Source organism: Microplitis demolitor, chromosome 10, assembly GCF_026212275.2.
Source record: "Microplitis demolitor isolate Queensland-Clemson2020A chromosome 10, iyMicDemo2.1a, whole genome shotgun sequence".
Lineage (NCBI taxonomy): Eukaryota > Metazoa > Arthropoda > Insecta > Hymenoptera > Braconidae > Microplitis > Microplitis demolitor.
The window spans coordinates 5,761,636-5,871,083 of NC_068554.1; the positions used below are offsets into that span (position 1 = coordinate 5,761,636).

The following is a 109,448-nucleotide window of genomic DNA, read 5'->3' on the forward strand; positions in this document are numbered from 1 at the left end:
AGGAGTTTAAAATTTCTTCTGTTGACATCCGGGTTCCTGGTTATAATTTCAAATACTAATTTTTAAAGTTTATATTTTTCCATGTACATGGAGCATATACGCGTCATATATTACCAATTTCCATGTATAGAACATATGCTTCACATATGGCCAATTTTCATATATGCTCCATATACGGGCTTATATAATTCATTATTGACGGGCAAATAATTCATAAGTACAAATTATTCGCTTATCCCTAATTCTTAAATCACCATAATAAAACATTAATTCTCCTTTCAATGCTCACCTATGTAATTTTATTTTCAAATTAATAAAAACCAAAAAACAAATTTACGTAAACCATCAGCAATAAAATGTATACCAAGACAAAAATCACTTAATTTATCAACTTTTTTTTATTCAAATAATTTAAAAGTCAATATACAAAAACAAATTAAAATATTGCTCACATAAATTTCAATAACGTAAATTAGACAAATTATCAAGAATTAATAATAATTATAAATTGGACGTTACACTGTAAAAAATTTTAAGAGTGAACGCAGATTACATCCGTAGATAATCCGTAAATAAATAGATGACTATTCATTTTATCTTCTCTAAGTAAAGTTTACTCCGAAGAGGAGTTAATTCTAATATTGAAACTCCAGTTCGCAGTAAAATTCACTTTTAAAACAAGTTTATTTTAATCCAAAAACTTCGAATTTAATTAAATACGGATTTAAATAAAATCCAGATCACTCAGCTGGAAAAAAAAAACTTCTTACTTAAGCGGTACAAAAAAAATTGTTGAATTAAAGTTAACAATTAGTCGCATGATAATTAACTGCCGCACTAAATTTAACAAAAAGTCAACAATTTTTTTTTGTGCCACTTGGGAATTTACTCCGTATGCGAAGGGATTTTTTTCAAACTCCAGAACTCCGAGTGAATTTGGATTTAAATAAAATCTGTCACTTCGATTTACTTCTGATTTTTTTACAGTGTATACATTGGAATGCACGTACGTTTGGTCTAATAAGCAATCCCATAATTTAATCAACACACAACAGGATGTCCTATTAATTTATATATTAATTTTCGTTGTAATCTATTTTTAATTAGAAAAGAAAAACAATTACAATTTATTTATAATTAATTCCACAATACCCTTGTTCTAATAAATGTAAGCCAATAAAATCTACCGATTCGAATATTTTATTTATTTATGCAGCTCTTATATTTTTGATAAAAAAAATTAATGTTAATAATTGTACAGAATATTGATAATTATATATTTAAATAACAATTTATTTTAATTTAAACTAGTAAATTTTAAGTATTTAAGTTTTTAAAAAATTTTCCATCACCAAAAATAGAGACTGCGGCTTTGCACAAATAGATCAATAAAAAAATTAAAATAAAATAAAACAATTAATTAAATTTATAGGCTCTAATAACAATATTCACTTATAAATTTCTTATAAATGACAAATATTTAATATTATATTATTTATATATTTTTTTAATTCTTTAATTCATAACAAATATATTTTTATTCAGTGCTTACTATCGTTATATATTAATATAAACGATTTAAGTGTTTATATTTATATTTAAATATATATATTTCTGTATATTAAATAATGTAACTGCAGTAACCCACAACGTAAAAAAATTATTAATTAATAATTACATAAATAAATGATAATTGTCCAACAATTTCTGATTTTGATTGACAACTTAATTATTCATTTTTTTAAATATGTTTATACATGTATTACACATATATTTGTATAATATATATAAATTAGAGGTGTGTAATTAATTTGAACTCATGGATTTTTTATCGAATCGAATTTTAATAATCGATTTACAAAATAATTAAAAATTTTCAAATTAATCAAAAGTTCGAATATTTTCACAGATGAGGTTCGCAATTTTAATCGAATAATTTGAAAATTTATTAATAATTCGGACCGGTCTCTATTAAAACAAAAATTGACTTCATAAATTAAATATAATAAATATATATATCGACTGTATGAACAAAAACCTTTTTCACAAATATGAGATGTTTTTTTTTTATTATCCTGAAATTAACAATGAACAATTTTCGGATTTGTTTTTCAAAATTAATTACAAAAAAATAACAATTAGCAAAATAATAATCAAGTCTATACAATTCGCACTTGATCCCGGACTATACTTAATTACATCTGAGGTAAAAAAAACATTTTATATAGTACTCAGCACTGTAGATTGTACTGACTGCATAAATATAGTCCCGTGTATCACTGAGTCAATCAGTGATATATTAGGATGTTCGTAATGAATATTCACTGATTGCAGTACTTTTCACTGATTCATTTTCAAAGAACGGGGACCATTTTAACACTATAAATTTTTAACAGTACTCAGTTACATCTGATGTAAAAAAAATTTCAGATAGTACCTAGTATTGTGTAGATTGTACTGAGTTTCATTTGATTTATACTCAGTTCTATCCCAAATGTAACTTAGTTACATCTCAGATTATACTGATTGCTATCCTAGATAGTAACTACTGACATCTGGATTTTACTGAGTTCTATCCCAGATTTAACTCAGTTACATCGCAGATAACTGAGTTAAATCTGACATAGAACTGCGCATGATCCAGATGTGTGGTTACTATCTACCCATACGAAAAAATATATACCCGTCTTATATCTTTAGTATTGTCGTATGCATACTATTTTACCGGCATATATTCCTGGATATATATTTTTCTGTATGGGTAGGATAACCAGTATAATCTTTGAAAATGGATCAGTGAAAAGTACTGCAATCAGTGAATATTCACTACGAACGTCCCAATATATCACTGATTGGCTCAGTGATACACGGGACTATATTTATGCAGTAAATATTCCCTGATTGAAGTACTTTTCATTTATTTTAAAAAAGCGAGGACTTAACAGTCTATTCAGTGTGAAAGTTTTTTGGTGTGAAATATCAAGCGCTGAGTGTTTCGTTTTACACCATTCGGTGTTATTACCTCAAATATTGTCTAATAATATAATCTGTCGTGAAAAATTTTTTGTAATTAATTGTTTGTATCTTACTGCAAAATACGTATTGTTATGTCTAATTATTTGCTAATAAATGATTAAAATTATGAAGTCGTTCTATTTATTCAAACTTTTACAAAATACCTTTTTCTGAGGCCAAATACTTTTGAGCGGTAGTGAAATAATTATTGATGTAAATAATTTTTAGATAAAAATTTAATACTTAGTTTCAAAGTAATAGAAAATTTTAAATAAAAAACTTATACATTTACACCATTGGTGTGAATTCTAATTCACACACTGTAAAATTTAACACCGTGCGTTGTGTAACTTTCACACCAGTGTTGAAAAATTTAACACCAAATTATTCAAACCACACCGGACTCAAAATTTTTTAGTTTATATAATCCGGGATAGCAGACAGTGTCGTCATTGTTCTTTTCATGTGTAAAATATTTCTGCTTGATGTATTCTATGTTATATTTATGTGTGATAGAAACCAGCGAAATCAATTTTAAAAAATTGATAAATAATTCGAATTGTTAAAATTCGATTCGATCGCTTGCACACCTTTAATATAAATATATTTGAGATTATTTTTAAAATAAAATAACAGATTAAACAATATGTACAATTAAATTTATCTTTTAAAAAAAATAAACTAAAAAAAAAAAAATGAACAGTAAGAAACATGATTGTAATAATAAATATGTCGTGCGTAGTTTTAAAGACTGATTAGAGTGTACATTGTCATTTTAATTACAATTAAATAATCTATATCACGTTATTATTTATTTTAATATATATCTTTTTAGTTATTTTATTTGTTTGTTTTTTTATTTTTTATAAGAAGCCCAAAATTTATTATTAGTAATGGAATCTTGGAGTTATTAATTCTGTTGATTTATCTGGGATCTAAATAAATATTATTATTAATTTATTATTTTAAGACGTAATGGATTTTATTTTATTGAGGGAAAAAAAACTTACCATGAATCTTTGGTATTACTGTTACTGTGGCTAAAAAATTTAATAATGTACTGCACGAAAAATACGATGGCGATAACAATAATAGTATCTATGGAACTTCTTAATATATTTGAATTTGAATTTTGCTCCCGTTGGGTTCGCTGTCGGATTGCAAGCTGCTCTAAAGAACGTTGGATACGATTTAATTTCTCTCCTTGTTCTATCATTTGACTTTCAACTTCTTTTATTGAATGCATCATTCTAAAATTTATTTATTATTATTATTAATTAATTGTAAAAAATTATTAAGAAAAATTTTAATTAAAATTTTATATTAAAATACTTTTCATTACTTTGAGCCTGATTTTTTTTTCTCAAAATTATCAGAAATCACAAGTCGACTTAAAATATCCGTTTTTTTTTTCAACTTTATACTGTGAAATTTTTATTAAAATTTAATAAAAACAATAACTTGTTTGAAATTTTTTTTTTAAACTAAAATAATTTGTTTTTTTATAAAATTGTTTTAAAAAATTTGTACGTTTACTTAAAAATTTAATAAAGCAAAAAAAAAAATCAAAATTGAAATTGAAATAAATGATGTAATTATAATAGAGTTAAAAAAAAAGTTACATTTTTATACTGAACATGGAAAATAAGACTGATGAATTTTTAAAAAATTATTTCTTTTAATCAATAAATAAACGAAATATATTTTTTCAACTTTAAAATAAAAAAATAGACTTCAAATTTAAAAATAATATTTTTCATCCGGACAATCTATATCCAATAATTTTTTACTGAATTATAAAATATATTTTTCATTCATAAAATTTTTAATCTTAGTGATAATAATTAAAAAAAAAAAATAATAACCTAGCAGTATAACGCCGTCTTTTACCAACAGATTGACTCGAATCTGAATGAATGGCTTCCGAAGAACTTGCAGAATCATGAACATTTTCAACTAATGGTAAATTATTAGACAACTGCCTCTTGGATGACTTCAATACAGACAACGACGAGCGTGACTCCGCCTGTAATAACGGCATCTGAAATCATTATTACCGTCTACTCGATAAATAAAAACAAAATTTTTTTTAAACAAAATTCTCACGTGTTTAGCCCAAAATTCGTGATACTATTCCATTACAAATTAATTTTCATTTTTATTTATATATACACACACACAAATATATATATATATATATAAATTAATTTTTTTCATTTCATCCGCGCAGTCATAAACAAATGTTATAAATTATTAAGCAAAATAAATTAGTCATTGAACAAAACATCTAGACTGAAAACAATATAAGTAGCATGCAATTTAAATAAAAAAAAAAAAATAACTTTTTACTTTACTCACTTAAAATTTGTAATTAGTTATTATTTAGTGTACCTGTGATTGTGGATCTGATGAGACAATACTTCCGGTACGCATTATTGGAGTCTTGTGACGTGTTTTTGTCCGTACAATGTAATCTTGTTCATATTGAACGACATCATTACGCGGATCCCATGGTCTGATGTCTGCATGCCGATAAATCCAATTGCCTGTTATTATATCCTACAATAATAATTAACTAGTTAATTGTCTTACTTACTATCAGTAATTAATAACTAAAATAATTTAAAAAAACTTTGGCAATAATTCAAGATAAAAATTAAATTAAAAAAAAAAAAATTACGCAATTATATAATTTATTTTTAAACATAAATCTTTCCCGCAACAAATCCCAAGTGATAAAATAAAAACAAATATTTGTATTGTCTTATCATTGACGGGATTAGATTAAAAAAAAAAAGTTGGTAACGAACCTGTACAAAATATTTGGGTATCCATTCAAGATTATTTAATTGACGCTCTTTGGCACGTTCACGCTGAGCTTCTTCCAAGGCCGTTTTAGCTTCGGTGGCAGCGATCTGATCTTCGCGATTGATAGCCAATGTAACTGCCAGCCACAATTTTTGACTCTCCCACTCGTTCTGTGATTCGATTGGGACTGTGTATTTTTTTAAACGCGCTTGTCTTATTTCTGGCGTTGAACTAAATAAAATACTCTCTTGCTACAAAGTTCAATGATTTATTGAGTGAATTATTAAGTCATAAATAAACTAAATAAATAAATAAATAAATAAATATTTACTCCAGTTCTTTTGTCAACGATATTTATCTGTCCGTCCCAGTAACCAGATATTGTTGCCAGTGTTTCTTTCCCAAGCTTTATTCGACCAACAACTTGGTTCATTTGTTCAGCACCACCCAAAAATGGCTAAATTTTTAATTAATTATGTAATAAATCGTGGATTAATTCTATAAGATTGCATCCTAGCAAAAGACATTTTTGCAAAATCATAAGGGCGTATAAATTTTTTTTTATCGAATTATTTTTTATATACAAAAAAATTAAAAATACAAATTTTGAATTTTTTTCAAATTTTCAAATTTTTTAAAATTTGTATTTATTTATTTTTAAACTTTCGGATAAAAAATTCATTGATAAAAAAAAATTTTCCATGATTTTTAAATTTCTAGACAAAAAATTCATTGATAAAAAAATTTTAATCACTTTTAAACTTCTAGATAAAAAAAAATTTTAATTACTTTACAACTTTTAGATAAAAAGTTCATTTATAAAAAAAAAAAGTTTTTATCATTTTGATATTTCTAGATAATTAATAAATAAAAAAAAAAAAAAAATACTTGTCCTTATGATTTTTGAAATTATATCAGAAACCATAAGGGCGTAAAAAAAATCAAAAACAAAAATTTTTAAAATAAATGGTGTGGCAAAAAAATTTTATACGCTCTAATGGTTCCCGGGTGCCATAGGGACGTATAAAAAACAATACACTTATGGCACCTGTACACTGTAAAAAATTATGAGTGAATTCGGATTTTATTTAAATCCAAATTCACTCTGAGTTTCGGAGTTTAAAAAAAATCCCTTCGCATTCGGAGTAAATCAGGAGTTTGTTTTTCTAATGACTCATTAGTAATGAGTAATTTCAGAGTGATCTAGATTTTATTCACTCCGATTCAGAGTTTTAATATCAAAATAAACTCTCCTTCGGAATAAATTTCACTCCGTGGGAATTAAATAAACATACATCAACTCCGGATGCAATCCTGCACTCCTTAAATTTTTTACAGTGTAGCATAAAATTAATAAAATATTGACATAAACCTTTAATTTAAATTCAATTTCCGTATGGTAACCAGTTTTTTCACAAATAATATTTATTTTGCCGCCGAGTTCCATGGACAAGGTACCCATAACTATTCCCTTGCAATGAGCATAGGGAATAGTCATAGAGTAATCCTCGCCACGTGGAAGCATCGTAAGCACAGCTGCACCATCCAAAACAGCTGACGTTGAGTTACCATAGAATTTTGATTTAGGTCTAATTGTTGAACTTATTGTAAAACCGTCCTGACGATTTGTTACGTAAAATCCAGATATTGGTGGATGATGTGAGATCTGATAAATAAATAAATTAATTAATTAATTGATTGACGGATTGATTAATAGATAAATAAATAAACTTACTTGTTCAGCGAGATAAAAAGTTCGTGAGCCATTGGGATGTTGCCAATAACAACGAAATGTTTCACCAAGTAGTGGATTGTATGGTTTCTTAAGACCTTGGGGCTTCTTATAAAAACCAGATAGATACCATTTGACTACACCTTTCATCCGTGTAAATGCATCATCTTCCAATACAGCTCTTTAAATATTTATTTATTTAATTAATTAATTAATTAATTTATTTATTTATTTATTAGAAAAATTAATTAAATAATAAATAGACTTACTGAGAAAGTAAATCGGCGTGATAATAAGAATCGGCGAGTTTTTCCAAAAATGAACGTGGCTCGAGTATAAATGTTGGCAGCACAACTTTAGAAAGATCCATACCAGGCCTCACTTGCTTAAGAAGAAACCAGATAAGCGACTTTTGTTCATCTGGTAGCTCAGCAACAACTTCACCAGCCTGTAGAAAAAATAGATTATTAATCAATAATTATATTTTTACTCAACGCTGGTTTACTCAATTTTTTTTCCTTTTTTTTTTTTTCAATTTAATTAATACTGATAATTTTATTGCTAATAATTAATACTGTAATATATATTTATGTAATAAATATTATATTATATAATATCAATTATATTTTAATTACTAATTAATAATGGTTTATCAATTAAAATAATGAATTACTTGTAACTACACTGTAAAAAGTGCGGTGTTAAAATACCGGTGTTAAAGCGGTGTAAAAAAAAATTCCATGTATAAAAATTAAAAAGAAAAATTGATTGCATATAAAAAAAATATAAAAATTAAATGAATATTATCTGGAGGAAATTTCAATTTTACTATTGGCTTCTTTAAAGGAGGAAAGGGGCCTGAGATACAAAAAAAAGAGCATATTTTTGTAGATTTTTCAGAGTACTTTCTTTACTAAAATTATTAAAATTTATGACATTATTTAGCATCATTTCAAGAATATTTTGATAAATTTTCATAGAAAAATATTGAAAAATAAGTCAGTGGTAGTGGGGAGAGACAAGTCACCTAAAAAAAAAAAAATCCATGCAGTAGGCAGGATAACTCACGACTGCCTTATCTAAAATCAAAAAAACCAAAAAGATTTCTTTAGTACATAGGTTTATCTTGGATTTGAATGGAGGAATAAACAAAATATTTTTTTTTTAATTTTTGATAAAGGTGCAATCAAAAAATTTTTATTTTTACCAAAAATTGCTTCTTTTAAGAGATAAACTTATGTGCTGAAGAAATCTTTTTGGTTTTTTGATTTCAGATGAAGCAGTCATGAGCAGTTATCTTGCCTACGGCATGGATACTTTTTTTTAGGTGACTCGTCTCTCCCCACTACCACGGGCTTATTTTTCAATATTTTTTAATGAAAATTTAGCAGAATATTCTTGAAATAATACTTAATAATGTCACAAATTTTCAAAATTTTAATAAAGAAGATACTCTGAGAAAAAAAAAAATAATAAAAATATCCTCTTGTTTTTTGTTTCTCAGGCTCCTATCCCGCTTAAAGCAATTATTTATGCTGTACATTTATTTAAAAATTACACAATTTTACGCCCACCATTTTAATCACCAGTAATTTAATTAATAAATGAAAATACTTTTTAATTATAGTGATCGAGTAAGTAAAAATATTCACAAAGTTAAATACTTTAACACCAGGAAAATTTTTTAACACCCGTGATGGTGTTATTTTAACACTTACACCGCCTGGACTTACCCCGTTTTTTTACAGTGTATGGATAATTTTTTTAAGTATTATTATTAAAAAAAAATAATAATTACCGTTCCCAGAAATTCATTTTCATTAGTAACATACGGAGTCTCACAAATATTGACTTCTTCCTCCTTGACAGATCCGTCGGAATCAGTATCAGAGGCGCTGATCTCCGCATCAGCATTGACACCATTATCAGGCTGACTGATGTCGTCCAGGTCTGTATGTAAGGTACGAACAGGATCTAGCGTTACTACACGATGGGCTTCACACTCTAGGACATGGATCGAGGGGATGGTCATGCGTCGGATGGGTGAAGAAGCAAATAAATTTGACGAGGGTGACAAATATCTACCGTACAAATTATCGTTATCAGATAATAAGCCCTCGCCGTCAGAACTACCACCGGAAATGTTTTTAATATCTAGTGGCGGCGTTGACTTGCCGATTAAATGTTTTTCCCAATAAGCGACTGCGTGGCAAAGCTGTTGGAACATCGGGGTCGGCGAAGGACACAAGCTTTTGGATGCGGTGCTTACATTACCCGGGGAATGTGATTGTGGACATGATAACAAACGTCTCTGTGGTGTCGTAGGTGTCGGGGGAATGTATCGGCTTAAATTTATCTGTATAGACTCGTCGAGTTTGTAATCTGTTTTGTCATACGAAGCGCCAGCAAGACATCAACAACCGATTAACCATTAATTCATTTATTATTTTTTTAGTATTTATTATAATTAATTATAACTAAGGCTTCTAATTGCTCATCTAATCTGTTATTTATTGCGCAAAGCGACAGTATTTGTGTGTTACTATTAAGCAGCTAATTATTTTACTTAAATGCAGCGGATGTTTTTTTTTTTTTAATTAAATTTATTATAAAATATTGTAGTGTTTTTAATACTGTACCAATTTACTGATTGTTTTTATATATTTGTGAATAAATGCTGTGAGGTTAACATTAAAATTTTTTTTGACAGAATGGATACTTATGATGTGTTAAATATATACTCTTTGATAGGCATTTTTTTTACTATTACAATATCGATTATTTTATATTTTGTATCATTAATAAAAATAATTAGTATTTTTTTTAGGGACTCACGTAAATGGCCCAGTTATCGCGGTCTGATTTATGACTTTTTTCACTGGTGCTTTTAATTGAAAAATAGTATAATTTTATTTCTTATTTCCCGCTTCGTTTTTATTTGAGAGAAAATTTAAACTCCGTTTTTAAGATATTAAAATACGCTGGGTATTGAATAATTTAAATTTCATCATTTAAGTATAAAAAGAAAAAAATATTTATGTTTTAATTCGTAACTAAACAAATATAAATTAATTTTAACATTAAAATATAGGGATCGATAGCCGACACTCGAATTTTAATAACAAAATAATAATTTATACGTAATTAAATGCTATTTAAATAATTATCAAATTCTTTGTTACTATAAATTATGGTTTTTATAATTTTAATTATTTATTGATAATTATTGTTTTGTAAACAAGTTTTAATTGATATAATATGAGTTGTTATAAATAACAGAAATTAATAACTTGCATTAAAAACTATAGAAGTGACCGAGATTTCATTAAATTTGAGGATTGATAATTAGGTCATAAATTGCAGTGTAAATTATGACGGGTCATAAGTTGGGTCCGTAATTTTTTTTATAAACAAATAAAAATTATTCATTTATTTTTACCAACAACATAATTCATTAGAAATCTATCATTTTTTTTTTATAATACAGTCTACTACCCGTTATAAGCCTGGTCTAGGGGACGTAGGGGAAATTTTTCTTGAAATTTCAGTCTTCCACTACCGTGCGTTTAGTTTTGTTCTCGACAACCCGCTATAAGCCTATTTTATTTTATATCATTATAAACAGCATATTTACGTTTTATTTCATACGTCACTATCCCAATTTTTCTAGTGCTTATAGCGCTAAAATAAATACTTATCTTTTTACACTAATAATAATTGTAATGCAAAAAATTATAATGACAACGGTATTAATTACAGTAATGATAATAATAATTTTATTGATCAACATAATGATCAATAAAACTTTTAAATTGTAACAAAAGCTTTAATTGTAATTAATGATTACAACTATGAACAATAAATAATATTTTACTTAATAATGATTAAATTATTCTCCGCGAAACGTCGATAGTAAATTTTCATAATTTATTTAGATATTTTGTTCGTATTGTTAGTTTATAATTTAGAGAATTTTAACGGAGGCTTATAACGGGATGTCTGGTACGAAACTCAAAAAAGTGGTTAAGTGGGGAAGCTGTTTGGACTCAGTAACTCCCGATTGAGGGGAAGAGGCTTATAAAGGGCAGGCTTATGTCGGGTAGTCGACTGTATATATTTTTATAAAATTTTATTTGAAATCTTTGGAGGTCATAAACTGGGCCATTTCCTCTAGTTAAGAAATTTATTTGCAAGGAAAAAAAAACAATAATAATCGATACTATAAGTGCATAAAATATAAAATATAATTTAAATAAAAAAAAATAATAAGAATAAAAATAATTACCATGATCATCAAAGTGTTTTTCATAATCAGCTTCACTCCACTGAGTCTCGTGTGTAGTCGTGGCATCATGTTGCGGCGATCGCGGTAAAATACTAGTAGATCTGACGATAAGCGAAGAGCAGCGTAAAGATAATTCTAAAGCGTCGAGCCAACATTTACCAGCAGCCTGCGATGGTGCGCGAAATATTAAATGAGATGTAGGCAGCGGCTGTACAACGGCTCCTAAAAATAATTACTTATGATAACAAATAACTTTGATCAATTGAATACTCTAATAAAATAAATAGTAAACAGAAAACTTACTCATAGCTTCTTTCTCAGGACCTCTAGGTGCCCAAATAGATTGTTCGAGTGGATGAAATAGTTTAAAACAAAACCCATCTTTTTTACTTGGTCGTTCAATTACTTGACACGTATTCAGCAATACCGTTCCGACCCAGTGACTACTCTAAAAATAATTATTTCCGATATTCATTAATTTAAACAACTAAATTTAGCTGGTCAATATTTTATTTATAAATGTAAATATTTATTTAAATGCATGTAACTTTTTTCTACCTTTATCTTTGGACTTTTGTAGAGTAGTAATAAACCTGGTTTCAATATACACCAGAGTTTAGTCCAACTTTTCAAAGTGCCGCGCACTTTGAGCCAGTCGCTCATAACAACGACCGTGGGATCTTTTAATGAGCTCAATAATTCATTTGCGACACGTTTTTTTTCAATACGATAATTTTTACGCTGCGCTTTGTATGATTCCTTTCTCGTTAATTTACCGTCCGCCTGAAATAAATATTTTTTAAATAATTATTATTTAATATGATACTGAAATTAGCCAACGTTTAATAATTTTTGGATTTTTTAAAAAATGATAAATTATAAAAAAAAAATATTTGAAAAAATTGCACCTGTAGTTTTTAAAATTTTCTACATGTGCATATTTTTAGTTTTTTTTTTCTTCAAATTTAATTGTTTAAAAAAAAAAATCCAAAAATTTTCAATTGTTCGCCAAGTTCAGGATCGTAAGTTATCCCAGGTCTAATAAAACTTTTGAATTTTGTTTTAAACAATAAATTATAAAAAAAAAAATATTTGAAAAAATTGCACCTGTAGTTTTTAAAATTTTCTACATGTGCATATTTTTAGTTTTTTTTTTCTTCAAATTTAATTGTTTAAAAAAAAATCTAAAAATTTTCAATTATCTGCCAACTTCAAGATAATTTATTTAATTATTAAATTAATAATTTTACAATCGACAAATTTCATTTAATTAGATAATTCAAGTTACGTAATAATCAGTTACCTTGTCGGTGACACTATCGATTTTTAGAGTACTCTCGCCCATTGCTGATAAACCTTAAATATATATTTTTAGATAAATATATAATCGATCAATTAATTATTATTATTATTATTATTACGTATTTATTAATTTAATCATTTATTTATGTAATTGTATAGAAAAAAAAATAATACATTACCAATGGCATCTTAAGCAAAAAAAATGACCTCAATAAAAAAAAACTGCTGCAAAGGCGATAGTAAAATATTTTTTTTTGAATAATAAATTTACTCTTAAATATTATTATTATTTAAATGCATTAATGCGGACTGTTTAAATGCCCCGAAGCATTAGTTTATTTAAAATAAATGAATCACACTGGAGTTTACAATAATTTTTTATCAGAACTCGACTCAAGTTTCCAAGTCGATTTAAAATAAATTAGAATTAATAATAAAAATAAGTGAAGAAATTGAAGGTAACAAAAGTAAAAAAAAAAAAAAAATTAAAGTTAATATTAATAAATTAAAAGTTTAAAGATCGATGGACACATATATCAAATATTTTTATGAATAAAATAATTTATTTAGATATTTGTAGAATTTAACAACCGAGAACTCTAGTGTGATCGGATTAATAAATTTTAAAATGATTAGGAAAATATAAATATAAGCCATACTTTAAATGCCAATGGATATTTAAGTAGTATAATTTATTATAATTTATAATAATTGATTATGTAAGTAATTAGAGATAGAGTTTATGAATTAAGTACCTGGGGAAAGCGGAGGACCAGTGATATTAACGTTAGCTGTAAGTGATTCTGATGATGGCAGCTTTGACAACTGAGCTGATTGAGCATTAACGCTACCCTGCCTTGGTCTTCGTTCGTCTCCAGGTGCTACATTGTTTGTTAAAGTTTCATAACTCCAATTTCCTGTACATATTATATTCTAGGATATGTGCAACCGACTTTTTTTCGCAAAAAAATTAAAAAATACAAGTAGTTATAAGCCCGTTGGTCCGTAAATAAATTAAAAACCTTTTATACTGAAGACAAATTATATATAAATTGAACTTTGTGCATTTTTAAATTCCCGCGAAAAAAATTTAAATTATAAAAAGTTGTAACTAATGATTTTTTTTAATTATTATTTTGGTTTTGTAAAAAAATTATTTTTTTTTTGGCAGAGTTCAAAAATTTTAGAAAAAATTGTAAAATAAAAATGTAGTGAAATTATTCATATATTAAATGACAAAATATATGTAATGAAATTTAAAATTCAAATGAAAAAAGATTTACGTCTAGAATCTAGTATCTATTTATTTATTTATTTATTTATTTATTTATTGAACCTTAAGATCGAAACGTTTTCTGCGCAATGAAAATTAAAAAAATTCAAATAATTCGACTGTCTAAAAGTGACTTAAGAGACAATTGGGGATGACTTAAATTTTTGGCTGACATACTAGCGCTTATGTAAAACATTTTGGAAATCTAGATCCAGTAGATTTTTTACTCTTCATTTTGTATTTTTTTTTTCATTTCGCAAAAAACGTTTTCTTGCACAACGAAAAAAAAAAATTGGAAAGTAAAAAATTTACTGAGGATTAGATTTCTGAAATATTTCGCATATAAATGCTGGTTTGTCAGCCGAAGATTGCAGGCCACCTTCAACATCTAGAACTACCTCTTAAAGTACATCAATTTTTTTCATTTTCGTTGCGCGAAAGACATTCCGATCTTCAGGAAAATTTTTAATGAAAGAAAAGAAAACGAAATATATTTGATAAATTTAATTAAACTAACAAGTAAGGTAGAGATACCGTTTTTAGTCACTTTAGAGCCAGTTTTGGACACGAAAAATTAAAAAATGATTTGTAAAAAAACGTAGTGACATAATTTATTAAAAACTGTGTTTAAAGATACTTTTATCCCACCATTAAAATGTAAATTTTATTTTATACTTTTTCATTAATTAAAATAAAGTGTTAAAAGTATGTCAAAAAAATGAAACAGTGGCCACAATACTTCTACCCTACTATCAATTTCTAAATTCAGCTATAACCGATTGAAGACAAATAATTGACCTGACTTTCTTCGATCAAATTATTAATGGGTTGATAGATTCGGTATGGTCTATAATAGACCGAGACTCAGAAGCAATTGAATTATTAATACGTTGAGATCTAGTAAAAACTAAGTAATTAACGGATCCTGCAATAGAATAGCTGACCTAGTCAAGATTTAAACTCGAACATCAAATTTTTTATCGGTTTTTCAATCGAGTATCAAGAAACTTCTCTCGGGTTAGTCGGTATATTTAAATTCAAATTACAATTAAATTTGTATTCAAAATTTTCTATATTTTTAAATAAATATCATGTATCGAATTGTATGCAGCCGATTGGTGGACGAATATAAAAAGAAATGAATAAAAAAAAATTGGAAAATTTACTGTTTCAGTCACGAAGAGTCCAAGAATTTTGTCAGACTTTTTGAAATTCAACACAACATTTTTACAATCCGTTAAAGTGATTACTAAATTTTACATTCATCACAGAATTTTTACAAATTGAACTGCTATTTTTACGGTTTAAATCGGACATTTCAATGCATAAACTGTACACTGTAAGATTTATGATACACAAGTTAGCCGACGTCTACAAATTTTTTGATTTTCTTTCAAAACAATAAATTTAAAAAAAAAATATTTGAAAAAATTGCACTTATAGTTTTTTGAATTTTCCACATGTGCATATTTTTTTATTTTTTTTTTTTTTTTGTAATTGGCTTGTTGAAAAGCGAAAATCCAAAAATTTTTGATTATTTGTTAACTTCAGGATCATTAAGATTTTAATCAAATGATTATTTGAAACCTAATTTATTATTAATTACTTTGTAATAAATTATTGATTACGCTGTTATCATTATAGTTCATTTTTTCCAGTGGATATATTTATAGGGGCTACATAAATTTATAAGTATGATATTAAATATATCTAAGTAATTATTTATATTTAAAAAAAAAATTTTTCTTAAATATTTGTAACTTTTTATAGGCCAAGATTTTTTTTAAACATTATGAAGGTCAATTACTCTGTTTACAAAAATAAAATTAGACAGCGGGAAAAAAATTTTTTTAAATTTGAATGATTCTAAAAAAAAAAATGTAAAGAATTATTAGTCCATTATAAATTTACCTGAAGTTATAAAATTAATATACCAACAGATAAAATTTGTAGTGTAAACATTTCTTTCTACTTTAACACGAAAACCAAAAAATTAAAATGAAAAACTCTTAAAATTTTTTTTTTTTTTTTTAATATTTTTCAAAAAATTATTCTATTTTTTACAGTTACGGTTACTAAAAAAATGCTATTTCAAAAAAAGTTCGATAAAAAAATTTACAAAAATTTATTTTGCTATTAAAAAAAAAAATCAAATTTTTAGAAAAATCCAGATTCCAGAAAACCCTTCGATTTGAAATAAATTCCTCCATTTATCACCTCACATATTTACATATTTATGTAACTATTTTCATATATCATTTACGTAAGATTAAAATATAATTATATAAAAATATGCAATTAATTATTTCGACTTTAAAAAAAAATTAATATATTTATACACAAAACTAACAATAAAAATTCCCAAAGTTCAATTTAATTAGATAAAAATTTTCTAATTCCTCCGAAAAAAAAAACGAATCTACTGAACCTTAAATAAATAAAGTCAACAAACAAACAATGTTTTATCTCCACGTCTTACCTCGTTTACGAAATAATCCCCGACTACACATTAGTTTCATAAACGTGCTTTTATATATTTAATTAAAAAAAACTAATAATTAATAAAACTAATTAAATAAATAAATAAATAAATAAACAAAAGGTGTTAAATCTAAATAGACTGACAGTTAATGCGAATTGAATAAGCTAAGACACTTAACTGAAAGCATGACAAACACTTGAAAGCCAGACGACATAATAAAACAGCAATAATAATAGTGATAATAACAACAAAAATAAAATAAAATAAGTTAAAAAGATAGACATATGTCCTACGGCCTGTTGATATATCGATTAATATCTTCATGTACACAAACTTTGCCAACTCTATTCATATTAATGAACTTACATGCTTTACTTTGTTTTTCTTTTCTTTTTTTTTTTTTTTTATCATTTTATTACTTCTAGGTCAGTAAAAAAACTCGTTACCAAGGACCAAATTACATTTTACAATTTAAATAATTAAAATATCAATTAACAACCGGTCACGTAACACTTATAATATCAATTGCTAGTTAGATTGTTAGATACATGATGATTCTAGCGGTGATCCCATTAATTAGTCCCGGAACATACATGCAATGCAAGCGTATTATTAATAAAAGATCAAGAGTCAGTAAAATAGCTGAGTATAATAAAATACTTTAAATTTCTAAGCAAACTTTGTTTCATTTATTTCTTTTAAATATTATAAGAAACTAATTTAAATATATGATAAGCCGGGTTTAATTGTATCTTATCAGTTAAAGTAATAAAAATTTAAAACCGTGAAATAGTTGAGCTTGGATAATAAAATATCTTTTTAAAAAACTTACGATTGTTGAAGGAACGACTTGTTGGCGGTGTCATTGTTTTTAAATCATTTGAATGACCAGCAGACGATGATTGTTGTTCATAATGATGACTTTTATCACCTCCAGGCACCATTATTGGCTGGGAACTCATTTTCTGGTTAAAAAAGTAATTTATACTTGTCAATATAATTAATAAATATATAAATAAAGATAAAAAAAAATAAAATGCAGGTCAACTGATCAATAAATAATAGGCCGCAATGCGGTTAGATATATAAATTATAGTTAACTTACAGTAATTAATTTTTAAAAAAAAACCAGCTCAAGACACTTGTCAATCAATTAAATTAATTATTATTTTTAAAATATTATTTGTTTTTTTTAATTAGTTTGTTAAAGTGATTGAAAAGTTATTGATGATGTCCATGATTTTAAAAGCTGCACAGATGCCCACTCTGCTGTTGTCCGACAACTACTGATGTTCTGATGACGAATCACTATAAACTATAAAATAAATTTTGTACTACGTGTCCACCCCGGGAGAAAATAATTATAACCGGGAATTATTTATTTTAACTGCCACCACGACTATTTTAATTATTTTTTAAAATAAAACTATACACACTTGTTTTAATCAATAGAAATTTCGGTTGTACTTGAGGTTGTTTCAGTTAATTGTAAACAAATGTACGGCTTGTGTTGCTGTTGTGTTGCTTGAATTGACACACTGATACTCTTTAATAATAATAATCATGATAACAATAAAGATAATTGTGATAATAATAATGGTAATGTGGATTCGAGAGCTGCATGACGTTACAATTGATCAGAAAATATGATCTGGAATTAGATAAAAGATAAAAACGTTTTTAGTTTTTGAATTGGATAACTGAGGGCGGGACCAGTCGGTAAGGTTTTTATTTATTTAAATTTTTAATTATTATTATTTTTTTATGGATTATGTTCATCTTTATTTTTACGACTTGTTATTTATTTGCTTTTTATATATTTACTTAGTAATTGTTTGCTGTTTTTTTTGGACTTTGGTATTGGCGGGAAAATAATTTAACGCCATCTGGGATTTGAATTTTCGGTATTAAAAGGTTAGAGAAAATAAAAAATAAATAATAGGAAAATAAAAGTGATCTTTTATGAGTGAATGTAACTGACAGGTGACAGTTTTTTTAAATTTTTGAATACATAGATAAAATGTGACGAGTGTTAATGTAGCAGACGTCAAAAAAATTTAAAATTGGAAATAAATAGAGTAAATAATTTTTAAAAAATGCACTTATTAATTTTTTAATTTTGTAAATGCGCATTTTTAAAAATTTTAATTTATTTATTATTCACTCGGTTTATTAATTATTTAAAACTTCTTTGATGTCTGCTACATTCACACTTGAGTAGAAAAAAATTTAAAAATACGTTTTTAAATCAATGAAAAATCAGTACGCGCTTTTTTAATTTAATTATTTGAAATTTATTAATTGTTTTATGTCTGCTACATTCACACTCATGATATTTTAAACATATTTTATACAACACAAGTTTTTTAAATATATATTGTGAAATAATATGCCCAGTTTCTGAATTTTTAAAAATCGCAAATGACTTTTTGTAAAAACTTTGTGTGATTGTACATGGAACTGTAAGTAGTAGAGATTTGATCAACTGATTATTATTATATTTTTTTTTTAATTATATATTATTAAAGATAATTTAAAAATATGCGTCTGAAAATTTTTAAAAGTTCGTCATGTATGGAAAAAAAATGTTGCTGCAGCAAGACTTTTCTGTGTAGTAGCAACATTTTTTGTCCGTGTGTGCATTTTTCAAAATTCTTTTATTTCAACGCATATATTGAATATATTTATTTAAAAATAAATAAAATGTAATTTCTCTGATGATTTTGAAGTCAGTAAACAATTAACAATTTGAAAAAAATTCTTAAAATTATTAGACGTCAATTAATTTCAGTATGATGATAAATAGTAGCCTAAGTAGTACAATTGGCTTTGTGACATCTATAAGATACGAGTTTTTAGGTTGTTTTTTGACCTACCGATAAGGCAGCAAATTTGTTGACAAAACGATCAGAAATTTATGTCACCGAAGGAATATCTGCTTAGAAGACTTGACACAAGTGATGACAAAAAGTTAATTACAAATAATGGTCAAATAAAACATCTAAATGATTTTTTAATTGAAATGACTTCTTTGGGACGGAAAAAAGAAGACAAATTTGCTATGACTCCGAAGACTAACATCTGTATGTCTTATTTATATAAAAGAAACTTGGCTTCGAGATAAAAGGAAAAAATTAGTCTTGTTCTCTTAAATGACATCTTAAAGTTGTTTCTGTGCTACTTGGGAATGTAATAAAAAAAAGTCCGATAAATTCTGATAAAAATTTTAAAATCAAAATTGAAAAGAAATTGGCATCAGAAATTCGTTATTTTTTATTGGAATTTATAAGATATTTTTTATACAATTTATCAAAATATTTTTCGTCTAATTACTAGTACTCTGAGAAAAAAAAGTGTAAATTTATTATTTCCAAGCAAAAATTCTTAATTTAAGTATTAGTTTACTTAAATAGTGCCAAGAAAATATATTCTTAATTGCAGTAATAATGCATTGTCTGTAGAAATTTATGCGTAGATTGAAGCAATTGTTATAAAAACATGAAATATACTTCGACATAGTAAATTTTTTCTCTTTTTTGGTATTATGAGTCAAGTAAACATGTTTACTTAAATTTAATTTTTTCTTCTGTCTGAAGTAATCCATTTGTTGATCGAGTTACTCTACACAGAAAAATAAGCTTAAAAAATTACTGGTTGTAATAATGATAAAAAACCCAGGAATTTATTTGATTTAATTTATTGTATATTTTTCTGTAATCATTTAAAATTCACATAACGAATTAATTAATTAATTTAAATTAATTTAATAAAATAAGTGTTATAACACCATTAAATTAATTTTCATGTATAAAACTGTCTTACATCTGACTAATAATTGCAGTTCTCAAGTTTGAAAAAAATTTTAAATATAAGACGGCATCGGAAATAAAATTTAAAAAAATTTTGTCTTATAATCCTACAAAAATTTAATTTATTATTAAAAAAATAATTTATTTTTTTATTTTTAGATAAAATCTGTACGATTTTTTATCAATTGTAAATAAATAAAATTATTTTTGGCAGCTAAATAAAATTTAAAAAAAATCAATCACTAAAATCAGAGTCACTAAAATCACTGGAGTCGCTGTAATAATAATCAACTTTATATGCTACTTTCTTTTTACGTGGCGGTGGTTTCAAACGACGTCCTGGTCTTTTCTATCCAATCAACAAAAAACAATTTTATTAATTAATTAATTAAAAAATATATAAAACATAAATAGAATTACTTTGTAATATCTTTCCCAAAATGAAGATAAATCAGTTTTATAATTATAAGCCTTCTGTCTAAAAGTACCAAGACAATAAGTGTCAGTTTCAGAGCGCGATAAAATTCCCAGCGTGACAGCATGGTCTAATTTATCTTTAAGTTCCTTTTTAAGTAAACTTGGGTTTTTTTCAATAGGGTACCGAGTTTTCAAATATTTGAAAATCATTTTTGCACTGACACCTGCTCGTTTCATCATCAATTCCTCGACCGCGCGCCTCACCATTTCTACAGTGATACCAGTAGATCCTGCAACTTTTCCTTGATAAAATAAATAATTATTATTCCTTATCACCAAATCAATCACCAAATCATTTGTATTCAAATTTACCTCTCATTTTTAAATATTTAAATAAATTTCAAACAAAAATTTTTTTTTCCTAGACATTTTTAAACAACTGACAATCATACAAACATGTTTATATATATGGCATATAAATATATAATAAAATGATGAGTCAGCAGTGTAAAGACGGTATTTAAACCACAAAAGTGGGGATTAATATCATATAAGTCAATAACGCATTCAACAAAAATGTAGAATGTAGTAATACATAGTTAGTGTTAGTACACTGATAGATTCGAGTGCATACTGTATATCACAACAAGTATTTATCAGTTACAATTAATGGATAATCAAATAACAGTTTATAAATAAATTTAAAAATTTTAATTTAAACTGATAAAGTTCAGTGGCAATTAAATCTGATTTAATTTAATTTGAATTAAATTAAAATTCAAATATAAGTTTTAAATTTAAATTTAAATAATATCTGGGCCTTAAGGAATGTGCTAAGCCCAGAAAGTGGACCCCACGCACGTTTGGTCCAGCCAAGCCCGCGCACGTGGGAGAGGCCGCGACAAATCGCCTTCTGCTCTATTCTCTTTACTTGGCTCTGAGATCTCTAAGAGTTGAGTTATCTCCAGTCTTCAGTTAAGTGTATACCCAACTCTGTATACTCTAGTATGTGTTAAGTCAGCATCAATGCTCCAAACTAAACATACTACTTAAACTCGTGCCCACCACAGTCACGCCGGCGCCGGTTTATTATATATTAATCCCTCATACTCGGATTTTCTTCATAACTTTTTATACTCTCGCGACGACAAGTACTCAGCTTCTTGTGAAAGTATCCATGATATCTTAAAAAATGTAAGAACTTGCATTTTATTATTTATTAGCCTACTACTCCATTAAATTTTATACAAATATATATAGATTTGTCTTTTATTTAAAACTAATGCATAATTTAAAAGTTTTCGAAACAAAGAAAATAAATTTAAAAATTACATATAAAGTTGGTGATTAAGAAGTGACTCAAGACTTGTGTGTGCGCAATTAAATAGTGGATTTTATTTTTATTATTTTTATTATTGATAGTGATGTATACACAAGTGTGTACAAACACTTTCATTTTATATCGATGTATTAAATAATACATGAGAATTATCATGTATTTTTATTTAATGCGAAGTTGATTCATTTTAATTTATTCGCGCAATGTCAAATCAGGAAGGCAACTAATTTAAATATATTGATATTTTATTTAGATGAAATTAGATGACGTGTTTTTTAAGCATAATCTTATCATTTATTTAAGATTTTATATGGTTGTAATTTATGCAAAGCATGACTTTGAAGAAGAAAGACCTTGATATTTAGTAATAAGATTTTAGAATATGTCTTTTTTTTTTTTTTTTTTTTTTTTTTTGAGATGAGGAATTGATATAAATATAGAAGGCAAATTAATTGTGATGAAAAATCGTTAAGCAATCAGGGAAAGTCGTTGAGGTCATACATTCACTTGCAAACGGAATTTACTTATACGCGGTGTATTAGTATGTGATGTCTATTACAGAAAGTTAAACATGTAAAGTTGTTTTAGACACAGATGGTAAATAAAACATTAACCATAAGTTTTGTCTCAAGCATCGGGAGGCACAAAATTCATTATTTTTAGATTTAAAGATTCAATGAACCAAGACCTAGGGATTCCCTTTGTTTATGATATTTTAGGTCCTATTTTTATAAATACTTTTTTAGTTTTAGGTTCAGTTTTATTGGAAATCTTGGAGTGTAGGATTAGATAATTTGAGGTTTATTATGGTCATAGGAAATTTAATTTCCTACAACTTTGGTGATCATTAGAAATTACGTTGGCTCGATACTTTTTAAGTTACAGTTATTTAAACTAGTTGGTAATTGTCTTAATGATATGTAATGGATTTAACTTTAAGTGACTTCTTTTTTAATCTATTGACTTTATGATATTTTTTAAGGACCGAAATTTTAGAGAGATATTTTCATTCCAATGATCTCAATAAGTATGTTAATTGAAAACTTAATTATTTTATTTTTACTTGGTCATTAAAAATTCTAAGTCTAATATTTTATAGTGCCTGTGAAATAAATATGTTTTATACAAAAAAAAAAAAAAAAAAAAAAAAAAAAAAAAAAAAAAAAAAGGATTTCTTAGCGCAAAAAAAATTATAATGCTAAAGCTAACATGATTCTGAAGTTAGCAGACCATTAACAATTTTTGAATTTTTTTTTCAACAATTAAATTAAAAAAAAAAAACTAAAAATATGCATATATAGAAAACTAAAAAAACTACAGGTGCAATTTTTTCAAATATTTATTTTTTTTTAATTTATCGTTTTAAAAAAAATCCAAAGATAATTAGACGTCGGCTAACTTCAGTATCGTAAGTTAGCTGACCTCTCATAATTTTAAAATTTTTTTAAAAATAAGAAATTGTAAAAAAAAAATATTCAGAAAAATTGCACTTATAGTTTTTAAAATTTTCTAAATGTGCATATTTTTAGTTTCTTTGTTTTTTGTAATCGACTTGTTGAAAAAAAAAATCAAAAATTGCTAATTATCTGTTAACTTCACGATCATGGGAAATTTCATTATGAAATGAAAATAAAAGTTTATTTAGGATGAGAAAAATTTGCTTGGCTCAAAAAAATTTTTCTTACCAAGAAATCTTTTTTTTTCTACGTATAATTTTTGAAAAACAAAAAATTTGGTTTCTTACAAAAAGGGTTGAATTCAAATTACCATTAAATAAATACTTCAAATAATTATTTTTAAACTAAATAATTTATTTTAAATATTTTGATTATCAAACGATAAATTTCGCGGTATTTTTTAATGAGACCAAAATTGTAGGAAAAAAAAATTCCTTTGAAATGTCTTACAATAACATTTACTTTACTCTAATAATTACTGAGATATTGATCAAAAAAATTTCTTCTAAGAAATCTAATTTTAATTTACAAGTTATTTAAATATAATATGGAGTGAGTAATTTGATTATCAATATAAATAATAATAATAAAATTTAATATGTCTAGAAATGATGCATAGGACAGAATTAACATGTAATCTATCATCGCCGGAGATAGGCCGAGTAAAAACACCAGCGATGACTAATTCCCACATTCCGGTCCCAAAACCGTTCGGCGTTCCCAATAAATCAACACTCCACTCGTCAACAAAGCGTGGAAATTTAAATACTGCGGACAACAAAGCCCCGCAGAGTCCAACGCTCCAGAGAATGACCTCGGTTGCCGCTCAAAGGGCCTCCTTCGAACGGTTGGACGCCTCGGCAGCCTCAGCATCACCAAAAATTAATCGATTTCATGATCTGAACTCTCCCATAAGCAATTTTCAAACTAAAGACAACGGACAGCAGTTTCCAATTAAAAAAATTGTCAGCAATTCGCGTTACAATGGCAGCAGTAATAACAATAACAATAATTTGAACCTTGAAGTCAATTGGAAGTTAAAGTACGAGGAGTCTGAAAGGAAACGTAAAGTTTTGTTACAAAAATCTGAAACAGGTAAATTTATTTTTGAATTTAAATCATTAGAACAAATAAATGTAAATAATTAAGTATGTATTTAATTAATTTTGTAGTTAGTCGAGAACACAGCGACCTAGAGAAAAAACACCGACAATTATTACGTGAAAATAGTGCACTGCAGTCACAAAATCGTGATAAGGATGAGCAATTACAGAAACTACGTACCGGTATGACTGACTAATTGTCTAATTATCTAGTTTTGTTATAAATATATATAGCCTTTGATAAAATTTATATGATTTATTTATGAATTAAATGATATTGTAATTATATTTTCAGTGTCAGAGGCTGTATGTAAAGAATACGAACAACTTAAACGTCAATATGACGTTGAGACAGGTGCAATGCACAAAGCAATGCAACAGGCATCGCAAGTAGGCTTTCAATATCATTATTCATTACTATTTAAACCGGCAATTGTGACGGGAATATATTTTTATCTGTATTTGTAGTGGTACAAACAAAACCGTCAATTGAAAAGAAGGTCACAAGTACTTGTTCAGAGGATCCTTGACTCACGCCCTGATGCACTGGCCGATGACTCATATCTTTCTGATGAGGTTGACGCTAACGATGCGGATGATGCTGAAGAACTGCGTCAAACTATTACAGGTCAATATTCATTTAAATTATTTAGAATACCGTTTTTACATTACAAAAGAATTTAAATATGATATTTATGCACAAGTGAGGCTCCACCTATTTTAAATAAACAAATATCCAGTATTATACATATCGCTATCAGATAAACTCCATCAGCAAGTATGTAACGGCGGATTGATGGTACTTTTTGCATTATTAGATAACAAATCGCATTGCGTATGAAGTAATCGTCATTTTACCTCTGAATTTTGCCATTTTGTTCATATTTTTATCTAGATTTTCTCTAATTATTATTCTATTTCAAAGATTTAAATTGTCAACGCGCAATGTGAAATAGAACGTTAATTCGGAATGAATTGAATTTTAAGTTAACCATCAAAACATTTGTCATGAGTGTAAAGTGCGATAAATGTAATGAAAGGTGACAGTTTCGTCCCGAGTAAAACAACGGGCTCATCAGTAAGCTGATGTTGACGTGCTCTGTCTTAGACTACCTCTTTACTAGTACGACCGGAGCCAAAACACTGTAGTGAACTTCAATGTCTTAGCCCGGTAGTAATTGAAGGCGGATAGTAATCTATCCCTATGCATCTGCTTACATACTTCAGAGTTATATTATTCTATAGTGATCAAATAACTGAAGTATGTCGATTTCAATTGTTCAAACTTTGAAATTTATTTAGCAAACTTTAGGAACGTCTTTCACACGCCGCCGTCCATCTTGCGACAATAAATAATTATATTATTTTAATTTTAAATTAATTATTATGTTAAATTGACATTACAACAATTTATCAACTCTATTTTTGAATCGATAAGAATACAAAGTTTTAGCCACTCGTTGTAATTTTGATTCTATTGTCATGACTTTTTTCAACCCTCCGTCAAAATGAACAGATTGAGTGAATTACTTTATAGATATTATTATTAATAAAATTTAAAAATGGGCTGGAGCCATAGAACTGCATAGATGTCATCACTTACAATAATTCTGTAATTTAAGTACTGAAATGAATACTTATTTATAACATTTTACAGATTTAAATAAAAGTTTTAAATACTTAACAATTTTTCGTTAAGTCAGGTATTTAAATCATTTACAACTCAGTAGTAGCATTCAAATCTCTAAATTTTCGATACTATAGACTAATTAAGTCTCTTGTTTATGCTTATAGTTTATAGATTTAATTTTACAATAATTAAGTAATATAAAATATGAAGTTTATGAAGTTAACACAGTTATGTTAAAAGTTTAGAAACCAAAGTTCTGAATATTCTTTAGCTTCCTAAGTGTTCAAGGTGGTGCTAAGTAATGTTTAATTTAAGTTAATAATTTATTTTGTTACTAAAGTCAACTTAAATTCGATAGTTACCAAACATTAACCTTAGACGTTTAGTGTTGGGTTGATTACTATTGGATACTTCCCCACCCTAATAATTTTGCACCAATCAAAATTATACAGATTTTCATAGGTTAGCGTCACACAAACTAATTTCGGCGGCACAAAAAAAAAATCTTGACTTTTGTTAAGTATAGTTCTACAATTGGTTCCATGACAGCAAATTGTTGACTTAAATTTAACAAAAAAAAATCTAGAAACGTTGACCCTGCAGGCCAGCTCTAAAACTTCCCGCTTTTATAATTATTAGTATTTTTAAATTTTTCACGCTTGACAATACCTTTAACTACAATAGTATTTTTAAGCTCTTATACGAAACAAGTTACGTTTTGTATTTAATTTTGAAAATTTAAGAATCAAAAATAATTAATAAACAAGAGTTTTTAAATTTTTATTCACGATTATATTCAATAAAATAAATGTATTCTGGCGGAAATCAATGGAAATGATTAAAATACGGATTTTAATGAATTTTGACTCAGATCAGAGCGTTAATATATAAAATATCCAAGAAAAATGTTAAAAACGGTGTTTTTAAAATTTTTTTGTTGATAATATTATTTAAACTAAAGAACGAATTGCATTAAATTATGTGGAGATCAAAAGAAATCTTAAAGACGAAGAGTTGGTATTATTTTGAACACATTTTTGATATCTTTTGAAACCAATCTGGACATCATTCTGAAAATAGTCAGAATAGCTTTCTAGGTCCTCAAAACCTTGGCATCTGATGAAATTTCGATTTTCGAAAATCGGGGTGAAAACAATAACTTCTCGAATTTCTAAAAAATCTAAATAAATTTTCTTAGCGGGAATTTAAAAAAAAATTTGTTTGTACCGCTTGGGAATTTTCCAGTATAAATTACAAGGTCTAATTCCATTTTATAACAACAAATTTTTAATTTTTTTCAATAGAACTCAATAAGTATCAATCTGAAATTTGGTGTCATTATAAGATTGAGTTAGAACTTTAGCTCAGGGTTTAGAAAAAATGTTTTTTTTATTGAAGAGTATTAATAAATAATACTAATCAAAGAAGAGATGGTAGTTAAATAGCTAAAGTACGAATTAATTTATATTTTAGGTTCATTTTGAAACATATTTAGTGCCTATGATAACTTTACTTGTGATTTTAAAAAATTAAAAACTTAGAAGTTGAAACTTGTAGAAATATTTTAACCCTGCGTGTGTGTACTACATTTTTTGAGACATGGTATATGCACTGGGTCTTTTAGAGAGCAGTCAAGTTTTCAAAGTTTTTAGACTTACAAAAATCTTAACAAAATTTTGGATTACTTCTTGGAATTTCTAATACATGGTCCAGAAGTTGCCAAAGTCAAAAGTTTAAATTTGTTTTTATCAAAAATTGAAGAATAATTGAAAAAGCAGAATTTTTTTTTAAAATTGACTGTTCCTCCAAAAACCCAAGGTTAAATTTTAAGTCTTCTTAAATACTTGTATTTTAATTAAAATGAAATAAAATTAACTGATTTAGAATTGAGTGCTGAAGTTGCGAGACTGCAAACTGAATTAAATGCAGCAAGGCTCCAAGAATTTGAAGCACAGGAACAAGCGGCGCTAACGAATGCTCGTTTGGAGGATGAAAAAGAAATAAGTGATAAAAACAATGAAGTTATCAAACAATTAACGATTCACAAAGAGAATATGGAACGCGTATCGCGTATGGTTGCTGAAGAAGTCCAAGCTCTGAAGGCGCAGTGCGACCGGGAGAGAGAGAGCGCAAAACTGATGAAGATTGAAGCTGACAGAATCCAAAAAGAACGCAATGTTCTGGCGCATCAAAGCGCTCTGCTGATGGCAGAAGTAGGCGACGATCCGAACGGACGATTGCTGACGGTCCTTCAAGAAGTTGAGTCACTCAAGCGGCTACTGGAGGAAGAGAAACAAGAGCACTTGGAGCAGATACAGCTACTGCAGGACAAACTTGATGAAAAGGAATCAAATGTCGAGTTTGAAATTGTTGAAGAGAAGCTTAAATTAGCTGAAGTTGAGCTCAATATGATGCAGGAACGAGCAGAACGGGCTGAAAAAGACGTTTTCAAGCTTCAAGAGACTGTTAGAAAGTTAGAAGACAAGATTAATCAATTAGAAACAATGAGTCTATCGTCACCACCACCACCACCACCACCTATGCCGGCTCCGTTACCTCCTCCACCACCACCACTTCCAAGTACGTCACGTACTTCAACTGTCGTTAAATTGCTTACAAAAGAACGTCTTCAAGAAGAACAGAATAGACATTCAGCTATTGTTGACATGGAAAATATGCTCGGAATTTCTAAGAAATCTGTTACGGCTGTACCTCAACAACCTGGTAGCTATTATTTACGTTTATTTTAATCCATTCATTTCAATTGAACTATTCTCTACCCTTGAAAGAGTTTTAAAACTTTGAATTTCCATTAGTCGAGTTCAAATTATCGTATCGATTCAAAAAAAAAATTATTTTCAACCTTCGATTCTCTATTTTAAGAAACTTTTAATAATTTCGATTTAAAAAAATTTTAGAAACTCTAACAAATTTCAAAATGGAGCTAAAAAATTTATTTTGACTCCATGTAGAGAATTGAAAATTAAGTAAATTTATTAAAAAATAAATTATAATTTTTTTGTCTACACAGAAAAAAAATTTTCTTGGTACAAGAAATTTTTTGTTTTCAATTTATAATACGAAAAAATTTCTTACGGTATCATATTTTTTAAGCTGATTGATATTAAAAATTATAAAAAGTATGGACTCAAAGCTTTGAGAAGTTTTTTTTTTCAATATCTGCTAATTCTAACCCGAGCTCCATTATTTTAAAAATATTACTTGGCAATTATCAGAAATACTTATGATTAATAAATAATAATGATAATAAATAAAATTACAGCTATTGACGACATAATAAATCAAATAAAAGGTGGGAGGTTTACTTTGAAGCAAACAGACGTAAGACAATTGTTTTGTTTTTTTTTTATAAAGCATGTAAAAATCGTTTTATATTTATTCACGATTAATTATAAAAATGATTTGTTTCTTTTTACATGTGTAGAAACAACGCGAAGAAGAGAGAAAGCGTAAGCGAGAGATGGAAAGCGCTCCGGCAGCAGTCTCTGAGATGTTGAACATCCTCGGTACAATGAGACGACGAGCTAAGCCAGTAAGACAGTCGATAAACTCTTCCGAGCTGGCCAGCTCCCATGACAAAGGCGCACAATAATTATAAACTCAAAAAAATATAATAAATAACATAATTACACCAGCGTTGCACTTATAAATATGTACATTGAAAGTATAAATGAACAAAATATTTGATATATATTATATAAATATATAAAAGAAGCTGATGTGTAAGCGATTATTTGTAACCAAGTTTAATGAGCAATAAATTTTTTAATTTTTTCAATAATTCCCGGTAATTTTGCCGCCTCAAATATCATCACGCGCCTGTAAGGGATCAACTCGTCGTCGTCTTCATTCCATGCACCAGATAACCCGGTATCTGTTTCTTTAGCTACGGAAAACTCAAATTTACACATTGATTCCTCGTCAAATACCTCTTCCTCTTGGTTACTCCACAATTCCTCTGGGTCTTCAGTATTTTTTTTCTTGCCCTTACTCTTGCCAGCTGTCTTTGGCTTTGACAGCTTTGAAATAATCACATAGTACTGGAAATCGTACGCCATTTTTTTAGCATTTGCGCGCTTCATATCCGACATGAGATTCTCCAGAAGTGGCACCGATATATCTGCTGGAATATTAACAAATCTCTCGTTTATTATCAACCCCAGTGCGGATGAGTCATTCTCCAAGATGTTGGTTATCATTCCATTGACTGAATCCGTTGCGTATTCACTTGACAGTTCTTTTAGTAAACTACGCAGCTGTTGGATGCATTCTTCATTCTGTAATTCATAATTTTAATTGAGCAAACGTTTTTTTTTAGCGGTAAATTTAATTTAAAATAATTATTTACAGGATTTGATGAGCTTACTTGTCCATGAGAGACATTAATGACACTGGTGACACCAAAAACGTCACCAACGTCACTAGTATCATTATCATCATCATCGTCATCGTCGTCAGCTTCTTGTTTCACTACAGAACCAACATAATTATGCGAAATAATGTAATCAGCAAGAGCACCGACATTTACATGAGCTTTTAAAAATAATTGTTGCAACAAAATTTTAATTCCATGATAATCTGAGTCGTCTGGTGTCCGACCAACGAAATCTACCATTATCTGATTACCCTGAAAAAATTTATTTAAATAATTAGTAAGTAATTTTTAAACTTGACCGCATGTTCAATGCTAGGTTAGAAAATTACTGACGTATTATTAAAATAAAATATAAATAGTTTAAAAATAAAAGTACCTTCTCGTCATTATTGTCAACATTTTCTTCGTCACTACTCACGTCACTGCTTGTAACATCGTCATTTTCTTTAGATTTATTCTCAATATCACGTTTTTTAGCCGACGCAGCCATTTTCACGTTTCTCTGTAAATTTTATTTTAAAAAACTTTCAAGTTCGCCAAGTTTTAATTCTGCGCACGCGCGGCCGATATGCGCGCGCTGAATTTCAAATTAAACCGGCAGATGGAGATAAAAAAATTCTATCATCCTCTTCACTCGGGAAAATTGTGGGGGTGTAGATAAAAAAAAAATAAAATACAACAAAAAAAACAAAAAAACCGCGAGCTTCCGGTACAACCGGAAAACGGCTCGTACGTGCGAGTGATTCATTTGTGCTTCTAGTATGAATTCACCCGTGCGTTATTATCACCTTCAATATAAATTTTTATCAATTATCAATAATCATTTATCAATTAACAATAATCAATAATCAATAACCAATAATTTATTACTAATAGATAATTAAAAATGACTGATTATTAATAAAAATAAAACCAAAAATAATACTAAAAATAAATCAATAAATCAGTTGAAAATCAATTATAATTATCGGTGCAATATCTACTAAAATATGCATACAACAATCAATTTTCATGTCATGCGCATTATTATCAATTCAATTGATTCTTTACTACGCAGTCGTTAACTTACGTATTCATATCGCGGAATTTATATAAAAACTTGTTAAAGAAAATGTCTCAGACGAGCTGAGATTTTAAATTTCCCCCAAAAAATTACATTATTCAACCCATAATAATAACAATAAGAAAAGTTATAATGAATAATGATAATAAATATGTACTTGAAAAAAAACTAAAAAAAAGTTATCCAAGAAACGGAAGAAAAAAGTAAAATTCGATTAAATTTTACGCGCATGGTCCAGAAGAGAAGGAAACGATATTTTATAAAATTTCGTCGTCTGTCAGGTGGCACCACTACGAGTGGGGGAGTACGTGATCCCCACTGTTTATACACCTACTTGCAAGCTCCTTTGTATAATATACTCAGTACTATTACTATCCACCTACACCACCTACACTTACACCCCCAGTTCTAGATACGCTACGAGTACGAGCTACACAACCACCACTACACATCCACCCACAAATTTCATCTCTTCCCGCTTTACTTGTTCTCTCACGTTTATCCAGCTGCGTCGTCGTTGACTAAAAAGCATTTTGTACGCGCGAGGAGATAAAGACCGAGTAGAGTAGAGACGAAAGACCGCGAGGACTTTGTTCCCGGTGTATTTTATTTTTATTTTTTATAAATAAATTTATTATTACATAATTCAGTACAACAACAACAACAACAACAATAATAATAATATTTAAAGATAATAATAAATAATTTAAATTAAAAAAAACCAGCAATACAAGAATGGTGGGAATAGATAGGAAATAAAAATAAAAGCTAAGGGATTATGTGAGGGAGAAATAATAAATCGTGAGTGAAAGGGGAAAATAGATGTCCTGGTGTTTAGATGTTATGTTTAATTATTTGAATAATTATAAATTTTATTTAATGAATGTTTATTTAACTTTAATTTAATTGTTAATTACGTTGATGCATGAATTCGTTGTGTTGACGTGCATCAGCGTAGCTTTTGTTGGCTGCTAATCGTACGCATTTTAATTATTTTATTTAAAAGTTATTTTAATTGGCATTGAGACAATGAAAAATGTGGGTCAACCTGTCGCATCGATCGTTATTTCATTTTTATTACTATTTTTTTTATCATTATCATTGTCATTGTTGTTACTGTTACTGTTATTGATATTAAAATTATTATTGTTATTGTTACTGTTACTGTTACTATAATTATAAATTAAAAAAATATAATTGATAACTAATTAATAAAAAATATTTCAAGGTCTTCTAACGCAATAGTAGAGAACCCAGCAGGTACTGCACGAGTTCTAGTTTGCTACGCATCGTCCCGATCGATTGAGCACTCAGACGTTTGTCGGCTCCTTATTTTATTGCTCGTCTTAATTCCTACCTCATTACCTGTTAATTAATTTATCGAGTTATCAATTGCTCGATAAATTATTAATTGATAAATTTAATGATAATTAGTAAAATTACAGTTAGTGAGTAGTAAAATTTAATATATGTATTGATACAAGGTAATGAATAATGAGTAGTTATCAGGTTAAAATTAATAAGAGACAAATATACACATATATATTTTTTATAGCCTAGTTTATGTGTAGAATAGATAAAGTAGAGTGTGTTAAAATAGCTCTTGCTCTCTCTGGCTTACTAAACTCTCGTATGCCACAATGAAATTAAGCCATCTGGCAACACGGTAGGGGCGTGCGCGAAACCGGCTTTCCACCGGGGGCGCAACTGGTTGATTTATCGGTGCTTTTCCCCATCCTGAAAACTATATTGTGCTTTTGCTATAACTGTATTGTATAAAGAGTAGAGCAAAGGGATGAGAAGATATTGAATTAGATTATGTTAACGTTAGAGTTTCAGTTAAACTTTAATTTATACACACAAATAATTCGGACCACCCAATAAATTTATCGTTGCTTTTTTATTTATACATATATCTCACCCTTTTAACTCCTCCCCCATCATAATCTACATCACTTTGTATATTAATAGTGAATAAAAAAAAAGATATTTATTTTATATGATTGCGTGAGCATTTTTTTCGTAATTGCTGCGATTATCTGATTATTTAATAGCCAGATAATTATTTACATAACATTATATATTTACACTGAGAGAAAAAAAACTTTTAGAATCATTGTATATTTATTACTACTCCAAGAAACTATGATATTAAAAATTTTAAATCTATTATAGTTTTGGCGGTAAAATTTAAAAATTTTAGTTAAAATCATTTTCTTAATCCAAGAAACTCTACACAGAAAAAAAGGATTTCTTGACGCTAAAAATTTTTTGTATTATAAATTGATAACAAAAGTTTTCTGAGGATGAAAAAAAATTTTCTTAGAAAAAGAAAAAATTTTATTAGGCAAGAAAAAAAATTCTTGAGCTAAGAAAAATTTTTGTTTTCAATTCATAATGCAAAATATTTCTAGCGCCAAGTAATTCTTTTTTCTGTGCACGTTAAAAAAAATTTGTAAAAATTAACACAGAACAGGGTTTGAATAAAATTTTACACAAATTTTTATCTTGGTTTAACATTTTTATTTGTGTTAATTTAATACTTTGAGAAATTTATGTAAATGTATAAGCTTAAAAAATGACTACGGTAAATTTAACACATTCTTTGTGTTCCTTTAATAAACTAACACGCATTCTATGTTAAAGTTACATTTTAAAAGTGTTAACACTTTTTTGGACGATAACACTGAGTAAATGTTACTTTTGTTTCAATTAAAATTTTTTTGTGTTAAAATGAACTGATCAAACGACACAAGTAGTATGTTAAATTAGCACACAAAAATGTTAAATATTTAACATAAAATTTTTAACAGACCACAAATATAAAAAATTTGTACTGCGCCAAGTTTATTTCAAAATATTTTAATTTTATTTTTTTGCAACAGTTTAAATAAATTTTGGTTTTCTTCTGTTAAGAAAAAGATTCTTCGCGCGAAGTATGAAATTAATATTGCAATAAATTTATATCGATTTATTACTCGAAAAAATATTATTTTTTCAAGTTATTTTTTTCTCAGTGTAATTTAATGATTTTTATTTTTCTTTATAGATGATATACATAAAGTATATTTTTAAAAATAGTAAATTAATATTTTTTTTTTAGAATTCAAGTTGCCTTTGGAAAGAAAAATATTGAACTTTTTTTTTATCGATAAGTAACACGCGTGTATTTATCTGAACGATCCGCGTACTTTAGAGGGATAAAGTGATGTAGTATATATATATACATATATATGTATAGATGTATGTAGAGAGTAAAGGATAAAGGATAAAGGATAGAGGATGATTTTACTATATGTGATGACGAGCAACGCGTATCGTACGATCATAAGCCGCATATTCACTTTATATCTATATATATACATATATATGTTATAACTCTCCCTTCTATTACTCTTTTACTGATATATAGATAGATAGATATATTCGCAGTTGAGTGTCGTCTTTTTCCCCTCGGCTCAAACCGATCATCGGCGGATATTAAACTTTTGGGACAAAGCCACTGGCCCTACTGCTCTCTATTTTTTTTTTTTTAACGTTTTTATTCATTTGTAATGGACATTCGTGGCGACACGTGACTTGTCGGCATTAATTTTATACTAGAGTGATGAGTAATGTACTGGTAATTTTTTTTTTAAAGCCAATACATGAAAAAATTACTGTTTTTTTTACTGTAAAAGAAATTTAAATATTTATGAATAATAGGAAAAGTTTAATTTAAATTAAGTAAGAGACAAAATATTTAAATAAAATAGCTTTGATGTAGAAGTTAATTATTATATTGAAATAAAATATTTAAAATATTTCGCGAAGCTGAGAGTAAAAGTACAGAGGGTTGAGTCGAATCACTTGTGAGGAATTTAAGACTGGAATGGGGTAACAAAGTGTCTTGCTTCCGGAATAAAGACAGGTTAGGTGTCGGCAAAGGGGATGGGGGTGGAAATAAAGGGAAAGAAGCTCATTAAGTATTCAGAGCCGTGATCTCGCCTGGCAACGCACGATCAGCTTATTCCGTATTACCTTCTCTGCTTTATGTGTTTCAAGAAAAATAAAAAAAAATTTTAAATATAAACTCGATATCACGTTCTATTGTGTACGTACCTCTTCAGTTACTTTGTACGCACGAGTTGCCATAACGCTCGGACTGTTATATATTTTTTATTGTATTGCAATTCTATATTTTTTATTAATATTTACATTAATTATTATTATTTTTTTTTTTTGCATAATTTATTAATGCAAAATATTTCAGTATTAAATTTACACTGCGAAAAATTGGGACTGAGTACGGATTTTATTTAAATTCACTCTGTCACTCGAAGTTTTGGAGTTTTCAAAAAAAATCACTGCGCATATGGAGTAAACAGGAAGTTTTAAATTTTAAATTTAGTGAAATATAAACTTACAATAACCTTCTCGATAAGACAATTTATACCCGAGTCAAAAAAAAAATTCTAGTTTCGACCTCAAAAAATTCAATTCCTTTGATCTTTTATTTATTGGACGAAAAATGATACGATAATAGCACTCTAAATCCTCAGTGAGAATTATGAGGTCTAAATGCAAACTCTTCATCGGTTTTAAATACCAACGAAGCTCTCAAAATCTTCAAAAAATAAATTGTCGTTTTCTGGACTTAAGAAATTTCGAGTTGAAAAAAAAAAAAAACTTACAAAAATTTACATGTCAAATAAAATAAATTGATTTATTTATTATTATTATTCGTTTTTATATATTCCTGGATAAACTTTTAGTAGGCCTCAAAAAAAAAAAATTTGTTCAAACATGTTTTTTGACTCGGGCAGATAAATTGAAAAAAATATAGATAACGCGGGCTGGGATTCGAACTCAGACCATGTCGGTATCACGCTGACTGCTCTTCCAGTTTTATATTTCCAGCAGAGTGATTTTAACTTTATTTTACTCTGATTTGGAGTTTTAGTATTAAAATAAACTCCCTTTTGGAGTAAATTTTACTCCGAGGAGATTAAATAAATAAACAGTCATCCACTCTGCATTAAATCCGGATTCAATACATGGGTTCACTCCGCTTTTTCTTACAGTGTAAGCTTAAAAAATATTTAGAAATAAAATATCAATTTTTTAAAAATAAAATTTCAAAAAATTTTTCAAATGCCAAAATATTTTTTTTATTAATATTTACATTAATTATTATTATTATTTTTTTTTTTTTAAATAATTTAATAATGCAAACTATTTGAGTAGGAAGTTTACACTGCGAAAAACCGGGAGTGAATTCGAAGTAATTACGAATTTTATTTAAATTTGCATTCACTCTGATTCGGAGTTTAAATATTAAAATAAACTCCCCTTCGGAGTAAATTTCACTCCGAGGGAATTAAATAAATAAACACCCGCTTCTTATTCACTCCGGATTTAATCCACGTCCACCACAAATTTTTTACCGTAAGCTTAAAAAAATATTTAGTAATAAAATATAAATTAAAAAAAAATAAAATTTCAACAATTTTTTCAAAAGCCAGAATATTTTTTTGAAAAAAAATATTACAGCGTTAAGCTTAAAAATAGTCCATTGATTCATTTTAACATAAAAAAAAATAATTTAAGTCGGAATTAGAACAAGATTTAACGATAAAAATAGTAACTCGTAAAAAAAGTAGTAAAAGGGGTAACGTAAATGTTTGACGCGCAAGCTCAAAGCTCTCATCCTCAATACCGTTACAAGTATTTATATCTATATACATATATGTATATATCTATTTAACAAATATAGCAAAAGCTCGTCTGTATACCTGTGCATACCTTGAACCCCTGGGTCTGTCGTGGTACTCCTCCTACCAGTAGGTGGAGCTTTTCACGCAGAAGTACACGGTACCAAGTGGCCAATAGATATTACGTCGACGGATATTTTACCCCGTAGTCAGTCCTTGAGTCGGTAACGCGCGCGACGCACCCGCGTGCGTTCCGCGGCTAAAAATCCCCTGTTTTGTGCCCTCCAATGATTTCGGTACGTTGTCAAAAATTTTGTGTCCGTGTTTTTATTTGAGTTTTTAATTTGAATTTGAATATAAAATAATTTTTTTTATTTATAATTTAATGTCTTATTTGTTTATTTGAATCTCCTACTCCCGCATGATCCTTTCACTTGGCCCAAAAGGTGTCGCAAAGGCCAGAGCAGTCGTAGTACATCTCCGAGCGACGTCGGAATTAAAAATAAGTGTCGTTAGATTTGTTTATTATTTATTATATAAATAAATAATTTTGTTTTTTAGATTAACATCGAGTGTCGATGGTGTCTAAGCGGTGGTCTACGTGTGTTGCGTCACGTTAAAACGAAGTTAAATAATTATTTAATATATTCAAATATAAATAATAAAAATAAAGAGATCAAAAGAGAGAGGACGGGGATGTCCTCGCGCGTACGTTAATGCGTGTGTCTGTGGTTCACTGGTGCCTGTGTAATCCAACATACATATATATAACGAGATTTAATAAGAGTGTACAGTGCCCGTGGAAGTGGTTTCCAGAGTTTAAATAATAAGACAAGGCTGGGATTCAGATCTACTGAGACAATGGAAATCTTTTGGCTCTGCTCCGTTTTTCTTATTCTGGGGACTAATTTCGGTGAGTTATTATTTTTCATATATATTTATACTGTTATTATTCAAGCTCTTGGTAAAAAAACATTTCTGTTACTTTACTTTATTTTTTATTTTGTCATAATCAATACCGTGATTTATTATTTCAATGGCTAGAAACGTTTTTTTTTTCTTCCTAACTGATAATCACCCGCGGCAGTAAAGAGTGAAATCGTGTGTGCGTCCCTAAACTTTCACTCGATGTAATAGTCTTCTGCAAACATATCACGACTTTAGATCACCGATTGCTCATTAGAGTAATGTAAATATTGTCACTGGGATATGAAAGTTTATATATATATATAGGCTATCGTTTAATTAAAAAAAAAAAAAACGTAAATTTACTATGATAGTAGATGACAGACATTTGAAATTAAAAAAATTTTTTTTAACAGATAAATAATGAAAAAAAAATATTTCTAAAAAAATGCACTTGTTAAAAATTTCATAAACTATACGTGCAATTTTTCAAAATATTTTGTTTGATATTTATGTTTTTGTTAAAAAAAAATCAAAATTTATGATTGTAAAGTTAGCAGACATTTGAAATTTACTGTACAAGTCGGAATATTTTTTATTTTTGAGTTTTATTAGAAATTTATAATTGTGAAATACTAATACATGTATTATTTGATAAAAATTAAATAAATTTAGTGTCTCTGTACATTAGTGGTAATATTTTTCATTTTACTTCTAAAGAAATGAATAAAAAGAGGGGCACAGTAGAAGAGCCATGGCCTACTTTTAGTAAAGTTACTCTCACTCCCGCGTATTTTTTTTAAACAATAAAATTGCACTCTGGGTCATATAATACATTTGAAACAATAAAAAAAATAAAATGAAATGAAAGATGAAGCTTATGAGCGAGGAAAATAAAAATAATTGAAATAGAGCTGACAAGAATCTAAAGCCGATATTCGAGTCATTTTGCCGGCTGTTGAAAGATTACGGGTTGGACATAACAGGGAATAAACTGCTGGGATGCGCTTCGTTTTGGAGCCATTACGTCGATGAGTGTACATGTATATTGTAATTTAGTGGTAGTGGTAAGAAAGAATGGAAGTGAAGAGGACGGGGGCTGAAGTGGGCCCGCAAGTGCGAAACCGAGCGGCCGATAGAGATGGAATAGAAATGAAGATGAGGGGGAAGAAGATGAGAGCTTGAATGCCGAGCTTGCGAAAAGGGTGGTTGTTGATGCGTACCGTTGTGGCTGGCTGCTTTACCAAATGCATTAAGACTCACCCCCTGGCCACATCACGGCCCCAACCCCAGCCCCAGCCGTTGTTATATTTTTCTCTTGTATTCTACTTGTGTGTCTTTCAATCTCGAGAGATCAATGCAATGAGTTTTAAAAAGGATGGAAAATATAATCCATCGATATGTCTCTCGTTTTTACTCTTCATTGGAATTCACTTCCACTCTTAGTGCCAATCACTGAGGATTGTCATCATGAAATATCTTTTTTCTGTCGAATCACTTACGGTGAAATACTTGAAGGTTGTGATTTTTTCTTAAGGTAAGAAATATTTTTATTTTTAATTAATTAATTTAGTTATGCATTCTACATATATATAAATATTTAAGTATATATGAATGAAACAAATGGTGTATGATTGTTACTGATTATTTTGTTAAAAGATTTATTTAGTGTGAGATAAAAAGAATTTTTTATTTTTAAACATTCGGTGAAAAAAAAATCTTTTTGTTTTATGATACATTTTAAATTTTGAAATGCTCTATTCATGCTAAAATACATTAGAAAATCTATGTTAAGTGTAAAGAAACTAGGGTACCATTTTTTAACGGCCTATCGAATACTATATAGTGACTTCAAATTGATTTCGATAATTGCTTACCCGGGGAAAAAGGTTTAGATCTTACCACATATAATTATATCTGATCAGATCTGACAAAGGAGATCTGGCCAGATCTTTAAATTGTCTCTATCTGGCGAGATCTGGCCAGATCTGATCAGATATAATTATATATAGACAGTATATAATTATTGTTTTTAACCATAACTGTGGATTGAGACTTGTTTGAATATAATTGTTCACTAACATCAAATAAGATGGTTTCAAAATTTGAATCATCGATCATTTGATCGATGTTGTTAGCTTCCCGCTAATAAAATTTCAAATTTTCAAAAATTCGGGAAGTTATTGGTTTCACCCTGATTTGTGAATATCGCAATTCCAACAGATGTCGACGTTTTCAGGTTCTAGGAAGCTATTCTGACTAAATTCAAGATGATGTCCGAGTGTACGTAGGTAAATATTCTGTAACTTTTGAACGGATGAACCGATTTTGATTTTCGAGGTGTCATTCGACGCGGCTTGTTGTTTACTATGAACACTAAATTTGAGCTTAATCGGTAAGGTACGTTCGGAGATATTTCAAAAATAAAATTTTTCAAAATGTTTTTTTTGAATAACTTTTAATTCGCTCGATGGATTGATTCCAAAATCTAATCAGCTCTAAAACTTTGTAAGCCAAATGCCGTCTCAACAATCAAAATCGGTTCATCAAAATTTTTTTTAGTATTTTGAAAATTTCTTAAAAACAACTTGATAAATCAATTTCAAAATTTGATCAGTTGTAGAACTCAATAAAACGCGTCGATTTCCGTCTTAATCGGTTTATTCGTTCGAGAGATTTCGTTGTAGAAAAAATGTTAAAAAACGTTATTTTTCGAAAACAAAGGCATACAAAAGTATTTTCGAGCTCCCTGAACTCGAAAATGTATTCACAACAATTTTTCGAGCTCAAGGAGCTCGAAATGGGCAAGAAGTTTTGGGGCTGGCCCACAGCGTCAACCGACAGACCGATTTTTGATTATGTGTTCGACATCGTTGATTTCTAACGTCACATCGATAACAAATCATCGTTATCAATAGTTGAAACAATATATGGATGGATGGATTCATAACATTAGTTTTGTAATTGATGATTAATTAATTCTCTGAAAATTATTTTTATATCTAGTCTCGATTATATTCAATTTGTTATTTATATCTACCATGTAGTTCATATCTTCTTTCAAATAGGTTTCCAAAATAACACGTAGGGCATTCGCGTCCGCGACAGAAGTTAAATTTCTAAATTAACCTTTTACTTCATGGATCTTCAAACACGCGTTTTAAATATCTTCAAGTTCATTTGTTAGTTCGTTTTAAAAATCTTCATCGCTCATTATACCAGGAACTAGTATAATAATTTCTTTAATCAAATCGACTACAACTTCCTCTAATGATATCGATTAAACGTTAGCAATTAACGATGCCGAACATATAATCAGGAACATCGAAATATTGCCTCAAGCCTTGGTTTTTTTTCTTTGGTTTAACTTTTTTAATATGAACGATACAAAGACATATCGACGCGAATAAAAATTTAATGCATTAGATGATAACACTTGAAATAAAAGAAGTGGTATTAATTTGGGGAAAAAAACGTCCACGTTCTTCTATTTTATTGGTCAAAAAACGATTAATTCATTTCACCATCACTAAATTTTGGGTATATAAATCGAGGATAATCTCAGTTGAATTCATTGTAACAAATAATTGACTCCATTGTCAGTTCGAATAGGTAAGAAATAACAATAACTTTATTTGATCATTTATTTTGAGTATACAATTATTATTTTTCATCATAACTGTAGATTATTTGTTTGAATGTAATTATTAGATCACATCAAATAAGATGGTTTCAAAGTTTGGATCATCGATCGTTCGATCGATGTTCCTGATTATTTGTTCGGCATCGTTGATTGCTGATGTCGAATCGATAATAATTATCGGAGATGTGGTCGATTTAATTAACGATGTTACCTCACTAATTACCGGTATGGATGGTCTTATTGATTTAATAAAAAATGACGACAGCGATGAAATATTTCAAAACAAAGTAACAAATAAACTCGACAATATTTATAACGCGTGTTTGAAGATTGATGAAGTAAAAGACCAAATTAGAAACTTGACTTCTGTCGTGGATGCAAACGCCATCCGTGTTATTTCGGAAATCGCTTTGAGAGAAGACATGAACTACGTATTAGAAATAAATGATATATTGAATATAATTGAGACTAGATATAAAAATGATTTTTCAAAGGTTTATAACCAAATCAAAAACTATCGTCATGAATCAATCGATACATATATTTCCTCAATTATTGATAACGATGACATGAAAGATAAACTAACGCGTATTTTAAGGGCCACTAGGTTGGCTACTAGAAATCACTTTTATGCAGGAAAAAATATTTTTGAAATAGCTGTCGCTTATTCGAAAAATGAGGTAATATGGCTTTATCCTTTTCCCACAGTAATGAGAAATATTATATTTCTACGCATATATTTTTATTTTTATAGAGAAATTATCATCGGGATTGCAATGATATATCTGCTTACGATAAATTATACAATTTTTATAAATATATTGTGGGAACTGTCACCCAAGGGTACACTATGATAATAATGGCTTTTGAGTATCGTAAACTGAAATCATCCGATCCGAGTAATTATATTTATTTTTTAATTAACAAACAAATATCAATACTACAGTCCAGATTTTAAAAATTACTCGTTACCTTTGTAGCTTTCTATAAGAATAGGCAACACGAGTATCTTAACATTTTTAAACAAACTGTCATTCAAATAACTGAATCTGTACAGCATTATTTGGACTTGAATAATAACATAAACTTTAAATCGTCAATTTCTTGTGATCCACAATCATGGAAAGAAGGTTTTATATATTAAATATGAAATTTGAATAAACAAAGGACGTTGCCAAAGTTATTAATTTTGCTGCTCTTTTGTTTCGCCGATTCCTAATTTTTCTACGCACTAAAAGTTTTTGTTACTAATTCCGTTATATTTTTTTGAACATCTACCATTAGGAGAAAATTATATACGAATCAAAAACTATGCATCAATTAGAAGTTTAAGCACCGCTTCGGATGATTTCATACACTCAGGTCCTGATCCAAGAGGGATCGAATATGAATGTAAAGATTTTGCTCAATATCTAGATTGGGCTATCCCAGAACTTATTGCCACTCAACATTGTCCAGGTGTAAGTTTCTAATGCGAAAATTTTACCGATTTAAATTTATTATTTCTATAAAAATGTCGTTATTGTCTTCATCATGTTGTTTTGTGAAAACTACGAATTGCAGGTATTTATCAGAAGAGCAACCTGTGCATATTCAGAATTCACAGATTTTGCTACCCGAATGATGGTTAGAAAATGTGTTTTAGGTTTTTTTCCAATGTTACACGAACACTGTTTTTGTGATGATAATTCCGATCCCGTTCTGAGTGTTCGTAAATTAAGTTTATTAATGCAAACATGCAGAATTGAAAGAAGAGAGTAAGATACTGATTTATTTTTTGTTCGAAAAGTCTTTAGTTTTTTATCTATTATAATTTGTTTTTCGTTGCCAGAGTTGTAACAAATACGCGATTCCATGTTCAAGATGGCATAATTAGCATCGAAATTCAATGTGGGGTGTTTGTTAACGGTAAAGTTGATCCTAATACTCTTAGATGGAATACAGATGATAGACGTTACACAAGAGCAAATCATCCAGACTATGTTGTGCTTTCTGGAACATTGAGATCATTTAATCTGGATGATGTTTTATTACCTGACGGAGAATTTGTGACGGGTGTTAAGTTTGAAAAATTGAACAATAACCATTTTTCGTTAGTTCTACGAGGAACTGAAATGTATGATTCTAATAACCGAATTATCAGTGGAAAAACTAGTTTACGCTTTCCTCAAAATACCGGAAATTCCAGGTAAAGTACAGTATATTATGATGACATGGCGAATGTTATTAACTTTTTTTCTTTCTTTAATTGGTATTTTAATTTTTTCACAGAGTGAATATAGATTTATATCAACTTAGTACACCTCTGGATATAAATACACAAACTTATGAAATGAGTCAATCGGGACGTCATTACGTCGATTTAACAATATCTCAATTTTCAGATAAGTATCAAAATAACGCGGTAATGCCATTTTTAGATATGCAACCGGTCAATGTATCACCATCAGTACCACTAGGTGGACTTGGATTATTTTACAAGAGTCAACCTGATTATGGCGGGTTTTTGGCTTTCAAACATATTTCCCCAAAATTCATACATTTCATTAGTAACAACTACGTCAATAAATTGACTATCACATCCCCAGCTGCTTAATTCATTGAGTATTCAGTATTGCCTACATGCAGATGATGTTACAGTAAAACTTACACAATTTTGCTAGATATAAGCATATATAATTATACCTGCTCAGATCTAATCATATATTAGCAGATATAGAGATGTATTATGATTGATATCCAAGTAGATATGCGTATATCCAAGCATATATAAGTATATCTGCTGAGATCCAACTATATATAAGCAGATATAAAAATTTATATCCAAGCTGATATACTTATATCCAAACATATATGTACATAGAGTTATGTCTGATCAGACCCAACTGCATGTATATGGGTATATAGATGCAAAAATAATTCATATCCAAGAATTTATGACTATATCCAAAAATGTGTGTCTATATGTAGCCATATTTGGTCAGATCCAATAATATTTAAATACAGGTAAAGCTCCTGAATCGTCGAACTGACGGGGTTCTACTGCGAACAAGACATTAAATATAGAGTTTTTTTTAGTCTAATTATACACCAATATCTGAGTTATATACGAAAATTAAAAATTTTTTTTTTCTTACTGATTTTGATATATACGTTATTTAAATCATATACTTGATATTGTAATAAATAAATAAAATAAATCAGTTTGATCAATTTTTCTGAAGTATTCATCTATTTTTTTTTTTTTTTTGACTTAAATATCAATTGACTTTTGATATATGTTATACATAGGTTCATCAAAAGCATTAAGAGGTAATATAGCAATAAGATCCATGATGTGAGTAGATATTGTTTTTAGAATGGTCAAAAGTATAATATATCTATACATGCATTCATTAGAATGTAGTGAAACTTTTTTAGATATATGTGCTTACATCTATGTAGATTTAATTAAAGATCGACATTTACGCAGATCTACTTGGATACACATATATTTGTGGGTATAGTGAGATCTCTTTGGATATTGTCAGATCTGTTTGGATCCGCTTGGATCGCGCCAAAATTTGGATCCAAGCATATCTGACTGTTTGGATCCAATCATATATGCTTGGATCTAAACATTTTTTATCGGGTAAGTATTCATTTATTTAATTTAAAAAGAGGTCAAATAGCCTTTGTAACGATATGTAGTTTCGTTAATATAGGTATCTGTATCGCCAACGTGAAGATCTGTATAGCTAAATTGGCTATACGTTTCATCGTCCTCGGTTGCCGTATGCCTAAATACAAAGTTTGCGCAATAGTCACGTCAGAAATACATGAAATGCCTAAAATAAGGATGCGGATCGTCATTTTGACGATCCACTCTGAGGATTCTTTGTATAGCTGAATTGGCTATACGGCGTATCGTTAAGTAAGTTGACTATACAGTGTATAGCCAGAATAGCGATATGTATATACTTAATCTGGCGATATCTTTCTCTCCGTGCACAGTAGTGAGAATCATTATGTTATAACTTTATTTATAACAAAGAAAAAAAATTACTTTATTTTTAACTTTCCGCTAAGAAAATTGAAAATTTTCAAAAATTCGAGAAGTTAATAGTTTCGGTCCGATTATCGAAAATCGACATTTTAACAGATCTTTACTTTTTGAGGTTCTAGAAAGCTGTTCTGACTAATTTCAAGATAATGTCCGAGTGTATGTATGTGTGTACGTACGTACATATATGTGTAAATATTTTGTAACTTTTGAACGGATTAACCGATTTTGATTTCCGAGGAAGCATATCATCAATAATTGAAGAAATATATACATCAATAGATTCATGACGATAGTTTTTTAATTGATGATAAATTATTGTTAAATCGTTTTTATATTATCTAGTCTCAATTACATTCAGTTTGTTATTTATATCTAACATGTAGATCATATTTTCTCTCAAAGAAGTTTCCAAAACAACACGGATGACATTTGCATCCATGACAGAAGTTAAATTTCTAATTTGGTGTTTTACTTCATTTATCTTCAAACACGCGTTATAAATATTGTCGAGTTTATTTGTTACTTTGGTTTGAAATACATGATCGCTAATGTAATTTTTGATGAGCTCAGTCAGACTATCTATATTATCAGTAACTAGTATTGTGATATCGTTAATTAGAGTGACTGAACCCCCCACTGATGCTATTAGTTTAACGTTAGCTAAAGATTTCTACGCTCTAACTTTTTTAATATGAAAAACAAAAAAATAAATTAACACATAGCAAAATTTAATGCGTTAGATGATAACACTTGAAAAACATCAAGTAAGTTTCATTGGATGGATAAAAAATACCTCGGAGATTGAAGGAATATATCTTCCACGTTTTTATATTTTATTGGTCAAAAAATGATTAATTCACTCCACTATCACTAAATTTTGGGTATATAAGTCGAGGATAATCTCAGTTGAATTCACTGTAACAAATACTTGGTTCCATTTCCAGTTTGGATAGGTAAGAAATAACAATAATTTTATTTTTATGACTTATTTTAACTATATATATAATTTTCATTTCTTATTATTACTATAGATTAAGCCTTGTTTGAATATAATTGTTAACTAACATCGAATAAGATGGTTTCAAAATCAGGATCATCGATCATTCGATCGATGTTTTTGATTATTTGTTCAATATCGTTGATTGCTAATGTCAAATCGGTAGCTAACCCAGTGATAAAAGTGAGATCTGTAGTTAATATAATAAATGATATTACAACACTATTTACCGGTATGGATGGTCTTATTAAGCTGGCGCAGAATGACGAAAGCGTTGAAGAATTTCAAAAAAAGTAGTAACTGAACTCGACAATATTTATAACGCGTGTTCGAGGATAGATAAAGTTGAAGAAGAAATCAGAGATTTAACTTCTGTCATAGACGAAAATGCCATCCATCTTATTGAGGAAATCTCTTTGAGAGAAGATATGAACTACGTGTTAGATATAAATAGAAAATTGAATATAATTGGAACTAGATATCAAAACGATTTTAAGAACATTTATCCTCACATCAAAAACTATACTGATGAAGCCATTGATTCATATATTTCCTCGATTATTGATAATGACGACTTAAAGGATAAACTCACGGAAATTTTGAAAGCAACTAAGTTGCCTGATGGTCATGATCCTTATCCAGGAAAAAATATTTTTGAAATAGCTGTCGCTTATTCGAAAAATGAGGTAATATGACTTCGGCATTTTGCCACGGTATACGAATCATTATGTTTATAGGTCTATATTTTTATTATTTTAGAAAAATAATCATCGTGAATGTGATAGTATTTCTGCTTACGATAAACTATTCAATTTTTATCAATATATAATAACAACTGTCACCCAAGGGTACACTATGATTATATTGTCTTATGAGTATCGTAAACTGAAATCGTCTGATCCGAGTAATTATACTTATTTTCTTAATTAACAAACAAATATCAAGACTAGTACAGGTTATTAAAATTACTTATAATTTTTGTAGTTTTCAATAGAAATAGGCAATCCGAGTATCTTGACATTTATAAACAATCCGCCATTAAAATAACTGAATCAGTTCAGTATTATTTGAACTTGAATAACAACGTAGACTTCAAATCGACAATTTCTTGTGATCCAAAACCATGGAAAGAAGGCTATATATATATTAAATATGAAATTTGAATAAACAAAGAACGTTGCAAAAATTATTATTTCTGCAGCTCCGTCGTTACATCAATTTCTAATTTTTCTAGGCAATTAAAGTTCTTGTTACTAATTCCGTTATATTTTCTCTAACATCTACTATTAAGAGAAAATTATATTCGTATCAAAAACTACGTATCACGTAAATCTGAAACAACCATTCATGAAGGATTTTTAACGTTAAAACCTGATGAGAGAGGAATAGAATATGAATGTGTAGATTTTGCGGAATATGCAGATTGGACTATTGTGACTAAACATTGTCCAACTGTAAGTTTCCGATGTGACTATTTCACAGATTTATATTATATTCACTATTTCCAATGGATTTAGTTATTAGTCGATACATCAATGCGTGTATTATTATAATTTTCAGGCACTTATTCCGACCAACCCTGATGCATCATATTCAGAATCCCCAGATTTTCCAACCCAAGCTACGGGAAGACGGTGCCATTTAGGTTATCAGTCACTATTAGAATATAATTGTGATCATGATCATAATTCGGATCACATCCTGAGTGTTCGCAAATTAAGTTTATTGTGGCAAACGTGCAATTATCGAACATATGAGTAAGATACTAATTTTTTTTGTTCGAAAAATAATTAGTTTCATTTCTATTATAATTTGATTTTCATCTCCAGGGTTGTAACCGGTATACGATGGCATGTTCAAGATAGTATAATGAGCATTAAAGTTCAATGTGGAACGATCATTAACGGTACAGTTGATGAAAATACTCTTAGATGGAATGAAGATGACACACAAAAAATAATCATCCAGAATATGTTGTGCTTTCTGGAACATTGAAATCATTCAATCTGGATGATATTGTATTGCCTGACGGAGAATTTGTGACGGGTGTTAAGTTTGAAAAATTGACTGATAATCACTTGTCGTTGGTGCTACAGGGAGCTAGAATGTATGATTCTGATAATAAAATTATTCAGTCCTACAGTACTTCACGGTTTCCAGAAAATACCGGAAATTCAAGGTAAAGAACAGCATATTATGGTGGCATGGTAAAAATAATTGATTTTTTTTTTTTTAATTTGGTCAATTTTTTCACAGAGTGAATATAGATTTAAATCAACTCCCTGCACCTCAGGATATAACTAAGCAAACTTATGAAATGAGTCAATCGGGACGTCATTACGTCGATGTGGCAATATCTAAATTTTCAAATAAGTATGCAGACAACGCAGAATTACCATTTATAGATATGCGACCAGTCACAGTATCACCAGCAATGCCACAAGGTGGACTTGGGATATTTTACAAGAGTATACCTGGCTATGGCGGGTTTTTGGCTATGAAATTTATTTCTCCAAAATATGTGCATTTTATCAGCGAAGACTATCGCGATAAATTCATTATCACACCTCCAGCTGCTTAATCATTAAGTATTTAGTAATGTCTACACGCAGATAATGTTACAGTAAAACTTACACAATTTTGGATACTGTGGTAACTTATAGTACATATATGCACAGAAAAAAAAACTTCTTGACACAAAAAATTTTGTACTCGCCCCAAGAAATTTTTTACAATATGCATTGAATACGAAAATTTTCTTGAGGCAAAAAAATATTTTTTGTGGCAAGAAAAAGTTTTTAGGTGTGAGAAAATTTTTATTTTCATTCCATAAAGCAAAATATTTTTAGCGTCAAGAAATCCATGTTTCTTTGTGTAATTTTACACCATGAACATTTAGAATTATGGAACTCGACAACATGTATTTTGAGTGTCATAGTAATAAGCACATGGTGAAAATTGAAATGCTGTCTTTTTTTTACGGTACCCAATTATTTGGGTGATTTTTATTAAACAAATTACTGCGTGTACACATTATAATGAAGTATACAATGGTTATTTTTATATGGTTATATTAAAATGATGCATTAATAAATAAAAGCATGCTTTTTCCAAATATAAAAACAGTCGTTATATTTTTTTCAATACCTGTTCTTTTTTGTCTTATATATTGATTACGATTTAAATTACTGTAAGAAAACACTAGCACGTTAGTATGAGTTCATTTTACCTCGTACTAATACTATAATTGACATCATTTAAATACCGCTTTTCAACAGTGTACTTTGCTACGTTTAAATTGAAACATGTTATGTCAAAAATATTAATTAATTTGCTAATTTGAGCGTAATCATTTCAAAATTTATAGTTAAAAGATTTTCAAAGTACCTATTGTAAAAATCATTTTTAACAATAATTTTTATTCTTATTTTAGAATTCCTTATCAACGTTCTAATTAGCAAATCGTCTTAATAATTTTTAGTAGGCGATTCTGTACGCAGTCTTCAGATAGTAACAGTAAGGAAAAATATTATTTGAGTAACCTTGACAAAAATATATTATTACGAGATATAGAATTGATTTTTGAATGAAAAAAAAAAAAAAATTAATTTAATTGCTTTTTTTCGCATAACTGGAGGATTTTCTGATATGGAGTTAAACAATTTGCTAATTGGACCGTTGTTATGTTTTATAAATTATAATATTAATGTTGTCTATTTACCGAACTATAAGTATGGTATTGTTGAAAATTGAGTTGAGTTTGAGTTATGAATTGTAAGTTGTAAGTTATAAATTATAAATCTAAGCGTTTTAACTGTATGCATATGTATCAATTTGATTATGATCGAAAGAGGTCAAACTTGACGATTAAAAATCTAAAATAGATAAATAAACAAATAATAATTAAAAGATTAACGGCTTTTATCTCAATGTTTCTCAATCATGATTTTTATTATTGTTTTGTTATCGTATGTCTTCTTTAACCCTTTCCCGGTTGACCTTGAGCCCCTACTCTTAATTTTGATCCTACATCTTCGTCTTAAAGTGAGAAAGCGCTAGCCTGTTCAGTAGAGAAGGGACAGAAAAAATAGTAGAAGGGGGCGCATGCATGCACTACTACGATTGAACCGTTACTCACATTGCCTTACTAAGAACTGTGATTGGTTTTATCCCCAAACAGCTCACACCGATACTCTTCGAGACGAATTATCGGGATAGGGTTAAACTGATGCCTATTGACAATTATAAAATCATCAATTCAATCTATCTAAACTATGATAGAATTTAACAATCTAATCAAATCCTCTTAATACATTTCGAGAATCACCTAATGACTAAAAGTCAGTTTTGTGTTATTGAAATCTCTTTGTGTCGTTTGCATTAAAAAACTTTGAACAAAGAATATTTCATCTACTTTCTTATATTTTATTGGTTAAAAAACGATTAATTTTTCCTACGGGTACAAGACTTTGGATACATAAACGAGGTTAATTAAAGCTAAATTAATTATAAAAAATTTTCGACTCCGTTGACAGTTTGGTAGGTAAGAAATAACAACAACTTTATTGCATGTGTTGAGCGCGAAGCACTGAGGCCATATGCTCTAGACTCTCTTAAAAATGAAAAATTTTCGATTTTGTCGTATTAAATTGTTCATAAATTTATAATTACACTAAAATGATTTAAAATGGACGTCCAGACGCGCGCGCGCGTGTTTGTGTGAGTGTGTGTGTGGGTGAGTTAATGTAAAATCTTTTATCCAACGATATCTTTAGAACGAATTCACTGGTTTGAACGGTCTTGTCGACAAAGAATAAGGCTCTCAAAAACTTGAAGTTGCGTAGATTTTGAAGTAAATCGGTCGTTAGTTTATATGACAAATAAAAATTGAAAAATAAATTTCTACAGTTTTTTTTGCATATAACTCATGAACCATAGTCCATTTAATTTACTCTTAAGCGTTGTAGGGGTAAATTAACTACTGGATTTTTTTTTATTGATAGTATGTAAAAAATTCCGTAGATCACGAAAATAATAATAAGAAAGCTCAATTCGGCGGCGTTTTTTTAAATAAATAATAAAATAACAATAGGGAAGCCAAGACAACGTGTATTTTCATTAAAAAACTTCTATCTATTAATGTAAAACCCTATGATGACTAACATTTTAAATTGCAGTAGATGACAACCACTGAGCCCTGGTTTGCACGCGCCCTCTAACTCAGTTTCTGCAGCTCTGTTACCGACAGCGTGACAAAATGTAAACAACTAATTATTTTGTTTTTCAATTAATTTTTTTCGCGAACATAATAAGCCTTAGGAGATTGGTTTTTGACATTTCTTATTCAGAATACATCGCCCTTTAATTTAATACCAGTCATCATAGGGTTTTACATTAATAAATAGAAGTTTTTTTAATGAAAATACACGGTGTCTTGGCTTCCCTATTGTTATTTTATTATTTATTTAAAAAACGCGGCCGAATTGAGCTTTGTTATTATTATTTTCGTGATCTACGGAATTGTTTACATATTATCAATAAAAAAAAATCCAGTAGTTACTTTCCCCTTACAACGCTTAAGAGTAAATTAAGTGGACTGCCACTTGTCCTATTGGCCTCATGTAACCGGTTCTAAGCTTTAATAGGCTCTTTCAATTGCCACCAAGAATACTCGAATCGGTTGATTGTTTCCAAAGATATCGACGGACGAAAATTGTTAATATATATAATAAACTTTTAATTCATTCAAGTATCATTCACATAAATGCTCAAGGCATGCGCTTTTGGATTTTCCCAACTTTTTTGATACTTTACTTAAACTATATATAATTATTCTTTCTTCTTCTAACTATAGATTAAACCTTGTTTGAATATAATTGTTAGCTCACATCAAATAAGATGGTTTCAAAATTAGAATCATCGATCATTCGATCGATGTTCTTGATTATTTGTTCGACATCGTTGATTACTAACGTTGAATCGATACCTAACCCAGTTAAAAAAGTGAGAAGTGCAGTTAATATAATTAATGATATTACCTCACTAATTACCGGTATGGATGGTCTGATTAATCTCTTTAAAAATGACAACAGTGATGAAGAATTTCAAAACAAAGTGACAGAGAAACTCGACGATATTTACAAAGCGTGTTTGAAGATTGATGAAGTAAAAGAACAAATTAGAAATTTAACTTCTGTCGTGGATGCAAACGCCATCCGTGTTATTTCGGAAATCACATTGAGAGAAGATATGAACTATATTTTTAATATAAATAATAAATTGAATATAATAGGGACTAGATATAAAAACGATTTTTTGAGTATTTATCCTCAAATCAAAAATTACCGTCATAAATCCATCGATACGTATATTTCCTCCATTATTGATAACGACGACTTAAAGGATAAACTAACGGAGATTTTGAAAGCAGCTAAGTTGCCTGATGGTTATGATCCTTATGGAGGAAAAAACATTTTTGAAATAGCTGTCGCTTTTTCGAAAAATGAGGTAGTAAGATTTCATTATGCTACCACATAGTTAGAAATTTTGTGTATTTGTATTAAAAAATTTTTTGTGTTCGTTTTCAACAAGGAAATCTATTAATTCAACACAATACGTTTGTGTTATTTTACTTTTACTAATTTTTAATGTTGAATGATTAAAAAATTTGGTATGTAACACATTTTTTGTGTATAATTCAAAAATTAATGTTACTATAACCAGGCAAAACATTGTAACAACATTTTCGACAAGAAAACATGAATTATAATTTATTTACAATTAAAAATAGTCATAGATAACTTTAATATTTTTATGATCAGGCTTAATGATTTTTGAATCCTCATTTTACGTTACGATAATTCATAGTCCAATTTTTTAGAAAAATCACAGAAAATCGAACTCATTGTTTGCTAAATTGACATGTTGTACTACGGTTAGATCAGACTACTTGAGTTAAGTTATGTGCTTATATTTATGAGTTAATTTTAACATGCAAAGTCTGTTAAATTGGCACAAATTTTTTGTAAGATTTTATGTGTTCAATTATATAACATAAAATTTGTGTTAAAGATCGACACAAACGACATGTGTTGAATTAAGACAAAAATTTGTGTAGACCGTTTGCAACACACGATTTGTGTTGAATTTAACACAAAATTTCTAGCTGTGCACAGTAGTGAGAACTATTATGTTTGTATGCCCATGTTTCTCTTACTTTAGAAAAATAATCATCGTGAATGTAATAGTATTTCTGCTTACGATAAACTATATAATTTTTATAAATATATTGTGGGAACTGTCACCCAAGGGTACACTATGATTATAATGGCTTATGAGTATCGTAAACTGAAATCAACTGATCCGGGTAATCGTTTCTATTTTTTTTTAAATTAATAAACAAATATCGACTAGAACAGATTTTTAAAATTACTTATAATTTTTGTAGTTTTCAATAAAAATAGGCAACTCGAGTATCTCAACATTTATAAACAAGCTATCATTCAAATAACTAAGTCAGTACAGTTTTATTTGAACTCGAATAACAACGTAGACTTCAAATCGACAATTTCTTGTGATCCAAAACCATGGAAAGAAGGTTATATATATATTAAATATGAAATTTGAATAAACAAAGGACGTTGCAAAAATTATTATTTCTGCAGCTCTTTCGTTATACCGCTTCCTAACTTTTCTGTGCAATAAAAGTTTTTGTTAATACTTATGTTATATTTTTCAAACATCCACTACTAGGAGAAAATTATATTCGTGTCAAAAACTATGTATCAGTGAGATCTTTCGACACTGGATTCACTAGGACAGGACTTGATAGGAGAGGAATAGAATATGAATGTGAAGATTCTGCAGAATATGCAGATTCAGCTATCCCAGAACTCATTCTGACTAAACATTGTTTAACTGTAAGTTTCCAGTGTGAGCATTTCACAGATTTATACACTGAGAAAAAAATTTTCTTCTGACAACTAAATTTTAGTTATGACAACAAAATAGTTTCATTGCCCATTGCCAATCATATATTTGTTTGTTCTAACTAAATATTTTATAATCCACCAATAAAACAAATTATTAGAAACTACAATATATTTAGTGAAGATAACTACGCGTTAAGTAGCAAGCATAAAATCAAATTGATTGTCTGTAGAGCTTACAAAGTAGTCATAATAAAAAATTATAATGAGCCTTAGAGAATCAGTTATTAATAATAATTAAATACTATTTTAAAATGACAGAACATTTATTTGACATATTTAGAAAAATAATTTTTTTGTTTGAAAAGTACTTTCTTTTTGAACCATGACAAAAATTGTTCAAGGAAACAATAATAGTAAACATTAATGTCATAGAGTAATACAGGATACCCCTATATTACTATCAAAAAAGCAACGGGTAATCCATCCCATAAATGTTTCAAGTTGCGAATATAATATTTCTGAAATAAGTTTCTTATCAGGGACACTACGAATGGTGGGCGCGATCTAGTGGCGAGCACCGAACTATTCCCACTACTGCTGTCTAGCAGCATAACTTTTTAAATCAATAATTATTAGGTTTAAATATATATTTATGAACCTCGAACAATATACATATTTATTCTAAATAAATATATTTTTTTGTGTCTAAGTAATATTTATTAGAGTTAATATAATGATATTTTGCTTTGATATTTGGGTTTGTTGGCACTACAAAATAATTTAGTTGTCTATCAAATAAATATTTTCTTAACTTTACCAAATGACTTTATTATCGTAGCAAAAGAAATATTAACGTCAACCAAATAAAGCCTATTTAATCATTTGTTAAAAATGACAAATTAGATTATGTTGATGTAATAAAATTTAGTTGTCGCAATTAAATATTAGTTTAACAGAATTTAACAAAACCAATTTAATTGTCCGAAGAGAAATTTTTTCTGAGTGTATTTATTACTCCCAATGGATTTACCCTCGCGGATCCGAATTTCGGTATTTTACACCATGAGTACAGTATTTCTACTGTATGTTTTTAGTATGAAAACGGTACTTTACCTAAAAATTGCGGCAAGCCTGCGGTATTTAACCGTACAGTGAAGTATAGCATTGTTACAACTGTAAAAATGAAAAAACTCATGGTGCTTAGGTAAAAATGCCGCAACTTACTGTACAATACCGTAATTTGCGGTAAGTTCCCGTAATTCGGAACCGCCAGAGTGTTGATCAGTGAATACGTCAATTCGTGTAAAATGATGATTTTTAGCCATTCTTTGTAAACGCCCGAGAATTATCATATTCAGAATCCCCAGAATTTCCGACCCGAATTATGGAGAGAAAATGTGTGCTGGGTTATCGGTCACTGGTAGAAGAGCGTTGTCACTATGATAGAAATTCGGATCCAACCCTGAGTATTCGTAAATTGAGTTTATTATTGCAAACTTGCAAAACTGATATAAACGAGTAAGAATGATTTTTTTTTTGTTTGAAGTCATAAGTTTTTTTTGTATTATAAATTGTTTTTCAATGCCAGAGTTGTGACGAATGCGCGATTCCATGATCAAGATGGTATAATTAGCATTGAAATTCAATGTGGAACGTTTGTTGACGGTAAAGTTGATCCTGATACTCTTAGATGGAATACAGATGATAGAAGTTACACAAGAACAAATCATCCAAACCATGTTGTGCTTTCTGGAACATTGAAATCAGTAAATCTGGATGATATTGTATTACCTGACGGAGAATTCGTGACGGGAATGAAATTCGAAAAATTAAATGATAACCATTTGTCGTTGGTACTTCAGGGAACTGAAATGTATGATTCGAATAATCAAATTATCAGTGGTCAAACTAGTTTGCGTTTTCCACAATATACCGGAAATTCGAGGTAAAGGACAGCATATTATGATGGCATAGTAAATGTAATTGACTTTTTCTTTTTTAAATTTGATAAATTTCTTCACAGAGTAAATATAGATGTAAATCAACTCATTACACCTCTGGAAATAAATACACAAACTTATGAAATGAGTCAATCGGGAGTTCATCATATCAATTTCGCAATAACTAAATGGTCAAATAAGTATACATCCAACTCGGTAATACCATTTTTAGATATGCAATCGGTCAATTTCGTACCAGCGCTACCACTAGGTGGACTTGGATTATTTTACAAAAGTCAACCTGGCTATGGCGGATTTTTGGCTTTCAAACATATTTCCCCAAAATATATGCATTTTATTAGCGACGACTTTGCTGATCAGTTGGCTATCACATCTCCAGGTGCTTAGTCATTAAGTATGAAGCACATAGTGAAGTTCAAAATGTTGCTAACTTTTATGGGACCAAACTGATTAAATAATTTTTTCTGATCAAATTACTATGTTAACATATTGTAATGAAGTATACAAAAGTTATTTTTTCATCATTACGTTAAAATGATGCATTAATAAACATGCTTTTAAAATATAAAAACCAATTCGTTATGATTTTCTAACGCCTTTCCTTTATTATCAAATCAATTTATTTGCTCTGACAGAGTGATATTGATAATTTTCCATAGCCATCAAAATTAGTCTACATAGGGAATCAGTTGTTTAAGTAAATTTAAATTTATTTTAAAAATTTTCGTATCTAGATGTTGCAAATTTACGAATAACGGATTCAAAAAATCTATAAGTTTTGTGCATTCTTTAGTGAATGTATTAGAAATTTCCAAATTTCAGTAATTTTAAAAATTAAGTTTTGAACGAAGTAGTCGAAATATTATGTTTTGTATCTTAATTTTGAAATACTTATTATTACTGCGAGAATCATGGTAATCAGTTCGATAATTGATGATCCTGAAGTTAGTAGATTGCTTGAGACAAATCAATTACAAAAATAAGAAAAACTAAACATATGTAAATTTAGAAAATTAAAAAAGCTAAAAATGCAATTTTTGAAATCTTCTTTTTGTAATTTAATTAAAAAAAAATTCCGAAATTATTAGACGTCGGCTAACTTTAGTATCATCAATAATTATAGTGGTTACATTAATTAGAAATTCCAAAAATTCTCTTCTTTTGTTGAATATTTCAAAAAATACGATTGTAACTATTACAAAATAAAGTCAGAACCAAAATTTGAATAATCATATCGAAATCATATAAGTTAATCAGTATAAATATATATATCTTTGTTTCTATTGCGGGCCTTCTACTAGTGCTGCCCCTAGTGGAAGTTTATACCGCTCATTTTTTTTTCTATCGAGTGTTCACATCACAGTGGCGTGACAGTAGAAAAAAGAAGTTTGTGGTCCCAGTACAAGAATAGACCTCGGATATCGCCCCCACTACCGAACATTTATAAACTGCGCATGCGTATAGAAAAGTAGGAGAACATTTAACTTATAAAACATCCAGAGTGGGAGTAAAAACCGACGACACCCGAAATCTAATCTCTTGTTGGGATGAAAATGAATATATTATGACTAAAAAAAAAAAATACTTCAAGAAATCGTACCTATATATAACTTTTTTAATTTTCTAACTGTGTATTTTATTTTTTTGAAAATTGAACTGTTGCAAAAAATCCGAAAATTGTTACTTGTTTCAAAACTTCAAAATCATATAAAGTTTGTTAGTCAAAATATAATACGAGCATTTGAAGTTTGCGCTTTTGGAATTTCGAACATTTTTACATTGTGCTTATTTACCTATATTGTAATGTGTTATGACAAAAATAGTTATTCATTCGTTAATTCCAGTATACTTATTTCCACTTTTTGCGTAAAAATTGAATCTTCATAGCGCCATAAAAACCATTACTAATAATAGAACAAGCGGACGTATTTTATCTATACATTTCCTATTTGTTATTCTCATTATTTTTATTTTTTTCTCCGAGCTGATAACTATATTGACTACATCTAGTCAACACACACTTTCTATATTTCGTAACAGCGTATCATCGCAACGGGGATTTGGTTTTGTGTTGATGTTTCTCTGTTTAGTTCTCGTCGAGAAAAAATAGAAAGAAAAAAAAAACTCTGAAACTTGAGGCGCTATTACGAAATTTCTTTCGCGCTCTTCTGCTTTATTGGTTGAAAAACGATAAATTTATATTACTATTATAAGATTTTGGGTACATAAATCGGAGTTGATCAAAATTGAATTCATTCTAACAAATACTCGACTCCGTTACCAGTTTAGATAGGTAAGAAATATTAGTAACTTTATTTTTATAATTCATTTTCACTGTATATATTCATTATTTCAATTCCAATTATAGATTAAAATCTTTTTGAATGAAATTTATATCTAGCATCAGTTAAGATGGATTCAAAATTTGGACCATCGATCATTCGATCGATATTCCTAATTAGTTGTTGGACATTGTTGATTGCAAACGTTAAATCGGTATCAAATCCAGTGACACAAGTGAAAAGTGTTGATATAATTAATGAATTTACCACATTTGTAAACGGTATGCAAGATCTTATTGATTTAATCAAAAATGACGATAGCGATGAGGTATTTAAAAAAAAAGTGACAGATAAACTCAACGATATCTACAACACGAGTTTGAAAATAGAAGTGGAAAAAGTTATAAATAGGACTCGTGTAATGGAGGCAAAACCTGATCCTCCGATGGAATTTTCTTTGTTAGAAGATATGAACTACGTGTCAAAAATTGATAATAAATTGCATACAATGGAGGATTTATATAAACTTTTTTTGACTGATTATGATTACATTAACAATGATCCTTATGGATCTATTAAAGAATCTACTTCCTCAATCACTGATAACGGCGACATCGAAAATAGAATAGCGGAGATTTTAGAAGCTACTGGGTTGACTATTACCGTTACTATAAGAGATATTTTCGAAATAACTGTTGCCTATTTAAAATACAAGGTAATATGACTGCATTATTTTACTACTGTAATGAGAATTGTTATGAATATATTAGACTGATTTATAAAATCGGCTATTTTTTTCTCGGAATCGCCTATTAAATAGTTGCAGATAGGTGAAATAAGTCGCCTGTTAAAAGATAAACTCTTCATATCGATATTCAGAGGTCGCTTATCGCAATTTTTTATTTCCCATTTGAATAACATGGCCATTAAAATGGAAATAACTAGAAAACAATGCAGAATTTTAAAAAACTTTATTTGTGATAATTTGTAGGAAGTAAAATTGTCCACAAAAAAGATCCCATGAAATTTTGTGATAAATCTGATAGTTTTGTCGGAAAAAAAATATCTCGAAATTTATTATGAATTTAACTTCAAGCTCCAATAACTTTTGAACAGATGAATTTATCAAAAAATGATAAGTCTTTTGTTGTAGAGCGTTTAATTCTCTACAAAGTTATATCCTGAGTATATCTGTACAATGAGCCATCACCAAGGTATAAAATTCCAAACTTAAAATTTTTTTTCCCGTGTTATATAAATGGGAAATAGAAAATTGCAGCGAGCGACTTCTAAATATCCATACTAAAATCTCATCTTTTAACAGACATCTTGTTTCACCTCCCTGTAACTATATAACAGGGGGTTTAAAAAAAATAGTCAATTTATTTGAATTAGTCTAATATATATATGTTTATTGTTTTAGAAAAATTATCATCTTGATTGTAATGATATTTCTGCTTACGATAGACTATACTATTATTATACATGGGTAGCAAAAACGATCACCAAAGGTTATACTATGATTATATTGTCTTATCAGTATCATAAGCTACACTTAGGTGATCCAAGTAATTATGTTTATATTTTAATCGGAAAATAATTATCAATACTGCTATAAATTAAAATGAAAAAATTAATTCTTTTCATAGACTTCTACAGAAATAAACAAATTTTATATCTCAACAAGTATAAGAAAGCTATGATTCATATAACTAAATCCGTACAGCAATATTTGAATTCAAATGACAACATAAATTTTAAATCATCAATTTCTTGTGATCCTCAATCATGGAAAGAAGGTTATACATATTTTATAATCAAAAATCGGAATCAGCAAAGTGTGTTGCAAAGATAAATATTTTTGCTACCTCTTTGTTGAACCAATCGGTAATTTTTTAATACAATTGATGTTCTTGTTAATAATTCTGTTATATTTTTTTTAACGTCTACTATTAGGAGAGAATTATATTCGTATTAAAAACTATGTATCGGTTAGAACGTCTACCACTCCTCATTATGGTTTCATAAACTCAGAACCTGATAAGAGAGGAATTGAATACGAGTGCCCAAATTTTGCAGAATATGCTGATTCGGCTGTACAAGAACTCATTGCGACTAAACATTGTACAAGTGTAAGTTTTTGATGTGAATATATATGTATACATCGATACTGCCATTCTAATATGTCGTATCCCACATTCGTATAAGTTCAGTCACGCTTAAGATTTTTGATTATAAATTAATTTTAAAGAAGCAATTAACGACACGAGTAAAAAGGCAATGATGCATAATTTGTGACTCTTTTTACAACATATAATTCAAAATTATTTATTCACTACAAATGCCTGTATTTTATGAAAACATGGAAATAAATTTGTAGGTTATAACAATGTAAACATAATACATTTTTCTTTGCCGACCGTGAAACGTTTTTATCGTCTCTTGCAAAATATTCCAAATGTTGGATACGACATATTGGAATTACTATATTTATATATATATATACATATTTATTACTACTAATGTGTTTAGTCATCACTCAATTCGTCAATGCATGTAAAATTATAAATTTCAGCCATTCTCTCCATCCACCCAGTATTCATCATTTTCAGAATTCACAGACTATGCAACGCGAATAATGGAGAGAAAATGTGCTTTAGGTTCTGACTCGGTATTAAAGGATCATTGTTTTTATGATCGAAACTCGGATCCCATCCTGAGTGTTCGTAAATTGAGTTTATCATTACAAACATGCAAAACTGAAATAAATGAGTAAGATACTAATTTTTTTTGTTTGAAAAGTCACTAGTTTTTTTTCTATCATAAACTGTTTTTCATTGCCAGAGTTGTGACAAATGCGCGATTTCATGTTCAAGAAGGTATAATTAGCATTGAAGTTCAATGTGGAACGTTTGTCAATGGGAAAGTTGATTCTGATACTCTAAGATGGAATACAGATGATAGACGTTACACAAGAGAAAATCATCCAAACTATGTTGTGCTTTCTGCATTATTGAGATCGTTCAACTTGGACGATATTGTATTACCTGAAGGAGAATTCGTGACGGGAATGAAGTTTGAAAAATTGGATGATAACCGTTTGTCGTTAGTAATTCAGGGAACTGAAATGTATGATTCTAATAATCGAATTATCAGTGGTCAAACTAGTTTGCGTTTTCCACAAAATACTGGAAATTCGAGGTAAAGTAAAGCTCATTCCGAGCCTATGATGAATATAATCTAATTTTTTTTTATGTTGGAATTGTCATTTTAATTTTTTTCATTTCTTCTTCACTGAAGAGAGAAAATAGATTTATTCTTACTCACTACACCTTTGGAAATGAAGAATCAAACTTACGAAATGAGTGAATCGGGAAGACATTACATCGAACTGACAGAATCCAAAGAGTCATATACATATCAAAGTATTGCGATAGTGCCATTTTTGGACATGCAACCTGTTAGTTTATGGCGTGCAGCACCACTAGGCGGACTTGGCTTATTTTACAAGAGTCAACCTGGCTACGCTGGATTTTTGGCTTTCAAACATATTTCCCCAAAATATGTGCATTTTATTAGTGAAAATTATGCCGAAAAATTGGCGAATACATCACCTGCTTAATTATAAAATATTACGATTTTTCTATATGTAGTTGACTATAATTGGTATACTATAATTTACATATATTTATAGGTCACGCTTTGTCAAATTGACAACTTTTTTTTTGAACACTTTTAATTCTTTTATTAATTTTTGGGTTTGATTGATAAAGTCTTAATTTAATTTTTCAGCTTTTTATCACTTTTCATACTCAAGTTATCGATTTCCGAAAAATGTCATTGTGAATGATAGAATTCGATAGCATTTATATAGAATATCATTGGTACTGAGCATGTGTTGAAAATCGAAATGATAATTAAATGCCTTTACTGTATTGAAATTAAGTGTGCAATGGTTAATTTTTCATGATCATGTTAAACTTATACATCATTAAAATAGTATGCTTTAAAAATATAAAAACAAATCGTCTTATTTTTTTAACGCCTTTCCCTTAGTATATCAAGTCAATAAATTTTTCTGACAGGCGCTATTTTCTAATTTCGTTATCCATGGATATTGGTCTACATAGGAAATCAATTGTTCAAGTAACTTATGATTAATTTAAAATATTTAACAAACAAATTTAGAAAAAAAAAAGATGCGCACTTCAAATATTCAACTTATACAATGAATGTAATTTATTATAATTTAAAAATTAAAATTATGGTGTGGAAATCATGGTCGAACCAAAACAAATAATTTGATGAAATCGAATTATCCGAAACTGTTCAAATTATTACCATTTTTCTTACTATCCAAAGGATTTAGAATTCTTTGTAACTTTTAAAATTACTCGATTTTAATCGAGAAATTTTGATCAGCTTTATTTAATTTATTTATTATTACAATAAATTACAATTTTGAGTCATTTCAAAGAAAATTTTCGAATTATTCGTAAATTTTCGATATGTTCAAAGCTTTACGAATTAGTCGTAAAATTTCGAACTATTCGAAATTTTACGAATCATTCGAAAAGTTTCGAATTTTTCGAAAATTTACGAATAATTCGAATTGTTTGATTCGAGTCGTTACGAATAATTCGTAAGTTCAACTATTCGCACACCTTAATTAAAATCAATCTAAATTAGTCAATTCATTCATAGGATACCGTGACTGTGGTGTTTGATCATACGATTATGTACATTCATCATTGATGAACTTACTGTCTTTAAGATAGTAAACTAAAAATCATCTTTTTGCTTCCTTAAGTTAATTAATTTTAGGTTTTTAGTTCCTAAAATATTTAAATGATGGATTCTCTTCTTTTGGTGAACTCCTCAAAAAATATGATTGTAACTGTTAAAGAATCAAATAAAAGCTAAATTTCAGGTCATAGCATCAATTGACACTGAAATTATTCGAAAACTGGTCGATATCTCAATGAGATGCCATCAATAAAAATTTGTAATAAATGATTAATTTTTTCTTTAACTTTATTGGTTAACGTCTAATGGTTTCTGTATTACAAAAAAAAAGTTAATTTCAATATTCATAATACTGAGATCAATGCGCACAAATATGGTTATATTACTTGAGCATAACTGAGATTTTAAGCAAATAATTTAAGTGTAGCGGGCATCATCAATCTTCCTCAAAATTTATTTTTGCTTGTTTTTTCAAGTATTTTATAAGGTCGAACCTTAATATAATAATTTTTTTTTCTTTTGTTCGTTGTCTTTATCAATATTCGTACGGCTACTAATTAAATAATAATTAAGTACTTTTGTTAATTTATCTAATCTATATCTATTAAGAGCTATTAATTTAATTAATAGCATATGAAGCTTCACAATTAATAAAAGAATAATCATTACGATTGTATTTAAGTATTAAAACTTTTTTGTTGTTCTTATCAAAAAAAAAAAAATTCAAAACAAAAATCCCAGGCTCAGGGCGGAATTGTTAAATTTTGTTGACGTTTTTACGGTTGATTGGTCGGGGAAAAAACTTTTCACGGTCATTTTGAAGTTTGTCGACTATATAAATTCTGAATTTTTTGAAATGGATGTATTGTGAAGTATATTTGACTTGGTTATCAATCTTTATAAGTAAGAAAAATTATCAAATTTTTTAAAATAATTTATTTCGACAATACATTTATTATTTGAATAACAATTATAGATTAAAAATTTTTGACGCGCAAATTCATATTCGTTAAGATGGGTCCAAAATTTAGAACATCGATCATTCGATCGATGTTTCTGTTTAGTTGCTTGTCATTACTATTTGCTAACGTTAAATCGGTACCGACTCCAATAAAACAAGTAAGAAGTTTAGTAAGTGTAATAAACGATATTACCACACTATTTACCGGTATGGATAGTCTTATTAAGTTGATACAAAATGACGATAGCAATGAAGTGTTTCAAAAAAAAGTAACGGATCAACTTGACAACATCTATAAAGCGTGTTTGAAGATAGATGACGTTAAAAAGCAAGTTCAAAGTGTGAACTATGCTGTAAGCACAGGTGCCACCCAAGTTATTTCGGAAATAAATTTGGAAATTGATATGAGTTACATGTTAGAAATTGATGGCAAATTGAATATAATTGGGAATCTTTATGAAAATGATTTTAATGATATCTATCAAGGAATGAAAAACTTCGGTAATGAAACGATCGATAATTATGTTTCTGCCATGCTTGATAATAACGACTTGAAAGTTTTATTAATAGACATTTTGAAAGCTACTAAGTTAACTGAAGCAGAGGATCCTTCTGCCTTTGCAAGAAAGAATATTTTTGCAATAGCTGTCGCTAATTCTAAAAATGAGGTAATAAGACTATACTGTAAAAAATTTGTGGAGTGAACGCGGATTAAATCTGGAGTTAAATAAAATCCGTGATTACTCGAATTCACTTCCGATTTTTTGCAACGTGCATCATTTCGTTAGAGTAACGAAAATCATATTTATATGCATATTTTTTTGTTACTTTAGAAATATCATCACCGTGATTGTAATAGTATTTCTGCATACGATAAACTATACAACTTCTATAAATATGTAATAGCAACTGTCACCCAAGGCTACACTATGATTATAATGGCTTATCAGTATCGTAAATTACACTCGAATGATCCAAGTAATTATGACTATTTAAATCGAAAAATAATCATCAATACTACTATAGATATAAATAAACTAATTAAATTTACTTATAGACTTCAATAGAAATAAACAGCTTATCTACTTCAATTTGTATAAAGAAGCTATAATAAAAATAACCGAATCGGTGCAGCATTATTTGGAGTTAAATGACAACGCAAATTTCAAATCATCGATTTCTTGCGATCCCCAACCATGGAAAGGTTATATATATTTCAAAATAAGAATCGGAATGAACAAAGTCTGCTGCGTGGATAAATATTGTGCTGCTCTTTGTTGTATCGATTTGTAATTTTTTAATGAAATTAATGTGCTCGTTACTAATTCTGTTATTTTTTTTGAACATCTATTAGGAGTAAATTATATTCGTATCAAAAATTATGTGTCAGTAAGAACACCTACGACTCCTCATTACGGTTTCATGCACAACGAACCTGATAGGAGAGGAATAGAATACGAATGTAAAGGTTTTGCAGAATATGGAGATTGGGCTATCCCAGAACTTATTGCGACTAAATATTGTTCAAGTGTAAGTTTTTGATGTGAGCACTTTACACACTGAACAAAAAAAGACTGTTTTCAGGTATCTGCGTGTTTTTATCCTCCCGAGTAAATATTTGTTTAATCAGTAAAAATATACTCCAACCGAGTACTATTGCCTTGACTGAATAATTAGTATACTTATTTTAAGAAAACATTCTTGGTTGATGTACATTTTTACTAAGATTAAACAAATAATTTTCTCAGGAGGATGAGAACACTCAGATATTTGAAAACAGTTTTTTTCAGGGAAAGTTTATAGTTATAACTTCTAATGGGAGTAGCTATCATTTAATATATCAATTCGTATAAAATTAAAAATTTCAGCCATTCACCCCAACCTCCGAGTCTTCTGCATATTCAGAGTTCACAGACCATGCAACCCGGGTTTTGGAGAGAAAATGTGCGTTAGGTCGTTACACACCATTAGAACAGCGTTGTTATTCTGATGAAAGTTCAGATCCTATCCTAAGTGTTCGTAAATTGAGTTTATTATTACAAACATGCAACAGTAAAAGAAATGAGTAAGACTGATTTTTTTCTTTTTTGTTTGCAAAGTCATTAGTTTTTTTTTTTCTATTATAAATTGTTTTTCGTTGCCAGAGTTGTAACAAATACGCGATTCCATGTTCAAGAGGGTATAATTAGCATCGAAATTCAATGTGGGGTGTTTATTAACGGTCAAGTTGATCCCAGAACTCTTAGATGGAATACAGATGATAGACGTTACACAAGAGAAAATCATCCAAACTATGTTGTGCTTTCTGCATTATTGAGATCGTTTAATCTGGACGATATTGTATTACCTGACGGACAATTCGTGACAGGAATGAAGTTCGAAAAATTGCAAGATAACCGTTTGTCGTTAGTACTTCAGGGAACTGAAATGTATGATTCCAATAATCGAATTATCAGTGGCCAAACTAGTTTGCGTTATCCGCAATATACCGGAATTCAGAGGTACAGTAAAGTTCATTCTGAGCCCATGATAAATATAATTCAATTTTTTTTTTTATGTTGGAATTTTCATTTAAATTTTTTTAATTTCTTCTCCACTGAAGAGAGAAAATAGATTTATTCTTACTCACTACACCTTTGGAAATAAAGAATCAAACTTACGAAATGAGTGAATCGGGAAGACATTACATCGAATTGACAGAATCCAGAGAGTCATACAAATATCAAAGTATGGCAGTAGTGCCATTTTTGGACATGCAACCCGTTAGTTTATTGCATCCAGCACCACTGGGCGGGGTTGGGTTATTTTACAAGGGTCAACCTGGCTACGCTGGATTTTTGGCTTTCAAACATATTTCCCCAAAATATGTACATTTCATTAGCGGAAACTATGCTAATAATCTAGATATTACATCTTCAAGCATTTATTAGTTGAGCACTAAAAAAATTTTCTTCTGACAACTAAATTTTAGTTATGACAACTAAATAGTTTGATTGCCCATTGCGAATCATATATTGGTTGTTTTAACTAAATATTTTATAATCCACCAACAAAAAAAATTATTAGAGACTACAAAATATTTAGTAAAGATAACTACACGTTAAGTAGCAAGCATAAAGTCAAATTGATTACCTGTAGAGCTTATAAAGTAGTCATTATGAAATATATTAGTGAGCCTTAGAGAATGAGTCATTAATAATAATTAAATATCATTTTAAAATGACAGAATATTTATTGAACAATCAAATAAATGCATATTCAGAAAAATAATTTATTTTTTTGCCACATACTTTTTTTAGTACTATGATAAACATTACTCAGGAAAACATTTATATTAAACATGAATGTCATAGTGTAATACGGGCTACCGCTATATTACTATCAAAAAAGCAGCAAGTTACACGTCTCACAAATGCTTTGAGTTGTGAATAAAATAATTCTGCAATAAGTTTCTTACCAGGGACACTACAAAAGGTGGGCGCGATCTAGTGGCGAGCACCTAACTACTCCCGCCTCTGCTGCCTAGTACCATAACTTTTTAAATCAATTATCATTATGTTTCAATATATATTTATTAACATCAAACAAATATATATCTTTATTCTAAATGAATATATTTTTTTGTGTTTAAATAATATTTATTAGAGTTAACATAATGATATTTTGCTTTGATATTTGAGTTTGTTAGCACCATAAAATGATTTAGTTGTCTATCAATTAAATATTTTCTTAACTTTACTAAATGATTTTAGTATCGTAGCAAGAGAAATATTAACGTCAACCAAATAGAGTCTATTAAATCATTTATTAAAAATCTTAAAATAGATTTTGTTAACGTAATAAAATTTAGTTGTCCCAATTAAATGTTAATTTAACAGAATTTAACAAAACCAATTTAATTGTCCGAAGAGAAATTTTTTGTCAGTGTACCTAAGTTTTGTAAACACGCAGATAATTTTACAATAAAAATCATACAGAAAGTTCGACATTGCGATGACATATAGTGCACATATTTATTTTTACCATGCGCATTGTGAAATATAGCATTCAATAGCATACATATTTAGTACCACTCGTTCAATGCACAAAGTGAGAATTGAGATGCTTAAGATGTCGTTGCAACACCAAATTTTTTGATGTTTTTCTAAAAAATCTGTGTGCAATTAATAACTATGTAATAAGTATTTCAAAATAATGTTCATGAATAATAAATGTATGCTATCAAAATACAAAAAACTGTTGCATTTCTTTAACACCTTTTATGTTTGAAGCGGATTCATTTGCTATGAAAAAGTGACACTAATTAACACGGCCCAGAATTTGGGGCATATAATATATTTGCCACAAAATTTTCTCGAAAATTTATTGAAATTTTCAAAAACCCCTTTTCGATTTGCTGTAGCATTATTGGCGCTAAGAAATCGATGATCAAAGACAGTAACGGGTTAACTCTTCACTCAACACTCTTGTCTTCAGAAGAAATCGCCAGAAATACAATCCGTTAAAAAAGTTAAATTGGAGCTACGCGAAGTATTCGGAAACATCTGACACATGACCTATTCGAATGATAACCAAAGAGAAAAACAAAAATTTGTTATTGAGTTTCTAATCGAAGTATCGACAGTGATTGAGTTATCATGCTATTTTTATATGCTTGATTACTTTGAAATTGTAACATGTCTAGACCAGCATAAAACTTTCTCATATAATAGTGGTCAAAAAACAAGTTTTTATGACGATTTTTAAATTGCGGATATAAAAGTCAGGGCTTATCAAAATAAAATTCATTGTAAAAAATGTTCTATTCTGGTGTCGATCTCCGCGGGTAAACAAAATTCTGATATTAATTTCAACGATATATTTATTATTTCATTTATTACTATAGACCAATAATCCTCGAAATATTAAATAAAAATAGTTAAGATGAATTTAAGATTAGGATCATCGATTTTTCTGATTATTTGTTTGACATCATTGATTGATAACGTCAGTTCGGTGCCGAACCCAGTGTCACAAGTGAGAAGTGTAGTTAATATAATTAACGACATTACTACACTAGTTACTGGTATGGATGGTCTTATTGATTTAATAAAAAATGACGACAGCGATCAAGTATTTCAAGACAAAGTAAGGACTAAACTAAACGATATCTACAACGTATGTTTGAAGATAGACGATGTGAAAGACCAAGTTAGAAATTTAACTTCTGTCGTGAACGTAAATGCCATCCGTGTTATTACGGAAACAGCTTTGAGAGAAGATATGAACTACATGTTAGATATAAATAACAAATTAAGTATAATTGAGACTAGATATAAAAATGATTTTTCAAGAATTTATCATCAATTACAAAACTATCGTCATGAATCAATCGATACATATATTTCCTCAATTATTGATAACGATGACTTGAAAGATAAACTGACGGATATTTTAAAGGCCACCAGGTTGGCTACTAGAAATCATTTTTATGCAGGAAAGAATATTTTTGAAATAGCTATCGCTTATTCGAAAAATGAGGTGATAAAATTTTATAATTTTTCGACGGTTATTCAAATGATTTTGATATCTTTTATTTTTATTTTAGAAAAAGTATCATCGAGATTGTAATGATATTTCTGCTTATGACAAACTATACAATTTTTATAAATATATTGTAGGAACTGTCACCCAAGGGTACACTATGATTATAATGGCTTATGAGTATCGTAAACTAAAATCGACGGACCCAAGTAATTATACACGGAAACAAAATTCCACTAAAATTTTACGATGTTAACATCGTAACTGTGAACTAGACTTTCATTGGCGTCAATTTTTAAATGTCTTATTTGAAAAGTCACTATAGTCTTTGTTAAAATTACGATGTAGGTTATATTCTTTAGTATTAGCATCGTAATTTTAACAAAGACTATAGTAAATTTTGAAATAAAACATTTAAAAATTGATGCCTATGAAAGTTCTGTGCACGATTACGATGTTAACATCGTAAATTTTAGTGGAATTTTTTTTCCGTGTATCTATATTTTAATCACTGAATAATTACACTGTAAAAAATTTGTGGAGTGAATCTGTACACTGTGAAAAATTCCCATTAAATTTTACTATGGGTTCATTGTAACCCCGGACCATAAGAAAACTGGTACAAAATTTACAAGCGTCCCATAGTAAACTTATGCGCATAGGTCCCAATCGTGTCATCTGCGCATAGCGTTTACTATGGGACACTTGTAAATTTTGCGCCAGTTTTCTTATGGTCCGGGGTTACAATGCACCCATAGTAAAATTTGTTGGAAATTTTTCACAGTGTAGTGAACGCGGAGTAGACGATTTTTTATTTATTCATTTCTTTTCGGGGTAAAATTCGCTCTAAAGGAGAGTTTTCGCGGAGTGTATGATTTTTTTATTTATCTATTACCCTCGGAGTGAATTTCACCAAATCATTAAATGTTTTTACTATGTAAAATATGAAATTCGAGTTTAGTACCAAATATTTATTAAAATAATTATATTTTTCTTAAAAAAGTTATTTCTACGAGATATAAATTTATTTAGGTGTTAAAACTCCGAAATCGATCCACGCGGAAAAAATTCCCTATTCATCTGCCTGTGGATAGATTTATTTTCAAAATTACGGAACTCCGAGTGACGAAATTAATTCGGATTTAAATACAATCTGTATTTACTCCTGATTTTCTGCAGTGTATCATTACTACTACTACTGATTTAAGGTATAATAAACTACATTTGTAGCTTTCAATAAAAACAGACAACATGAGTATCTCAATATTTATAAATAATCTGTTGTTGAGATAACTGAATCGGTGAAACATCATTTGAATTTGATTAATAATATAAATTTCAAATCGTCTATCAATTGTGATCCTACAACATGGAAAGAAGGTTAAAAAGAATTAACTTATAATTTTAGTTGGGTATTATTTTTTTAAACTATTTTTCAATTAATTAGGTGAAAATCATATTCGTATAAAAAACTATGTAACACTACACATTCCGGGCTGTATCATGCCCTTCGATAATATATATGATGATAGACCTGAATATGATTGTCCAGGCTTCGCAAATTATCATGTGCCATTTTCATCAGAATGTCTTGAAACAATTCATTGCACGGTAATAGATCTTTTGCCTTTAAATATATAGATTAGGGTCATTCGTTTTGGACATTTTTTCTTCACTCCTACAGCAAAACATCGATATATATATATATATATATAAATCAAAACCAAAAGTTCTAAAACTTTTAGTCCTTTATCTTATTTCAAAGTACTATTATTTTGATTTTGAAGTTTTTCCATTTAAAACCCACAGGAATCTATTTTTTTTTTTTTTTTTTTTTTTGAATTCTCTAGAATGCTCAGCCGCGTTTCAAGTTACCAGGTCGCTGTTTGCGGCATTTTATAGACACTTTAATGCTCTTCAAAAGTTTTCATAGTGATTTTATTGCGTCTAATTGTTTTTTCTATATTGGTTCTGAAAGTCATTTTTCTAATGATAATTTGGAATTTTAGTTAATGGTGACTAAACAACGAAATTTACAGTAAAAATGAAAATAATCATTTTGTAGGAAATTTGAAAAAATATATATATACATAATATAACTCATTTTTTGCGCCCTGATTATTTAACCCTGATTAAAAAAAAAAAATTTAACACAATTTGAAATGATTCAAAACAATTATAAACGATTCATTTTTAATAATATATAAATATACAGTTATCATTGAGCAAATCGTTTTGTTTAATCAGGAAACATAAAATTGTAAATTTTGAGATTCCGATAATTATTTGACTGTAAAATGTTCAATTTTAGAATCACCAGTAAAGTCTCAGTTATGCATAATTATACATTGTATCTACTTTATATAATATAAGAATTTAATTTCAGGTTATTGACCCTTCTCGTTATAGTGTATGTAAAAATAGAAATTATTCAGAGTTTACTGAAAATGGTAATAGAAATTTGAGTAGAGTCTGTAGACAAGGTTACGCTCCAACTTTGGACACTTATTGTGACTGCGATTATAATTCTGATCCTCTTTTGAGTGTTCGTAAATTGAGTTTATTAGCTCAAATGTGTGACGGCAGAAAACCCGAGTAATATAAAGCTATATCATCATTATCATTTTGACTATTATTTTTTGTCAGTACAGTAATTATACTTTTTTTATTTCGTTCATTATAAGAGTTGTGATGGGTGTGCGATTCCATGTACAAGATGGTATTATCCATATTGAAATTCAATGCGGTACTTTGGTCAACGGTCAAGTTGACCCTAATACCGTAAGATGGAACATGTATGACAGACAATATACCAGAAAAAATCATCCAAACTATATTATACTCAACTCAGAATTGAGAGAATTCAATATCGATGACATTGTAGGAAAAGACGGAAGTTTCGTTACAGGAGTTAAATTTGATAGACTTGGCGATAATCATATAACGTTAGCAGTATATGAGTCAGACATGTACGACAGTAATAACAAAATATCAATCCGATCTCGAGCTCGATTAATTTTTCCTGAAAATACCCAGCCGAGGTGAGGGATAACTAATTTGTGTGATGACAAATACTAAAATCTCTTCTTTTAATTGTTAACGATATTTTCAAATGATTTATTTACTTTAGGGAACTTATAAATTTACATGATCATAATTCACCTTTGGAATCAAAGACTCCGACCTACGAAATGAGTGAGTCAGGACGTCATTATGTAAAACTCACAGCGGCATTAAGATCACAGACGTATGGCAACAATGTAATTATGCCGTTTTTGGATTCACAACCGCTTATTACATCGCCGCCAGTACCTCTTGGTGGACTTGGAATATTCTTTAAGAGTCAGCCTGGCTATGGCGGGTTTTTGGCATTTAAACTGATTTCTTCAAAATATATGCATTTCATCAGTGAAAATTATGCCGAAAAATTGACTATCGCATCACCAGTCGCTTAATTTTTTCATACTATACTTCCTAAGCAATTTTTAAGTCGAAATAATAAAAATGTATTTTGAAGATTTAAAAACTACTCTAGTCTCTTTCGTAATACCTTTATTTACATAAATATTTGCCGATTTTTGTATACCGTCGAATTCCATTAACTCGGATTCCATTATCTCGGAACTTCCCCTCAATCTTAACCCCTACTACGAGCTACGCTCTTCCACCCAATACTATACATTTGTATGTGTCTCTGTCTATTCACATGTTATCATTAGTGTAGATGTAAGAGCGCATGCGTCAAATTCTACTTTTTAAGGGAGAAAGGGTATCCGTTAACTCAAAAATTTCAAGAAATTTCCGTTCCTCCGTAGACTAGCTGTCCGAGTTGATGGAGTTTGACTGTATTGCACACCTCAAACGCTAAGCGATCGGGTGTGCTCTACAGTAAAATCTCCGTAATGTTAACGCTCCTGTCCAGGACCATTCCGTAATATTAACAAATCCTATCGTCCCCACTATACCAATACTCGTGTCTTATGTGCGCAGATCTGCGCGGTAAAAATGCATAATGTACGAAAAAAAATACATTTTTAGGTTAAGATTTCATCGTATAGGTGGGGAGATTTAAATTTCCCGCCACTAAGCTTTTTTTTGATTGGTCGAACGAAAAAAACATACACGGAGAGAAAACTATAGTAACAGTTACAATATATTATGGGAATGGTTACCATACTGCATGGTAACCGGTTTTTTTGAAATGTTGATTATAGGAACGGCACCCATATATATTATGGTAATCATTCCTATAATTATGGGTATAATTCCCATATGGTATCGGAATAGTTCCTATGAAATTATGGTAATCGTTACTATGTACCTATGGTAATGGTTACTATAATATTATGGTAATCGTTACCATAATATTATGGGAATGGTTACCATATATTATGGGAATAGTTACTATAATATGATGGAAATAGTTACCATAATATTATGGGAATGGTTACCATAATATTATGGTAATGATTACTATAATATTATGGGAATAGTTACCATAATATTATGGGAATGGTTACCATAATATTATGGTAATGATTACTATAATATTATGGGAATAGTTACCATAATATTATGGGAATAGTTACCATAATATTATGGTAATGGTTACCATAATATTTAGAAATTATAATAATTTTTTTTTTCTATAGAATTTTGCAATGTAAATTATTATGAAGTTATTTATTATTATTATTATCTACAAATTAATTTTTATCTGACCAAAAATAATATTTTATTGTAATATAGTTTCACAAAAAGATTAAGTATACAAAAAAAACGCTTATTACAAAAAAAAAATTATTATAATTTTTAAATATTATGGTAACCATTACCATAATATTGTGGTAACCATTACCATAATATTGTGGTAACCATTCCCATAATATTATGGTAACCATTCCCATAATATTATGGTAACTATTCCCATAATATTATGGTAACCATTACCATATACGCTTAGGAACCGTTACAATGTGGTTATAGGATTGGTTCCTATTTGCTTATGGGAACTATTCCTATGAGTATGGTAATCATTACCATGATTCTTTCACATGCGATATGGGAACTGTTACCATAATGATAGGAATTGTTACCATATTTATGGAAACCTTCCCAGAAAGTATGGGTCTATATCCCATAATCCCAAGTAATCATTACCATAACGGTATGGGATAATATTTCATAAACGTACTAGGAACAGTTACTATAATTTTTTCTCCGTGTAGTTGGAGACAGGATTGTTAACATTAGGGAGAGAATCTTGTTACATTTACAGAGAGTGTAACACTACGTAGAGTCACATTATGGAGCTTCTACTGTATTTTTCCTCTCTCAAGGATATGCGATGTACTCATCTTAAATAACTTTCACCAGGTTTATATCTCACCTGTATGCTATGAAAAGTGCACTACGATAGGACACTCTAATAAACAAACTTGATATTCTTTTTAAGTTCTATACGCCGTATTTTAAACATAATAACAAATATGTAAAAATAAAGTTTTTTAAAAATATTCGACTCAAACTGGAATAAAAAAAGTATTCTCCAGGACTGTTTTATATGTTTATACTTTCACTAGAGAACTTTAAGCCATAAAATAAAAACACTTTACCGCCTTCTAGGAACTAAAACCCCGCCTTTGTTCACTACCTTTTTTTCCCTAAACGAATTTTGTTTACTCAGCATCCAGCTAAATAGTTTCATTTTATTACATCAATTCAAAACCGACAATGAAATAAATTGTTTAATTACGCAGCGCACGACTCCTGAATAAGTTGAAACTAAGTCCAGGGGTGAATGCAGAATCAGGCAAAAAGAAAAAAAAGTTAAATAAAAATTTATGAAACGAAGAACGCTAATAAGATTACGTATTGTTAAACGAGTATTTTTTAAAGCAAAATAAAAATATCAAGTTGAGAGGGATGTTAGAAGCTTTTTCTACGGATTACAAGTCTCTCAAATCTTGTAATCCGATCTATAAGAGTTTTGCTTTGTATTATATACTCGAGGATAGAATTCCAAGGCATAAGGTATATATATTTATATACATATATATAACAAGTACTATGAGTGTATAACCGGATATGATGTCCAACGACTCGGAAGTTGTTCTTAAGAAACACAAGTCTTAAATCCAACCTTTTATTTTCTATATGTTCTTTTATATTTTGTCCGAAAATAAACGCCAGTTAAATAATTAAAATTTTATTTTAAAAAAATTAAATTATTTAAGCGAAATGCTAAAGATTTAAATGTTAGTGGAAAAAATAAAAGCTGCTTAAAAGTTTGTCATGGGCACTTTGAGAAAATCGATAAGCTCGATCTGGTCTCTAGTCGTCGCTGGCCATATCTTGATTAAAATCAACGTACCACCCTTACTCTTATTTTTCCTTCAGCTTTCTTTTTATCTTACTCATCCGAGTCTTTTTACTGTACATAAAATAAAAGAGATACCAAGGAGACCTTCACAAATGAATTCGGTTAGTCTCGTTAATGTCCAAAACTCTTGACTCGAAAATTTTCCCACCCTCTAGTCGTATAGAATAGAAATAAAAAAAAAAAAAAAAAAAAAGTCTTTACTTGGTTTAATCACTATTTCATGGAGTCTTTGAGCTTTGATTAAACGCTAAAAATATTGAGGCATTTGTGTGGGGTTATTAACGATCCATTAGCACCTAAAAATGTCATTAGTCAATTTAAATTATAAAATGGACGGGACAAAAGAGTATAGTAGGTTTCGCCTCTCAAATTTCTCCCCTATTACAAACTGCTACGTGAATATAATACAGCCCTCGGGGATTGTATGTGGCGCGTGTCCATTTTTATTATCATCATCCCTTTTACATTTTCATTTTACGCTCTTTATCTACATATATCTATACATAAACATCACGGAAACTTATATAAAATTTTTTTCAACGGGGGAAGTCACCGAATTTTTTCTACTGATCATTCCAAATATTTATTATTAGACAAATTTTTTATTTTTAATTTTAATAATAAATAATTTATGAGAAAGTTAATCAATTTTTTTCACACATGAAATTCTTTATTTGAAATATTCAAATAATTTTATCCATAATTTTTTTTTGAATTATGTAGAGAAAGTTGGACAAATACTTTTTCATCTTTAGGGATGAAAAGATGTCTTATTTCTGCTCGTTGCATTAAATTCTGACGTAATTTCACCTCGTCAGGATCGAATTTGATTTTTTTATACCCTACTCTATCCAATCAATATGACAGTTGATGAGCTTACAATGATACACGACTGTAAGCTTCAATTAATATATTCTATTATTAATTTTTAATGAAATTGTCGAAATTTTAAATTTATCGGTTACATTGACGTATGAAAATTTTATGACAATTGAGTTATTTTATGACGCATGTAACAGTTTTTAGTTTCTCACATTGTGTCATAGAATTATTATAGAAATTTTTAGAAGTAAGAGCGTCGAAAAAAAATTATTCAAAAAAAAAATGTTTACAGAAATTATCCCAGCTATTTTGAATAGTTTTTCAGAATGTTGATTTCATAAAATACACTGTAAAAAATCTGGAGTGAATTCGGAGTGATCACGGATTTTATTTGAATCCGAATTCACTCCGCCACTCGGAGTTAGGGAGTTTGAGAAAAAATCGCATACAGAGTAAATAGGAAGTTTGTTTTTTTTTAAATGAGTAATTTCAGAGTGATCTGGATTTTATTTAAATCCACATTCACTCCGATTCGGAGTGAGTTTTACTCCAAGAGAATTAAATAAATACAATCATCCACTCCGCATTTACTCCGAATTTAAACCGCGTTCACTTTGCAAATTTTTTATATTGTAATGACAAAGTAAAAAATATTTGGGATTCCTGTTTTTCCCGCCTTTCTTTATATTTTTGTCATTATCTTAAGCATAACATTTTTAAAAAAATTTCCTAAAAAAAACAAAAATAATAAAAGTGACTGCTGACTGTCAGATTATAAATTTTAAATGAAACCTCCTAATTTCTATTGAATACACAGTAAAAAATTTGCGGAGTGTACGCGGATTAAATCCGGAGTAGATTGTGTATTTATTTAATCCCCTCAGAATGAAATTCACTCCAAAAGGGAGTTTATTTTAATATTTAAACTCTGAATCAGAGTGAATGCAGATTCAAATAAAATTCAGTTCACTCCAAAATCACTCCGCTGGAAAAACAAACTCCTTATTTATTCTGTATATGGAGTGATTGTTTCCCAAACCCCGTAACTCCGAGTGACGGAGGGAATTCAGATTTTAATGAAATCCATATTCACTCCCAAATTTTTACCGTTTATTTTTAAAACATAATTTTCCCCTAATTATTAAATTACACGCTTTTCAAAAAGGAAAACGTACAAAAAGCAAAAAGTGAAAGAGAGAAAAATGAAATGTCTTGTACACACATGTTACCCTCTTAGTGGTATTACATTGCATCTGAATGTTTTGTCTAAAGGTAGCGATGCATCGACTATAAAACATAATGGATGGATGAGGGTTGTAATGGTTATGACATGCTAGGATTTGCATTCATGTCAGTCTAGTCTCAAGATGAATATTCTGGTTTATTGTTCGTAAAAACATCACTAAATATGCTAATATTCTTTTTTTTTTTTTTTTTTTTTTTTTCCAAGTACTGTTAATTAATTTTCATTCTCGGAAATAATTACAAAAAAAAAGAAAAACAAATAAATAAATTTGGGTATTAATATTACCAAAAATAAATGATGTTTCAGGTTCCTGTGCGAGAAAGAAAGGACACAATTATTATGGAGTAGAGATAGGAAAATTAAAATCATATGCGCACAGTATAAAGGGGATGGTATATGTAATTGATGAGTCAACGATATTCATAAAAGGGTTTTCGTATGATGGAACGGCACCTGATGTATTTTTCTGGGTCGGAAATACGACAGCACCCAGTCCGATGGGTGAAATTGTCCCTTATCCAGAAGATTACACTGGCAGGTATGTAAATACTTCTAAATTATTATTTATTATTATTATGAAAATTTGAACAAATATTAATTTAAATAATTGAAAAAATTATTACGTTGATATTTATAAAGGAAATCGATTTCCATCTCTAGCTACTAAACTCATCTCTATTTCCCGTTCCTTTAGTAAACATTCTCGAGACCTTTGAGGTACTCGACAATTTTCATTTTGTGGAAAATAACCGTTTGCTTTTCTCGAGCCGACTATTCTTTTTCATCTTAATCTTTTGTAGAAATAAATAAAAATAAAGTGAAAGTATTATTAGTATTAGTAGTAGCGAGAGAAGGAATAAAATAAACGAGGGAGAAAATACTGAACAAAGAAAGATAAAAACTATTCAATTTAATTCTGTTGGCTCACGGTTGCAGGGAACCACAGGTACTAAAGGCCTATCACAACGCAAATGTCATTCTGAGGCTGCCGCAAGGAAAGAAAATACGCGATATCAAGTGGCTCAGTGTTTGGTGTCGAAGATTTACCGTAAGTTGCATTTTTAAAATTATGTTTTCTCCTGAAAATTATTTTTTACGGTACACCCGGGAAAAAAAATTTAGATCTGTTCTCATCAAATTAGATCAGCTCAGATCAAATTTGATCATAATTTATACTGAACCCAGATCAGAGTAGGTCTGATTTGATCTGTTCAGATCGAACTAGATCTGATCAGATATGACATTTTTCTTTGGGGAAAAATAGTCCAGATCTACCCTGATCAAATCTAATCAACTCAGATCAACCTAGATCTAGTCAGATCAAAATAGATCAACAGTGATTAAACGATCAATTTATGAAGTAAATCTAAATAGATCAAATTGGACCTGTACGAATCAAACCAGATCTGAGCTGATATAACTTTTTCTCGGGAAAAAAAGTTCAGATCTGCTCTGATCAGATTAGATCCTTACAGATTATAAAGAAACATTTCTTCACATTATATTATAATTATAAGATTAACTAGCTGAATTTTGACACATTTACCTAATGTTGATAATTATAAAAAGCCTATCGTAATTAAAATAAATACATTTTCTTGTTTATTCAGCTAATGATTCTTTTATTATAGAAAATATAAACATGATAATAATCTACTATCGATATTATCTGATATTCATATAGGAACTTCATATACATCGTTACATGACTTTCTTGGGTAAATAAGTATAAAATACTTTAAGGAAAAATTCTTTATGTATCTTGAAATGAGATTACTTTCATTATTGTTTATAAAAAAGTGATCCTTTATATTTATGCAAAATGTTTCATATTAATTATAATCATTTTTATTAAACAAAAAATCAATCTAATTTATGACAATATTTCATTACTTATACTCATTTTATATTACCGTCGAGATCAATAACTATTGGATATTTTGTTTTATTTAAATTAGTATCTTCTTAATTATATGTTAATTTGTATTTTTTGGAGAAGAGTGATCTTCATTATGAATCTTTATTAAGTTAAATTTCAATTGTATCATTCAAAGGAAAAGATAAAGCTGATCTCATATGGAATATGAAACGTTTGCTTTTAATTTTAATGACTTCAATCCTGTATATTTTATATTATTGTGATATATTTAATATATTTTTAATCAGACATATCAATTTTTATTATGATAGAGATAAAAAAAACAGATCTATTTAGATCTAGCGAATTAAATCAAATTTGATCTGAGCTGATCTAAGAGTGTTTTTTATTTACCTCGATCTGTTCAGATCCAAGAAGATCTATTCTGATCAGAGTAGATCTATTTTGATCTAAACAAATCTGGCCAAAATGCAGGTCTGTTCAGATCTAAAACATCAGATGTGATTTGACCTGAATAGATCTAAATTTTTTTACTTGGGCAAAGTATTTCAATTTTTATAGATTTAATTTATTACCATTTGTTGATCGCAAAAAAAAATTATGCAACGATATATGGTGAACCATAAAAGCTATCATATATGACCATATACGAAAATTAATGATTCAACTTTACATAAAAATGCTTTACAAATGGCGAAGTATCAAATTTCTTCATATATTTTTATATAAAAATCTTTTTTATGAAACCATATACAAACGATAGTCATATACGATCATATAGAAGCTTTGATCAGAATCTCATATAAAAATTAATTACCTAATTTGACGTGAAAATGTTTCATATATGGCAGAATGTAAAATTTCTTTGTACATTTTCATTTATAAAACCTTTCATGAAACTATATACAAATTATAGTCGTATATAATCATATAGAAGCTTTTATACAGAGACACATAAAAAAATTAATTGTTTAATTTTACACAAAAATGCCTAATAAATGATGAAATATCGGTGACAGGACTAAATATATGGCTATCCATGAAAAAAATATTAAAATTGAAGATATGTTTCTATTACATATATACATAATATATTTGAAAAGAGAGCAGATTATGAAGTGCAACCCCAAGAAATTCCTTGCATTATAAATTGAAAACAAAAATTTTCTTGAAGCGAAAAAAACATTTTTTGGAACAAGAAAAATTTTTTAGACTGAAAAACAATTTTCTTGTATCGAGAAATTATTTTCCAGTCCTAAAAAAATTCAATTAATAATGCAAAATTTTTCGTGCATCAAGGAATTCTTTTTTCTGTGTATGTAACACACCGTGACAATTGTTTTAAGTGACTACAAAAAACAATAGTTCTACTTATGACCTTAAACATGAAACACACTTAATGTGTGTTAAAATAATACACTTATGACATACTTGGTTTTAAAGTGTTGACGGTGAATATTAATACAACTAATTACTCGTCATATTTTTGCCGTAGATATTTAGTCGCGTAACCGAATTATCGGATTTCGTTGGATATTTTCAAATAAAAAATCTTTTTATAAAACCATATACAAATAATAGTCATATATGATTATATAGGATCTTTAATACAAAGTCACATACAAAAATTGATTGAATTTTAGTCTGCTAAAATTTTCAATATATCAACATAGAAATTCCTCACATGTAGTAAAGTATAAAAAATTACCTTATAAAAAATCATATATATGACCATACAAAAATATGAATCATATGCGTTCACATGAAAAATCCAGATAAATTCATATAAAAAAAATGACTTCGAAAAAGTACTTCTCAATAGTGATATAAAATATTGATCATACATGGTCAGATATTCCTAAACGAAAAAATATGTATGTGACATATATGCGTCAATGCATTGGCTATATGGGACATATATATTATTTATATATTTTTTTGTGCGAATAAGAATTATTGATACCTTGACATTATCAGATAAATAAACATTTTCCAATAAAGCTACGTGACGAAAAATACTCTTTCAAATACTGTTAAATTGTCAGATATAAACATTGATTATATATGTTCAGATATAATTACTAATTATATTTTTGGTCATATGTTCAAATGTATATATTATATATTGTCTTATGTAACCAGATAAGATATGATACATTTCATCAAAAAAATTATATTTTAGAAAAATTTATTTGTGGCCGTAAACAATATAATCTGATATAATATGGCAGAAAAACATTTTTACCTACAAATTATCCCCAAAAAAATAAATAAATATACTGGTGATTATTTTAAAAATAAAGACATATTAAATGCAGTATCTATGAAGTTATGGGCGTTTTATCCGGATTAAAACTCACTAATTCACCCTTCTGACGACACGCGATCGAGATAACTAGATTTTTGAAGAAGCCAAAGGGAGTCTCAGCGTGAGGTAGGGAAGGTTGGACAGCATTCATGGTCAATGGTGCGTGTCAGATGGATACGGAAGCCGTGAAGGCAGACGACCAAAAGCCGGGGACTCACATTTATACTTACTACTATACTCACATTCACACATAAATTTAATACTACCAAGCAAAAGCTATGAATTTAACCAATAAAAGATGAAGAAGCTGACTTTTTATTTTATTTATTTTTTTTTTTTTTTTTAAGAAAAATCGAACAAGTAGTATAATGTGCTAGTCTCCAAGGACTTGGTGATGTCCTTCTTTCCGTGACTGAGGCTTCTCTCAATCGGACACGCTCTATCGCCTTAGAACTGGGCTATTGCTTAAATAATAGAGAAGCTCTATCAAATATATATATATATATATATATATATATATATTAGAAAAGAAAAAAAAATAAAAGAAAAGATAAAAGAATGAAATATAGATATACGATATATGATAGATGAGGATAGAATGGAAGGTAAAAAATTTCACCGAGGGTGGATCAAGAGCTGTGAGCTATATAGACTCTGGCTGTAGGCTATGGGGTAGCTTTGCTTAGATATCGAGTAGACAAGAGCTGTCTGTCAATCGGTATCCCTCGATGATGGGGTAGATGGTTGAGTGTATTGTTGTATAAGCCAGATATCTTGTAGGCAGTATGAAATCACCGGTAGCAGTTTCATATTGAGTGAAATGTCGAAATAAAAAATCTTTATCGTGATATTTTTATATCAATAGATTAATCGGACTCGGGCATACGATTCAATAGAAATTGCACGAAACCTTGAAACTCCCAAAGAAATTCTCTAAGCCGTGACCATTTACTTTCCTTTCCTTTAATGTATTTAATTTTTATGGTGGCTTGAATGTTAATTAACGAAATCAGGGAACTGAGTTAATTACATTTTCCTTAATAATTTGAATTAAATTTTGCCGCAATCAGAATGTTGAAATTAATTATACGCTGATTTAAAATAAGTACCTTGTGAACCCGAGAAACCGAAGGTTTATAAATAAATAAAAATAAAAAAATTGATTGATAAAAAATTTATGTAAACATGAAAAAATTACACGGAGAAAAAAATTAAGTAATTTTTACTAAATTTGAAACAAAAAATTACAATCTGAAAAGTAATCTCGAAATGTTAAAAAAAATCAAAACTTGTACAAAACTCAAAGTAAAAATTACAACATATTTAGAATAATTTTTTTTGTTGATTATAAAACTTACTGCATTCAAAACAAAATTTACTAGCGACAAATAAAAATTGTAATGTACCAATAATTTTTACTATTGTACTTAGTAAATACACTGGTCACAAAAATTAAGGGATATAAAAAAAAAATCTTTTTCTCCGGCAAATTAAAGGGCATAAAATTTCCTAAAAGAGTCATAAGGTCAGATTATCAAAAAAAATTTATTGAAGCCCATGGACTTGTTGGAAGACGACCAAAAATTTGGTAAATTTTTTTTTCATTGGTTTTTTTAGGATTACTCCGGAACCATGTATGATAACAAAATTTTAAGTCTAGGTCTGAAAATAAGAAACTTAAGGCTACAATTTGCTTTTTTTGTTTATCTTCTACGACCATTTTTCACCGAGTTACAGCATGTTGAAAATCACTCAAAAATTTATAATTTTTTTTCTATCCCTTAATTTTTGTGTCCAGTGTATTGGTTAACGTGCTTTGTGAAAGATGTATTCTGGCGAGTAATTTTTACAATCCAGATAGTAATTTTTACAATCTCAAATAGTAATTTTATCTCCCGAAGTAGCAATTTGTCTTACCGACATTCTGAAGTGTACAGTACATACTTAGAATTACATTCGAGATGTAATTTTTATCAACTACTTTAACACAGAAATCTGTTAATTTAACACAAACCGTTTGCGTTATTTAACTTTAACACATTTTTTATGTTAAATGATTAGAAAATCTGTAATGTAAGACATTTCTTGTGTTATTCGAAAATTGACACGAAATTTGTGTTGTTTGATTAAACGTTCCCGCGCAATTATTTGTTACTATAACCAAGCAAAGCATTGTAGCAGCATTGTCTGCAGAGAAATTTAGATTATAATTTATTCACAATTTAATATATACATTTTACAATTAAATTTATATAACTTTGATATCTTTTTGAACCGGTTCAATTGTTCGCTAAATTGACATTAAATCTATTAAGGGTAGATCAGTATACCTGAGTTGGTTAGGTTATGTGCTTATGTTTATTAGTTGATTTTAACACGAAAAATGTGTTAAATTTACACAAATGTTCTGTTAAATGTACACAAATTTTATGTCAAAAGAACAGATTTTGTGTTTAATTTTATTTAACATAAAATTTGTGTTAAAGATCAACATAAATGCAATGTGTTGAATTAACACAAAAATTTATGTAGACCGTTTGCAACACACGATTTGTGTTAAATTTAACACAAAATTTCTAACTGTGTACTAACTTTTAATAATTCTAATAACCATGTATACTTTTTGTAAAATTTAACTATTTTTATATAAATAAGTAAATATTGATTTTTTCCAAGCGAAAATTCAACGACGCTTTATTGTAATTACTATGATAAGTGAAAATTACAATCTAGAAAGTAATAATGTAAATAAAATATTAATTTTCAACAAATCATCGCAATTTTTTTTATAGATTGTAATTTTTTATTCGAGATAGAAAATTTTTTATTGTGATTGTGATTATTATTTAATTTTGACCTGCATTTTTCTCCGCATATGAGTAATCTCGCAATTAAAGTAATGATCTAAAATCTACATTGTATTTAAAGAATGTGATTTAACAAAAAAAATAAGTGATTAAATTTAGCTGATCAATAGTAATTGTGTGTAAAGAAGTCGCAATTAAATAAATGTATAGCTGTAAGAAAAATGTAAAATAAATCCGGTGGATAAATTTATAAATTCAAATTATATGTAAATAATTACGATGTACAATAGTATAAAGCTGGTGTCTTTATAAACTCGGTGGCGGAACAACCCTTAAAGTTTCCCCTTGATCAATGATGACGCGTTAATTAAGCAACGTCTGAGTCGAGAACGCCCCGGAGACTGTTGGTGGCACCGAGTGGACCAGGAAGCAACGCCCCATCTACTCTTCTTCCTTTGTATGGTATACAGCATACAATGTGTATGTAATAATATTATATATATAGTCTTATGTCGTTGAAACATCGTCTCCGTCTCACTTAAGGATCCAAGTAACATCCATTTATAGATATTAATAGCTGGAGGCATGTCTCCAAGGTTCCACTGTGTTACCAATGAACGAGATACCACGGAAATGAGAGCAAATGCCTCCAGCCATTTATTTACACATTAAACGTTTACCCAGATACATATATATTTATTGATTGAATAAGTTAGCTTTATATTTTTAAACTAAGACCAATGACAAGGATGCCAAGGATTTTTTTTTTCTTTTACGAATATAGTATTTTAGTTCGAGAGCATATGTTCTGGAAAATTCTCTAAGTAGTGGACTCAAGTAGCCTTTTTCCTATGTCAGATGAATCCAACTGTAGATTTTGCAACGATCGGCGAATAATGTCGGATCATGGAGTGAAAAAAGGTGAAGAGGAATGAATATATATGTAGTTGCTATCCCTTTCTATTATGTCTCTGCATTTTATAAAACATTATACTGTTCACGATAAGTTGTAGTAGTAAATGGTTAAATGCGCAAGCGCTCATCCGCGTATTCACGTAGACATGGAGCGAAAACCGGTCGATGCTGGCCGGGCGCGCAGCAACCAGAAAGGGATCAATCTGTCCGGCCGATTTTACTATCGTGCATGTTCTTATAACATTCATATTAATGGATATTTTACTCTAAATGTTTTGATTTAATGTCAGATTCGTAATTTAATGGCTGTTTTTTTTTTTTTTTTTTTTTTTTTAATGGTTTGTATAAATATTTTTACGGACAATAAATGCAAAACTTGAAAAAAACTTTGAGCATCACTTAGTTAAAGTATGAGATTTTTAATAATTTACTTCTTTTCTAGAAAAATATTTAAAATTTTATTTATTGAAGTTAATACTTCCGGGCTGGATATACTTTTGGTCATAAAAAAGATTTTTGAAAGATTTTTGAAATTTTTTTTTTGCTTACTTATTTGTAAATAAATAAAAAAAGTATTGCATACTTATAAACTGCAATTTTGTGGTAAAATATAGATACATATTTTTTATGTCAGAATATATTTACGATCCATTAATACGAATTTTGAAAAAAATTTTAAATATCAAAACTTCAAAGTAAAGAAAAAAAATTAGAAATTTTTTGTCTCGCGGTGTTTCTCATGTTTGCGCAATAGCCGTAGCTCTAAAGAAATGTTTGAAAATGCGCCGAAATAAGAGATTTAAAGTATAAAATGCTTTTTTTTAAATTTCGATACGATTATTTTTTACAAAGTTACAGCCTTGCAAAAATCACTAAAATTTTTCTATTCCTTCATTTTTTTGCGTTAGTGTATGAAAATATTGATATTCTTATTTTTTGTAAAAGATTATCTTAAATTATTTTTTTTTTACGTTATCACTTCTGGACTAGATGTATTTTTGATCGTGAAAAATATTTTTTTACATTTTTTATAAATCCACTCCGTCAGAGTTCCGGAGTTTAAAAAAAATCACTCCGCATACAGAGTAAACAAGGAGTTTGTCTTTTTATTGGAATAATTTTGGAGTAATCTGAATTTTATTTAAATTCGCATTCACTCTGATTCAAATTTTTAATATTAAAGTTAACTCCTAATTCGGAGTAAATTTCACTCAGAGGGGATTAAATAAATAAACAATCATCCGCTTCACATTCACTCCGAATTTACTCCACTAATTTTTTACAGTATATCTGTAGATTGAAAAAAAAAGAAACTATTGTACACTTGTAAAGTTTTAAGAAAAAAAAATTTTTCAATATATATACTTTAGTCATTTTTTTCTCATATTTCTGGAGTAGCCAAACAAAACATTACGTCCATATAAAAATAACAAAATTTTAGTTAAAATTTTTATTTTTAAATTAAATTTATTAAATTGTCTTTAATAAATTATGTTTTCTATTAATTAAGAGTTAGAAAGATATAATTCACAAAAAAAAAATATTGCGCAGCAATAGAATAACATGACAGAAAAAAATAAAAATATTTAAAAGTTAAACAAAAACATAAAAATCCTATTTGATTTGAAGCTTTTCATATTTTTAATTTAAATCCTCTATACGTTTATAAATTCTAAAACAAATATCACAAAGACGAATGACCTACAACCTTTATATAATATTGCACTTTTAACGCTAACACCCACGGCATTTATAACGCGATTCAATAAAACACTCGACTGACTGTGCGGTATTCACATATGATGCTTTCAAAAACGCTGAACTAAATGCAAAAAAATATTAAAAAATAAATATAAATATAGCTGCTGCTGAGAAAAATATCCTAATAATTGTAATGGCATTTGAGGAAAGAATTCTCTAGACAGTCGCCTACGAGTGACCTTTGACCATTAGAGCATTTGCATCATAACGATCATCGCCCACTTGGCTCTTGAAATTCAAACTGTAACTCGAACTCGAGCTTTTAGAGAATTGACTTGAATTCCTACGCCTATATACATTGCTATATATATATATTGGTATACATAAGGTCAGTTCAGATAAAAGCAAAGATAATTAGACAAAGCGCCGAGTATTTGTAGGTGTTATCGATAAAAGCTTAACAATAATGATAATAATCGTCCTCGTGAAAAATAAAAAATTGTCCGACCTCGAATTGCTTTGAAAAAAAAAAAATAATGGATTCAACTTTATTTGAATTGAAATAGTAAAAATATGATTGATATGAAAATGCAATTTTATAAAATGAGTTGAGTGTAAAAAAAATTTAACTCGAGATGTTTATGGTTATTTTCATAAATTCACAATAGCGAAAAAACACTGATGTGAATATAGATGGAAATGTGGATGGAGATGGAAATATGAATGTGCATGTGCATGTGCACATTGATGTTCGCTGTATCTCGAATAATGTATTATAGTATATAGTAAATGAAAAAGAGAAAAAAGATGGCGGCAAACAAGAGTTAGTAGAGCTTGCAAGGGCATAAGAAAAATAAAATAAAAAAAAGAGCTAAAGTAGAGCAAAGTTAACGTTGCGCTAGTCTGACCACGAACCTCAGCTGCCATCGTTTCTTCTTTGCTACCCCTACTAGCTTTTAAAATATATAGATGTATACCTATGTATATGTATCTGAATATATATAGATATAATGTTATCCTTTAGTAGCCAAACCAGCAAAAGTTATAATTTTTGTGCCCTCGTGAAAAGGAGTTGCTTGGAAAACTGCGCGCGCAGAGAGAGCTTGCGAATCTATCGTCGTATTGGACCCGGGAGCTGGTTCCATTGGTCGAGAGCTTGCGAAAGTTCTCCCAGGTAGCGTGTGCTTTGGTGACGCCCACTCTATGCCGATAAGATAACCATTGCACGGAATAAATTTTGTCAGTGTGTTCTGACACTTGTGTGTTTGATATACAAAGCTCTGGCTTCCAATGTACATCTTATAATACTTTTTATACTATTATACTCTTTTACTTTTATGTAGATATATATCAAGGATTCAAGAATCTGATAAATCTTAAATGTTATAACTTGAAAGATATTTGAGTTTTTGAGCAAGATGTTGGCTAAGCTGATTTTATTGTCACGAATTTATTTTCAGTGGACACATTCGGTGGTCAGATTTTTTTATGTACGATTATGGCCCCCTCGAGACCGCCCGTAGCTTCGGAAATTGAGACTACTTGGCGCCTCGTTAAGCGACACGAAAAAGCTTACCCTCGATCATATGTCCAGCATAATTTATTGCAAATGCTTCTATTTGTCTTCATGCATGATGCAGGATTCACAAAACACGAGGATATTATCTGGGATTACTATTTTTCCTTATTATTTTATAATCCATAAAAATTTATTTTTATTTTAGAAATATTATTGTAGGGAAACCCGAGATAAAATGCGACCATAAATTTTTTTTTGTCAACAATTTGAAACAGAAAAATTTTTTAACAATAATGACCCATTTTACCTCAGTCAACTTTTTACAGTTCGGCATAAAATAATTCAAATAACAAACACTTAGAAAAAAAAAAACAATTTTTTTGAAAATTATGAACCGGGCTGATCAACTTACTCCATTGTTTCTACTAATAATTAAAAAAAAAACAATTTTTTTTTTTTCAAAAATGTTGTCTCATCTTACCCCAAATTTCCCTGTAGTAAAATTAAATATTATTTCATAAATTCAAGAAAAAAAAACTAAAAAATTTTTCAGAAAATTATGAACCGGGCTGATCAACTTACCCCATTGTTTCTACTAATAATAAAAAAAAAAATAATAAAATTATTTCTCAAAAATGTTCTTATTTTGCCCTAGTGTCTCATTTTACCCCAGATTTCCCTGTAGTAAATTAAATATTATATCATAAATTCAAAAAAAAAAAAAAATTGGTTTCATCAAAACCGATATTTTCTACTTAATCAGATCTTTCTTCAAAACGACTCATGTCTGATCAAAAATGTCTTTTTCTACTTGTCTTGATTTTTATCTCGTTGCAATTACATCAAGTAGTAATGGTTATTATAGTCTGACGCGCTACATACGCTGCAATTTCAATGAAATTAATTATAATCTAAGAGAATATACAATTTTCTCGCACAAATTATGTTTGTTGAAAGAAAATTTTCCGTAAAATAATGAAGTAGAAGAAGTTATTTTTTATCAGACGCATGTTGTAAAAAAAAAAATAGTTAACTTGAATTAAAAATTTCAAATTGCCAATAAATAAATGAATATACGATAACAAAGGACGAGATGGAAAGAAGAAATTTAAAATAATCGCCTTTTATTTTTCCAACATAAGCGGTTTATCTTAACTGGTACAGCTTTTAGCTGGTCGTGATATAACAACATTGAAGAAAATAATTTTATATAAATGCTCTTAACGCAAACGAAACGATCCATATAGGTCCTTATATCCCCATCAGTATCCACACATATATAAATATACTGATTTCCCAACTCCGAAACTCAGAGACTCTAGCTCGTGCTCTTGCTTCAGCTGTGGCGTCGACTCCCCTCAATGATAATAGTCACAGGGGCGTCAACGAGTGACGCAAAGTGCCTGCGGAGATAGATCATGACATGAGGGTGAGATGAAGATAGAAAGCACTGAGGGTGATGAGTTCCAGTAATGGGCCGCCCCTGTAATTCTGAGATCTCAAAATCCCAGCTTACGAGATAAACGATCTAACTATCAGGGTCCCGAGTTACCCCAGACATTATATCTCAGTCTAACGTAAAATCAACTCAATTTCTTCAGTTTTCCCTTTACTCTATCGCCGATTCACTCTTACCCCTATTTTTTTACCTTATATTTAAACTACTTACAGTTTTTACACCCAAATTATCGATTAATTTAAAGTATTACTATAAAAATAATTTAAAAAATAAATAATTTAATTACAGGTGGACTTTGGAGACATACAAATTCCCCAAAATATTGACATACCGCGACCTCGAGTGCTGCCAGAGTTTTCTCGTTTGGCTCACGGACTCCGCAGTGGCAACATAAGTATCCTAGATAGCAAAACCATATATATACCCAACCTACATTACGACGGAGCTGGACCCGATGCCTACTTCTGGGTTGGAACTGGGCCAGAGCCCAACACAATGGGCTTCAAAGTTCCCAATGAAGTTGGAGGGTAAAATATGCGTAGATATATATATATAAATGCATAATTGATATTAAGTCAACAAGCTCAATAGTAGTTTATAGAACGAGGAACTAATTTCACTTGTCTTTACAAACAGAGTGACAAAGCTGAGAGGCTATCAAGGAGAGGATATTGAAATTGTTCTACCGGGAAATTTAACTGTCTTTGATATCGATTGGCTCTCTGTTTGGTGTGTACAGTACAAGCATAATTTCGGGCATGTGTTAATACCAAAAGATCTTGATGTACCACCTGCACTTGGACAAACAAAGATTACGGTAAATGTTATTTTATTATATTATTTATTGTTTAGTTATTTAAAAAATTAAGAAATTTTTGTGACAGCATTTATTTCTATACTGTAAAGAGTTCGGAGTTATTATGAATTTTATTTAAATTTGAATTTACTCTGTCACTTAGAGTTCCGGAGTTTAAAAAAAAAAAATAACTCCGAGTGATTTCGGAGTGATCTGGATTTTATTTAAATACGCATTCACTCCGGTTCAGAGTTTTAATATTAAATTAAACTTTCAAACCAATAAAACTCATTAAATTTAGTATCATTAAAAAGGTCGGGATTTGAATTTCTGCATTTTCTGAGATCTTTACGCGATAGTTAATTTAATACCATAAATGTGTTGATTTTTTTTAATCATATTCAAAAGTTATTAACAACAAAATTTTTACATATGTTGAAATTAAATATTGAATTTATATTTAAAAATTTTATATAACAATCTTTTAGAAAACTTTATAAATTTTTTCAAATTTTTTGGACTTTTATCGTTGGTGAGATATTTTAAGAAAAAAAAAAAATACGTGAGATAATCGGACGACAGTAATAAAAAAATTTGAACGTGTCTGTAATTTTTTTGAGTATTTCATAATTATAAAAATATCATAATCAATTTATTTCATCAGTAAAAATTTGATAAGCAAATAAATTGAAAAAAAAAATTTTAATAAATTTAGTAGTGATACTCATATAGAGGTTGCAGATTCTTACATAAAAAAAAAATTCTTGGCGCAAGAAATTTGTTTTACTATAAATTGAAAACAAAAATTTTCTTAGGACGAGAAAAATTTTCTTGGTCAAAAAAAATTTTTGTTCACTCTAAGAAAATTCATTTTCATTCCAAGAAATTTTTTGTTTTTAATTAATATATAATTCTGAAATTAGTAGACAATTAACAATTTTTGAATTTTTTTGTTAACGAATCCATTAGAAAAAAAAAAAACTAAAAATATGCACATGTAAAAAATTCAAAAAACTATGAATGCAATTATTTAAAATCTTTTTTTTTATTATTTATCGTTTTGAAAAAAATTCAAAAATTATTAGAAATATTATTATTATTTTTGATAATTAAAAAATTAATTTTAACTGGAATAGCCGCCGTGGTGGTATAATCCAGTAAGTAAAAAAAATCTGATGTATGAACCAGCCGTAAATTATAAAAGAATTTAAAAAAAATTTTTCTGTTAAATAATTTAGACAAGCAGCAGTCCACCAATATCAGCACCAATGCCACCGACAACTTTAGGTGAATTGAGCAATTGCAAAGAAATGTTAGACGGCAGAGTTCAAGTCCAGTGGGAGCTAATGGGCGAGGATGTTCAGATCCGTGTATCAGGACGTATAAATGAGAATCAGTATGTCGCGTTTGGATTGTCGGGACGTGAAGGCAAAGCACAAATGACCGGCGGCGATGTCGTGGTCGTTGGCTACGACAAAAGAAAAAAAAAGTTTATTGCTGAGGATTACTACATGTCGGACCTTGCTCAATGCGATGGAAGAAGAGGCGTTTGTCCAGATGAACGTATCGGTGGTAAAAATGACGCCGTTCTCGTTTACGGCGAACGTAAAAATGACGTAACTACAGGTTTGTTTTTATTTATTTATTTATATATATATTTTTAGTGTAATACTGAGGATAGAAAAATTTTAATATTTTTTTCTGGGTATTATTTAACTTTGAACCGGTTGATGTGCATGTAGGATCCTTTGATAATAAAAATGATCTAGTGTGCAAACATGTTATAAATAGTTGTTTTGATGTAGCCAAGGTTACACTAGAAATCTAGAGTAATAGAGACGCGATGAATAGACTTTACAAATAAAATGCTCGTCCTTTGATGGTGAACTGTAAGTAAACATATATGTGACATCAAACAAAATATATCATATGCATATATAGTTTTACTCTATATAAAATTTTGACATTTTAAATTTTAAATCTCAGTAACATAAAACTGGACAAGTGCGTGGGATTTAAAGGACTTTTTTGTGCTCGGCCTGTCAAAGTAATTAAGCAACGTTTGATACAGAAAATAATTTTTCAATAGTCCTTTTTAAATTTATATTTTATAAAATTATTTTATTTTCTTGGTATAAATTTTTGTGAATTCAAATATATGATACTAAATTTAGACGTCTTATAATTTTTTGATTTTTTCAAAAATAATAAACTACAAAAAAACTATATTTAAAAAAAATGCATTTATAGTTTTTTTAAGTTTCTGTATGTGCATATTCTCAGTTTTTTTGTTTTTAAATGATTTGTTGAAAAAAAAAATCCCAATTTGTTAGTTATCTACTAACTTCAGAATCATTAAATATTTGATGTTTAGGTTTCAAAAATTTCATGTAAGGTAAAAGTCCCTATACCCGGTCACTTTTCATTGGTGTGAAATTGAATCACTCAATATGAATTAATAAATAAAATAAAAAACCATATTTTTTTTTTTAGTTTTAAGTATTAGAATAAAATTTAAGTTTGAAGAATAATGTTGATAATTATTATTAATTTTTTAAATAAGGTCCTTGAGTGTACCCATAGTCGCTCACTAAAAGTTGCGATGTACCATTACTCGATCAACACATGGCCCTATAGTCGCTCAAAGACAATATCAATTAAACTATAAGTTTATTGATTTGGACAGATAATTTATAAATTATACTACTTTATTCTTTCATAATATAAAATTTCATGAATTTTAAAAATATATTTAATAAGATATAGTTATAACAATTCTTAACGAATTTGACGTAACCTCAATTTAATCTAACGAATGAACGTTGAAATAAAAAATGCCCGACTGAGCGCGATTTTGAAAACAGTCATTCAATTTAAATTTATAATTTATTATAAAATAATTTTATACATGATATTTTAATATATTTACATTTACAAATAATTATTTATCAATAATAATATTTTTAGTTGTAATTTTTCTTTATAGAAATTATAAAAAAAAGCCTTAAACAGTCAAAGTGAGCAACTAATGGTACTGAGCGGGTATAGGGGCTTTTACTTTACAATCAATCGAAAATGACAATGCATATTTTTTTTTTATTTATTTTTTTTTTTTTGCAGAAATTTAATATTTTTTTTTTATTTTTCATTTAGATTTTTGTTCCATAATTTTGAAAAAATTTATAAGTTCTAATTATTTTTTTTTTTTTTTTTTTTTTTGGGTTAAATATAAAGTAAAAAAAAATACTTGCAATTCTTTAGTTTGAAATAAATTGCAAGGTAGATTTAAAAATAAGCGATAATTTTAGACTGGACTGTATACATATAAGGTAGAGGTATCATTTTTATGATACGGAAATTAACCGAGGCCTAATAATTTTTTTATTTTCTTTTAAATGATAAGTTATAAAAAAAAATAAAAATATTTCACAAATTGCACCTACAGCTTTTTTAATTTTTGCATGTACATATTTTTTTTTAAATTGTTAATTGAGGGCCAAATTTAGACACTTCGAAAATTTAAATAAAATAATTTGTAAAATACGCAATGACAATTACTTTTTTAAATGTTTTCAAAGATACTTTTATCACGCTATTACAATAGATTTTTTTCATACTTTTCCTTCAATTAAAATAAAGTATTAAATGTCCAAACATGGAACAGTGACCATAAATGCTACTTCTATCTCATATTAATATTCTCTTGACTACAGTCTAAAATTTTCGCTAAATACTGATGTACACCTCAAGTGCGACGCGTAAGAAGATAAGGAGCTTTAAAACGATTAGTGATTTTTAACTGTTTTGCTCACATTAAATTGTATCTACATCTCATTTCATACATTTGAGTAATATAATAATAAGCACAAAAGCAAGCCCAATAGTAATTTAAGTCAATTTAACTTTTGTTTTAATGAATTGAAAATTTTGTAAAACATAATTTTGTTGAATACTAATTAATACTCTAGTTTTCTTTACTCACAATAAATACGTAAATGCCGCATAAGTTTAAAAAATTATATTTAAAATTAATATTTTTTTACCAACTTAAATAAAATAAAATAAATAAATGATATAAATAAAATTACAGTGACCTACATGAGACCATTGAGAACCAATGAGCCAGAAAAAGATCGTATGATACCAGAAAGCGGTGAAACGAGTGTACTAGCAGCAATAGGAACTCTGAATGACCGTGGGGAAGCAAATGCTCATTGGGCTGGTGATAAAACTGACGAAGACATTCGAATTGACTTTTCATCAAAGAATGTACAAGAGTGTATAAATTCACTGTATGATATTCCTAAAGAACCGAAAGCTGAGTTGGATCCATGGCCGGTTGAAACGATAATTGATGAGAACAATCTGACTGCGCGTATTGGTCCCACTGGCGGAAATAGAGGATACTCGATAATAACCGGTCAACCTTCTTGGGGAATCGCTTGGTATATAAATGACATGCTGATACCTGAGATAACAGTGGAACGTGAACAAACATATACTTTCATCGTCGAGGGTGGCAGTGATTCGACAAATCCTGCGCGTTATCATCCGTTATATATTACTGCCAGTCCTGAAGGTGGCTTTGGACAAAAGACTGAGCAACAACAGAAGGAAGAACAAGTTTTTGCTGGTGTTGGCTGGAATGATGAGGGCTATCCTTATCCTACGGCAGCGGGACGCTATTGTGAGTGGGCACATCAGACTGTTGATATGAGTGATAATTCATTAACCTTCGCCAGCTTCTTTGACACTCTGAGACTTGATTGTGATCAGGGAGAACCTGCTAAACTTGTTTGGACTGTTGCACCTGATACACCTGATCTTGTTTATTACCAGGTATGATTTGTTTGTAATTTATTATTATTACACTGTAAAAAATTGTGACTGAACTCGGAATCTGAGATCAATCGGAATTCACTTCGGCACTCAGAGTTTCGGAGTTAAAAAAAAATCAATCTACATCCGGAGTAAACAGGGAGTTTGTTTTTTTCAGCTGAGTGATTTTGGAGTGATCTGGATTTTACTTAAATATGCATTCACTCTGATTCAGAGTTTTAATATTAAAATAAACTCCAATTCGGAATGAATTTTACTCCGAGGGGTTTAAATCCGCGTTCACTCCGCTAATTTTTTGCAGTATATTCTCAACATTAAGTCATATTGATATGATTACTAAATATCTTTTAAAATTTCTTTTTAAACAAGTACCACTATGCCATATTTTTAATGAAAAAAATTTTTTTTTCAAATTTGAAATTCAAAACTATTTTTTTTTTTTATGAAATAAATAACTGCAATGAATAGCTTGGAAATTTTCTTTTGAAATGAATACTCGCACTCTATACTTTTAAAATTCAAAAAAATTAAATTTTATAATTGTTATATATATTAGAAATTGATATATACGTTATGTTTATCAAACTATATCATGTTGGTACTCATTTGAAAGGAAATGTTCCAAGCTATCTCCCGCGAGTGTCAGTTAAAAATAAAAATTGCAATAAATTTATTTTTCATCCGAAAAAAAAATTTGAATTAATGGTTTAATTAGAAAAATAATTATCGAAATAAAAAAAAATTTTAATATACCACGTTTTTAAAACGAACTAAAAAGTATAAAATAATATTTCTCAATCTCATGAAGATTTAAAACCACATACAAATTCCGAACTTCTTACAGATAGTCCTGAAAATTTATAATTGTGAATTTTTAATAGTTATGAAAATACTTGTAAGATTTAAAACGAAAAACGTGGGACGCATGTAATATATAACTATAAGAAGTGTAGAGAAGAGCTGTCAATGAATAAACTTACAAATCAGTCCATATTATTTACAATGCATTAAAATTGTTAGTTGAACGATTAAGGCATCAATCATCTGTTGCATGCGCCCCACGTTTTTCGTTTTAAATCTTACAAGTATTTTCATAACTATTAAAAATTCACAATTATAAATTTTCAGGACTATCTGTAAGAAGTTCGGAATTTGTCTGTGGTTTTAAATCTTCATGAGATTGAGAAATATTATTTTATACTTTTTAGTTCGTTTTAAAAACGTGGTATATTTAAAATTTTTTTTATTTCGATAATTATTTTCTGCTTTTTAGTATCCTGTGAGTGAAATTTCGAAATCGATTTTAAAGGCCTGGATAAGAATGACGGAGACATGCGACAAATTTCAGGTTTATTTCAGTTTCTTTTCACTTAATCAGATCTGAAATAGAAAATCGTTATTTCTACCTACCAATATATCAAACTTATCTTTTGTAAGATTTATACTTCAAAATATTAAAACAAATCAAAGCCAAATTCTTTTTAGTTAAAAATTTTGAATATATGACTCTATTCATGGTGCTGGAGATCCTAGTCGTCACATTCTTCCCATCTCCTTCATTGTGTTTTCATTATACGGCGTTTGTTTATTTGTCATCCAGTTATGAGCTATATTCAAGAATATAACTCATCCAGAAATTAGTTTTAAATTAATTATAAAAAATTCGTACTGAACAGACAAACAAACGAATATGATTTTTTTTTTTCCATTTTTTTTTCCTCTTTTAGTGCTTCTCCTTCTCATTTAAAAAAAATTCTTTTTCATTTTTTTGCATTGTCATCTAATTTTGAGCTTTGTTCCAAATTTAAAGTCTCTAGCTCATCGAGAAGTTACTTTAAAATCAATTACAAAATTCCACCCGAACAGACATACATAAAAGCGAGTTAATAAAAATGTGGTAAAAATGTTTTTTGTAAAACTAATTACTGGTTAGCTTTTAAAAATCTCTAAATTACTAGTAACATGTTGAAATGAAGATAAAAAAATTTAACTAAATTTTTCGATTGCAATAATTTTTATATTTTTTTAATCATGAAATTACATACATGCTGGAAATATGTCACGTTGGTACTCGTTTCACATAAAATTTTATGAGCATCGCAACTATTAATTTACTTACAAAAAAAAATTTTAATTATAATTATAAAATATTTATTTTTTAGTGTTATACTCACAAAAATCTAGGTTGGAAAATTCACGTTAAAGATCCAGGATATAAATCTCAATTGAAAGGCACATCAGACAGTTTAATGCCAGCTTCACTCATTACACTCTTAATAATCACTGGCATTCATACACTTCTCAGATGAATCGTCTCAATTTAAAATCCACTCGCGTTATTAAAATTAACAAAACGACCGCCAAATTTCAATAAAAAAAAAAAAATCATAATAATAAAATGAAAAGACGTACAATTAAAACTGATTAAAAAATAAATAAAAATAATTAAAAGAAAAAAAAGCTATAATATAATAAAATAAATAACAAAAAGAAAGAGCAATTACCGGTGAAATTAAAACTATGAAAGATAAAAAACACAAGGTTGTAAGAAAGTATTTAGCTATTAAGGAATTTAATCTTACGCAAGAGATTAATAGATATTTTTAAGACCTATCAGATTCAATATTTCATATATTAATAATAATTAATAATTAATAATTAATAATTAATAATAATAATAATAATAAATAAATAAATAAAACATATGTATACATTTAAATAGGAATGAACGTCCGTTTAAAAATATATAGGAAGGTCAAGTGATCGATTAAATAATAAATTAATAAATGACAATAATTTAATATCGAGATCATGACAATAATTAAAAATTGATCGGAGTTATTAAAAAAAAAATGAAATTACAATACGACGAAATCGTGACAATAAAATAAATATTTACAAAAATATAAAAAACCTTCCTATGAAAACGTAAAATACGGGCAATTTAAAAGTAAATAAAAATTTATAGAAAGTATTAGGATAATTATACATCTTTTAACGCGTGTATGTATACATAAATTTCATATTTGTATTTAAAATAAAAATTTATTTAAAACGAGCCATTTTGTTAGGCTCGATAGGGTCGGAGGGTTGTAACCGGTGTAAATTTTGCACAAAGTATTAGGAAAAAAAAAGTAAAGTAATATTAATAACTATTAAAATAATAAATAAACGATTTTAAAAACAATTATTTTGTAAATCAGTATAGTATCTATTAATAATTAATTGATAAATTAATAAATGAACAATAAAATGCTGTCTGTTTGACAATAATGAAATGTATGATAATAATTAATACTTAAATTTTACGGATACGTATCATGTTAAGAGTGAAAGAATTGTATGTTAATTGTAATGTAAACTCTGACAATACTAACAAGCTATTAATGTTAATCATTCATTAATTTATGTTTAATGGAAGTATATGATTAAGATATCGAGTGAAGATTTTACGGTTAATTTTTTTTTATTATACTTCGATTTCACAGTAATTTTCGAAATTTAATATTTTGTTTTAATTTTTATTATGAAGTATAATAATTAAGAAATATAGAGAAAATCGGGGCAAAAAATTAAAAAAAATTTGTTTCATGGAATTTATTTGTTTCAACTTTAAAGTCATAGATTATTATTTAATTTTACTGAGGCATAAAAGAATTAAATTACTTGAGTGAAAATAAAAAAAAAAAAAGCATCAATATTACGCGTGACTAGTGAGCCGAAGACAATATAATGGTAAATCTAATTCAGATATTAATTATCTGTGACAGTTTATAAACTATAATTTTGTTAGTTTTAAAATAGTTATACGCATATGTTGCTTTTAAAACCCGAATATATACGGTTTTATAATTTTATATAGACTGAAAAAAATAATCGGTAACGGTTACCGATTTTTTTTTGGTAACAGCTACCGATTTCCAATCAGTAATCTCTACTGATTTTAATCCGTAACCATTACCGAAAAATTGGTATCCGTTACAGAAAAATCGGTAATCTCTACTGATATTAAATTTACCGAAAAAACAGTTTTTGGGGCCTACAACTAAAGTATAAATGACATGTCAACAAGTTTTAATTTCATTCACAGGTAATTAAAATTTTGATTATAATCAACAGAATATTGAACTAAGTGCCGAATGGCTACAAAATATAAATTATTTTTTTTGACTAACGTACAAGGTAACAAATTTGACATAGAACTTATATTCTTAACTGAATCCATTTTATCATTGACGGTGACACGAAATGCGTGATAATGATCATCGAAATACATTGTTTTCAGTGAATACATGAGAAAAAGTATTTGATCATTAACACTGACCATGCCCACAATTTTACCAAATAATGGATCATTATCATCAATTTCAGTAATGACAACCATACTTTGTGAATATTTCTGGCTATGAAAAGTGATATGACTTTTAACTTTAATAAATAAAAATGACTTCTTTTAAGCCAAACAGCTAACAATTACTAATTTAAATTTGTAACTGTCCATTTTTTTTGTTTTCCCAAAAATATAATCAGCTGTAGCAACCGACAAAAACAATGTTTACAAAAATATACGGGGCAATGTAAGTTATGTATAATTAGCTCCAAGTATTTGATATAACAGAGTTTTTTTTCTTTATTCTGTAAAATTACATGCATGTTAAGTAATTACCAATTAATTTTTATTTTTTCTAGTTCGAGAAACTATTTTTTCGGTAAATGTAAATCGATAGAGATTACCGGAATTCAGTAACGGTCACCGATTAAAATCAGTAGGGATTACTGATTGGAAATCGGCAGCTATTACCGAAAAAAAATCAGTAACCTCTGCCGAAAAAAAATCGATAACCGTTACCGAAAAAAAATCGGTAACCGTTACCGATTATTTTCTTCAGTGTATTTAATAATATTAATATATTTTAATTGAAAAATTAGAAAAATATGTTTTTTTTTTTTTTTTTTTTTTTGGTTATTTTTATTCCGGTCATTTTGATACTCGGTTATTTTTACTGCAGTTATTTTATCTTCGAGTCAAATGTTACAAGACTCAGTTTAACTAAAGTAATGAATTCTCTTGGAAAAATGATAGCATAGGTTCGTATTAGAGCAGGTGACGCTAACCTAAATTTTTACTGTACTGTAAAATTACACCTAACAGCCAGGGTTGCCAATTTAATTTTTTTTTTTGATAGAAGCGACTAAAACGTAGGACATTTTAGCAGCTTTAAATTTTAAGTAATGTAATAAAATGAACGACGTTATAGAAAGTTTTTTTTTGTTGTACTCGAAAACTTTTATATTTTTATAATAATTATTAGCTTCTTGGTAATAGTTTTCTATTAATCACAAATATTGTCATTTCTAATATTTTTATCAGAAATAATGCAAATATAGTTTACAATAAAGTTAAGTAATTAAACCTTATGCTCAATGAAATCATAAAAATTTTTTTGTTATCAAGTATTTAAAAGCCGAATGGTGAAGAAACTGAGCAGAAAAAAGTTTGACCGAATTATTTCAGAAATTACAAAAATTAGAGCATATTCAGAGAAACCCGAAGAATGGCAACCAAACCTACACAGAAAAAAAATAATTTAGCTCAGAGAAATTTTTGAGGACACGGAACGGAAATCGAGATTTTCTTGAGGGAAGTAAAAAAATTCCATGGATTTTAAATCTTGAACAAAGAAAAAATATTTTTGACTCAATAAATTTCCAAAAATTGATTCAAAACTTGAGTTATTTAGTTAAATAAATTAAATTTTTTAATTTAATGAATATTGTTTCTTACCGTAATATATTTATTACTTTAACCAAAAAATATAAATGTTCAGTACAAGAAAGTTGCAATGTTCAATAAAGTAGTGCGATGTTTTGAATCAATAAAAAATGATAACTTGAACTAAAATACAAATCTCGAACCAAGAGTACTGCGGGTTTCAGCGTGCAATATATTTTACAAAAAATATTTGAAAAATTTTGGATAGCTCTAGTTTCAGTATCAAGCTACATAAATTTTATGAGAACATTTAAATCGTACGATCGTGAAAGTTTAAAATTGTTGTTCTAGTATTAAAAAATTTTCAAAACTTGACAAATTTAAATTTGCAGTTCATTTCAGAAATTATTATCCATTACAATTTTTTTTTGTCATGAATATGTCAAATAAAAATTCCCTTTCAATAATCAAAATAAATTTATTAGTAAAATTTTGAGTTCAAGTAAATTAAAATTTTATCTTTGAGTTGAAAAATATAATTTTTTTTCTGATCATTTTGTTGCCTGGTTGTTAAAAAAATTATCTAAATAATTAGGTTTTAAATTTTTGGTTCAAACCAAAAAAAAATATTTTGCTACACTTTTTGTTAGGGTTTTAAGATACTGATATTCATTCAAAGTTGTAAATGTTTATTAAACTAATTAACTAAATATTTTTAAATTACTGCCCCGATTTTTCTCAACTTCCGTATTGATAAAAAGTTAAGTCAAAAAAAAAAAAAAATTAATCAAGCGTGGACCTTTTATTGACCGGAGTGAAAGTATAAAACGTGCCTTGGGTGCAGGTATATGTCACTTATTCTACTATGCATATATACATACATTTAATTAATATATAACTCAGATTTTATTAGTAATTCCCACTTGGACATAAATATAAACATAACACTCGTTTGTAAAAAAAAAGATTATTCGGGATAGACTAAAACGCTCCGTTGTTTCCGACCCGTCGGAATTTTATGAAAGTAGTAGATTTTAATTGAAATTCTTGAATTGTTGCAATGAAAATATATATGTGTATAAATTATTGCATGATAAGGTGCTGCAGAAGGAGCGTTTTTGTCAATATGATCAAATAACCAAGAAATCAACTCTAATACATAATCAAATAAGTGTTTAATGATAATTGATAATTATAAGAATGGTGAGAATGATGACAAATTATCCCAAAATCTTTTTTTATTGTAATTGTATCCATCCATTTAACCAAGTGGGCTGTGCTCGGAAAATTCATTTAAAGAGATAGTGAAGGTATGGAAAAAAGTGAAGAGAAGTAATTAATTATTAATAATTTATAATTATAAGTTATTATAAATGAATGTTTTTGGCTTGAGACTAAAATCCAAATCATGTGAATAATATAGGTAATAATTAATATGTAAGATTAGGAGCGCGTAGTATGAATAGGCAAGGAATTTGCTTAATAATTTTTATTTAAAATTTTTAATAGATATTCATATGAATCCGTATTTTTGTATGGGGTTTTTTAATCACTTTACTGATGATCTACTAATTTTAATGGTTATTATAAATGAAAACTTTGGTGCCCAAAAAAATTTGAGTGTAATTTACCCGACCGAATTTGTTAAAAATAAATTTACACCGTAAATAATTTTTTTTATTTTAAATTTAATGAATAGACTTTTTTCAATTAAATTAATTAAATAATAAATTTTACCAGAAATTTTTGAAAAATATATAGAAAATATTTTGTTTGGAAAAAATTATTTAAATATTTATGTTTTTATGAAGTAATTTTAGCAGTGCAATATCATTTAAAATTATTATTAATTACCGGTAATTAAAAGTTACTTAGGAAAATATTTTTCTTTTGAAAAATTTTTTCTGAGCGATTGTTGAAATAATCTGCATTTTGTATTTTACAAGCAGTATTTTTGCACAGAATTATTTTTTTTTGTATTACTGACAACCTACTTATTTATGATCCTGAAGTAAGGAGACAATTAAAGATTTTCGGATTTTTGTTGTCAACAATTTAATTTAAATAAAAAAAACAAACTAAAAATATGCACGTGTAGAAAATTTTAAAAACTGTAGGTGCAATTTTTTCAAATATTGTTTTTATAAATTATCATTTTGAAAAATAAATAAAAAATTATTAAACTTCGAATTTTTTCAGTATCATTTTAATGGTAATCAGAAATTAAAACTTTGAACCCCAAAATTACAGTCAAATTCTTTTGAAAAAAAATTTTATTTTTTAAAAAAAGATTTTCTTATTAGATTTAGAGTAAATATTTTTTTCAAAAAAAATAATTCAAAAATTTTATTTCAATGAACAAAATTCTAGTAGTAAAATATAATTATTATATAAATTTAATAATTAATTTCACTGTTCAAAAATCCTTTAAAAAAAAAAAATCTTTTAAAAACTTTTTTTTGAGTAATTGTAAAATAACGTACATTTTATATTTTAAATACAGTATTTTTGTATGGTTTTTTTTTTTGTTACTAATAATTAATTAAGTTTAATGGTAATTAGAGTAAATGTACTAGAAATTTAATGAGTTGCAAAAAACCGGTAACTTTTTTTAAATTTTTTATTCTAGAGTTTAAATTACTTTTTTTCTCCGCTGAATTATTCGCGGTGTCAGATATTTTAATTTAATTTTTTTTTATGTAAAATCTTTATTATCTTATAGAGAAATTAAATTTGAAAATTTATTAACTCAAGTTGAATTATGAAATATTTTATTGCAAATATTTTAAAAAATGAAATATGTTTTATAGTAAATATTCCGTAGACAAATAAAAATGAGCTTTGAAATTTAAAAAAAAACGACTATAATTTTAGTCTATATTTGATATTATTATAAATATTTAAATACAAAATAAAAATTATTAACTGAATTCTTGCCTAAAAAAAAAATCTTATCAGCGACAATAAATGACGTAATTAAATTATCAATTAAAAAAAATGTCTGACAATGACAATACTCGGTAATTTTTGACAATAAAATAAACGAGATAATTAAGACAATATTTTAAAAAATGATATTATATCAATGGGTAATGATGAAAGTAATGAGTGTTGGTTCGTCTTAATTAATAAAATTTTCAAGGACACACTAATTAAATAAATAAAGTTAAAAAAAAAATAAAAAAATAAAAAATAACAAAAAAAGTAAAATAATTAGAACGTAAGCGGATAAAAATCTCCTACTTCTGTGAACTTGACAATAAAATTAAAAGTAAAGTATCAAGTACCCGGACTATCAGTCGATAAAATGCTGCTCCTCGAGCGAAAATATCTATAACGCAATTAATTGGAATTAAAAGTTTAATAAAAGTTGTAATTTAAGTTTGGAGCAGCTCGGCAGTGTCCAGACTTGCTATAGCTTTTTAGGAGAGAAATTAATTTTAATAAATATATAAATAGACAATAAGCGTCTTTTGCTATACATATATCATTAATGTGTAAAAAGTAATAACAATAATAATAATAATAATAATAATAATAATAATAATAATAATAATAATAAATTTAATGATCATAAGACCTCACCGTGATGTGTGTTAATGAGAAGACAAATAATTTCATTACTGAACATTTAAAATATAAATAAAAGAATACAAAAGTAATAATAAGCTTACGAAGCATTAAACGCACAGAATAACTAGAATCCTATTTAATTATTTTAAGAGTTAAAATGGTTTTAAATCAATAAAGTGTTTTTAAAACGAATAGTTGCTTCTCTTGATAACACAGTACGGTGATAAGTGCAATTTATATTGCTCTGTAATTTAAAATGGAAGTTAATAATTATTGCGTTTACAGCAAAAAGGATCAAAAGAAATTTACTATGAAAGAGAGAGAGGTGTATTAATTGTAGCTAATTAAATGTTTCGATTTAATATATATTATTATTGAGATATAATGAATCAGATTTTAATTATGTTTTATTATATGTTATATAAAAAATATGAGAAAATAAAATTGTATTGTATTAAATATAAAAGAGGAAAAAATTTGATGGAAAAATTTTTTGACAGGGCAAATTGAGAGGAAATATTTAAATAATTATTTGAATTTTGTATGAAATAATATTTTGCTCTTTTGCAGGACTGTCTATAATAATAATGATGATATTATAATAGTCGATGATGAATATAATAATAATCTGTCTAGTTAATAAGGCCGCGCCTACATCAAACAAAACAACAATGCAACTAATACCATGCGAAATAATAAATTTCCTGTTTTCAAAATAATATTTATGTTAAACAATGAAATAATGCGATTACAAATAAGTTAAATAATAAGATTCTCTATTTCAAAAGAAATAATTACATGAAGAAGCTGAATAATGCTATCGAAAAACGGGTAAAAATAAGAATTCCCATTTGTATTGTTTTTTTTTTTTTTAACATAAATATCTACATTATACGATAAAATAATAGATTCAAATCGATGCAAAATAACACTGAAAAAAAAATTTACTATAATAATAAAAATCAAGATTACGCAGCTATTTGTTATGACAGTAAAACTATCTCGGTTAACGCAACGAAGTGACATTTGTTGTGGTAAAGTGAAGTTGCTGTTGTAACAAATGATATATGTTGAGCAAAAATTTTTTGAATACGCTTAGAATTTTGTGCTTTAATTAGGTGAACAATATCATTAAGAATTCATCACACGTTTTGGATTTTGGACATAAATTGTGTTTGTAAGTTATGGCTAAAATATTAAACGCTATTTGTTTGACAAGTATACCAATATGTCTAAGTATAGTTAAAAGCAGACGTCTTGAAGGTGATTTTCTTAACCCAAGAAAATATATCGCGAGGCGATAATATCTTAGGTGAAGTAAAATTTTCTCGAGTCAAGAAATATTTATAAAACCTAATTTAATATTTAGCTCGACGCATGTCATTTGTTATAACGGCAACTTCAATTTACTTACCATAATAAATGTTACTTTTTTGCGTTGACCAAGATGGATTTGTTATCTAACAAATAATTGCGTAGTCTTGACTTTTGTTAAGATAAATTTTTTTTTCAGTGAAGGTTTTGTACTTCTTCAGAATAAGTATTTATACAAAGTAATTTAAATGTATCCGAAAATGAGTAAAATAATAATTGCCTGCTCTTTTAAGCAAAAATTCTTACTGAAGATAATAATGCAAAAAAATCCATGAAAAAAAAATGTTTTTCTTAATTTTAGAATAAAGATTTTCAGAAATTATTCAAATAATAAAATAAAAAATTTGTAAGATAACGATTTGTCTTTTTGATAAAAATATCTGCATCAAACGATGAAATAATAGAATCAACGCCATACAAAATAGTATTTTGTTCTTTATTAGAATAAATGTTGATAAATTTATGCAATCAAATTAATAAGAATTAATATTTACCCCGATTTAAAATTTAAAATTCATACAAAGTAATTTATCACCGGCCCATAAATTAATATTTTGCATTTTCTTACATTAAAAGTTTGTATAAATTAAAGTATTGCAGTCAAATTAATAAAAAATAATAAATTTTGCCCGTTTTTATAAAAAATAACTGCAAAAAATAATGTATCTGAATGTAAAGTACGAGATCCAATCCCCGATCAGGGAACTAGTACCCGATCACTCGTGTATTTGCATGTCTATATTTAGTAACTTCAATTGTAGTTAGTAGATCTTTTACTTTATGGAGAATCTTAAATTACCTTTTTCCCACACAAATTTTCCGTAATATTTTAGCTTCTGTTCATCTACAGTGTAAAAACTAGGGAGTGAATTCGGAGTGATTACGGATTTTATTTAAATTTAAATTTACTCCGTCACTCGGAGTTCCGGAGTTTGAAAAATCACTCCGCATACGGAGTAAATAAAGAGTTTGTTTTTTAACGGAGTGATTTTGAAATGATCTGGATTTTGTTTGAATCCGTATTAACTTCGATTCAGAGTTTCAATATTAAAATAAACTTTCCTTCAGAGTAAATTTTCCTCCGAGGGCATTAAATAACTAAACGTCACCCGCTTCACATTCACTCCAGATTTAATCGAAAATTTTTTACACTAAAATTCGTAATAAAATTTTTTCCTGTACCATGAGAAAATAAATTTACCATCAATATCACAACTATAATTAATAAAAGCTATTAACAAATTATCATATCAATTAAATGTCAAACTAGATCTAATACTAAATCATATCAATCTGATGGAATTTTAATAAATCCA

The 109,448-nt window shown here is 28.4% G+C and overlaps 9 protein-coding genes across 22 annotated transcripts; 6 read left to right on the forward strand and 3 right to left on the reverse strand.

The window, feature by feature from the left end:
* Positions 1-374: 374 nt before the first annotated feature.
* On the reverse strand, positions 375-18,094 carry LOC103570673 (oxysterol-binding protein-related protein 8). 6 transcript variants are annotated; one of them, XM_008548490.3, is made up of 17 exons: positions 18,003-18,094; positions 17,730-17,862; positions 13,898-14,023; positions 13,144-13,196; positions 12,399-12,623; positions 12,144-12,288; positions 11,841-12,062; positions 9,354-9,505; positions 7,825-8,003; positions 7,559-7,736; positions 7,196-7,489; positions 6,155-6,280; positions 5,826-6,074; positions 5,407-5,574; positions 4,881-5,056; positions 4,026-4,265; positions 375-3,950 (listed from the first exon to the last, which is right to left on the reverse strand). In XM_008548490.3, coding segments are annotated over exons 2-17 (2,664 nt in total). In that variant the 5' UTR covers positions 17,860-17,862; positions 18,003-18,094; the 3' UTR covers positions 375-3,949. The 6 variants fall into 6 exon arrangements, 5 of the variants coding, with proteins under 5 accessions (XP_008546712.1, XP_008546711.1, XP_008546710.1 ...); XM_008548489.3 differs by having other exon boundaries at positions 4,881-5,041; positions 13,898-14,059; XM_008548488.3 differs by having other exon boundaries at positions 13,898-14,059.
* Positions 17,831-30,278, forward strand: LOC103570670 (shootin-1). Of its 5 annotated transcripts, XM_008548482.3 has the most exons (9): positions 22,889-23,363; positions 23,445-23,489; positions 24,526-25,014; positions 25,092-25,205; positions 25,318-25,412; positions 25,491-25,650; positions 28,537-29,376; positions 29,936-29,994; positions 30,098-30,278. In XM_008548482.3, the coding sequence occupies exons 2-9, from the start codon at positions 23,477-23,479 to the stop codon at positions 30,263-30,265; spliced, it is 1,938 nt and encodes a 645-aa protein (XP_008546704.1). In that variant the 5' UTR covers positions 22,889-23,363; positions 23,445-23,476; the 3' UTR covers positions 30,266-30,278. The 5 variants fall into 5 exon arrangements, with proteins under 5 accessions (XP_008546707.1, XP_008546708.1, XP_008546705.1 ...); XM_008548485.3 differs by lacking the exons at positions 22,889-23,363; positions 23,445-23,489 and adding an exon at positions 17,831-17,874; XM_008548486.3 differs by lacking the exons at positions 22,889-23,363; positions 23,445-23,489 and adding an exon at positions 18,530-18,616.
* LOC103570671 (uncharacterized) lies at positions 20,705-21,595 on the reverse strand. The gene is made up of 3 exons (XM_008548487.2): positions 21,496-21,595; positions 21,127-21,425; positions 20,705-21,055 (listed from the first exon to the last, which is right to left on the reverse strand). The coding sequence occupies exons 1-3, from the start codon at positions 21,500-21,502 to the stop codon at positions 20,942-20,944; spliced, it is 420 nt and encodes a 139-aa protein (XP_008546709.1). The 5' UTR covers positions 21,503-21,595; the 3' UTR covers positions 20,705-20,941.
* A 116-nt stretch (positions 30,279-30,394) lies between the features above and the next one.
* Positions 30,395-31,571, reverse strand: LOC103570669 (protein BCCIP homolog). Of its 2 annotated transcripts, none has more exons than XM_008548481.1 (3): positions 31,425-31,571; positions 31,040-31,300; positions 30,395-30,950 (listed from the first exon to the last, which is right to left on the reverse strand). In XM_008548481.1, exons 1-3 carry the CDS (start codon positions 31,536-31,538, stop codon positions 30,420-30,422), a joined length of 906 nt encoding a protein of 301 aa, XP_008546703.1. In that variant the 5' UTR covers positions 31,539-31,571; the 3' UTR covers positions 30,395-30,419. The 2 variants fall into 2 exon arrangements, with proteins under 2 accessions (XP_008546703.1, XP_008546702.1); XM_008548480.1 differs by having other exon boundaries at positions 31,022-31,300.
* A 6,730-nt stretch (positions 31,572-38,301) lies between these two features.
* On the forward strand, positions 38,302-99,810 carry LOC103570678 (protein Skeletor, isoforms B/C). The gene is made up of 8 exons (XM_014439855.2): positions 38,302-38,717; positions 79,556-79,787; positions 80,186-80,297; positions 92,126-92,364; positions 92,474-92,654; positions 93,872-94,259; positions 96,724-97,472; positions 99,635-99,810. The coding sequence occupies exons 1-8, from the start codon at positions 38,666-38,668 to the stop codon at positions 99,779-99,781; spliced, it is 2,100 nt and encodes a 699-aa protein (XP_014295341.1). The 5' UTR covers positions 38,302-38,665; the 3' UTR covers positions 99,782-99,810.
* On the forward strand, positions 42,230-45,505 carry LOC103570677 (uncharacterized). 2 transcript variants are annotated; one of them, XM_053742695.1, is made up of 8 exons: positions 42,230-42,322; positions 42,396-43,033; positions 43,108-43,252; positions 43,334-43,483; positions 43,638-43,813; positions 43,917-44,110; positions 44,185-44,541; positions 44,625-45,505. In XM_053742695.1, the coding sequence occupies exons 2-8, from the start codon at positions 42,437-42,439 to the stop codon at positions 44,947-44,949; spliced, it is 1,944 nt and encodes a 647-aa protein (XP_053598670.1). In that variant the 5' UTR covers positions 42,230-42,322; positions 42,396-42,436; the 3' UTR covers positions 44,950-45,505. The 2 variants fall into 2 exon arrangements, with proteins under 2 accessions (XP_053598670.1, XP_053598671.1); XM_053742696.1 differs by having other exon boundaries at positions 42,276-42,322; positions 42,422-43,033.
* LOC103570676 (uncharacterized) lies at positions 51,674-57,772 on the forward strand. Of its 2 annotated transcripts, none has more exons than XM_008548499.2 (8): positions 51,674-51,938; positions 53,250-53,902; positions 54,617-54,761; positions 54,843-54,992; positions 55,148-55,314; positions 56,648-56,844; positions 56,915-57,271; positions 57,350-57,772. In XM_008548499.2, exons 2-8 carry the CDS (start codon positions 53,294-53,296, stop codon positions 57,672-57,674), a joined length of 1,950 nt encoding a protein of 649 aa, XP_008546721.1. In that variant the 5' UTR covers positions 51,674-51,938; positions 53,250-53,293; the 3' UTR covers positions 57,675-57,772. The 2 variants fall into 2 exon arrangements, with proteins under 2 accessions (XP_008546721.1, XP_014295342.1); XM_014439856.1 differs by having other exon boundaries at positions 51,674-51,934.
* LOC103570675 (uncharacterized) lies at positions 59,083-63,587 on the forward strand. 2 transcript variants are annotated; one of them, XM_008548498.3, is made up of 8 exons: positions 59,083-59,580; positions 59,689-60,284; positions 60,993-61,137; positions 61,219-61,368; positions 61,526-61,701; positions 62,145-62,341; positions 62,414-62,770; positions 62,870-63,587. In XM_008548498.3, exons 2-8 carry the CDS (start codon positions 59,700-59,702, stop codon positions 63,189-63,191), a joined length of 1,932 nt encoding a protein of 643 aa, XP_008546720.1. In that variant the 5' UTR covers positions 59,083-59,580; positions 59,689-59,699; the 3' UTR covers positions 63,192-63,587. The 2 variants fall into 2 exon arrangements, with proteins under 2 accessions (XP_008546720.1, XP_008546719.1); XM_008548497.3 differs by having other exon boundaries at positions 59,084-59,580; positions 59,656-60,284.
* Positions 65,133-69,273, forward strand: LOC103570674 (uncharacterized). The gene is made up of 8 exons (XM_008548496.2): positions 65,133-65,218; positions 65,292-65,944; positions 66,110-66,254; positions 66,334-66,480; positions 66,631-66,806; positions 67,145-67,341; positions 67,421-67,777; positions 67,879-69,273. The coding sequence occupies exons 2-8, from the start codon at positions 65,330-65,332 to the stop codon at positions 68,204-68,206; spliced, it is 1,965 nt and encodes a 654-aa protein (XP_008546718.1). The 5' UTR covers positions 65,133-65,218; positions 65,292-65,329; the 3' UTR covers positions 68,207-69,273.
* Positions 99,811-109,448: the final 9,638 nt, after the last annotated feature.

Coding starts and splice junctions, on each gene's coding strand:
- LOC103570673 (XM_008548488.3), bottom strand. CDS start 17,859: ATGAGTTCCCAGCCAATAATGGTGCCTGGAGGTGATAAAAGTCATCAT. Junction 12,063..12,143: donor TCCTGAGAAAGAAGCTATGA/GTAAGTTTTCTG, acceptor AATTATTTTTAG/GAGCCGTTGTACAGCCGCTG. Junction 6,075..6,154: donor TCGTTGACAAAAGAACTGGA/GTAAATATTTAT, acceptor TGAACTTTGTAG/CAAGAGAGTATTTTATTTAG.
- LOC103570671 (XM_008548487.2), bottom strand. Junction 21,056..21,126: donor TTTGGGAAAGATATTACAAA/GTAATTCTATTT, acceptor TTGATTGGATAG/AAAAGACCAGGACGTCGTTT.
- LOC103570670 (XM_008548482.3), top strand. Junction 25,413..25,490: donor CAATGCAACAGGCATCGCAA/GTAGGCTTTCAA, acceptor CTGTATTTGTAG/TGGTACAAACAAAACCGTCA. Junction 25,651..28,536: donor ACTGCGTCAAACTATTACAG/GTCAATATTCAT, acceptor TAACTGATTTAG/AATTGAGTGCTGAAGTTGCG.
- LOC103570669 (XM_008548480.1), bottom strand. CDS start 31,538: ATGGCTGCGTCGGCTAAAAAACGTGATATTGAGAATAAATCTAAAGAA. Junction 31,301..31,424: donor TTGACAATAATGACGAGAAG/GTACTTTTATTT, acceptor AAATTTTTTCAG/GGTAATCAGATAATGGTAGA. Junction 30,951..31,021: donor AAGTAAGCTCATCAAATCCT/GTAAATAATTAT, acceptor TATGAATTACAG/AATGAAGAATGCATCCAACA.
- LOC103570678 (XM_014439855.2), top strand. CDS start 38,666: ATGGAAATCTTTTGGCTCTGCTCCGTTTTTCTTATTCTGGGGACTAAT. Junction 79,788..80,185: donor CCAGAAGATTACACTGGCAG/GTATGTAAATAC, acceptor TCACGGTTGCAG/GGAACCACAGGTACTAAAGG. Junction 97,473..99,634: donor CTGATCTTGTTTATTACCAG/GTATGATTTGTT, acceptor TTTATTTTTTAG/TGTTATACTCACAAAAATCT.
- LOC103570677 (XM_053742695.1), top strand. CDS start 42,437: ATGGTTTCAAAGTTTGGATCATCGATCGTTCGATCGATGTTCCTGATT. Junction 43,484..43,637: donor TCCACAATCATGGAAAGAAG/GTTTTATATATT, acceptor ATCTACCATTAG/GAGAAAATTATATACGAATC. Junction 44,542..44,624: donor CAAAATACCGGAAATTCCAG/GTAAAGTACAGT, acceptor ATTTTTTCACAG/AGTGAATATAGATTTATATC.
- LOC103570676 (XM_008548499.2), top strand. CDS start 53,294: ATGGTTTCAAAATTAGAATCATCGATCATTCGATCGATGTTCTTGATT. Junction 53,903..54,616: donor TCGCTTTTTCGAAAAATGAG/GTAGTAAGATTT, acceptor CTCTTACTTTAG/AAAAATAATCATCGTGAATG. Junction 56,845..56,914: donor TGCAAAACTGATATAAACGA/GTAAGAATGATT, acceptor TTTCAATGCCAG/AGTTGTGACGAATGCGCGAT.
- LOC103570675 (XM_008548498.3), top strand. CDS start 59,700: ATGGATTCAAAATTTGGACCATCGATCATTCGATCGATATTCCTAATT. Junction 60,285..60,992: donor TTGCCTATTTAAAATACAAG/GTAATATGACTG, acceptor TTATTGTTTTAG/AAAAATTATCATCTTGATTG. Junction 62,771..62,869: donor CAAAATACTGGAAATTCGAG/GTAAAGTAAAGC, acceptor TCTTCACTGAAG/AGAGAAAATAGATTTATTCT.
- LOC103570674 (XM_008548496.2), top strand. CDS start 65,330: ATGGGTCCAAAATTTAGAACATCGATCATTCGATCGATGTTTCTGTTT. Junction 65,945..66,109: donor TCGCTAATTCTAAAAATGAG/GTAATAAGACTA, acceptor TTGTTACTTTAG/AAATATCATCACCGTGATTG. Junction 67,778..67,878: donor CAATATACCGGAATTCAGAG/GTACAGTAAAGT, acceptor TCTCCACTGAAG/AGAGAAAATAGATTTATTCT.